This window comes from Anopheles gambiae, chromosome 2 (assembly GCF_943734735.2).
Source record: "Anopheles gambiae chromosome 2, idAnoGambNW_F1_1, whole genome shotgun sequence".
NCBI lineage: Eukaryota > Metazoa > Arthropoda > Insecta > Diptera > Culicidae > Anopheles > Anopheles gambiae.
The window spans coordinates 100,003,714-100,133,625 of record NC_064601.1 but is presented as its reverse complement, the minus strand read 5'-3'; the positions used below and the strand labels follow the sequence as shown (position 1 = coordinate 100,133,625).

At 43.3% G+C, this 129,912-nt stretch overlaps 1 protein-coding gene across 2 annotated transcripts; it reads left to right on the top strand.

Moving 5' to 3' along the window:
* Positions 1-54,089: 54,089 nt before the first annotated feature.
* On the top strand, positions 54,090-112,162 carry LOC5667351 (protein suppressor 2 of zeste). Of its 2 annotated transcripts, none has more exons than XM_061643102.1 (6): positions 54,090-54,375; positions 87,431-88,141; positions 101,050-101,146; positions 101,857-102,048; positions 102,156-102,399; positions 105,517-112,162. In XM_061643102.1, exons 2-6 carry the CDS (start codon positions 87,736-87,738, stop codon positions 109,144-109,146), a joined length of 4,569 nt encoding a protein of 1,522 aa, XP_061499086.1. In that variant the 5' UTR covers positions 54,090-54,375; positions 87,431-87,735; the 3' UTR covers positions 109,147-112,162. The 2 variants fall into 2 exon arrangements, with proteins under 2 accessions (XP_061499086.1, XP_061499087.1); XM_061643103.1 differs by lacking the exon at positions 54,090-54,375 and adding an exon at positions 85,290-86,254.
* The last annotated feature ends 17,750 nt before the right edge of the window (positions 112,163-129,912 follow it).

Here is a 129,912-nt window from a genome sequence, read left to right as displayed (position 1 = left end):
TATTTTGTAAGACAATTTATAGAAATTTTATAACAGCAACAATCATTCTCATTTTCCCCCTTTTATGTAATATGTTGTGTATGAATAAGAAAAACAACCACTTCTACTTAATTTAAGGAACAAAAATAAGAAATTAGAAACAAGCAGCTTCTTTCGCTCTTCCCTGTCCCACACCCTGCCCTAAAATCCACTCACCAACATTCACAGAACCACTCGCCACTCACTCAACCTTTCATCGGGCATTATTCCCCCTTCCTTCGTTCGCTGGCCTCTTTCCACAATGGCATTACCAAAAAAAAACCAACCCCTCGTCCAAGATCCAGCTGCTTATATCAAAATGTGCGTACAATTTAAGGTGAGTGCCGTGGTTGAGTGTCACTCAAACGGTGCGATGGTGAGTTCGGGCGCGCGCACGTCTCTGTGCGTGTGTTGGTGGACCCACATTTGGAAAGTAAATAAGCCGAGCAAGTGAGGGAAAGCAAGCAAGAGTAGAATTTAAACCAAAAAAAAAAAAGAAGCAGACACTTACACACCAATAAAATAGCGCTCCGCAAAACATATAACGTTTTTGGGACCGAAAGCGGGTACCACACACCGCCAAGACGGTTTTGGAAATGTAGCATCAGCAGGGAGAGGCAGGGCGCAAGTTTTAGCAACAAACAAAACACACAAAATACAGGGTTTACCTAGCCAATCGGGCGTCGTCAAAACGTTATCGGTCGCCGTAAATACTTTTTCGGGCGACGTAAACCCTCAATTGGGCACTGTCATTTCTATTCGGGCCTTGTGAAGTATGAATCGGGCAAAGTACAGAATGAATTGGGCCTACTTTATATTTTGTTGCTTTCTAGCTGTAAAACAATACTTTTTTGCTAGTAGTTGAACTGATATGTAAGAATATTCACTATTTATAAGTTTAATCACATAAAAAATTATTCAAATTCCTTTTTTAAAATTTTTAATTCAAACCCGTACAATGCAATTTGGTTTTATATATTTTTTAAAGTATAATATGTTTGGTGATTTAATTAGGTGAACATTTTAAAATAATATATAATAAGTTAAACAACATGCAAAATACTTATTTTTAAACAACTTGATGGATCAAACACTCCGAAGCTACCGATTTGACACCTTCAAGAGTAGGACGCTTTCATTCTGTACTATGCCCGTTTCATACTTCACAAGGCCCGAATAGAAATGACAGTGCCCAATTGAGGGTTTACGTCGCCCGAAAAAGTATTTACGGCGACCGATAACGCTTTGACGATGCCGGATTGGCTAGGTAAACCCTGTAAGATGAAGAGGAAGGTATTTACCATCTCGATTTGTCATTTTACGTTGAAGTTGCAGGAGCGCGGCGGCAACGTATTTACCGATGGGTGACCGATTTTCTTGTGTACTGCCGCCACTACACCATTACGTTGCCTTTCCTTCCTTTTTACCCTCGGATCGTTCAATTTCAGTCGTCAAAGTAAGGCTGATTTCTCGAGGGGTTCCAATACTAGGTGCTGCTTAGTCTGTCCTCCGCCCTACAACCATCACTCTCTTTCAGGCATCGTAGATATTCACAATTCCTCACCCTCATACACACACACACACACACACTCACACTGGCAGCCCTCCCTCTTCGCAGGCGTACAGTGCCGGATGTAAAAATTCTCTAGAACTGTCAAACGCAAAACGTGAACGAATGGAAATGGAAGGAAAAAACGCGTGGGCACACACACAGCCATAGAAAGGCTTTTATTGAGGTTTTGCCCTAAAGCTTAGGAAATAAATAAATAAAAAAACCTGCCCTAAAGCGCTCTGGGTTCAAATTGATCGAAACGTTAGGATTTGCTCTTTTAATTTAATTTATTTCATCGTTTTGCTGCTGCGTCTCTGCGCATCTCGCCCGTCGCAAAATGTGACGGAAAATACATTTAGCTTATAGATAAAATAAAACCAAAACATAAATAACGGCCCCCACAAGTGCAAAAAACCTCTCCCACCCGAGTGTGTGCGTGAACACCAGAAGACCTTCGTGCAAAAGGTGAAAGTCATTGGGGAGAAAAAAACCATCCCAAACTATCGCGCCAAACCACGCGCGCGAGAAAACACGCGCGTCGGCGGCCCGTTGCGCTTCGGTTGGAACGTAGCGCACACCCGGTGGCGTTCGCGCGCGGTTTCTCACCCGATGACATGCTTTATGGGGCTGGGAAGGCAGGCACTGCGCTGCCATGTCCTTCAACCGGTAGGATGTGTAGCCCCCCCCCCCCCCCCCCCCCCCCCGAAACAAAAGGGTCCCTTTCTACGTGCCGGAATCGAAAAACCGTTTGACACCACGTGCCCCCAGTTCCACCGGGGGCTGCGTCCTTTTTGGGTTTGGAGCTTGGCCCTGGCACAACTAAACGGTGCGGAAACATGTCTAAATCTATTCACGAGCCACACTGGGCCAAACATGCCCCGATGGCACCGAAAACCACAAATGTCCGCCCGAAAAGGGAGAGGGGGGGGAGGTTTTGTCGCCACCACACGAGCGCGCGCGCGACAACTAATGCCAGTCCGAGCGAAAAGGTTGAATAAAAGTCGCCCGTCTGCGAAGCGGTTTCGCGCGATGTGGGGAACGGGTCAAGGGGGTTGTCCCCCCAAAACAACAACAACAACAACAACAAGAGGGAGACGTGGGGACCTAAAAAAAAAGAAAACACCAAAAACATAGTACGCCCCCCCACCTCGCTCGTCTCCCAGACACACGCGCACACAGCCTCCTTTGATCGCAAAATGCATCTACGTCACAGTGCACGCGGAACATGGCACCACGATGGCAGGCAATTGTTTCGCTCCGGCCAAAACTGCACCGTCCGACCGGGGCACACACACACACACACACACACACCAATCACCGTCACAGGTGCAACCGTGGTCGACCGTTCGCGCGCATCGCGCTGGGATGGATCGATTGCCGGTGGCCAACCCGTACCCGGGGCTCACACTATTCATGATCCCTGGTTTTGGGGATGGGGGGCACCCGGGCTTAAAGGCTGGACCCCCCCTTTTGGGACGATTATTTTGGGGACGGACCGTGGAAAACCCGGAAGGTTCCTACTCGCTTGCCACGCAATTCCCACGTCCCACTGCACTGCACTTGCCGGGCTTTAGCTTTTGTGTCAATTTTGCGCCAACTGCACTGCAGGTGTTTAACAATGGCAATCCAAGCGTCACTGCCGCCGAATGCACCGGGCCAGACTTGAACCAAGCCAGAGAGAGTCCGTCCTGTGCGTCGTCATCGATGGCGCTCGATAAAGACCATCAAGCGTCTGCATTGCTCTGTGTGTGTGCTGTATGTCTGTCCATCGCAGCTATAGCCGCCGGCAACCGTCAATACGAGATCGGGAGCGATTGCATCAAAACTCAAACCCTTTCCCGGGTTTTGGTACCGACAGAGAGCTTCCGAGTTCCGAGTTGAAGTTGAGCTTCTTTTTTGATAAAGTGTGCCCTTGGCAGAGAGGCTCTAGCTAGGAAGGACGAGGTAGATACGCACGAGTACTAGCTGACAGTCGCCTTCCCAGGTCGCCTAAGAGCCGGGCACAAGCACCGGCAGAGGACACACACTCGCGCGCTATTATTTTGAAAGCAAATTGACTGAAGAGCTTATCGTGAGAGTGTGTGTCCGCGCGCGTTTTTGTGTCCGTGGACCGCGGTTTCGGTCGTCTCCCGGAAAACGGGTGTACCGACGATCCCAACACGACGAATTGCATCTGGTGGGGCGGGGGAGGGCAGTGCAGTGTGTTTTTTCGCTTCTTCGATCTCTTCGACCTTCTCGTCCAACAGTTTTCGGACGCTGAAGGCCAATTTTCGGTCGCACACCGGAAGCGCATCCGTGATGCTTGGGAAATGTTTGAAGCCCCCCCCCGCCACGGTTTAATGCAGCCCGGGTAAGTGACTTCATTATCGCATCGGTGATCCTGCCGGACTGATGATGATGATGGCTGACGTTGGTCCGCCGGTGGATCAATTATGAAAACGCATGCAACAAGGTGGTATGACATTTCTCGGTTTGCTTAACCGGAAAGCTGTGTGGCTGTGGGACGTGACACCGGGGAAAGCCCTCCGAGGGCTCATTTTTGGGCAGGGCGACGCATTTAAAGGCGTTTATTCTTTTAGTCAGTGACCGGTGCTGGAAATGGATGGTTGGGTTGAGCAAAAGGACAGTGGAGATAATGAGCTCAAGTGATGTTCATTAAAGCCATTGAGGAGTAGAGATTGAATGGTGGATTTAAATGTGGAAGCACTATCTCTCCTGATTCCACTCAGTTTTCCAATGGAATCAGGATGAACAAAAAGGTGTTTTATGATATCACTGTCATGATTTTTTTTTTTGTATTGTAAGATATGATAATATCGATGGATTTTGCAGGTTCTCTTCTAGCAAAACAGCGTTGTAGTTAGGTCTTCTAGATGATCTGTTTGTAGCTAATCTGGCAAGTCATGCATACCTCTAAAACAGAGGATTTCAACCGGGGGGGAATTTCCCTCATGAGAGGAATTTGAACTTTTTGTGGGGGAAATTTTTGATCAAATCTTCGTCTAATACCTTAGGTTATCACGTTCTCCTCATGCTCATGATCTTGTAAGTGAGGAATGAAATCCAACATGCGTGCTGCAAAAAGGTAGAAAACCACTGCTCTAAAATCATCCAAATAGTTAATTCGAGAAAAAAACCGGGTTTTACTACATCGCCAAGAACTAACTAATGGATCTCGGGCACACAACTGCAAGGTGCATATGGCTTGTTCCACTGGTGCTTTGTCTATTACAGGGGCCTCCAAACTTTTCAGCTCGCGGGCCGCATTGCTTCAAAAATAGCTATGTTAAGGGCCATTTGACACTACCTTTAACTGATGGGTAAACGTTTAAATCTCATTTTTATAACAAAATACTAACAATACTTGTACAGTTTCGTATTACGAAAGGTTGATTTTTGTCTAAGAAAAGTAAAAAATACAATTTTATTTGAAAAAGTCATAATCATTACGTATATTTATATTAACTCTGGCAAAGTCATCGTGGGCCGCATTATAAGCTCTTGAGGGCCGCATGCGGCCCGCGGGCCGTAGTTTGGAGACCCCTGGTCTATTACATGGGAGAGGGCAAAAGTGTCTTCATTTACAGCACTGTTAACCTGTTCATATCTAGTCCACCAACTATCATCACTCAATCGCTTTATCAGTAATGTTGCGTCCTTCTTCTTCTTCTTTTGGCTCAACAACCGATGTCGGTCAAGGCCTGCCTGTACCACTTGTGGGCTTGGCTTTCAGTGACTAATTGATTTCCCCCCATAGCAGGATAGTCAGTCCTACGTATTGCGACACGGTCCATTTGGGGATTGAACCCATGACGGACATGTTTTTAAGTCGTACGAGTTGACGACTGTACTACGAGACCGGCTCAAATGTTGCGTCCTATTCATTTCTACTTGAAGTAGTTGATAATTGACGTTAAACATTTATGGATCTTTTTGGTTTAGAACATGATTTAAAAAGATGTTTTTTTTCTGTTTTTTAGGTATTCATCATTCATTTCTTCCTCTAAATTGACTCGACATTTGAATTTTCTTCTCTTTTAAGAACTTTAATAGAGTTTTATTCAAACTTGGTTCGGCAAGTACACAAAAGACCCATTTCTGAATGCAACATTTCACTGCAACGGTCTTCCATAATGGACCTAACCTAATCTTTGAGTCTTCAGCAACAGTAATGAGTATTTTGAAATAACATTTTGTTGGGTAAATTTTATATTGGCTATCAGCTTTTTAACCACGTCATATGTGCTACCATTTCTAGGCTCTTTTTGAAAATTTTGTGGTATTTAATGATAGTCATTGGATTGTATGTCGTCCTAATAATATGCTCTCATATGCTTAAATCCTATATAAAATGAACCTTCAGAACCTGCAACACTAATAATTAGTATACTTTAGTATACTAGGGACGGATGGACAAACGACCTAGGTCAGTCTTTAGCAATTACTACCGAAGTTTAACAAATAACGATTTAAAGAAGTCATCTCATCTATTTGGCGTAACGTCCTACGCGGACATGCCGGCCTATACAGGCTTTTGAGACTTAATTCATTACCACACAGCCGGATAGTCAATCCTTGCTACGGTGAGACGGTCCATTCTAGGTTTGAACCCATGAAGGGCATGTTATTAAGTCGTACGAGTTGACAACTGTACCACGGGATCGCCCCAAGGAATTTTAAAATGAATAGGAATAGATTGGAGCATAGTTTTATAGAGTTTTTATCAATTCAGGAATATTTTAGCTGCATGGCAAAAACATAACAACAATTTGCGAGTGAATATTTGAGCAAATCATTCATGCTCTACTTATATCAAACCCATCATTGCTATCCACTACTGTATTGTAGAAACAATGTGTGCAATTTTGCTTACCATCACACTCATCTACCACCCTTCCAGCACCCAATCAACCGATTAGGCTGGAAGAAATGCGAACATTTCAAATTAAACATCCCACTGCGTGGCGAACGCACAACTTCCACCACGCAAAACGGGAACCACGCTTAACCAATTGCCCACACCCGAATCACTCGCAACATGTTTGCAATAGCAAGCACGCATTCTGCTTCCGTGGTCTAGATTCTCTGCGATATAATTTAATTTATTATGCTTCCAAATCTTCAACACGACTCACTTCCTCATACCACCAATAGAGCCACACAGCGGCGGGGATGAAAACTTTGCCCCCGACAGAATAGCTTTTTGTTCCCCGCTCGCTGAAGAGCTACCATTTCTTTTGCAAACTATTTCTATTTATAGTGCCGTGCGGTCGTCCCCCCAACCGGAGGTGGAAAGTTTTACCAAAACCCCGCTATGCGACTAATGAGATATGCCAACATTGCGCTGGAAGTCAGTGCAGTCGTCGTCGTCGTCGTCGGTGCATTTGCTTTGTCAGCCCCCTCCCCCCGTGTCAGCTGACACGTTCAATTAAAGTCGCCCCGGGAGAAAGACGTTTGACGGTGTGTGTGTATGTTGTGGCCCCAAGCCGGCCGGACGTTCATTAGTCAAAATGCTGGGCAAATTTTCGCACAACAAGGGTGGGCGGCCTTCCGGTTAGTGGAATTTATGCATACAATTTCCAAGATTTCCTCGTCTCTTAGTTTCGTTGCTTGTGTCCCGCTTTGCGCTTGATCGATGGACGATGGCACCGGTGGTTATGTATTTAGCGGGCGAGCGACAGCCACTGCTCACGTTAATTACGTACCTTTCCCCGACCTCGGAGTGGTACACATCCTTGGATGTGTTTGGAAGTTTATGTATATTCACGTTGGCGATGTATACTGTAATCAGCAGCATGCGCGTAAACCCCTCGTGGCAATTGAACGCAACGGAAGTAGCTGGACACAGCCCTTTGAAGATTGTGTTGTACACTTACACAGACCAACACACACACACACACACACACACACACGCTACTTGCTTAAAATGATTAGCTTCCGGTTAATGGTACATAATTCTACCGCCGAAAGCCACCACACTGAGGCCTAAGGTGGGGCGCGGCAGTACATTGTCAGCTTGTCAGATTTAACTGCTTTGCTAGAAATCAAACACTACACTGCACCTTGCTCATGTACCACCACCACCACTGGTTCCCGTTCCCTCCTTCCCTCCCTTACCCTCTGCTGCCTCTCTGCACTATCGGAATGGTTGGAATTTATAGTGGAGATCCTTAAATTCCCTCGAGTACTGGCCGATGCCGGTGGCTGAAGTGCACTGGGAGCGAGAGTGCAAAAGCCATCATATTTGCATACGCCACCGAGGTAATAGAATAGAAAAGCTGCCTTAAAACGCTCAAACTCCTTTCGTGTCTCCACAAAACTCCTGCACCAGCAGCAGCACACATTGTGTTTCCTGAACAAAACATTCGATGTAGTTCTTGGCAATTCCATTCCGCTTCCATTCTGCTTGCAAGAAGGCAAGGCAACAAACAGAGAAAGATTATTTGTGCGCTCTGTTGCTTCCAAACCTGCTGCTGCTGTTGCCGCCTTAAGGCTTAAGAAGGCAGATTACAGACGTATCCATTTCACGTTGCGAAAACGTCTTCATTGCATGGCAGCGTCTGGGCGATGTACTGTATTTCTTCACTTGTTTTAGAAAAGGGCGAGCAGGGGAGCGCGCCGGTTACGTCTTCTACCCCTTGCACAGAAGGTTCGCAGACAGAGACATGTCTTTGCAGGAACAAGACACTGGAAAGTGACTGGGATGGTAAGATGTCCTCACAAACTTCCCAGTCTCCAACACACACACACACACACAGAGACACGCAGGATGTGACCGGAAGAACGAAATGGGATGGGGAACTGCACGCTTCGATGCCTTTTCTTGGCGCAAACCTCGAACACAGGGCCTGGGAAACGTGTTACGTTCGTGTGTCGCTTTTGCACCTTCCTGTGTGCTGCAGCTTTCGTATTGTACGATGACGAATGCCCCCTTAGCTGCCCCTCTGCTCCGTTGCACCAAAACCTTAAGAGTTTGGTTGTTAAAGTATCGCCCATCGTGCATCATCATTAGTTTGCCTGGGTCCGGGGTTTTTCCGTTCTAATTTCATTGTTTAATTATTCTGTCTAGTTTAACCAGAGGCAGGTTCTAGGAGGCAGACGTGCTATTGCGCTTCGGCTGGCTGGGGCGCAGAAACAATGCAACGAATGGAATTTGCAAGTCGGATGCATCTTTGCTTCGGTGGATTAAGAACATTCAATTGTCGATTGCTTTCTTGATGCATACGGTAAGGTGCTTGGTTGGTTGGACGTGCTTTGGCAGAGCTCTCATCGTTTGGGAGGGGCTGTAATGATCTTGAAAGGTTAAGAATAAAGCCTTAACCACATGGTGGAAGGTTTTCTTGAGCGTGTAATCTATGTATATTCCTCTGTGTATTGCTGGACGAACCAGTTATTATGCATTGAAGGACGATATTGTTTATGTGGGTAAATATCATTCTGCATAGAATCACAAGGTGAGACTTCCCAAGATTGTTGAAAATGGAGAAGAGCTGTGAAAGTTACGAGTACTTTATAAACTGATGTTGCTTTGTTCTTTCAACAGGTATTTTTAGTAATTTTGAAACAATTTAGTTCTTTAGAAGAGAAATAGTGACATATAAATAAGCATTATTGTAAGTATCTTCGGCTTTAACGCTGTAGTTATTATGCGAAGCAATGAAGTAGCGGTTAACATAAAAGAAATGTATGAATAATTTCAATATTGGATCGATGCTACAGCTAATTTCCATGCAATTTCAACGATTTTTGTCCTTTAGCAACAGCTTATATCTGTACATCAATTTATTAATAAAGCTTGAAGGATTTATTTTGTTTTTGAAGACGTATTTTCCAAACTTTTGGAAATCTACGTCTCCATAATCTATGACACCATAATTATTAAGTTAATGAATGGTAGTAAAATATTACAATTAATATACTAAATTTCTAAACTAACCTCTTAGGACAATTTTCTACATGATAGTGGATTTATAATGCCATCTACTATAAAGCATAATATCATAAATGTGTAAATTGAAGACTAAATTTAACGGCAAACACAGCGGCAAAGGTAATTTCTGTTATTTATACTACTGTTGGTCCTTCGAACCGGATCTGCAATAATACTGCAATAATAATGAATTTTTGAACGTAAGGACGTATTAAATATTTGATACATACAATGAAACTCACAATAAAGAGCGTTGTTGCTCTATATTACCATTTAAATACACAAACGTTAGATTAAACGAACACAGTCACGACCACTACCCACACAAACTTACCCTTTACAACGTTACTCTCTACCGAGCAAGATTGAGCGAGCTGTTGAACGTTTCATCTCAGCCCCAGTTCATTGACGCCCGTTATTGTGTTTCACCGGCATCAATTATGAAAGGTGAGTTTAATATATAGCAAATAACCACATCCCATGCTGCCCGCTAGCTCATCCACCACCGGGTCCGGGTCAGCTTATCTTACCGGGTTCGCATACGCGACCAGTGCCCACCATCGACAAGTGCTTCAGTTCCTGCATCCCGCCCGTGCACGGGCGTTTGTCCACTACCTCGCCTGTTAGCAAATTCTCCATAAATCAACTAAGATATTAATTTTGCGCACACAGACTGACGACGTGATCCATCACGGGATGGGACAGAGACAGAGAGACCTTCGTCCATCCCGCAAAGGATGCTGCTGCCGCTGCTGGAGCGGGAAAGACGCCGAGCGCACTCACACAAAAGGCGCTTTGGTCGGAAAACGGAAAAGGTCTTTGACAGTCCAAGGACGGCGGCCAGAGGCCATGGGGGGGAAAGTTCCAATAAATAACGGAACGGAATAACGAGACCAACACCCGCAACTATACCCCCTGCTCCCCAAAATACCCCTGAGCAAGTGTTTGTGGTTGACCAAGGTTCTTGAAGAGTTGCTGCTCCGGGTTTTATGCTAAAACCCCCAATGTCTCGGTGTGTGTAATGGGCACGTGGAGAAAAACTTTCCCAACCTACCATCACACACACACACAAACACGCACACACTAGATGATGAGAGGCTGGACATGAACATTCGGTGCAAAACTTCATCATTTGTCTATAAATCATCCGCCTGCAGCCCTTTTCAGACCTGCTGCCGGATAAAAAGGTATGATGATGATCATCGTTCGCCGTCATAAGGAGAGCGTCATCGTTGGCCACCTGTCATACTGTTTCATTTTTTTTCCATTACTTTATGGAGAGCAGAAAACGGAGTAACCTTCTCCTCCTCCAACTACCCTTCCACAAGCAGCCAATGAAAGTTTTCCAATGATTTATGAGATATCGTCGTCACCTAGGGTGGAACGGGTGATAACTTAACGCTTTGAACGCTGGCGAAGGCGACAAGAACGTCTGGGCGTTTCTTTGGATGGCAGTCCAATCAGGGCCAGAAGTTGGCAGGGACCTTAACCCTCGGACTGGAAAGGATTAGCTCCCAAGAAGGGCAAAGAGGCAAGGATCATTTCTCAACAAGTTTCTCTTCGGTGTGCTCTAGCGTTTCACGAAAATCGACACCGTTGGGACGCGTTACGTAGCGCGTAGTTTTCATTCGCGTGGATGGATTCGCGGTTTTCGCACCATAAGGAGAGTAACTATATAACACTTTTGTATAGTGAAAATTAAATTCTACACACAAAGAAACCTTACTAAAATACACAACCATGGCTTAGTTCGCAGCCGCAACACCCTGAAGTCCGTGCACTAGTGTACTACAAACGACACAAAAGAAATTCTATTGGAGTGTTGAAGCGGGTGAAGTCCGGAAGCCCACTTAAGTGGTGTATTCTGTCACAAAGCATTGGAGGACAACGGTATGGTAAATGGGGTACACCCTTAAACAACCAAGTGTTGAAAGAATTTCCCCAAAGTGCGTCGTCGCTCGTAGTTGTTCTTGTTGTTGATGTTGAAACGAGCAACGAGCGGCACTTGCAGCGTCTTTAGAGCTTGCCGAACGATTACACTCCCACTCCCAGCCCAGACGACCAACGGCACGAGTTATGAGTTTTAATATGTTGCAAAAAGTTGGCACACTGGGTGGCCATTCTTCCAATTTTCTCATACATACGAGCATGTTCTACAGAGTTCTGATCTTAATTCTTAGCGTTTGCTGAAGAAAAGCTGGCAAAGAAAAGCCATCGCCAAGGCAATTCCCTGGCGTCAGCTGTCCTGCTTCCTGGCAAGAATCGCCCGATCCCGGTCGCTATCACATCCTCCACTATATACTCGTCTAGTGTCTCGTGTGTTTCGGTCTCGTGCGCTATGGCCACAGTTTCAGGCCACAAAAATGTGCTTTAATAAAATCATTCTCCCTGCGCTGGTACGGCGACATGAGTAGCAGATTTTAGGCGGTAGCCCCGTGATTCCCGGGGAAAACATTACCTTCCCTCCCTAGCAAATGGAGCAGGTGGAAGTGAAATTAACAGCAGGAACAAAAAAAAACGTACGAAAAACACTTTATGCATAACAGCGAAGCCAAACCGGATACATTAGATCCATAAAGCAAATGTTGGCAAATAATCCTCCGCTTCCCCGGGTGCTCTCTGGTGAGGTGAATAATTGAGCACTTCCGTAAGCCGTGCTGCCACCGTCACTGTTTGCTACTATTTCCCGCTTTATGCACGCTTTTCCCTTCGGTATCACATTGTGTGTTTTTATTTTATTTTTTTTATTTCACATTGCTCTCTCTCTATCTATCTTACTGTCTTGATAAGTTTTGTTTCACCTTCTCCTTGCAATTGCAATCAAATTTTATGAACTGCATTAGCTGGCTGTTGGATAGGTTGTATGAGGGGATGGATGTATCTACTGTTTTTTTTTTGCTGCTGCTACTCTCGCTGTTTTGCTGCGAGTGTGCTTCACTTACCATGTCCCCCCACCAGTCCACCGGCACAGGGATGGGAGCCATCGTTTGGCCAGGGTTTTCCTGGACAATTTATTATTGATGCGACAACCTTTCTCTACGCTTTCGGGTCCACTCCATCTCGCTCACCCGGATATCCCTGTACCGATGGTTTTGTGCGGTACCGGTAGCGCGAAGTGGTTGAAATTGGGATTTATTTGTATTTATTACTTTGGCTAACTGCTTTTGTCCGTTTCACTTAACGCCGGTGTTTGTTTGTTTGTTTGTTTGCTCCAGTCCAGGCGCTCTTGCTCGTGTCATTTGAGGCAATTCAAGGGAGAGCGTTATATTGTTAAGGATGATTTTAACACTTTATTATTATTGCAGCAATTTCGGGAACACATTGTGTTGGGATCTTCTTTTGTGCGTTTGTTTTTCTTTTATTGGTTTTGGGGGAAAAATTAATGAGTATGCAAAAGGACAAAAAGATGAACATACTGTTTTATGTTGTGTGTTTGTGGTTGGATTTTTTTATGAGAAAAAAAGTGTCAAAAGAGGCATGGGGTACTATGAACCTTTTATAATGCCATAATGACTTTAACGGACTGTGTGTACTTTAACGGGCACATCATTTGCGGGTATTGCAGTGTATTTTTTAAGATTAGTTTATTGTTAAATATTTAACAATAGACAACTTTTTGGTCGGTTTTAGATGTAGTTTTTTTACTTGTAAATTTGTTAATTGTAGTTGGCAGTCTCTAACAGCTTATTTTATTTTTTACTAAAGAATGCAAGAATAAATAGTTAACAAGTTTAGTGCAAGATCGAAGGACAACACATTTGTCTCTTTGTTTGACAAAGTATATAGTAAAACATATCAAAATGCCAAAAAGCATGTTGCCAAAAGTATGTATGTTGCCACTCCACATCAAAGAAATATCGAGATATATACAAAAAACCATGTATTGAGGTTCTAGGTAGCTAAATAAAGGAAAGTATGGATAATTATACTTCAAGGCCATTAGAAATTATGGACATAAGAGCCCACCAAAGGATGGTAAAGAAGATAAAGAGAATGAAGTAAAAGCAGAACCTACTTCAGGGAAGGTAAATGTAAAAAAATAACACTATATAGAAACAAAACATGTAGAAATATCTGTTACTTACATTTAAACTCAATCTTTAGATGAAACAATAACTTTGATAAAACTTAGCAATAGACTCAATCTTTGTAGTTTCTAAGTGATTGAACATGTTTCAATTTCTGTTTGATTCTCTTCGAGTCTATTGCTTAAAGAAGAAGTTGAGCTTATTTTGTTTGTCCTTACTATGATGGAATCACGGTTTCATGGTCTTGCTGCAAAATGAAAACGAACTAAAAGACAATATTGGAACTAATAAGTGTTTAAGCTGGTCACAAAGTGTTAAATGAATGCAATTTTGTCCATGGAGAGTACCATTCACACCAAAACAAAGTACATAACTTCTAAATGATTTGAACCAGCCTAAGTAAATATACGAAAAATGTAAGGTTATTTATTTGCCTATTGATTTACACTCCACTGCACGGTCAATTGCATGTTCTGCACTGTGCGCGTATTATTTTGACACAATATTGTACGCCTATAGCCGTCAAACCCATCGATGCACTTATTCCGCCTAACCACCACACACGCAGGGTGGAGGGAAATACATTCAACAAATAAACTACACGCTTTAGATGATTTATCGTACGGTAATGGCTATTGACAGGCAATGTTGCTATACTAACAGTACCCACCTGTACAATTGCCCGACAAAGCCGCCCCCTCCCCTAAACCCCGAGACAGCCTTCATCGACGCATTTTACGCTCCAATAAAGCATCCGTTTGGCTCTTGTTTTTTTTTTTGTATTTCACCTCCCAGGCTGAAGTCTGAGTTTGTGCTTTCGTCAGCAGTTCTCGCATTGTACGATTAAATATTCATCTTGTTGCCACGCGATAACGAAACGGCAGTGAGCATACAGCATGCAGGCGAAAATAGCAAAAAATATCCCCAAACACACTCACACGCAAAACAAACACACACACATATTCTGTGTGTCTGCACGCTAAACGAAGCATAAACTCCAACCAAACTCAAAATCAATAATGCAACATACACCACAAACAACCACAGGCAGCGACTTGGTTGGACCACGGGATACTGCTGGGAAGGGGCGTGGAAAACCGTGGGACATAGCGTGTGTGTGAGAGTCCCGCCATCCAGTGCATCTTCCCGTCAGGTCTGGTCTGGAGTTTCTTTACCTTATTGCACCCCTTTGTACAGTTGGTATGCGCAAAACTTTTCCCATTTTGCATGTCGCATAATTAGACAGCAAGACGAGTGCCACACGAGCGGCTGCAAATCTGGCAACAGCCATCAACCACCAAATAGACACGTCATAATTGTGCTCAAACAAAACTTTCTATCCCGGCTGGTGGCTGTTTTCGGGGTGGATTTCCATCCACACATACACACACACACGGTCACTAAAAGGGGTGGGGGGCTGATGTAAGGAGAGCAAAGCCACAATCAGCACAAGTAGGGAAAGGCCTCTCCTCCTCCATGACATGTGGAGTGGATGACGATGCAGCGTAAGGACAAAGTTGCAAATGCTTTAACCGGGTTGGGTGTTACGTTGCAAATATTGAAATGCCTGCAAAGTTTTTAATATATTCCCGGGGAGACACAACACGCCAGGGTGCTTCCGTCGTCGGCATGCCAATGTGTTTGTAAAAGTGTACAGTGCAGTGGGGCGAGCTTTCTCGAGCCGGAGTTGCATAGAGTAAGCTGCATGATTAAAGCTATCCGGGATCCGGGTTGCAATGTCTGAGGTTTTTGGGGTTTTGCATGATCACCGCAAGTTTGGGAGAGCGGAAGATGATTCGCGAACAAAAAATAACAATTTGCACATCAAATGTATGCCCGTACTCTTGTCTCGAAAGGGAAAATAAGACAAACACAGGCGCTCGTTGCAGGACATGTTTTTCTTAATGTGCTTTGACTTCCCATTGTTTGATGGTTAGTTGTTTTTGTGTGGTTGCTCTTACAACTTTAATTCTTCTTCTCCATTTGGTTTTAGGATGTTATTCACACTATTTATTTATGTTTTAGCAAATATTTCTTATACAGACAGAAAGTTAACATTTCTAAAGTATAATTTGATTATTCCTTACAAGTTTCAAAACTTCTGAATGTTAAATTTAAGAATTAGTTCAAAATTTATCATAATGAAACATATAATTTTAAGATATTATACCACTACAGGTTCTCGAAGGATCATATAAGGGAATAGATCAATCACATAGGAGATTTTTGCACATCGATGGTGGAATGTTGCAAGCATACAGTGTAAATTTGCAATCATCTAATGGACTGTTCCAACCGAATAGTGGAGTTAAATTTACACATGTTAAATCAGTAAAATTAACCAAAATGTTTTGGAACGTTTACAGCGGGACCCATAGTCTGATGACAGCTCCACAGTATGTTTGCAAAATTCACCAACGTGATCGAACTATTATCTTATATTATTCAAAACCCAGTGATATTAGGATTTTATTACGAATCAAGGAAATTGAAGATGATGAAACTACCCAATTAAACAAGATTAAAAAATATTAGCTACTAATATTTCATGCACAAAATGTACAACTAAGTAAGTGTGTTAGTAAATTTAAGTAATGTAAAACATAAAGAAGTGAGGCAACATATCAAGAACAACAGAATATCATAAATGATAAATGATAGAAGAATGAAGCATAATATGTGTAAAAACTAACATAACTCTAAAAAAATGAGTTTAATTATTATTTGTTTTGAACAATAATAAAAAATAATTTTCTTCATTTTTTCGAACATGTAATGCATGCAAAACTTAAAGCTTTGAATAAAACTAAAAAGAAAGCAACAATTTCTGTAACTTACTCTTATTAACAAAACGAGAGCATAATAAACAGAAAATAATAAAGATGGATTTCTTGAGATTGATTTTTGCCTTGACAACAATTAGCAACATTACTTATCGCAAGTATGAGAAGCAGGGTGATAGTATTCAATCCTAATAGAACGATTTCAGTTATTTATGACTACAATTTAGATCTTTTGGTTTAGAAAACTGAGTAACTACTAATGTTTTCTCGTTTTTCGGTTAGTTTTCAACGCATGATGCACCTGTACCTGTACAAAATGCCTCCAAAAAAGATAAATTCTGAGTAAACCATAACGGAAGCTTAACCTGATCCTTTTGTTTTGTTGTCGTCAGGAAATGTAAAACTGTGAACGCTTCAGCAAATTTTCAAATTTTCTTACCTACAAACAACAACACAGCAATTTCGTTTGCATTAGTCCCGAAGAAGTAAAAAAATCGCATCCAGAGTGTGTCTACAGTTCCTGGCACAGATGCGACTTTGTAGGACGCCATTTCCCGAGTACAGAAGAACCAAAAACAGGTTCTACCTTTACCTCGAGCTCTCCAGGTTGGTAAAGGTCGGTAAAGGAGATGGGTGGACAAACAATGCACCCTGTTACGGGAAAGAATACATCCCGCCACACAAAAAATGACAATTTTTTACATTTTTTAAACCAAAAACACAAAACTCCAGCAAAGCAGACGTAAAGCAAAAACTGAGTGAGTTTTGCGTACTCCAAAACTGCAATGTTCTTGCGCGAGCTTGAGAGTGAACAATTTTGCAGCAAGAAAGTTTCCAGGCCCCCCTTCCCTCCCTCATGGGTCTTTTTTGTTTGCTAGTTGAAGTCTTTCTTGCATTCATTTTAGGTTTTCCCGTACCCCGAAAACCTTCCACCATATGGCACCGGCGTGGTGACAAATCGCGAAAAGTGAGATAGAAACTACACCCACACTCGGGGAAAAAGGCACTCCGTCACCCAGACGCGCGTAGTGTGGTCGAAGAGTTTTCCGGTCACAAGGCACAAGATTTGCCGCGTTTTTCCTTGTTTTTTTATGTGTTGTTCTGTCACTCCATTTCCACTACCATTACGCGCCCGGAAACCTCGTTACCGGGTGCCATGTTTTCGCGTTTTTTGGAGGCTTCTGTATGTGTGTGTGTCTCGCGCCCTTTGGTGTTCGTTTTCCGGTCGCGAATGTGGCGGCGTGTGGCTTATGAATAATGAATTCATGATCACTCTCTCACTCTTTCTCTCTCCCTTCGCCCAGTGGACAGTGTAGTGGGCAGCGTTTGGGCGACACAAAAACGTTCCAGCCAGCGAAAAAACGCAACAAATCGGTACGATCGTGCTACGGTACGGAGCCAGCCGTTGCACCGGAGGCTTCTGACAGGTCGTGCGTTAATTTGAGTCATAACTATGTTTACATTGTATGCAGCAGGCGGCTGTGTATACGCAGCAGGCTGACACTATTGCATGTTTCGTTTCCACGCTGTTTTCCAGCTCAATGGAGGACGGCAAGGAGGACGGCAAATGAGAAACAAACAAACAAAAAGCAAAAATGCAATCAAAGCGAAACACCCTGAGCGGGTGTGGGGAGTGTGAGCTGTGAGTGAAGCCTCGATTCGAAGCATCTCAGAATGAAAATGGATTTATGGCGTACAAAAACGGGCAAAGGAAATTAAATGGAACTCACAGCCACGCACTCTGAACAAAAAAAAAAAAAAAAACCGGGCCGCATTCGGAACTGCTTGATGAGGGTTTTGGTAATTTTCCATTTCCAATTCACTCGTGAAGATAGGGAAGCGTTCTCACCACCGCTCACCACAAGCAAAGCCCCTGGTAAAGCCTGCCAGGATCCTCACAAATGCTGCACCCTTCAAAAGGCGAGTGTGCAAGAGGGAGAAACTATTGAGCAATCGTACATCGGAGTGAAAGAGCTGGAAAGGGAGTAAAACAAAACCTAAAAAGAGTTTTTTTTTATTCTGTTTTTGGATGGATTTATCTTAGCGTCGGTTTTGAGTTCTCTCTTCACTTTACCTTTCGTTCGGCTTGTCGTTTGTGGGCTCTGCTTTATGTGTGTGCCCTTGGCTTTAGGTGTGCCTATGTGTGCTTGTGCTTGCTTTTGCTCACACACACACACACACACACACACACACACACACACAAACTTCTTCACGATTCACGTGCGGCCGAGGCACACGGAGCACACAGCGACCCCGGAGGCGCCCAAGATACGGCGAGCGAGATAGGGAATTAATATTCCATAAACTAAATCTTCGTCCTTCGCTGGCGATTGTTAGTGGCCTGCACACACCGTGTCCCAAGCGACTAGAGACTATAGGGAGAGACAGAGAGAAAGAGAGCAAGAGAGAGTGAAAGAGAACGCGCGAAACAAGCTCGCCTGAGCCGCTGCCAGTACAGGGTGATGCAGCAAGAGACGGGCGAAATAAATTGCACATAAATAATTCATCAATTAAAACTTCTTTTCCCTGAAGGTCTTGTACCGTCGTGCTTCTCGCCATCTACATGAGTATCTTTTTACCACCCCCACTTCCCCCGCGAAGACGTTGTGGTATAGTTTTATAAGCAGGAAAGCAAGTTCAAACCAAACCACTGTCGTATAAAGTTTTGTGCATCAAGTATCGAGCAGCGGCAATTGGAAGCTGGTTGAAGAACTTGTTTATATTTTGCTGCATTTTTTTAACCATTTCGTTTCGTTACGGATAGTGCTATTTGATCATTGAAACGGTAAGTTTTCGGTGAGCAGCAATCAATCGGATGGGCAAACGGGCGTAAAATTTGTTGGGATGCGATTCTTTCCGTCATGGGATTCCAAAAGGGGTTTGAATTTTTCATGAAGATCTGCTACAAATTGTAGCGTCCATAACAAGATTATCATTAAAGAATAATTGTCTAGTGGGTTTTGCTGGTTTTATTACTTTTTAATGTATGCGGAATAGCTGTTGCCGAACTCCACAAGTTTCCATGAAAATTGCTTATACAGTCTGTACTCACTGTTTGAACTTCGATTGGCTGCCAATTATTGAAATTGCACTGTTTAGTTGGGACGTTTACCAATATCAAAAAACAGGATATTTTTTTCCTCATAGGCCTTGACACTCTACCGAACGTTCTCTCCAAACTACCGAACGCTCTCTAAACCGTTGTCGGTCAAGGCCTGCCTGTACCAACTAGTGGGCTTGGGTTTCAGTGTCTTATGGATTACCTGTAGCAGGATAGTCAATTCTACGTATGAGAGGGCCCGTTCCATTCGGGGCTTGAAGCCATGACGTACCACAAGGCCGGCTTAATATCAAACGTTCAACTATCGAAAAATACGTTAAACAACTTGTTTTAGTTTCGTCAAGATAATTTTCTTCAGTAAATTCCCCAACCTGATGATATAAACCGATTCCGATTTTGACAGCTGTCAAATTCAAAACAAATTAAACGATAATAGATCGATTTGAAACAATGATTTGTACATCTTCTTGGTAAAATGACTATTGTAATGACTTTGATAACCCTATTCTAAAGATAAATATGGTAAATTTTAAGTGCTGCAACCGTTACCGTAAAGAAAGCAAGCGTAAACTAATTGGATTTCCCACTTCATCCATCAAGCGGCTGTACCGAACCACCCTGTCAGGACGCACCACGGCCGCCACGGCCTGCTATTGCAACAAACAGGACGTCAATTTTCGGTTCCCCTTCTCATCTCATCCCAATTCGTCCTACATTCGAGCCCAGCGAACGAGTTTCCACACCCTGCCCTTCATTCCTTCCCTTCAGTCCCACCAAGCCAATGTGTAAACATCCCTTTGCAGCCATCCCCATCCCCTCACAACCCCAGGATACACCTATTTTACTTTGTAGCTCACCAGGCCCGCTCACGTCGATCTCACGTCGACTCGCTTCCCAATACAGTTGTGGATTTATGTTTTTACACTTCCGTTCCGTATCAGCAAGGGCAGCGATACACACAACGAGGACGCGAAGTTGGCCACTCGTTCTCTCGCAGCACACATACACATTCGAAGGCCCCGCGGCGTTTCAAAACTTTCCAGCTCACACTCACACACACACAGGCTACCCGAAATTCGTTCCAAGCTGCGTTGGTCCTCACCCTGAATTCCTTTTTTCCCTTATTTTTTGGGTTTCATACTACTGATTCGTTTGCTCCTGCTCTCGCCAATGGTTTCAAAGCAGCCCTTACCGAACAGGATGTTCATATGCCTTGTTCGCTTGCCCCTACACCGTGCCTGGGACGTGCGCCGTTGGCAAACCCCTGGGATGGGTAGTTTTTGTACTTTTTTGATCGTAATTATATTACATATTAAATGAAGGCACAACCCCCCCACGCGTGTGATGGTTGCGGTAAAATGTGCCTGCCGGTGTGCTGATTATACGTAGCGTGGTTGGGTGTGTGTGTCTGTATGTGTCTGTGCGCTTGTACATCCTGCGGCACGGAGGTCCTGATCTTGACAGCTGATAGTGAGTATATGCAAGGATGGTTGGTGTATGTGTGATGAACCAACACGGTAATGTGTAGGTGGAGCATAAATGGGAAGTGTTACCATCTCGGTGCCACTTGACAGCAAAAGAAACAGGGTGACAGGGGCACAACCAGAGTTTTTGGAGGTGAGGAAATTTTAATATATTTCAGAACATGCAAGGGAAGCAGCTGGAGAGAAGATCACCATGGAGCAGTGGTGGAGGAGGGGAGGATTGATAACAATTTGGTAGATTGAAAATTAGGCAGATTTTGTCGGTGTTTGGGAAGATACAGGGACGGAGGAAGCTCGGTGGCAGACAATTGCATTTTGATAAAGTTTACCACGCGCTTCTTACGTTCGCACTACGCCATGCCGGTGATGTAGTATAATGTGTGTACTGTGTGTGCGTGTGTGATAAACATACGAATTTAACGTCTCAAAGTTGGGCAGGAAAAGTAAGGCAAGAAACATCATCCACACACACGGTAAGAAAAACCTCATGAAGGAAGTGATTGCCGAACAATTTAATTTAGTTGCATTTGCATGCTTATGTACTTGGAAAGAAGGAGGGAATGAGGCTACGCTTTTCTGGGTAAATTGTGTTTTGATAATATCTTTGATAACAAATCCTCGGTGTTATTTCTATGCGAAAGATTTGGTAAACCATTTTAGAGGATACATTGGGGTTACTTCATTAGATTGTTATTTTACTGCCAAATTGTGGAGATAACAAATTATTTTTTATGAGACAGAAATGTCAGAGAAGACAATTTAATACAGTTAATTGATGGTGCCTTAGGCAACCAACTACGTAAAGTCAAAATAATTGGAAATAAATACAAATAGTTAGTTGCAGATATGAGAAGATGTGGCAAGATTGTACATCCGTTCATGATACGCGGATGGAAGGCAGTGGAAGGTGTGCGAAGAACGAGATTTATCGCGTTTTAGTTACACAGATGTTCTGTGTTTACCTCGATGTCGGATTACGAACATGCAGATAATCAAGACGATCGATCATTGCAAGCAGTTCCTCCAGACTGCTTAATTCAGTTCGTTTTGAGTCAAGATTGTTTAGCCTTTAAGATCGTTTAACTATAAGAGATAGATGAGAATTGTTGATTGCTATAAGCGGTTTGATACTGGGAGATTCAAGTCTGATACAAGCAGGAAGTAATCGTATTATGAAACGCATACAAGGTCTACTAAATTATTAAAGCAGTTCAGCACATCACTAAAGTGAAGAAGCACACTTCATTCAATCGCATTAGCAAAACTACCGCCAAAATGTGAGATTGAACATTATTCAAGCAAGTACGTTAGTAAGTTGCTGTGTTCTTTATAGTATTTCCGTCTCCTTAGTCTAATTGTTCCCAAATTCTGCACTTCTTAATCATCTATTTAGTTTCACCAGCCAAGGTTGCTGTTAAGTATAGATGTCAATGAGGAGTGAACATAGTTTCGTACCAATTAGAGCGTGAGACTTTCACCTATTGTAAATAAATTATGGATTTTAAAAATGAAAATATAACAACTATCTAACTATCAGATGAGTCCAAGACCTTTAGATCTTTTGATAGTCGGATTCACATTCTGCCGAAAACCTTGAAAAAGTTATATAATATTCATTTCTTTAAGAACTCATATAGGTGGGGAAGAACATGTTGCAGTTATCTTCTACTGAACTTTTGACAAGCCTACCAAACTAGTTTAAATTTTATGTGTGGAATAAATATGGATGTAAATACATTAGAGTCGTTCGATGCATTCTAGAGGTTTGTGTCAAGAATGTCTCCAGAATCTAAAAGCAGTATAGGGACATCGCTAAAACCTTTTGAGACATTTTTGCCTAATACGATTTTTAGATTTGACGATATCAAATTATAGGAAATTAAAGCGTTCTATCAGTTAATCGTTATACAATCGTTTTGCAACGTTTAGAATATTTATCCAACGTATTATTCCGACGGGAAATCTCCAAATTTGGACAGAAAAAAAACAAATTAATTATTGTCTGAAATTATCACCAGATTTGATAAAATTGGTTTCATTTTAGCTGCTTTAAGCAATTGATTGAATGAGCATTACATATTTTATGAACTTCCATCGTGATGAATATTTACCCATTTCATTCCGGTTGACACTAAAACACATCAAAGCTTTGTGCATCGTTAATTTTAAGTAACCTTGGTAACTTAAACACTACCGCATCAAAAACCCTTACATACACTCTCACACCCACAAGTTCATTAAAATTTATACACAACGTATCGATCGTTTCGCACAAAAGCATAAAGTGTCTAAGGCAAGATCGGTTCCGCTGCAATGGAGTTCAAGCTACAAGGCAACACCAGCTCAGTTCATAACTTAACCACAATTATCGGGTTTCCGTATGCTCCGTGGTTCTTACCATTACCCAGTTACCCTCCTTCTGGCTCCCTAGTGAAAAATAGCTCCCTGGTCGGCCACCTTCTGGCGTTACGCTAACTAAACTCGACCGCAACAATAGAGTGCTTTGCCTTAGCACGAGTGCGCGCACGTACCAGCAACCACCATCACCACCACCACGGCGAAGGCGGGACAGTTCCGGCGACTGACGACTTGATGGATGATAGTAATTTCGACAGGTTCACGATTTTACCTTTCCGAAACCGGTTGAACCACCGGTGCCCCGCAGTGCTGCTGGTGCATTAGTAATGAAGGCGTAAATATATATCGATTTCCGTCCACGCCACACGCAGCCGGGGACCAACCCCACCGAGCCGGCGCGGAGACGGATATCCTTATGTTAAGTAGCAGATGGTACTCTGCTTCTTACCGCAGCCACCTGTGTCGCACATAAAAGGTTCCCCTATACACATACACCGACACAGGGACACGGTTATATAGACTTGCAGGGTTTGGTCCGTACGGTCTCAATATTCCCATTTCGTCCACCAATAACTGCAAACCGGTGGTCCCGGTAGCGGCGGGCTTCCTGATTAAATTGAAGTATGCATTTATGAGCGAGAGATATTCGCACAATGTTGCCGCCCGGTCGATGATAAATGGCCGTATCTGTTTTGCATAATTATTAATCTGCAATGCATGCATTATTTTAATTGTCTCCCCCGTCTTCCCGTCCGTACTGCAAGAATTTAATGCGTCAAGAATATCACTCCCGGGACGGGAAGACGTCGTCCCGTCGGTCGATCGGTCGGTCGGTCGGTTGGTCGGTCGGTGGCCGTGGTCTTGAAGCTTCTGGCCTGTGATACTCCTGGGAGTTGATGCAGCCGGTCGCAAGGCAGATTAGCGGTGGTGCGTTTAGGCTGTTGCGTGGTTGTGTGCTGTGGAGTAAAGATTGACAAACGGGAGCTCTATTGATGCTGTTGAAGCCTGCGAGATGTTGGCTGGGTTAATGGGATTGTAACAAGCAATTAAATTCTCACTTAAGCAGCTTGAAGGAATTAAGTGCGGAACTGCAACTGTTGCCAAATAGATGTTGCTGGATGTAGAATGGCATCATTGTTGCTTCGTTTAAAGAATTAAGCACAGTTATTAAACACTTTTCTTATGTCAATAGAAACTATAAAATAAGACACAATAGTAATAAACAATCGTGTCGACTTCAGAAGTGACATAGAGTATGTAAGAGACGATCGATACAAGAAGCATCTGGAGGCAATTCTAATGATTCGACACTGACATCGTTCACTGTTTATGCTTAACTCATCATTTCGTTAGGTACCATATGGCGCTTATTGATTCCAATATGAACGCTGGAAGACATTGAATATGTAAGACCCTGAATATTCGGCATAAAACAACACATAAGCCCTACACATGAGAGAACTCTTACAAGAGTCAGAAACATGAACGAGGAAGTAAGCTATCGGTCATAAATAACCGAAACACGACTAATTTGACACGAAAACAAAGAACGCAGTAGGGAACGCTTGCATGACGGTTTGTGGGGCGATCCAAAGAAAGGAAAGAACATTTATCATTTATCAAGATCGTTCGGCACAGGGGGACTCTTTTAATAGGATGGCATCGAAATTGACAGAAATATCTTAATGTCCTCACTTAATGTCCTAAGCTAACCTCAGTTCCTAGGGGAAAGTGCTTCAACAATCAACAGTTACAAATCAACAAACAATGTGAGAACCGACCAAAAAGGATGGAGAGCATTAGTAGGCAATAGGTCTTCTTTTCTTGGGTAGCGAAGGATTTGCTGCAACGGAGCTTACAAGCTAGTGGCTTATCAACGGAAACAGATAAATGAAGGCGAATAAACGAGAATCTATTGTTGGGTTCTGATGACTTGAGTTGGAGGCTCGTAATGCCTTACAGTCAGTAGATATATACCTTCCAGAAGCGTTGAAGTATTGGTCTCCTGCTACCCATTTGAATCGAGTAGAGTTGGATCGACTTTTTCAGTTATATTGAAACTATATAGCGGATAATGTTTTACCTTTATCACGTCAGGCTCCATTGTAATAATTTATTTCAGAGTAAATCTTTCATAGTTTTCATAGTTATTTTTGGAGTTTACATGAGTTTTCCCCATATCCTACCATGGTCAGTCCTATCCTTGTATGATACTATCGGTGATCAACCAACTTTGTATATAAAGATCAAGAATCTATAACAATTTCGGTTGAGTTGCACTTAATAGAACGTTAATAGCACCACTTAATAGATGTTTGCAGGAACCATAAACTAAAGCTGTGAAAGAGAAGTGGATAAGAGAGTTTCATTCGCTTGCTAGTGATAAATGTGATTTCTTATGTGACGTTACGTCTAATTAATGCTTCCACTAATGCTTTAGATGAGACCTGAATCATCATCAAGGCAGTAAAGAGATTATTCTCTGATTAAACGCACTCATAGACATAAAATGCCAGTGGAATGTGGATTCAGAATCATATTTTGGCATATTTAAAATGAATTATTGCATCTTTGAATAATTCAAAACAAGTTGAAATTGGAATAGTTCAAACTAGTAAGCAGTCTTGAATTACGATAAGACATTATTAGAATAATCGAATAAACTTTCTCAATTTTAGTTGAGCTAGAAAATAGTATATCCTTAAATTGAAAACGATTTTTCCCAAAGCATTCAATCGACGCCCACAATTTGCTCGATTATTAATAACCTACACATCTTCCATTTATCTTTGCAAACTTCCGCAGCACAGCCTCCACATCGCCACACGAACCGTGACAGTACCGCTGGCAGAACAAATGAGCACAAATCAAGATAAATTAGGCGGCAGCTTATGATTATAAATACATCCTAAGCGCATCACATTTCGCAATAGATTGCGTCCATTTAGCAAAATGTGCCAAATGCTAGCGCTGGCGGAATTTCGCGTGTAGCGCGCACAGTAGCGTCGGTGATTTGCTCGCCCGAAAATCCCATCACCCAAATCGAGCGGAAACAAAGACCTTGCCCCCCCCCCCCCCCCCTGTCCCCACTGGGTGACGCTGGGATGTTTCGTTCACTAGTTTCGTTTTAATGAAGTTTTAAACGGACTCGGTGTGCGGTGCCCTGCACGAGGTACATTGGGGAGAAAAGGGAGACGACACACGAGAAGTGTAGGTGTGGCGTACAATTACCGCGTGCGCCCGGGTGCAAAAACGCGTTTAAGGAATCAGCTCAGACGATCCGTCCGTCCGTCAGTCCGTGCTACTGTGAGGGAATTGGAAATGGAAATGTTTCGCCCAAAAAGCGACGACGGTGTGCGTCAGTCGTGCGAGCAAATTTCTCATGTCGGCGTCCGTCCGTCCGTCGTTGTCATCAATGTCGTCGTTTGAGTGTCGTTTTTGCGATTCCCCAGGAGCGCCAAATGAAGGAGGAAGTAATGTTTCCGGTTGGTCGGATATCGCGATCCACTTGCGACGTGATTCGCAGTCGCAAGGATCTGCAGTGTGTGCAGCCAGGCAAGAAGGGCTTATCCAGTCGACCGGATCGGTGTTTCCAAAGTTGATTGGTATGTCTTACCGTACCGGCATATACCCGAGCTATCGGCTTCATTTCCATTCAATGCAATTGCACTGCTGCTGCTGAAGGACGGAACCGAGGCGCGCGCGCGCGAGCGCTCTCCGGCATCGAGTTGCAGACGGTGATTTGGCTTTATTTTTCAAAAGCAATCATGATGAGGGGAGAGCAAAGCAAGAGAAGGAGGGTAAAAGAAGGGTAAAGGCAGCTAAAACCGGTGCTTAAGAACGGCAAAGGAAGCGTAAGGGCCAATGATTGAGGGAAGAAAAAAGAGCGCACGAACGAGTTGCGTCAACGTTAAAACTCACCTCTTTCCCTTTGCGTTGAATGGTGAGTTTTGGGTGGATTGTGGTGAGTTTTTAGGAGCAGTGAGATGAACCTTTGAAGCAGAGATTTCAGGGCAAAGCAAAAAATAAAAAAAATAAAAAGAAACGAATGTCCACAGTGAGCAGCTCAAGCTCAGTGAGCTGGTAAGATGAGAAGAGGTTAAATTTTATTACAAACGTAGAAGCGTACCTAACCGCACCCTCGGCATGATAATTTATGCAAAAAGCACTAAAAAGAACCCACGGACAATCGGGCTGAAGCGATGTTAAAGCAAGCATTAAGTATGCGAGCAAGCGAAAGAAGCAGAAGATGGGCAGAGAGCAAACCGAACACAAATCCGCCTTTGGGGACCTTGAAGGTGGAATTGAAACCGCGGCGTTCGCTCCGACCCACCTGGGATCGTGAGTCTACGCGGGAGGTTGAGTTCGGTGCGCGAAGTATCGCGTCATATGAGACGTGTCATGTGTGTGTGGAGCCGGTTATTTTTTTCTTCTATCTTCTTCACTTCAATCCTCATCCCTTTGCGTACTTGAAATTGCGGGTAATTGCGAACGATGACGAATATTATTCGGCTTTGGCAAAGTTGGTACGTGTCGGTGCATGCACAACAAGCGCAACATACCGGCATACGCCCTGTCGTGTCGACTGGCGTGTTCTTGTTTGCAGGAAAATCGGGACTACCACAACCCGTGCCGTGGTCTGACCGAACGGAAGTTGTCCCCTAGAGTTCCCCCCTCGTGGGTGGAGTGGTTTTGGGAACGGATTTAGTATGCAGTATTATTGCATTAGTGAGATTTACATCGTGCCGGGCTTCCGGGCTTGCGCGGTTTTCGCCGGGAAACGGGAGGATACGTTACCGGAAGCGATTTTCGGAAGGATCACCACTGTGCAGCCACGCAAAACTGCTGCCAGTTGCGTTCCAGTTTATCTAGCTGCTTACCCTCCCCGCCGTACCCGTAAGTGCCGTTTGTCATTTGTGATTCGCAAAGTGGAACGGTTGGTGGATGGGTTTAGAACTTATTTCACTCTCTAAAGCCCCGTCGCCGGACGACGATGTGCCGGATGTATACGGACATACATACCGATCCGGGGGTGGGGAAAGGATGTGCACAAATCGCTCTGTCCGTCGTTGTACCAACCACATTGTAAATATTTATTCATCCCGCTCGCACCAGAAAAAGCACCCTGCACTGCAATGCAATGCTCAAGTTTGTTGCCCACACACATGCACACACCGGTGAAATTATGTGTGCATCGGAAGGAAATATCATTTCTCTCCCCGCGCGTATGATGTATGCGTGTGTGAGTGTGTGTGCGCCCGAGCATGTGTGTGTTTTACTGCCGGGGAGAGGGTCTCATATCCCGCATGAATTGCATAATAAAATGGAATAGAAATAAATATCCGCAGGGCAAAATGTGTGCGCGCTTTGTGACGTTGCCGGCAGACGGTGAGGAAGCAAACGAATGGCAAAAGGCTACGGAACGAACAAGCTAAAATTATTTCCATACCACCGCACACACACACACACATGCAACGGGTGAAAGGAAATGCATTTCAAACCAGGCTGTGCTGTGCCCTCGTGCCCGGTGACGACTACTGGGCGCTTTGAAATGTTTTGAACTGTGGCTCTAATTGGATGGTCTTCATGGTTTGCACGCGTGCAACTATTTTTGATGGCTCGCTTGCAACTGTCATTCGGGCACGTCGTTCGGGTTTTCGATTGGTGGTTTGATTTAAGGTGCTGAGGTAAAAGTTGTGCTTAAATTGTTGGGGCAGATCGTTGTTACATTGCTGGTGGAACGTGGAGCTATTTGTATGGACGGTTTCAGAAATGATAGTAACTAAGAAGACTGCATGGAACTACAAATTGGGAACTGACGAGAGTTTACAATACAGTTGACTTTAGTTGATTGTTTTATTGGGTTATTATAATGACATTCAGCATGACATTTGGGCCGGTCTCGTAGTACAGTCGTCAACTCGTACGACTTAACAACATGCCCGTCATGGGTTCAATCCCCAAATAGACCGCGCCGCCATACGTGGGACTAATGACTATCCTGCTATGGGGGGGAATCAATTATTCACTGAAAGCCAAGCCCACAAGTAGGTACAGGCAGGCCTTGACCGACATCGGTTGTTGAGCCAAAGAAGTAGAATAATGACATTGCCTTTAACATTTATCACTAAAATAATATTTCTGCTCACCGGATGCCCGGATGCTCGGAATAAGCCCGAGTGTGAAGTATTCTATAGGATTTATTAGTTTATATGATAGGATAGGATTTATTAGTATATAGTATTCTATAGGATATTTAGTAACAACACAAGTTGAAAGAAATAGTTTTGTTGAATTCGTTCATCAGAAATTTAAACATATTATTCATTTATTCATCAAAATATCGTAGGCAGTTTATATAAATTTCCCAACAATTTGGCCAACACCACCGAAGATTATAGCCATATAACATCACTATGGTCGTTCCAACCTTTGTATGTGTGAATTTGTAAAGCTAAGTCCAACAACAGCGACCAAGCCGCTTAAAATGGTACAAAAAACATACAAAGTTGTGCCCGAGACAACTGAGACAACATTGTAGAATACATAGAAGACAGAACAAATTATTTAAAGCACCAAACAACTCATTATAAGTAAATAGAAAGCTAAAAAAACTAACAATTAGTCAGTGGTATAAAACAAAAGAGAGAAGTACGAAAAACTCTATCACAAGAGGTATAAGACGGTACATGGAACCAACAAGAGCCTGCCTCAACATTAACCAAGAACGCAAGGAATTTGGCTATATGCATTATTTGAGTACTTATACCTACCAATTCCTATGGAACATTATTCGTTCTTCCTCTTGCTTATCCATACTACGATTTATTTACATGAAAAGGTAAAGTATCAAGGCTATCAATTAAACAACATTTCAATGCAAAAGGATAAAAACAAATGTATGAAGCTTTGACTGTACACTAGGAGATAGTTCTATTATTATAGAAAATGTCCAGATTTTGGAATTCAAAATAAAAGTTTAAAAGCAAAATTTGGATTTAAGTAGCAGTGTTGGTCCTCTTAGATTACAACTGTGTCCATTCGTCAATGTATTTGAGTGTTTAGTGAATGTTTTACATTGAACTTTCAATCGAAATTTTGCAATCGTATTTTAAAAAAATTAAATTACTGTGTCACACTAAAACCACTTTCAGAACTTAAGCTAGAATAAAATGTTACCCTCCCTTAAAAGTATTCATTCCGTCAGCAACAGTTAAACAAAACTTACTTCCACCTTCAAAACTTACGAATGCCACAGAATTGCCCTATCGAACCTGGTATTGAACAATCCCTGCTAGAAGTTCTCCCTTTCTACAGCACACTAATTATCGTATCATTATCAAGCGGCAATTAAAGCCCCAGCAATCGGTAATTAATGCTATACATATCCCCACTTGTGTACGAAGCGATCCACCTTAAGGATTTCAGGCCCCTGCGGGGCCACAGTTTCACCTTGCCTTTCGATTTCCTTCCGCACTGGCGCACTCTTCTTACATATCGTAATCGAACAAGCGACATCGTTGTGCTGTGTTATCGTCGTGTTACAGCAGCAGCAGCAGCAAGCGAGCAGGAATGCAATCTTTTAAAAGACTGACAAGGGGAAAGAGAGAGAGTGTGTGTCTGTCCGGGATAAAGTTTAACATAAAGTTGTAGTCTACTCCCCAGTAATAAGAAAGGGAAGTATAAAAATCACACAAAAAAGTACAGACCAGGAAAAAAAAGGAGCGAATTCAAGCACGCCTCTGCAATTTAAATGCAAGCGTGTGCAACGAAGGCAAAAGGCACGGCTACGAAAAAAAAGATACGGTTCTTTGAACAGGGTTTAGGGTTTCGGTACGGTACGGCTCAGTTGCGGCCTCAGAGGTTTGGCAGAGCTGGTGGAGACGTTGGAGACACACACAGAGAAGAGAAAGAAAAAAGCTAAGTACATCAGCAAATGATACGAAAAACGAGCACGACACAGCAAGACAAAACAATACACACTGCTTCATACCCTTTTCGAGCCCGGGAGACTCGATTTCGCCCGACTTTGCAGCTCTTTTTAAGCGATTGTTAAGCGGTGAGGTTGAGGGGAGGTGGTTCGGTGTATCTCTTCAGCGTCCTCACTCTGTTTGCTTCGCGTGTTTCGCTTCAATGGGCCTCGGCTTTGCCACGTGGAGGAAGACAATTTCGAACAGTCTATAGCAGTGCAAAAAAGGTAAGAAAAGCAAAAAAAAACGTACCGAGCAAAAGATAACCAAAAACAAAACAACGGAAAAGAGCAACGAAAAAAGAAGAAGAAGAAAAAACAAACAAAACAGAAAAGCAGTAAAACGATTGTAACAAACAGAAACGACCTCTCAAGATAACATACGAAGGGAAAAGAGCAGAGAAACAACAAAAACATTGACAACAAACTGAGAAAGAGGTGAATAAATGAAAGAGCACAGAAAGAGAGAAAGAGAGTGCAAAAAAAACTGATACAAACACACGACACAAATAAAAAGGGCCAACCGTTGAACCGTTACGCGTCTGCAAAACCGTGCCAGGCAGAATGGGTGAAATGTGCGATTAACATTTCACATTATATTCAAATGGGAACACACGTACGTAATTACTCTTTTCAGTTATTATCGGGCCAGGCGGTGGAAATCTCATCCCAAACAGCTCAAACCGTGCGTGGTAAGGTGAGCTGCTTCTGCTGAAAATGATGATGATGATGATGAGGAGCGTAGTTTGAGGAAAGCTTGGAATGGCTTTCTTCGCCGGCCGAGGCGAACTTCTCTCGGGGAGATGCAAAGCGGGCCCTTACAAGGCTTCCTCCCCAAGCAGGGGTTGCTTTGCTGGTTGAATTTTGCATTCGTTGCCACGTTCGATGCACCCCGGTCACGTTCGTCATTGTCGCGGATAGTGAAACCAACAGGCACATGCCCCACGCGTTGGTGCAGTTTTCAAATTTTGCGCATCGGAAGGTAAATGAGTTGAAAGGGGGACAGTTTTTGACACCTCGCTTGGTATGTGTGGATGGAAAATTGACACTATTGCGGGGTGGGTTTTTTTTTTGGCAATGTAGAGAAACGTGACGCTGTCGTTTATGTTAATGAGCATGTGGTGAGCGAATGAATATGACGCTCCAAACGGGGCGATGTAAAACGATTTAAAAACGATGCTTTGGAATGCGGTTTTGTAGTGTTTTTTTTGGAAGCGATAAGTGTTTCCGTTGGTTTGAAGGTTGTTGTGATATTGAGTGTAGCAGTAACGCCTTAATAGATCGCTTACCATTTAAGGTGTGACTTGTTCTACAGATGTTTGCCTTTGGATATTTCTAGTAAATGTTTGTCGAATAATTAATGAAGTGCAAGGGTAACTCAATTTATTCGTTGCCAATGAGCTATACTTGCTATAAATAGATCCAAAAAGCATGCAAGGACATTTTTGAAATTGTAAGTGTTAGAAGAAATATATTCCTTGAAGAAGTCATTAATCGCGCAATGAAGAGACGGTATAGTAACAATTCCTAAGTAAAATTAAGCTTTTTTCTAATTTGTATAAAGCTATTCCTACTCAATACACAAGCTGACAAAGCTAAATGTAGTATTTTTTAGGCAGATTTAACAAAAACTTGGAGCTCATTTACTGAGGAGAGTTTTCCCTAAATTTTCTTCATTTAACCTATTGTTTGCCTCAGGATCTAGATACCAGTTTGTAACCAGTAAAAATTTGTAGCTTACCGCAATGTTTCTTCCACCCATTACCACATTTCACATCATTAATCACTCGCTGACGCCTCCCTCACACTTTGTCGTACTTGTTTTATTTTTCCACCTCCGCAACAGTATTCTAGGCCAACAGAACAGAATGTTTTGAATAACAGATTTTCATAAATAAATGCCTTCCATGTTAATCACGCTAATGAATGACGCTAATGAATGCAAATGACCGTATTTTTCTTGACATTTAGATTACAGAGAATAGGGTAATGGTATCTACTGCTATGGGTAAATACTGCTGGGCATGGTTATTTTGTTAAGAAAAATTGCTTGGATTCATCGTATAGACTTTATTTTTGCAATTAAGCAGTAGATCCTATAAAGAAACATACAAAAAAAAACTAAAGAAAGACATAACGTGTGAAGGTAGTGTTGAGAACCTTGTGTTTATTTTTCTATTTTGGCTGAATATTTTGAAGGAATATTGTCTAAATGTGTTCAAAAAGCATTAAAAGGGCAAATTAAAGATTTGAAGAAGTAAATTCTCATTTCCACTAGCTATTTCTTCTTTGCTGGATGATTGAATATTAATTAAAAGTATCCAATGGCCGTTGAATGGGTGAACTTCTCTCGTCTACTTGCACTCGGTAAAGGTAGAAAGCTAATGCAACGAACGGAACATGAAATTAGAACGATAATTCCCAACAGCAGCAGCATTCAAACACTTAATTCAACCGGCCAAACACTCTCCACTCCGCTTTGGTGTAGCACAATACTCGTGGGGAATGACCCAAATCGAGCATTGATCGGGGTCCGCATGGGTTGGGTGGTTGAAATGCTCAGGAACCGTTCACCACACGATACCCACTCGTAAAGCCAAACGAAAAATGTATCGATTTCACGGGCTGGAAAGGACATTGTGCTGTGGTCGGTTGCCACGGACATGGACAGCGTTCAATGGGCAATAGATTAATCCCCTTTTGTCAGGGCAGTAGTGCACTTAACCTACACGCTACACTTATGACAGCGACTGTACCAGGAAAAAGTGTCATAAAATTGACGAGAAATTAGATTAAATATTAGTTCAAAAGTTTTGATTCTATTTTTATACAACAAAAAATTGGTTCAGTTTCCGCTCTGAACATAGAAATCGATTCCAATGTTACGACATTTCCAACCCACTCAACCGAAACTTTACGCCATAAAAGGATCATTTCCGCTCTACAACAACCGGGTACGAAAGGGTTCAACTTCACGCTCGCCCTCGAAAACAAGCGCCTCGTTTATGTGCATTATGTAAAACAACACGTCGTCGGGAACGCGCAAAAAGGGTGGCAAAATTTAATCAAAAGTCAAATCGATCTCATAAACTTTTGGCCGCACTTCTCGCACTTCTCGCCAACTATAAATCTCGCTTTTCCTCTCGCCAGGCAAACCAATTGGCAAACCGCCGGGTTTTTGCCCGACGCTACCGTTTCGACACTTTCAATAAAGTTTCGGCGCGTTTCGGTACCGATGGCGCCGATTTAATTGAATAAATTGACAGATCTACGATCTGCGAAGAGAATCATCGTGTGTGTGTGTGTGTTTGGGAGAGAGACACTTGGCCACACGCAAACTACGGTCCAGTGTGCTGCCGTACCCGCGTCCAGGAGTCACATTTTACAGCGAATCGATTTCCGAAACTCATCCCAATGCCGTAGGGTGAGTGAGTAAAACTTGCAACACACTTGAACCATCGTCACAGCATCCCAAACTGTTGAAATCGAGCATCAAAGTGTTGGAGAAACCGTGGGCAGGGGAACCTTAAACCTTGTAGCGATGTTCTAATTTGCTACGTTTTAGTCTGGGGCTCGCAAACGGAAACGGACAAACATGAAGTACATGACACATGTCCCTGTCGCTGTGCAGTCGTGGAAAACTTTCCCGCTGGGATGCTTCACACGGCAAGATGGCATTAATGAGATTAAGTTTTCCCCGCAGTTGTCGGACTTCAACGAGGACTTTCTGTTTTACTTTTGGCTTACGCAAAGAGGGGACGTTTGTGGGGGAGGCCCTCCAAAAGAGAGCTTTTAGGCATCGATTTTTTGGAAGGGAAATTCCCAGGCGCTAAGTAAAATCGGGGTAAATTATTTCATCAACCAGGAGTGGCAAAACGGAGAGCCGTTTGGTTGGAATGGAACACTGTGTCCTGGGGTAAAACTTTTCCCACTTTGCCGATCACTTCACCGACGACACCGTCGACTGTTTGTGAGTGGTTGGAATTTTCTCATTAATTTTCCACGGCCAAGATGTTAGCGCAGCGTAATGCGTTGGCTGAATTCACGAGTGACGCTCATGATAGAATTGATGGCGTTGGGCGGGATGGGACGATTTATTCCAACAAAACACTCCACTGCGCAGTGAATCGCGGCAAACGAGCTGGTGGCTGGTTTTGGGCTGGATTGCGTCCCTAACGCGTCCCTTTTACCATTCATCGAGCAGCACACAGAAAGCAGCGAACCGAACTACCAGCAACGCAGCAATGGCATGAAATATCTTCAACATTTCATTCTAATTAATACTAATGCTAGTTGATGACTGGAACCTCCCGCCTATTTCTCCCCACGTTCAGGCTCTCTCTCTCTCTCTCTCTCTGAGCTCGTTCCAACCGAACAAACTTTTCGACGCTGTTGTCCGAGGGGTGAACGATGGAACGCTTCTACCGCGGTTGGGAGGGTTGGCCTTCGGAAAAGATATCTCAAGAATGATCGATTTAACGCTATGCCGAGCACATCGACACACACACACAGAGTTACAGTGATGTTTCTATTTTATCATCGGAATGGTTTGTCGTTTGGTAAGTTTGGAGTTAGGTCGGCTGCAATCGTTTTTATCGTGTTTCAATTTGGCTGGTATTTCGATTGGCAGATTGGAGCGTGTCACGAGCACAACTACAATGCGTCCGAGGTAATTAATGATATCAGGCCAGATTCACGGAGTTGATGTTTCAAACGAATGAACGTAGATTTCCATTCTAATGTTCGAACAATGTCAGCTCAACATTAGTGGCTTTGGTTGTTAAAGGAGAGGGTTTAAGTCATTTGTTTTTGAGGTTTGGTTTGAAGCGGACACACCGATAGCTTACAGTTTCAGTTAATTTATGCAGCAATTTGGTAAATTATGAGACTTATAGCACTGCTGATGGTTATTCCATAGCATCTGTTACTATTTGTGTTCATAATCTTACTGAATTTGAGTTTCCGCTGACTTTAATTCCAACTGCAACAAGCTATAAAATTGACATAGCGCTAGTCATGTCTACCGATTTTAGTCTTTAACTCTCGCCAATTCCTGCGCGTGAAGCTTGAGTTTGATTGATGGATCGATCAATCAAGCAAGTCATACTGAGTCATAGAAGCCTGTAACAACTTTGACTTGTTCAATGTTTAGTATGATGTTTAAGTATGGTTAGTTCATTCACAAAGGAATGCTTTAGAATTTTACATCTTTTCTCTGGTGGTGCTATGGAAATTTTGTGTTAAGAAAGTATTTTTAACATATTTAGAATAGCAAACTTAACGTTAATTAAAGCCGAAACCGTATTGTTAAAATAACTTAAGTTGCTCATGAAACCTGCGGGTTGAGTATCTGTAGAATCGAAATGTGTTACCCAAAATCTGATATTAAAATTCAGTTTATAGCTGTACTAAGCAGATACTTCCTAAACTCCAGTTTGATAAATGACTCGTAATTCAACCGAAAATGCATCAAAGTACAGAGGGGAAAGTAAAACGGCTACACGACAAAACTTGTCTTCAACTGTAGCCAAGCGGCAGAGGCCCGACCCCCCCGACAAGAAGCGCAAAACTTCCTAATAACATCGCTTACGCATTATGTCTTTCCGATGAGTTTGATAGATTCGGCTCCATTCCCTACCCAGCAAAGTTCGTCCGACTAATAGCAAGCGAATCTGTCTAATGCTTCTTCACCCGCGCCCCTAGGTACGTGCACCTTGTTTTGGGGGGGAGACGAATCTTCTTTCGCGCTCCATGAAGTTTGATGATATCGCAACGCTGTTTCGCACGCTGAGAGGACGACAGCGATACTGATTTACATTCGTATCGGAAAACAGTTTGTGCGACTAATTAGCACCATTTTGGCGTTTTGTGAACACGTTCCGTTTGTGCTGTTTCTTCTGCCACCGTTTTGGGGTAAAAGGGAAGGGAAAATGCTATCGAAAGGGGATCTTTTTGGAGGATAATGGGCATTAGAACTTCAGTTGTTTGATGTTAACGGCCAAAGAAAAAGGGAATCAATCTATGCTGTCAAGCTTTTGAACGTAGAATATAGTTTTAATGGGATTCAATTTATTTATTTTGTTGAAGGTAATGTTGGAGACGAAAAACACAGTTCTATTATTCTATGTTGTCAACACATATTCGATCGCTTTGGCAATATATCTGCACTGTTTGACTTTTTTATTGATTTTTGTTGTCTTTAGTTTTTGCTCATTATTGTCATTTATTGTATTCTTTTGTTGTCGTTTGTTGTATTCTATTGTTGTATTTTATTGTTATAATTTGTTGCTGTTTTGTTGTTTTGTTATTAGTTTTTTATTGTCCATGTCACTCAATCAACATCATCAGTTTTTTTTATTTTTACTACACCATAAATTATTCTTTAATTTTTAACAACCATCTTTCATTATATTACAAATCTCAATTTAAAACTAATTTCTAAAATTTTCTTTGTAATTTAAAAGAGCTCCAATTGAAATTAGAAAAAAAAAATGTTGCTCTTAAACCTAAGATGTTCTAATCAGCAATGCAAACAACCCAATCGCTGTCACATCGCAAGCCACACTTTGTAGATAAATAGACACCCACCGTCACCCCCGGTTGACGTTCTTGCTCGTCCTCTTCTGCCATCCCATCCCATCACTTCCCATAAGCTCAATTGCCCTCTGCCACTTGTTGCAAATGGATCGTTAATGCGGGGATCAATAGTAGCGTCTATTGATGGTGGCAGAGCGTTGATGATGACGACGATGACAACGACGCTCTACGACCGACCCGCTGGTGCTGCTGCTGCTGCTGCTCGTGCAAGTGTCCATCAAATCGGCGAGCTGCATCGTGATGCTAATGGACAGCAACTTAGCACTTACCAACTCGGGTAGTTGGTCCCTCTTCCCTGGGTCGCCCATTCTTCGCGCGTTTGACCCCGGCAGGCAGGAGAAAGACAGATTTTCCACCTCATTGACGATCGCAAAGCAGGAAGTGGAGAAGAAAGATTTGTTTGTGAGATGCGACACCACCGGTCGCCGAGTGAGCCGAGGGAGCCGTGTTGAAGCAGTGTTGACCTTGTGTTTGAGCGGTGTACAATCAGCACGACCAAGAGCAGAGGAACGAGGGTCGGAGTATGGACTCGTTTCTGCATAAGAATGGACCCTTTAATGCATCGACCGTGATCAAAGGGGTAGCAGGAAAAGACGTAAACTGCGTGCCGTAACTAATGCTTCACTTATGTTACATTTATGCTCACGCTTTTGGCTTTCCCCTCCCAAGGGGCAATGTCTTAATGGTTCTTTACATTGCAAACGATTGCTTGCTTTCACCGTACATGGTCGGGTTAGAAATGAAGGTACGAGGTTCTAGCAAAAACCACCACCTACTCTCTCGGGGTAATTCACCTTCCGGGGCGCTCATAAAAGGATCCTCATCTTCACTTAATTTTCTGCTAGGGAAAGGCGAAAGGGCAAAAACGGAGTATAAATAAGTCCTCCATAAATATGTTATAATCACCCCCTGGTGTTAGTAAGCATTTTGGGGAGATCTGAGTTTTTTCCTGCTCCTATCTGGCAGCTTCGTCTTCAACGTTACGCTTTTTCGTATCGCCCTTCAAAAATATGCTGCTTCCGGTGTGCGCTTGTTAGGTGTGTTGGTTTATCTTTTAATTTTATTTTCTACCACACGATAGAGGTTTCTCATTTTTTCGATGGCACTGAATCACGACCGTTGAAATGAGATTGTCTATTGTGGAAATGCGAGCGGGACATAAAAAAAGAAACTAAAACACACCCGGTGGCAAAAGTCATTCATTTAGTATTTCGTCGTCGAAGTCATTATCGCGATGATCAGATAATTTGTCTCTTATCCTTCGTACCTTCCTTCCACCTCATTCATCTATTCGTGCGCTCCGATTTGGGCCAACCGAATGAACTCCCGGACCGGCGTGGGGAGATGGCGTGACTTAGCCCTCGTGGGCGAACGTGTAAATAAGACTGCCTGATTTGGAGAAAGCATAGGAGAGGAAATGAGAGAAAAAATCAATAGTATAGCAGCAGCAGCGGCAGCAATAGCAACAACAACTTCTCCTTATTGCCGCCGGCAAAAGAACGATGGTGAAGATGTAAGGGTGGAAAATGGCAAGAGGGATGAAGAGGCGTTTTGATTACAGAGAAAACAAGTACGAATAACCGAGTTCGAACTGACGCAGCGCGTTAGGCTTGGTTGCTGGGTGGATGGAAAAGTGATGGGAATGGGAAAGTTTGTTTCTAAAAAAATGTTCAACGAGCAACTCAAGCATTAATACTACATATAAGAAGAAGAAAAAGAAGAGGAAAAAAAGGAAACATAAGGAGGAGGGGAAGACAAGGAAAAAGAAGAAAAAGAAACGGAAGAAGAAGAAGAAAAGAAAAAATAAGACCTAGAAGAAGGAGATGACCTAAAGAAGAAGACGAAGTAGAAGAACAAGAAGAACAAGAAGAACAAGAAGAACAAGAAGAACAAGAAGAACAAGAAGAACAAGAAGAACAAGAAGAACAAGAAGAACAAGAAGAACAAGAAGAACAAGAAGAACAAGAAGAACAAGAAGAACAAGAAGAACAAGAAGAACAAGAAGAACAAGAAGAACAAGAAGAACAAGAAGAACAAGAAGAACAAGAAGAAGAAGAAGAATAACAAGAATAACAAGAAGAACAAGAAGAGCAAGAAGAAGAAGAAGAAGAAGAAGGAGAAGAAGAAGAAGAAGAAGAAGAAGAAGAAGAAGAAAGGGAAGATCAATAAGAAGAAAACGAAAAGGATTAAGAATAAGGAAGTGAGGAAGAAGAAAGTGAAGAAGAAGAAGAAGAATAACAAGAATATCAAGAAGAACAAGAAGAGCAAGAAGAAGAAGAAAAAGAAGAAGAAGAAGAAGAAGAAGAAGAAGAAAGGGAAGATCAATAAGAAGAAAACGAAAAGGATTAAGAATAAGGAAGTGAAGAAGAAGAAAGCGAAGAAGAAGAATAAGATAAAAAAATAGAGGAAAAAGACTGATACAGGGTTTCGAATCATATAAGGGAATAGTTCAATCACTTAGGGGAATGTTGCAAATCGGTAGGGGAATATTGCATGCAAGCTGTGGATGTTTGCAATCACTTAGGGGAGTTTTGCAATCGATTAGGGGAATGTTGCAAGCGTACTGGGGAGCTGTCATCAGACGGTGGGTGCCGGTGTAAAAAGCTTCGAATTGATACCGATGATGTTTTTTTAAAAACATCGTTTGGAGTTGTTTTCGTGTGGGAGTCTGCTGTACACATGATAAACTAAAGAAATCCTGCTGCGGAGCCATAATTAAACATGATAAGTTAGTTAGATTTACGAAAATATTTTAAGGTATTTACAGCGGCACCCACAGTCTGATGACAGCTCCACAGTACGCTTGCAACATTCCCCTAATCGATTGCAAAACTCCCCTAAGTGATTGCAAACATCCACAGCTTGCTTGCAACATTCCCCTACCGATTTGCAACATTCCCCGAAGAGGTTGAACTATTCCCTTATATGATTCGAAACCCTGTAAGTTCTGCAAGCGTCCATGAACTTATTCAATGTTTATGGACTCATTCTAACGGTTGATGATTATGATTATCTTATACCAAATTATTATGATGAGATTCGATTAAATTATACTTACTTATAGAAGATTAAGAACAATAATAGTTAAAAATTGATACCCTTGGTTATAATATTACTCAATTTCTGTTTTTTTAATTTAATTTTACCGATTGTTCGCATCAAATTTAATTGTTTTTTATATATTTCTATGAAATGAGGTGGTACAAACACCTCATTGTATTTGCATTATAAAACAATATTTTTCTTCCCGAAACTGCTCAATCAATCGCATGCTGATGATAAATAAACAACACGAGTTGCATGCTGGCGCTGCGTCCACCGTTATGACGTTACTTTGGCTGCCGTTACTGGCGTTTCTTTCCCTTTCCTCCCCCAGCACTGGCAGTGTGGTTGAGTAACATTCGAGCCAAACTGAAAGATGAAACCGATGGAACGCACCAGTTCCCTTTCGACGACGACGACTGAATGACTGTGCTAGCGATACGGAGATGCAGAGCGACTGGGTGACGCGAGAAGAAAAATCAACACCGCCAAGTACTAAGGGCTAAGAGTTAGTTTTGGTGCGGTGGGGATTATGGAAAGATGTGGAAAGGAAAGCAAAAAGTGTTGAAAATCGTAGCCACTCGGTCGGCTGAGCGATTACTTTCGAATTAGGCAAACGGCAAGAAGCCAACCCCCACCACCCTCCCGTAAGGGCAGCAAACAAGACCGGGCAGCATTTCGAACATTGTGTATTTACACTTCCAAGGAAGCAAGATGAGAAAACAATAATAAACGAAAGTCGGTACACGGCTGTGTCGTATGATGGAAAGCGGCCACGCATTGTGTTCACACTAGAACCTTCGTCGGCCGCCCCACCAAACACCAACACCCAAATTTCACAGGCCGTAAGCGGTTGGTCACAAGAATAGTAAAAGCGGTCGTAACAAATGGGAATAAAGAATGCTGGGCGGGAGGCGGCACTTTACCTTCCGATACAACCACCGTACGACCGGCATTAAAACACATTTTTATGAATCCGTTTTCAACCACCAGCACCGACACGGTACCGATCGAAACCTCCGATTCTCCGACCACCTTGGCTTGGCAGGGCAGTTAAGTCGCTGCTGTGTGCTCAATGTGTGGCCAAACCCTCATGACGCCCACCCAGCCGAATAATGCGGTTGAGTTTATAGATTTATTACCGTCGCTGATGATGAAGATGGGCTGGCTGGTGGGCTGTTGCATTATTGCGCTTAATTCGGAACGAACGTGCCTGGCCGAGAGCCGGTTGTAGAAGGTCAAAGAAAGAAAATAATTGCCGTTTGTGGTGAATTGCTTTCAAGAGCAGAAGCCGAATAAGCAGAAAATATGTCATATTAAGAGTGAGACATTTTCAGCGCTATTGTTACATATGCTTATATTATTTTTATTCGTTTTATTTAGTTTCTTAAAATTTGTTTCATCATAATATTCAGTATTTTTTCAGTTTCTAGAGCAATTTTCAACAACAAAAATTTAAATTAAACAATACAGTGTATTGCTGCTTTGCTTGATTTGTAGATATGTTATTGATTTTTGTCTATTTAAAGTCTTGATAAGTCAGTTTCTTTAATTTTAATTATAATTTATGGTTTCATATTAAATGCTAATAATTTTTATATTATTTATAATACTTTAAGCTTTTATTACATTCTTTCATAATTGTGTTAATTTTTTTACCATTTTAAGAAGTAAAATATGGCTTTTACACACTTTCAAAACATTTTTTCTTTTGTTTGTAAGGGATAACATTTTGCGTTCTATCTTTAATTTTTGTGTCTTTTTGTACGTATTTTTATATTTCCACTCTTTTTCGCAAATTTGCACAACCTGCAACATACTGTTTTATCACGAAAAACATCAATCATTCGTTTTAATATTAGGCGATTTTCTATTTTTTCTTTCTCTCACCATTCTTCCAAATGGTTACAACTTCATAAAAACGGAAAAAAGTCTTCCTGCTCAATATGGTACACCTGCTACCATTGCTAGCCGTGGCAATGTCTTGTGTGACACTAGCAGCAACAGCAGCAGCAAGAAATCAAACGAAACCAGCATAAATGTATGTACATTTCTCACCAGTCATTCGATGTCGTCGATTTTGGCCGCTTTTTTTGTGCGCACCACCCGACGGCGATGGTGTCGGTTTCGTACGGAGCTCACTATGCTCTAGCAAGTGCAACATTGGCAAGGAAAACACTAAACAGGAACTAAGAGAGAGAGAAAAAAGCGACAAAACCTCAAACAGCATGGCTTCAGTTGACTGGCCCGTCGCATATGGTTTTTATGGAGCTTTTCCCCTGAGCGACGGATAATAAACTGCACCGAGAGGGCAATCCGTACAGCCAGCATCGGGGCCGACACTCAGGGCGAGACGTGTGAAGCTTGATTGAACCAACCGTATTGGCATTGGAAGAAAAAACCTATTTCGTCTGGGACGACAAATTTCGGACGACGAGCCGGGAAGTTGTGAGTTTTGCGATTGCTGTGTCATGATTTATAATGTCCGCCCTTTCTTTGTGGCCCGCGTCCCAAACACCATCAATTGCGATTGGATTATCTGTATTTAAGGATGGAACAAAATGACGCACCCACAGCATCAAAGTGTGGATGGTGGTGGATGGTACTGGTGGTTATGGTGGATTTATACAACACAACACTGTATCTTGTCGCGTGTGTCTTCCCGTACACATCGGCTCAGTGCTCAATCACTTTCATCACGAAGTGGATAAGTTTTTTTGGTGTTGACGTTACACAATGGGCAAAGACTTATCGCGAGTATTGAGAGTTTCTTGTGGATTACGGCATTTTGGAAGGTGTTTGTAGTTGACACAGTATCTAAAGCCTCTCTGTAATGGGATGTTCGAATGAAAAGAACTGTGATGTGTTAATGAAGGAGAAGAAAGAATAAGGAATCAGTGAATCGGGAGCTGAATACTGCACTACTGAAATTGTACAATTAATTAAAATATTGAAATATTTGCTTTATTGATAATTACGTTTTGCTACCCATTTCAAAGATTTCTATTCTTTTTCATTTGATTGGCTGTCATGCTTGTAATTATACTAAATTTGTATTGATCCTATCCTTTGTATACATATCCTATAACACGCAGTCTTCTTAATTAAGTTGAAATACAAAGTTTGTAGATCGATTGAAACAGACAGTGCAATGGGTAGATGTTGGGAGTGCGAACGAAAAGTAGAAGGAATTTGATTGATGATTGATTGATTATCAACCCAATGAAGAGAACAAATCAGTGTTCAATTGACCTTTGGGTTGAGAATTGAGACCTAACAGAGAGAACCTAGAGGCAGTAGAGGAGTCATAGTATCTAGAAGCGACCGTAACATTTGACAGCATAGTCTACGAGTCAATCCGTATACAAATTCTATCTGCTTTATGTTGAGATTTTGAAGACTTCAGGACCACACGCCTCGTGAGACATATCAAACATTGATGTGCCCGTTGGTCTTCAATGACCATGGTTTGGACGTCAGGTGCGATTGTGGGTCATCTTTCCACACAAGACTAAGTCTCTTCACATCAATAGTTCAGACAAAATGTATCATAGAAGAGAAAGATGACCCACGAGCTTTTTGAGCTATACGACGGACGAGACTAGTAAAACATCTATGGTGACATTATGAAGTCATTATGAAGCAAAATCTCTCTTACAGCAGGTGAGAAGCGAAAATGGCTCCGACACACGCACAACAATGAGATGGAGAAATTTCGGTCAAAAATCTGGATCAGACAATGATTAGGATCTAGTATCAAAAGTAATTGTTTAGCTAAGGACAAATAAATGAATACAGAGCAATTAACTTCCTTCAGATGATAACTCAGGTACAGTAGTAGAACAATCTTTTTTGTGACATTTAAAGTAAATGATGTCTGCCTACGCAGATCATACTTACTTACAAATATTACTCATCCTTGCATAAAACTATTGGTAAGCTCTTGCATATAAACATCTGTGTTAACTGTAAATTTTTAGTTTTATACATCACTCAAACTAAATAAGTAGTTCTGTTTATGTTCCTTCGAGAAGAAGTTTGCATGCTGATGGTGACTAATACGAATACCAAAACTGATCATTATTCAAACATGAACCAAGTAAAATGTGAACCACCTTTTAGAGCTGGTAGGGAATTTAATGAAAATTGATTGATGTTCTGGAGTAAAGCACAATTCTTTAATATTTCCTTAGTTATACATCCTAATTATGTCGTTCTTCTACTTCTATTTATCGTAACGACTTCCACGGTCAAGTCCGCCTGTACAAGCTTTTGAGGCTTTTGAAATACCACGCAGTCTGATAGTCAGTCAATTTTCTACGGGAGTCAGTCTATATGAGACTTGAACCCATAACGGGCATATTGTTAAGATTTGCGAGTTGACGACTGTACCACGGGTCCGTCTCATATAATCAGATGATGCATAATGAATCAACAATTTCAGCATAACTTGTTTTAAAGCATAAACCTATATAAAATACTAATCTAAACCCTTAAACCTTTTAAGTGTACTGTTGCAATAAAAAACAAAAACGAAATCACATCATTTATTTCCAACTTCAGAATGTTTGTCGAATGTTTAAACATTAAACTACAAATCATTGCCTCGTTTATATGCTCTAATCCTGCCTTTATGCCTTTTTCCCAATCACACAATCCTTAAAGTATCACCAACAATACAATCGCTTTGCACATTGCTCGTTTGCATTTCCAGCGGTACGCACAAGCCCCCCTATCCACGTCCAATCATCCCCTCTTCCATTCCACCCGTCACCGGAGGGATTTTAAAATGTTTACTCAGTCCTTTCACCGGACCATCATCCACTAGGCAAATAAGAAAAATCGATCCTCCAATTGCGATTGCGTCCTTTGTCGATTTGCCCTCGCGCTCGCATGCTCCACCGATGATAGTAAATGTCCATCCCGGGAGCAGGCTTCCCTGCTCAAGCATTCTGGGCACGTTTTGTTTTGTTTATGCGAAACATAAAATGCTCATTCGACGATGCTGCCTGCTACCGCTGCAGCGAAAGCCGAGCCGTTCGAAAAGTGGTCTCCGATGTGTACCTCCGGTCATGGAAGCACTGCTCTGCTTTAATGGTGCGCGCCACTCGTAAGAAAATGCTAGGTAGGAGACGACAAAGCACAGACACCCCACAGACGTCGACGTAAGGACAATGGAGCGGAACACGGTGGCCGTTTCGGTTGTTTTGTCAATCTTCTCGCTAAGGTTGCCGGGCGGATCGTGCCCGTGGATCTTGGGTTTGATTCTTTCCCTCTCCGAGCCACCTCTCAACCACCAGAGCATCGGTAAGCATCAATCTCACCTCCGGACCGGTATCGGACAAAAGGAACGGATCAGCCTGGCCTGACGGTACCTGAGCTTAGCAGAAATCTCTCATCAAACACGTCCACACTATCGATCGTGCCGGGCCCCAGTTAGGTTTTGGTCGTTAACCTTCGTTTAGCTTCTGTGCCAACCAAAGTCAAGCGTGTCACGTTGTTAAAACAGAATCGTGGCAGGAGCGTGGCTATAGCGAGAGGGCATGAATATTTTGCCGATGCAATTACTAGTTTAACCCCCTTCCTCGATATTGGCTTGGAGCGAACACGAGGAAGGCATCGGCGAGATTGCAGTTTACGAGTGTTTTGTAGCGTGAGATAAGATAACTTTCAATTACCCATTGAAACGGATGTCCATCGATGGACTGGCGAAACACTGTGTGTCACTACAGTTTTGCATCGGAATTATGCAAAAGTGCTTCAAGTTTATGATTCATTTAAGAGGTTTTTATTGTTTTGGAATAAATAGCACAAGCACAATCGATCAACAACGGCAAGCAAAAGTGAAACAATTAACCTTTCACCTCCTGAACCTGATGGACTGCCAGCCCAGTCGGCCTTCAAATTAAAATGTAATGTTTACACCATGAAATGAATGCCTCACGCCACGGGGTAAGCACTTGGCACGATGTAATGTATTGACGATTGGTCGTAAAATGACGACTGCGGGACGATTGTATTGATTTCAAAAGGACGGACAAAACAACCTTACTTGCTTAATTGCTTGGACATTTGCGGATGACGCAGCCCTGCCGTTCCCTGAACTGATGTGTCATAAAAGTTTGAGTCACATTATCTGCGTGTTCCTCTTTGTTTTGTGCTTGTGAGAAGATTCCTATCGTAGATGTCATACATTTTTTATGGATTTTTTTGTTGTTGCAGTTTGTTCTATTTCGGTCGGAAGTATTACTGCCTTGAAATAGTATAATAGAAACAAGTGCGTTTGTTAATTTTAATGGCTCACTATTGAGCATATGCTACTTTTTGATAGGAAATTCAATACGTTGTGTCTGGTTTGAAGTAATATTTAGCGATTTTTGTTCAGCAAAGCTATGGTCAACGATCAATAACAACTCTCAACAGGCTAAAATCTCACCTAAAATATGACATATTTGGAATAACTCTCGGGAGTTCAACCATAAAACCAAACTCAATCTTTGTAATTGTGCACGTGGCACCAATAATTCCATTTTCAGCCTACCAAATCAGACTACTATGGGCATTTCCATCCTAAAACACAAATTGTAAGACTCATTATAGTATTAGTATGTTTGTATTGTATTGTTTGTATTGTTTATTGTATTAAGTGATTGGCCAAACAAGCGGCCTTATCACTGAATTAAAACTAAAACTTAAATAACTAACGCAGTGTACAATGACAAAACGGATCAACAAAATCTAGTAGGTAGGTGCCAGTCAAATGAAATGTAACGCTGATTGATGTTCATGCTGTTATTTTCTAAAAAGTTAATGTAGAGTTCATGATCAAAATTGATTACAAAAGACATTAGATGATATTAATTTTGAGCATTGTTTCAGCTCCAACCTAAAATTATATCCAAATGACGATCACTTAATCATTCGCACTTTCCTCTAAACTCATCTCTAGTATCTGATTTTGTATAGAAAAGACCTAGCTAAAATAGTGATCGGTAGTTTATACTGAGGTTCTAAAATTAAACACAATTCACAATAATCAAACCAAGACCTACGAGAGAATCTCTATTAAATTTGACCCCAACACCTTACGGCAGGCATATAAAACACTTCACAAGTCAAAAGCAACCGATCAGGCGTTGTTCATGCAAGCAAAAAAAAGGGCCAACCTCTCATATATGATCGTTTAAAACATCGATACTTTCACATCGCTTCGACGCTACGCTATTAGTCACAGTTTGCAGCGCAACGAATGTGTGCGATTTCGTACGCTAATGGGTATTTTTACCACCATCGTAATGATGGGACCGTCCAGCCAGTGCCAAATCGGAGGGTAAATTGCATCAACAATTGCATTTGCATACACCGTAACTAATTCGGCGTTCAGTGTCGGTTTCTTTCGTTGGCAGTTCAAGGCGAAACTTATTGCCGCTTGTAACGATCGCTGACGGGATTGTGAGTGGAGTCAGTGTACGAATGTTTGAATGTTAAGAAGTTACGGTTGTTTCAATATAGTACAAGGTACAAGTCCTTTCGTTTAAAAGATTATCGATGTTTACTGTTAAATTGAAATTACAAAAAAAAACTGCAGTAAATTTTGATATCTCTTTTAGTTCAATGTACCAACACGTTGCGGGCATAATCTGATTCCAAGATTTCAAACCATCCCGTCGCCAAACGCTCTCAAAGTAGGCCGTGGATCTCGATTTCTAACCCTGTGGTTGCGCTGCCCGAGCTACGCGACGCCAAACCCCCACGCAAGCAAGCAAGCGTGGTGTATTGCGGTGTAGTAAAGCCCGCTCGACGCGTAATTGCAGCTCTGTCCAAGTAGAAGGGCCGGACAAAGAAATTCCCTCCTCAACCGAACAAAGAAATTCCCTTCGGTTCGGGCGACGGCAGAGCTGGAAGAAGAAGAAAAAACAAACTCCCGTTTGGTAAGAATTGCCACGACAGCACAAATCCCCGCTTGCGCGGACCAAGCAGCCGAACGAGGGTAACTAAGCAGCATTGCGCCTGGGGTGTGTGTGTATGTGCGCGTGTATGTGTATTGGTTGCAACGCAACAACCCCCTTTAGCGCAATTTCTACCCTATAAATACCTTACGCGAGCGAAAAAAAAACCCCTCTCGTTGCTAGCAGCGTTGTTCGGAAACAATACGCACAGAAGCTTTTGGACGCAGAAATCGTTTCGGTGGAGGTTTTCTTTTTTCGGCGAACAGTCCGTTCCATCTGCGGTGTAAGGCATTGTGTGTAACGCGCATTGGAAAGACGACGTCATTTTCAATTTATTTGTGATCGACCGGCCGTACCCCGGGCTTGACGAGGGACTGGATCAAACTGTCAGTGTAAGGTTGCTTTCACTTAAGCCTAGGAAAGGGAATAGACGATGGGTCCACGATGGGGTGAAAGTCAATCAATGAGCAGATTTTCGAGAAGAGTTGCTGTGGAGAAGCCCAACGAGACAGTTTGGACGTTGAGCAAATGATTGGTTGAGCGGGGGGAATCAAGATGCATCTTTGGGGATTTGAGGAGTTGGGGAGTTGTTTTCTTTAAATTGAATGGGAATTGATTTTATGCTTTATGGGTTTATTGTGTTTCTAACCAGATGGTAGAGATTTGTAGGGTTGAAATGTAACATGAGGATGGTCAAAAAATTAACCTCCCAAATAGGGACACTTTTCCAATAACATTTACAGACATTAGGGTTCCTGGACTTAGTATTGAGATACAAAACATTGAAGAATTCAGCATGCTCCTTTATGTCGTAGTTTCCATTTCATTTAGCGTAGCAGCGCGTAAATGGCAAAACTTTCCAGTTAGTAGAGCATAAGAAACAACTCCCAGATTTTACGATAAAGAAAAACACATGATGTACCACAATTCTTAATTACTTTCAACTCATCCATCGATCGATATTCGCTCCAAATTCAAACCCATTATCAATGCCACCAATCTCAATGGCACCATTTAAGATAATAACGCTTCTTTTTTACTCTCCTACCAACTGCAGAACTTAAAATGCACAGACACGAGCTGCACAGACAGAAAAGAGCTCTATTCACCTTTTTTTTTTGAATTCCAGAGGTCTTCTCCCTTTTGTCTTTCACATCTCAATCGACGATGAATCAGTCGCTTAGAAACGTCTGCGTCTCTGTGTATGCTTGAAGTGTGATATACGGCTTGGCGTGGAAAAGATAAGCCCCATCCGAACGGAGCTTAAGTGCCTCTGCCATAGCTGCTGCTGCTACTGCTGCGGGATGTGTCATTAATTTCCGCTCCGCTTCATCGGCTCGGAACACCGACTCGGTGCTCTGTGCGGTCCTGTGCGTGTGGGTGCGAGAACTGTCTGCACCCACGCAACGCCGATCGAATCACCCGACGCTTCATCCGTGCGGCACTACTATCTTTCCGCGTGATTGCGTATCGTGTGCACAATGGTACGCTTTGTTCCGGCACGTTTTACGAAGGCTAGAAGAAATTATCTAATTGAAGCCTTGCTCGGGAGTTTTTGCTTTCGCACGAGACGAGAGATCGTTTATCATGGGACTGCGAAAGACGTTGCAGTGAAAAGATTGATGAATGGATTCACAGTTCGAGAAAGAACAGTTCAATCAGTTTTGCTGGAAAATAAGTCAGATTGTGTTGTGCCAATGTGGTCAATGTGGTTTAGTAATTAAGAATGTACTCTAGTACAAGTCTCTCTTTTCACTGTTTAAGCGTTAAAAATTCTCTCACTTTACACTTTAATTTAATTATCTTCAACTCATATGGAACCGTCTTCATCTTTCCATCGTTAACGATTACGGCCTTATAATTTCTTTCGCCAAGTGCTCGAAAAAGTTCCCCAAGCACCAAAAATGTGCGAAATTTTGCTCATTTGCAATTACTAATTACCAACCCCAGTGCATGTTCTCCCCACCCAGTCACCCTGATTTATATGGCCATGGGCACATAAACTGGTTAAGTTTATTCCACTTCCGCCCAAATGCAATAACGCAGTAGGGGAAGGTAATGGGTGGCGGAGGTGGAACATTTAATTTTGCTCAAGACACACATCAGCACAACGCACAAAGGTCGTCCCCTTTAGCGCGTGGCCTCCCATTAGCGCCCTGTGCTGTGTTTTCATGACGCCACCGTCACCGACTGCGCACATGTGCGACGCGCCACTTCTCGCCATTCTGCTGTGAAAACAAAGGAAAAAGTCATCATCTTGGACGCGTCTTGGGAAAGGGTTGTTTTTATTACTACTATCATCATTTGTCCTGCGGCTTTCGGCTCGTGCACAGCCGGCAAGCGCGCTCCCGCGTGAGTGAGTGCGTGTGGAATTTCTTTTCTTTTAATATACCTCGGCGTGTAAGAATGGGGAGTCAGTGTACATTCTGGGAAAGATACGTAATTACGCGAGATGTTTTGTGTCGATGTTTATCGTTAATATAAATGGGAATAAAGTGCAGACGAATATCTACCGTGTAGTAACATCACAATACTGTGCATGAAACAAGTAATCATAACAGTCTCTCTGCTTCATAAGTTAGTTTTATATACTTTTCAGACTGCAGTAAACTCTTGGACTAATATTTCGTCCTTCTTTCCATGTTCGGTGAGGGTCATGTAGTTTCTGGGTCGATCTTAGGCCTGCTGATACTATATGCTAGCTTAGTAGACTTATTTATAGCACGTCTTGATGTACATAGAACGATGTCGATGGCCTTGTAGATACAAACCCATTATAGGGAGGCATGAGGAGTTTATTACAGTGTTTAGGTAAGTAAACGTATGAATTCATATCGTCAGTATTTTTGGTAGGAAATTTTGTCAACTGAAATATTCTAAAGCTCAACCCAATAAAGTATAGAATTAAAAAGTTTTAAAATTCTACTCTTCTTGATAAATGATTAATGCGCGGTGACCAATCAAGGCATTGAACATAGGGTTGCTGTCGAACAAGTTTACAAGACATGATAGATAATCTGTTCAATTGAAAATGATTGATTGGTACGAAAAGTCATGATCAAAAAAATGAAAATTTCATAATTACCTTTTTTTCTACACCACATTTGATGACACTTTGGCGGCTATACGGCCAGGGCCTATAGCTGATAAAAGTTGATCGTTTAGCTAGTTATAGGTTCTCTTACGGCCTTTATAGCTCGAATTGTCATCTTGGTCCATCTTGGTCACCAGCACAGTTTCTTAAATATAAATTGTACGGTTTTCCCTCAATGAAGAGTTTACGCTATGGGGAGTCTCAAGTAGCGACAAGTAGGAAGAACCTCGATTATTAGGAAGACGGAAAGAAAATCTGTGAGTCTATCAGATTTACTGAGCTTTTGCTGAACTTTGAGACCTTCAGAAAACATCTCCACAAAATATTTGGGCTCCAGAGTCCTATCAGTTTTAGGACATCTTCAATCGATTCTTGTCTGTCTCTGCCATATGTGATAGTAGAGCTGTTATAATATAACGTATATAACATTTCTTTACAAACAAAACTTCTTATCCAACAGCATCAGTCTGTTCTCATAAATAGATGATGAACGGCTCAGATACATCCTCACGGTTGCTTCTGATGCATGGCGTGGACATCGAAACGATGAGTCTTCTTCTTTAGTTTCTCCGCCAAGACCTTCACATCGTCCAACAAAGACAAAGGAGACGTTCAACAAAGACGTCTAAAGAAGGAGAGTCATCCATGAAAAGCTATGGCCTTTTTATAGAAGTGGAAGAATGGTATAAATGGTAGATTGGTTGCATCCGGCGAACAAGGAACGTCTCGTCGAGGTCAGGAAGAAGTTGAATGTTTTAACACGTTTTAAAACGTTCTCTTACACTGTTGCTTGATCGTGCTTGTGCTATGTATAGGAAATACATTTATTACATTATCCAGTTTGGTATGTAGCCACCTGAATTGATCCAATTATCAATTCTTAGACAAACGATCAGCGTTAAAGTATTTATATCCTGCGTATTCCGAAGATATAAGGCTTTCATTGTTCTTTATAAAGGTACACTTTAATTGTAATAGTCAAACTCTGAAAGCTCATGAGATAATTTAGCAATAATATACCAAAAACTTACAGTACAATTAAGTTACAAAAGCAATGCTCTAGATTTGAATTAAAACCAGCTTATAATTTCTATCTAAATTTCTCTTTTACGTCAATCATTAGCTCCATGCTGTGCTCTCTCGACATTTGCTTTGCCCAAAATTCTGCCCCTACATAAACCAAACGCCCTAATCCACCCAATCATCTCGCTCAAATTAACCATTAATCATTCTCCCCCGGACCGAGAAAAAACGGCGCACGGTTCCTGCACCAACCTGAATGCGCTTCGAGACCCGAAGACCAACTGACGCTTGCCTAGCTCGTGAAAAACCTTTCGCTCTCGCAGTGCGCGTTCGCGTTGGTCGGGCGAAAAACAGTTCGCATTTTCCCGATTAAAATTTCCACGAACGGCCAAGCTCGGCCATTTTCGCACACCGCCTTCGTCTTCCGAAAATGAACGGAAAACGGTCGCGTTCGATGACTTCCATCGTTCGGCCAACGGTCGGGAAAGCCCGCTCGGGGAAAATCGTTCGCCCGAACCCACGGTTGAATTCGCCCCCGGGTCGGAAGTGGAAAATTTACACCAACCCCAAGCCGGGCGAAAACACGAAAATTCTGGGCGAAAGGGCTTCAGCGAAAAGGGCATTCGTTTTACAAACCGCCCTTTACCAGTCTCTCTCTCTCTCTCTCTCTCGCTTGTTCACTCACGCTCAATGCTAGACCTGCGAGAGCGAAAAAGGGAAAGGCGAAAAAAAGGCGCACCCTTCGAAAACTCCGTGCGCCCCCGGGAGAGAGAGAGAGGGTGAATTCGGGCGAACAAAATGGATTTTCACCACCCAATCGACACCCTTTCTGGTGTGCCGTCTCGCTCTGAGCCACCACCACTCGCTCAACGGAGGGCGCGCTCTCGAGCGCTGCTGTACGCTCTCTCACGCGCGCGAGGGCTCTCACGTAAAAAAGAGGGCGGGTACGTGCGTACCACAACTACGCGGAGACGATGATGATGATGCGTTTCTTCTCTTTTTTTGTTGGGTTTGCTCTCGCACACGTTACGTCCGGGGGTGAGCGTAACCAATGCGAAGGGTTGTTGCTGATGATGATCATCAGCACGATGACGATGATGGTGATGGTGGTGATGATGATGCTGATAACCGAATCCGAAGAGCCGAGCGCTCCAACAGGCCAGAACACACCGGCCGAAGGCAGCTCCCCCTTTCACAGCACACAGTCGAGTACGGCGTGTCTGTTGGGGTGGATGTAGTAGACACAATATTTGTTTCCCGTGTGGCGGTGTCAACGCTCTACTAGATTTCACTGACGAAACTTCGTGGTTGGTGGAGCGAAGAGATTCGCGCTCTCGCGGCAGCTTTTGCGCTGCGTGGTTCTGTTCTTTTTTTATTGCGTATCGCGTAGTGCGTATTTGCGTCGTACGATCGTGCGTAAAGTTACGTAACTGTTTGTGGTGTTGTTGTTTTTTTTTTCACGTTTGTGGCAGCATCTTTAGGACAAGGTAAGCTAGAGTAAGAGCAGAAACTTACGCTTAGAAAGTTAGCGACATGTTAGCGTATAAGGAAATTCAATGACAACAAGAAACAACTTTCACAGCATGCTGCAGTGGCATTTTCACTACCACGCGTAACTTTTCGAGATCAATCTCACCACCAGCTCACACCTTCACCACCACCCCAAAACCCACCACACCAACATCAGACCTAGGGAGCGGGATGCGGAGGGATGTGGCAGAGGCCGCACTCACACTCTCTCTCTCGTCCGCTTCGCTTTTTTGGGGCGTTCGAACGCAGGGTGAGTTTCGTGAATTTTTCTCTACATTCACGCTTCACTCTCGCGCTCCCCATTGCACCCGCTCTTCCACCCACCCCCCTCTTCCACACACAATCATCGGTCGGTGTTCGGGTTCGGTGTTCGGGCGCTTCGGTATTGGCCTCGGGTTTGTTGCTGATGCTTCAAACCCTCCCACCCGCCCCCGCTTTGGGGTGGTTGGGGGGTTGCAATCCAAGGGTGTTGCTTTCGTAACGCACGATTCCAAACGCTGGTGGCGGTGGTCGTTGGGGATGGCCGTTGGGGGGTGGCGAAGGGTGTACACGTTCGCCTAGAAAACGACGACGACGACGACGACGATGATGATGATGATGATGATAGAGCGCGGTTGTTGTCTACGGTACGGTAAAATGCGCGTGCCTACGTGCCTTTCCCCCCCAGTGGAACATTCGCTTTGGTTCGGTTTGGCTGTTGCTGCTGCCACGTCGATGCTTCGATGCTTTTCAGCACACAACTTGATGACATCGATTTTTATTTGCATGTTTTTACTGGGCTGAGTACCTTACAAAGCAATTGTGTTGAAAAGGAAAGACTCACAATGCCACATCTACTTTTTAAACAGTCAAAATTAGCAATTTTCAGTGGATGTTGGCTTTACCACATTCACCCAAACGTTCGCTCACGGTCAGTATTTGCGGTCCCCTTTTGGACAATTTTTTACACTCTTTCTTCTTCTTTTTTGTTTACTTCTCTACCACAAGTCTACACTCAATTTCCTCATCATGAAATGTATTTCACACTCATTACACATTACCGTACTATATTATTATCATTCTACTCATTTGCGAAGTCCGACGATCACTTTGCGCCCACGACCGAGACCCTTCCCGGGTGCTGAAAGCTGTTTGTTTTTTTTGCAGACGCTCCAAAACGCGTACGTCACCCGCAAGCGGGTGTCGTTTCTTTGGAGCTTCCACCCCTCGTCGGTTGTGGTGTTTTGGTTTTGCTTGTCTGCTTTTGTGATTTTGACTTTTTTGGGCGAACGGCCGACGAGGCAGAAGGCACGCGTTCCGTGGTATCACTTGGCGTTGCGTGACTTGATTTTATGATGGCCATTCATTGCGGCTCATTCCGCGTGCGTGAGGATCGGCATGTGCTGCAAAACATTTAAATATGCCTACAGCACCATGAGCTGTCAAAGGGAGGTTTTGAAAGGGGTTTTCAGCGGTTCCATCAACATCACTGGACGAGAAAGGAGGGGGGGGGAGGTTACAGATTGTCATTTATCTTCTTTTTTCTATAAGTCGGCTGGAGCGGCTCACTTATGGCGTGTCATTAGTGATGACAAATACCGCATACCGCAAACCACACTGCGAGCGTTCTTTCCAGAGCACAAAACTTGATAATACAATCGTAAAGTACGATTTTACTACCCAATGCGCTCATAAAACTGTTGCGCTCTGCTCGGCATTGGCGATCACCTAACGAATTGATCCGCTGGAAAGGTCATCGCGGGTTCGCGCTCAATGCTGAAGACTGTACGCGATTGCAATTGTCGAATGAGCCAAAGAAACGATGAATGATTCAAGAGCGCTTCTGAAGAAATATTATCAAGCAAAGTAATGAATTTGCCAGCTTGCTAGCGATAGCGCGTTAATTGCTTCTTAATGAGCAGCAGCAGCAGCAGTAGCAGCAGCAGACTCATCAAACGGTGCCGGTAGACATCTTGGTTTCTTCGGTCGAATGGGAAACGGGAAACCGATAAGGTACGCTGACACAGCATGAGTTGATAAAACTCTCCGAAACCCTCGGGCCAGACAATCTAATCAGCACGTGCGCTTGCCAGTGAACCAGCGAGCAGCTACAATGTAAGCCATTTGCCATGTCTCTTTATGGGTAATGTTGTGCAATTTTGGTAATGTTGCTACTTATGCTTAGTATTGTTGTAGTACTGCTTGTCTAGCAGAGATATACTATATATAAAATACTTTTCAGTAGGCAAGTACCTAATGTTGTTGGCATGTAGTATTGTATTCTTCAGCATCGAACTTCTTATATTCTTCTTCTTCTTCTTCTTCTTCTTCTTCTTCTTCTTCTTCTTCTTCTTCTTCTTCTTCTTCTTCTTCTTCTTCTTCTTCTTCTTTTTCTTTTTCTTCTTCTTCTTCTATTTCTTCTTCTTCCTTTTCTTCTTTTTTCTTTTTCTTCTTCCTTTTTTTCCTTTTCTTCTTTTTCTTATTGTTATTCTTCTTAATTTTCTTCTTCTTCTACTACTACTACTCCTACTGCTGCTACTACTACTACAACCACCATTACTACTACTACTGCCATTATTACCACTACTACTACTAATACTGCTACTAACATTACTACTACTGTGACAACCAATACTATCAAAACTACTACTACAAAGACAACTGATACTACTACTACTGCTGCTGTTCCACTTTAAAATTTTCAAGTTTAAATTTTTTAGGGAAATAGCTACGGATCTAACCATGGGGGATGGCCTCATAGACGGCAAGTGTAACATGAAAGTTGCCAACATAAAGTATGTTATGTGCCTCATTCGCCATCTCGGTTGCGTTGGGGTTGTTAGGTATTATGACCACTGCGGCCTTTTTCAATGGATTCCCGTGGTCTGTAGGTCTACGTAGTGTTTAGGTGACCATAGCTTTTTTTCCTTGAAGTCTAACATATTCACAGATTTGCTACTAAAGAGGCTATAAATTCTAATTTATAAACATGTTTCATCATTAGTCGATCACAGCCTTTGAAAGGATTGTGAAACGTTAACGCAAAATTTATCTTATGATGACAGCCATGTTGTAAAATTGGTCAGCTTGACGACTGCACAATCATATTTGCGTAATGCTTGTCCAATGCGTATATGCTCTACCAAATCTAATAAACAAAACCATCAATCAATAATTTAATTATTTATTTATTTATATATACTAAAACTAACCTTACCTTTTACCAATTGAACTGTCTACACGTTGTCAAGAGAGGGTCGTTGTATAAGGCTAAAGTTCCTCTATACTCATTTTGCAAAAATGTACGTTGTCTATGAGTTCTGGCTAGCGCGTAAATGGGGATATATTTTACCAGCTCAGCCGCGTCAATCCCATGTTTCAACAGCTTGGCTACAAACAAACTTTGTGCAACTTTTCGGCATAATAGGTTCATTATGTTTACAACAAGAGCATTTTTATCTCTCTCGTATCACAAGAGTATCTGTTTGAAAATCAAGTCACGATTTTATATGTTAAGCTAGGAAAGAATAACAATAATATCACGTCACATACAGGACATATGATAATATAACTTTAAGAGTTCCTGTCAAAATAGCCATTTTTTTTTCAACCTAACAACCTCCGTTATCATTGGTTAGTTATCATTGTATGCACGTCTTGTTTGATTAGTTTATAGAAGTCTATCGGCCGTATCGGGGTGGTCGTTCGTCGAAGAACGTTCGTCGCTCATGAGTGGACAGGGTTGTACCACTAGATTGGGTAGAACAAAACCTAGACGGTTTTCTAATTTTTGATCATAGAGGGTTATGAAATGAGTGAAAATGAGCGTCGCGGCGAACGTTCCCGGGAACGAACGACCACCCCGATACGGCTGTATAGGTTCTTAAAGTACTAGCACGTACGATGAATCCAGTCAAGCTTCAAATTAATGCTATATCTTCCTTTTTAAACATCATTACATTGTTACGATGCCAAACAGCTCCCAAAATTCGAGAGTCATTTTACAGCTGCAAATGCTCCATCTTTCGTACACACCTCGTTGCCAAAAACGCAAAACGCAAAGCCACCATTATCTATTTAATGCGTTATTTCATTCAAACACCAGCAACGGATCTCTAAGAAAAAATGTGCCAATTCACACATCCCCACACATGGCAGCATGACTCTCCCCTCACATGACAATCAAAATCACAGCATTAAAAAGGAAACATTCCTTAACGCAGGAGGGTAGCAACAAAAAATCCCATATGGATGCTTCATATGGATGAAGCAAAAAGCCAAATTTCCCAGCCTTTGTTCTGGAGTTTTGGAACTTTTCAATCTATTTTCTCCGTAAATCCGCTCCCTTTTGCTCGTGTATGCCTTCAGCCAAGACAAGATGATGTGGAGAAAAACCGACAAGATTTTATTGCTTTTTCCCATTCCTTCGTGAAATTAAACCACAGCCGTAGAATGGTGGAAAATAGGGAGAGAGCGTGCGTGGATAAAAATTATGAAAATGCTTCAAAACATAAAACTTATAGGAAAGGTGCAAGATAACGCAGCAGCACAGCAAAAATGCGCAAAATATTTTACGCTTCTGGGCTGTGGGGAATATTAAGTTTTATTCTTCACTTTATAGCGTGAATGAATTTTTCACTTCTCTATACTGTGGTGTTTCTGCTTTGTTTCCCACCACTCATCTTATATTAAAATGTGTTTTTCATTATTGCACTTAGCACGAGCACTCCACGGTACATTCTTTATGCGCAAAATGCTCTTACACATGGTTTGTTTAAGAAGTTTCTTTTCCTTCTGTTTTAGAAGAGGGGTTTTCGGGGCGTAATATTGAACGAATGAATTCCACAATGTACACAAAAAAACCGTGCAATGAATTAAAGAAGACAGTTGCTTGGTACCCCAACATTTCTAACGCGAACAGATCGTCCCAGTCGTGTCGGATTACTCATTCCCACCACAAACCACCAAACCGAGCTGACAGTTCACACGAATCCAAACGAAACGCGACGAAAAAGGTAACGGATTCAAGAAGGTTTGGGATGAAACTTGGGTTTTTCTTGGGTAAGAAGTGGGGACAATCGGTGGGAAAAAATGCTGAGATTGGGTAAATCACGCTGGCTCCCGATAGGACTTGACACCCGCCGAAGGATTGACGATGCTACAGGGGGAAAGAGAATATTGACACTTGTGTGTCTGTATGTTTGTGTTTGCTTCTCTCCCTGGCATTGTATGTGTGTGCGTACGTTGAAAACACGCAATCACTTCTTCAGCCGCCCGATACCGAGGGGGTGTTGATTGACACGGAAAAGCGTCTCCAGCAAAGGAGCGTTGTCGGATGGAAAAGTCAAGTACTCGCACCAAGGGTGTTCCCGGAGACACGGAAGTACTCGAGAGTCACGCAACACAGCCGAAAAAGGAAGAAAAACACACGACACGCCAAGCAAACAAAACGGTAGAGCCCTGGTACTAACATATGTTGCTGTTGCTGTTGCTGCCGCAGGCTTTCTTCTGTGCCTGTGGCAATGATTTTCAACCAACGAAACAGACAAATTGATATAGAAGCAGGTGATGGTGATGGTGGTGCCAAACCCTTGCTTTTTGGTCGTGCAAAATCCAGTGCCATGCAGCAGGCTTTTTTTTTTTTTTTTTTTTAGATCACGGACAGGTTTTATTGTTCATATTGATTTACACATTATATCCCCTGTCCTCGCCCACTCCCTTCCCTCTTGCCCCGCGAGGGGTCTATGAGGGAGGGCTTTTACTGCTCCTCGGAGCCTCTCTTTCCCGTGCGCCAGGCACCTAACACATGTTTATTTCCCCCCTTCTTTCCCTTTCATATTCGTTTTGTCCTCCCTGCCGCTCAGGGTGCGGAGATCGCCCTTTTGACCATACTTTGGTCCTCCCAAGATCCTCCACAGATCACCAACATCATCTAGCGTGATGCCACGTCTGCCTCAGTCGCTGCAGTCTCTTCTGCACCGTTCATGCCTTGTCGAGACGCCTCGACCGATGTTCCATCGTCCTGCGAGATAACTCCACCGACACTGTGGCCGGATATTCGCCGACGCTCTTCAACTACCAGTAGCTGCCTGCGATAGCGCTCCCCAAGAGATCGGACTTCTGCCCGCCTCCCTACCGCTCTGGGTGGAGGTGATGGTGTTGGGTGGCGTCTACCCCGTTGCTCTTCGCTGGTGTTCCTCGCACTGTACAACGAGGTGCGGACATTCTCTTGATTATGTTGATTATCGGCCTCACGTGGGGCGCCTTGTTCGGCCAGCTCTCGCCGGGTTTCGTCCCAATCCTGCTGTAGCGCTGATGTTATCCGCTTGGTGGCCTCACATACATTACTCCAGTTCTCTGGGCTCTGGAGCATGTGTTCAAGCAGCGTTTCCGGGACGACTCCGTGCAGCAGCTCTGTTCGGGTCGAGTCGAATCGCGGACACTCGAACATAGCATGTTCTGCGCTCTCCGCAACGCCGGGGCATCGCGTACAGTCCGGGGACGACGTGAGCTGCATACCGCACAGGTGCTCCCGGAAAAAACCGTGGCCGGAAAGTACCTGGGATAGGTGGAACGTGACGTCTCCGTGTTTCCGTGACTGCCAGGATCTCACGTCCGGAATTACGCGGTGTGCCCACCTGACGTATCTGCTGGCTCTTCCGTTGGCGGCGTCTGCGTCCCACGTTGCTTGCCACTCTTCCATGGACCGCTGGCGCTCCTCCCTCCGTATTGCACAGTTTAAACCTGTTCCACGGCGACTGTGCACTCGGGTGTCCTCTTTGATTGCCAGGCAGATCGGCAAGAGTCCCGCAAGCAACACTGCAGTCTCGTAACGAACCGTTCGGAACGTTCTGGCCACGCCAATTGCCGACTTACGTTGCACCCGACGAAGTAATCTGCAACACTCTTGATTGCCAATCGCTTCGTGCCATACAGGTGCTGCGTAGCGCATGGTCGAGTCGGCCACATTTGCCAGCAAGCGAGACTTCGAGGTCCTTGGCCCATGGAGGTTTGGCATGAGTCGATTGACGGCGTGCACAATCCGCGTGGCCTTCAGAGTTATCTCCTTAACGTGGGGTACCCATGATAGGTGGTCATGTACACGTACCCCCAAATACTTTATGGAGCGCGAGAACGGCACTTTCACTCCGCCGACAGTGATAAAAACTTCCTCTGGAGGCTGCTTGAGGCTAGAGATCACCGTCATCTCCGTCTTAGAATGAGCCAGTTCCAAGCGGTGCTCGAGAAGCCACTGTTCCACTGCTGCCACTGCTTCCTCCGCTGCTGCTGCTGTTGTTGTCGGAGTTGTGCCTGGGACTAATAGCACCAGGTCATCAGCATAGCCAATGATCTCTGCCCCCGGCGGCAGCCCAACTCCGAAAACCCCGTCATACATCATATTCCACAGTGTAGGGCCCAGTATGGACCCCTGTGGAACTCCTGCGCTGATGTGGCGTTCGACAGGGCCTTCGCTAGTATCAAACAGCAGCTTGCGTCCTTCAAAGTAGGCTCCTATGATCTTCATCAGGTATGACGGGACATTCTTACTTTGCAGCGCGTCGGCGATTGCTTGCCAGTTGGCAGTGTTGAATGCATTGCGGATGTCCAGTGCCACCACCATCAGGCAGCGTTTATCGCGGGTGTTCGTGCGGCGGAACAACCTGGCCGCTGTGCCCGCGTCAACAACACGCTGGATCGCGCTGATGGTAGAACGTCCTCGGCGGAATCCATACTGGGCATCAGACAGCTGCGGTGAGTCTTGTTGCTCGATGTGACGATTCAGGCGATTGAGAATGAGCCGCTCCAGTACCTTTCCAAGTGCGTCAAGCATGCACAGCGGTCGATACGAGCTGCTCTCTCCTGGGGGTTTGCCAGGCTTCGGGAGTAGTACCAGTCGCTGTCTTTTCCACTGCGGCGGGAAGGTGCCGCGAGAGAGACAGTCCTGGTACAGGCGACAAAACTCCTGCGTGTATTCCTCTATCGCCACTTTCACCGCAGCGTTCGGAATCCCGTCCAAACCTGGGGCCTTCCTCGTTACCATCCCGGCAGCAATAGATAGTAGTTCTTGCGGTTCTACTCTGCTGTCTGATGGGACGGTCGTTGGAGCATCTGAAGAGACAGGCCATGATACGGGTGGGTGCGTGGGGAACAGGTCAGAGACAATCCTCTCCAGTTCGGCGCGATCCGTTTCAGGCGGCCCAGGGCTACCCCGCAGTCGGGACATCACCACCCTATAACCGGTTCCGTAATCGTTGGTCTCGGCAATGTCTATCAGCTCTTGGAACTGTTGGCGCTTGCTGGTACGGATGGCCTTCTCGAGCAGACTTTTCGCTGTACGGTGAGCTGCTGCCGCCATGCTCCTCTCCTCCAAATCGTGAGACAGTTGTACTCTCTCTCGCGCGGCAAGGCAATCATCACGTAGGCGCTTGATCTCTGGGGTCCACCAATACATGTCGTGATGTGGGCTCTTGTGCAGCCCAGAGATCCGTTGCATAGTTTCACTGCAGGCGTCGACAAGTGCCTCGATCATGCCAATATGGCTCACCGCTCTCTCCTGGAAGTTGTTGGCGCGTAGTGCTACTCGAAATGACTGTCGGTTGAATTGGGTCGTTTTCCATCGCCTACTATCGCAACGGTCATGCTGTCGGCCTGCTGGATTCTGGCGTGTCGACCTTTGTGGTCGGTGCGACAGGTGCTGTTGCGCCCCGGCCGGGTTCTCATCTGGTTTTTTGACCTCGAACGCTATTAATTCATGATCCGACCTCGAGAAGGGGATCACTGACCAGGTGTCGGGGCGAACAATCTCCCGACTCGAAAACGATACATCAATGACACTACTAGCCGCGAAACCTCGTCCGATGAAGGTTGGTTTGCGACCTCGATTGAGGATCGAGAGTCCCAGTGTTTCCACAGTTTGCAGTAGCTCGATCCCACGCTGCCCGTTTCTCCCGCTGCCCCACTCTTCGTGCCAGGCATTGAAGTCCCCCGCAACTACGACGCGGGAATGAGACGCGGCTTCCAACTCAATGGCCCCCAATAGTCGCTCAAACTCATGTGCTGATAGGCTTGGAGGGGCGTATACACTCATGAATGTGATACCGGCTACCTGAGCAGCGACTAGTCCGCGTAGCTCGCTGCCCCACACTCGCTGTATAGGGTACGAGCCGGTGGCTACTACCGCTACTTTCTTGGATACATCATACGCCCATCTCCCGTTGTTCTCAGGCGGCCTGTGCATATCAGACAGAAGCAATATGTCAGCACGGTGCTCTCGCGCTGCTTGTAGTGCTAAGGCCTGGCCCTCGCGACAGTGGTCTACGTTGAGTTGCAGAATTTTTAGTGCAGGCATCGCGCTGCAGGACGAGCACAAGAGATATGGCCAATGCGGTGGGGACCGTTGCACGCAGCACACTTGATCTCGGAAGTGCAGCTTTTGGCATAGTGACCATCTGCGCCGCACCGAATACACGCCTGTTGGCGATCCACGGGAGATTGACAATCGCGCGCCAGATGGCCTCTTTCCAGACAGCGGTAGCATCGCTGTCGATCTACCGAGACGGGCATGGCTTCCTTTATACTGCTGATGCAACCGCACAGTCTCAACTTTCGTCCGGCAAGCTGCTTGGCTGCTTTGGTCGGCAAACGAACTCTTGCCCGCTTCGTTCCATCAAAGAGTTGCCACATGCTTATAGCTGTCACGCCAGCGTTAACTTGCAGCTCTTCATTGAGAGCTGCTTTTAATTCCTCCTCCTCGGCAAGTGGGTCAATGTGGGTAACCAGTAGTTCCGTCATCTCCGTTACGACACGAGCAACTCCAGACCCTCCGATTATTTCCTGCACTTCCTGTAGCACTAGAGTGGAGTCTGCCGACCGGCTGACCTCTATACGAAGGAGGGCCGCTCGCGTGCGCTTACCCATCCCAATATGTTCTTCGAGATTCTTGTGTGCTGGGTCATCTCGCACTGTGTCGCGTACCTTGCGGTACACACTATCCCATGTAAGGCCCTCCTGGGGAACAACTTCTATGAGGTCTGCCTTTGGCCGACGTATCTTCCGCTGCTGTTGCTGTTGCTGCTGCTGTTCTTGCTGCTGTTGCTGCTGCTGTTGCTGCTGCTGTTGCTGCTGCTGAAGCGATCTCTGCTGCTGCTCACGTTGCTGACTAGAGGACTTGCCGCTGTTTATCCCGCGGGGCTTGCGGCGCACTACCTCAACAAACGAGCTGTGGTCAATGTCTTCCTCTGGTTGAGCCTGCACCTCTACGTTCCGCAATGAGACGGCTGACGTCGATGGCCCTGGTTGCTGGGGAGGCTGATGTTGCTGCTGCCTTTTCATCTGGTTCTTCTGTTGCAGGTCTCTCAACTGTGCCGATATTGCGATTAATGTAGTGCGAGTCTCCTGCTGTTCCACCCGCAGCTTCTCATTGTCGGCTTTTGCGGCCTCTTCCCTGCGACGCGCTTCTTCCTCTCTACGCTGCGCATCTTCTCGCTGCTCGCGGAGCTTCTCCTCCATGAGCCATCTCAATTGAGTTAGCTGTTCCTGAAGAGACTCATTTTTCTTCCTGGTCTCTTCCAGATTCTGCCGCAGTATCAACACCTCGGGTGATGAAGGGAGGTTGGTTCCCGTGGCACTCTTTTTTTGTTTTAATTCCAACGAACTGGACAGCCGGTGAGCCGGTAAACCCCCGGAGCGGAGTGCCGACGGCATTATTCTTACCCTTCCAGCTTTGTTTTGGGTTTTTTCTTTTTTTTCTCAAGTACTATCCGTGTTTGCCTCACCGAGATCGAGGAAGGTCTTTACCGCCCCTGTTAAGACCGTGTTTAGGCACACCGAGTAAAGGGGATTATGAGGGGGGGGGGGGGGGGGTGTGATGGGGGATAGTGGGAGTATTTTTGGTGAACGTGCCAATTTTCCTCATCCACCAGATTTAACTTCTAGCCCGTGATACGAGGAACGTATTGAGATGATTCTCCGATCTTACACCACCAACGGCCAATTCAAATTTTCTGCTTGGGAATTGTTGATGATTGGTGATTGGGCTGTCGCCGTCCTGAACTGTCACCGGCTTGAGACCGCCCCAGCCGGGGTCGCCGGCGCCGAATCCGTACGATGCTATTCTCTTGCACTTCTCTATACCTAGCTGGCAATCTCCACTTCACGGGCAAGCGCCCTAGGCTTACTAAGCACGTTCCGCACTATTCCGCACAACTTATTGACGCTTTCACACGATTTTCCGCTATTATATAGGAGCTCGTATTTTGACGTTCGTCCTTGTAAACAACTCCTGACAGTGACCATGCAGCAGGCTGCGTGTTGCCCTTTGCAGGATGAGTTTTTTCCTTCGTTCTTGCGTTCGGTAACGGTTGTCAGCCGCATTTGGTGCGTATGTGACTTGTGCGACTTCCTGGGCATATGTGTGTACACACGCACATGATAAGGCGTTTAACACTCCCTGGGAAGAACAATTGTATATTAAAAAAATATGAGAGCAATACCATCCTAAATCAGCAGATGCCGACGTAACTGTCTTACCATTAACCCCTTTATTCGAGTATGTTTTGAACATAAATTTTGGAGGACATACGAAAGATTAAACTGTTTAGTTTAATATAGATCAAAATGAAAGCATATTTTGATTAAATAAAAACAATTTTTCTATAGCTTTGCACGTTTAACTTCAGTTCTTATTAGATCAACCATTGCTTGCAGGTTCAAGTCGACTTTCAGGATCAATTGAAGCTGAATTCCCGAACAACTTTGAAATAAGTAAGTTAAGGATATCCTTCATTTTTAATTACGTTGGTGTATAAAAAATTCTTTTTTCGAAGAAATTAATTATAAATATTGTTGAAAAACAAAATTTCAAAAATGGGTTCAATTTTTAAGTCTCTACAGCTGATCAAAACACCTCAATTAAATTCTTTGGGATGATAAATTACATTGATAGCTGTTGTACATTCTTTACGCACGTAAAGCAAACATTTTCAATAAAATTCCTATCCCAAAATAATGCTCCCTGCGGCAAAGCCTCACTCTCGCGCAAACCCACCCCCTTTCCCTACTGGTCGGTTCTTTTTTTAATTTGTAGAAATTAAGATGGATCACATAAATACCGCACCGACAGGGGTTTGGAGGAACGACAGCGTTACGGTTATCGCTGTTGTTCAAACGATATTGTCCACAGACACGGCTACAGACTACAGCCATTCTTGGCAGAGTAAATGAGTCCATCGGAGCCGGGAAAAAGCAGGCAGTTAAATGGCACGTGCGAGCAATTGCTGAAGGATGGAAGAAGTTGAATAAAACGGTAAGCAAAAGGCCGACGCCGTAATGATCCACGTGGCGCTTATTGACATTGTGCGTCGTCGCCCTTGCTGGTACCGTAGAGCGTCCTCGCCTGGCACTGAGTACTACCGGTTAATGAGTTAGTTTCACGATTGGCTCGTAATTTATTGAGCCCGCTGTATCGATCGAGGAGCAACGGTTGATGGTATTGGTAGGATGGAACAGGTTTCCCGGGGGTCTTATGCCGGGAGTTCCTTAATTGAGTGACAGATGAAGCATGGGTAAAACAAGATGTTATTCACAGTATCGACATAAAACAACTATCATACATGTTTGTTAAAATCAAAGGATAAAGTATTTTTAAATAAGCTTACACTGTACGTCACGCTCAACCCTAAATTTTGTATTTCATTTGCTAACGAATGTAACACACGGAACACATCATATCACCATTCCGAAGGGGACACCATACATATTGATAATTCCTCCAGGGAAAACTGTTCACAACTCTTCACATAAAACGACGATCCGGTTGGGTTTTCTAACCCTCCCTGCACCGTGTCTTTTCACCGTACCTCCAAAACGACGTCATGAAAAGTCCCCCACAACTCTTTGAACCACTCAAGAGCCACCCAAGAGCCTTTCGACGACTTCCCGTTCCGCTGTGGCACAGAGTGTGGAACATGTTTATGTCGTTGGGCAGGTATTGGAAAAAACAACCCAAAACAGGGTAGAAATCAGTAGAAATTGTCCCAAAAATCGAACCGAACCTTTCGACAATAACCAAAAAAAAAGGACATTTTTATCGAGCGATGAGTCGCTACTCGTCCTTCAGGGAGGCATATTTTCCCCCCGAAGCGAACAGAAAAGCGCGCGAATAGAATACTAGGGTAGTATTAGTAGGCCTTGGGAAATGTGAGAAACGACATTCAAAAGGCGGGAGAGAGCGAGAGAGGCCCTATGACAGAGAAACCAAGGATATGAGAGTGAGCTTTGATGGAAAGATGTTCTCCACGCTTTTCCACAGCCTACATCCCTGCCTCCCTAAGCGAGCCCACAAGTTTTGAAGTGGAAATTTGCTTGGGGATTTCTCAAGAGGCTTTCAACGAAGGACTTCCCCATCCCCAGCGAGGCTTCCGGCCGAGGTTGGCTGGGTATGAGTGGGTATTTTATTCCCTCTGCACCCGCTTCTAGCTGCAATGCTTGCGTGTGGAAAATGCTCTCTTTCCCTGTTTAATGCCTCGACTCTTTGAGAATGGGGGGAATTTCCTGGTACGTTTTTTTCTTTTGCTATCTCTCTCGTCGTATCACTTCCGTCGTAGGCTTGTGGGGCTGTGTACGTGGGCTGTGAGAATTGTTTGAATAATACAGTACACGCTCCAATTGATGCCACATTCATTTTGCGTGAATATTTTATTTACCAAGAAAAGGATTCACATTTGAAATGGAAGGAAAATAGATAACTTATTTGTTAAAGAATTCCTGAATCAATGTATCTTTTTGGAAGACTTTTACTTAATAATATTGCAGAATTGCATTTAACATTTTCCTTAATTAACATCCCTATCTGAATTTTATTTTTAGTTTCCAATATCTCACCTTGCACAAAATACCATAATTATTCCTTAAATTCTATTAAAACGGCTTAATAAACATGAGCCCTTCACTGTACCACCATGCTACAGTACCACCACCGTCCTTGGCCTCTCCGGAATAAAACAGGCACTTGTTTGTCTTTTTACACCAGCGTGTACGAAAACTACCGGCTCGCGTCGTCCTTACGGCAAATCCCCCTTTTTCTGTTTTTCAACTGATGTTCTTATTTGTACACACTCACACACACACAAGCACACAAATACATAGGGCCCAAAACCCACGCCACGGTAGGCCGCAAACCCACTCGAGGCCAATTGTCCTTCGGGTTGGCTGGCAGTGAGGAGGAAAAACAGAGACAAATAGTTCCCGCTTTTCCATTTCATTCGAAACATCCCAAGGACAACGAGCGCCGGGTTTCGTTTCGGGCACGGTGGAAAATCGGTACGGCAAGGTTCGTGAAGCAGCCCGAGCGGAGGCGCTCGTTGTGACTGAACTCATTTTATGCCCCGAAGCGGATCGGATTGAAATTTTAATAAAATTTATGATGATGACACGGCTCCGCTCCTTCCGGCCTTTGCCGTTGTTTGCCTTTTACAGATACACACACAAACACACAGGCACGTACAAAGTGCCCGTGTTGATTGTCCTCACCAACGGTTGGTTCCGGTTCGGTTTCTCTGCCCACCATTCTCCCACCAGAGGACATCACGCGACCGGGAATGAAGAGGTCCGGTTTTATAACAACCTCCCACCTCCTGCTGCTGGTGTTGGGATTTCCTTTTCATGCCCCAAAGGCAGATTAAAACGGGATGCTCAAACAGAGTTGTGTGTGTGCGCGTGTGTTTGTAGGGTTACAGGGAAAAGGGACTACAATCATTATTATTATTACAAGCGAGTTGAAAACTCACGCTGGAGCGCGCACTAAATCATGTCGAATGTGCAAAAAGCGCTCCCGTTTGCGATAAGCGTGATAATTATCACTTTCTCACTCATTCCTCCCCGCCTGTGTCTCTTGCAGAGGATGGAGCGCAGTTTTTGGGACGGAAAAACAATTTAACACAACAACCAAACCATATGAGATGAGGCCATATTTCGGTTGTCCCGCAGGTTTAATGTGTACTAAGTGCACCGATGCACAGCTTCTCGCCGATGGTTCGAGGTTAATTAATTACCATTACACCTGACGACCTTTTTAAATGGACGGAAAAAGGAGAGAGCTGTATCTATTTTGGCTGCATCATCACCCCCACTATCCACCCAGTGACACTAATGAATGTCCCCAATAGTGCTCAGGCACTTTTGTTCCAACGTTTTCCAGTTTTTGTGCTGGTTTTTCTGCACAGTGCTCTTTGGGTGCATGCGTGCGTGCGTGGTTGGTTGGTGTCTGCTTTATTGTATCTGAACATGAATAATGTATTTCCATTTTCGCACTTGACACTAACTTGTTGATGACGGTTTTGGGATGCGGTGGTTCTAATGGAGCGAGGTAGAGGATGGATGGTCTGTCCATAATCTCCTGTGGACACTCTTGTGTTGGGTCAAATCTAAATATTTACCTGTTTGAGGGAGTTTCTGGATGTGGGGGAAAAAGGCAGCTTTTGGGGGGTTTTCGCAGGAGAGAGCTTACCGAACGTGAGCGTGATGAAGTGTAGTAATGATGCATAATTAACCAGTGTATGATTATGATTTATTGGTCAGTGTCAAGTGATGATTTGTGTCACCCAAGGGAGGAGCGTACAGCGTACTACTGTTGTTGTGGTAAGCATTTATTTGTAAAGGTAATGGGACGGTGTGGTTGGATTGAGTTGGGTTCATTAGTAATCCGCTCGTTACTGCTAACAATGTCAATAGGTTATTTTAGTTTCATTTGTGGTATTTCACATTACTACCAAAACAGGATCAAAATAATCCTAGTTGGTGGTTGAAATAAGGATAATGAATAGACTAATTATCAAAAATGCAAAATATAGAAGTATTATTACTTTATTGAATATATTTATAGAAAGTATATGTCCAATAAAAACTCAATGAGGCTTAGGGTATTTTGAACAATGTCTTTCTTTACAGAATGAAGGAGTGATACCTCTCCATCAGCAGTATAGAAACTTTTCCACTATATTGTTGTAGCCATTTTCTCTCGAGAAAAGGGGAGCTTTTTACACCAATCAATTATATATTAAAGTATGCGGATTAACAGTTCGCCTAACCTGAGATCAAATCTTACGATGAGCTATGAAATAGGTGCTATCCTCATAAGCTTTTGTGCACAAACCAGCTTTCTCGTACAATGTTTAAAACTGGAAGGACTCATACAGTATGTTTCAACTCAGTGTCTGGCGTATAACTAACGTGTACACTCGAAGGCTCTTACAACACCAAAACGGTTTCACTGCCTAATCAAGTTGTACATCGTTCATCATTCTGGAAAATTAATAATTTTCTCCGCAATTAACCCATTCAAGTATTATTAAATCTTTATGGTTGAAAAAAAAACATTCAAAACATTACAGGGATTTCTTTTATTATGAAAAACAACCGTATTATAGATAGGCAGGTTGAATTTGGATCGCTTCAGTGGACTGGAATACGATGCAACACACAGACACGCTTTAGTCATTGAGTTTATTTTAAATACATCTATAAAAAAGAGGAAAATCTGGGGAATCCCTATCCTTAAGTAACAAGGCAGGTATAGCTAACTGTCGTCCCGTGAGGGTTCTGTATGAAGCTATGCGAGGCTATGAGCTATGATTACTCCATCCCATATTCGAAATGGAACACTTTAAACAATGATTTAGCCAAACCCGCAAGTGGGTATAGGCAGGCCTTGACCGACATCGGTTGTTGAGCCAAAGAAGAAGAAGAATGATATTGAACTTAGATATTGCAGCCCACGAAAGGCTGTTAACAAGTGGACCATCGAATTTATGACATAAAAGCTCTAAAGTTCTATAAAGTGGTTATTTTTCCTGTCCTTTAAACACACACTTTAATCGCACACTTCTTATGTATTAATCTTACGAGGCATATGTGTTGAGAATATCTTACTCGTTAACTGCCATTTATTCATCATCTTCCTTTTTGTCTTCTTTTTATGTTTGTCTACACCCGGCCTAAACTTTTAAGTACCAAAGACCGAACAAGCCTACCTTTACTACAATGTGTCAATGTGGATGAAAAACAAACAGTTCTCGTTAAATATCCATATCTATCTGGCTATCTGTTAGACGTCTGAGACTCCCCAACTACCAAAGTTGGCAATCTTATGCATCCAGTTCTTCCATATCCCATATCCCGCACTCTTTAAATGTCTGTTTTTGTGACCAATTGTGCTATAACAAATTACTGCATTTTTACTTTTTTCACCTCAGTTCAGCATCAGATCCAGTTTAGTGTTGATTATAATTTTAAACCTTGTTATGCATTTGCTAGCATAGGATGCTACAACTCCAGGTGCATTTTGATATTACACAAAATTACTTTAGACTCTTTAGACTTGAGACTGGATGTAAACAGCCTGCACAGACTACGACTAAAGATATTAAATATTGATTTCATTATTTCAACTTAGCAAGAAACACGCACTATAAACTCTATAACTATAAATCAACTTAGAAGCAATTGATTGTTTTATTAAGTTTGCCCTTAACTTTTTTACTACTCCCTTCGTTCGAATATTCATTTACCGTTTCACACCTCGTAATCCCCGGCTCAACCACTCTTCCTCTCATCATTAGTACCACTTCATTTGCACTGCCCGAATGCCACAAGTGTGAAGGCATGATTCCAGCGGACTTAAAGTTTATTTAAGTGTCCAGTAATTTTACACTCCATTAAAAATCAAACGCCCCATGGTGGAGTGCTGAAAGTCCAACAGACCAAGTAGTTAGGCGCTCCCTGTTAACTGTGCCTGAGAACCTCCGCGCAAACCATGTCCTTTCCGTCCATTACCAACCTGTTGATGAATATTAATTTCCGTGGCATAACTTCCTACCCACCAAACCCGCCTCGGCTTCACTGGTACGGCTGAACTTTACTTCGGGTTGCTCCCCAGGATAGGATCCTCAGGATCCCTACACTGCTCGGTACGGTAGGATTTCTGTACAAAAAAGGGGGACACCAGACAGATGGAATGGGACAATTGTCACAAAATGGGCCCGTTGTACAGAGAGAGGAAGGGGAGGGTGAAAAAATGCCATCCAGAAGGTAGAGAGCGAACAAAATAATTCTATTACCTCACGGCAGTCGCTTTACCGCTGTTACACCTTGTGTCGTGCCGCGACATAACTCACCGCCCGTGATTGCTCCATCGGGAGTCTCCGGTGCCGGAGTGAATTCCATTCGAAGGGCCACATTTTTCTGTCCTCGTCTCGTACTCAACGCTTTGTGAGCTTTTGCTGTCGGCAGGATGTGAATCTTCCCGCCAGAAAAAAAAAATATGAACAGCGATAAGCGAAATAAAGAGCGAATGGTACAAGATAGGACGCGAAATAGCTTTTAAGGACCATTTCTCGTCGGATGCCAGCGACCGGCGATTCGTTTTGGTCTGTTTTTCCTGTGCCGCATTTCAGCTTACCCGTTTGCCGGAGTGCGCCCGACAGGTGAACATAAATCAGAGCATGAATATTAATTGAGTTTAAAATTAGTTCCAGCTCGCCGTGGCCAGGACTCACCGGATAGTGCTCATTCATTTTTGCACTATTTCCGGGTGCATTTTTCTTGTTCGCACTTGCTGTTTTCCCAACAGCCACCCAGGGGAAGACACCCATCGGTAAGGAGTACAAACGTACACAAAGCGGAAGGTGGGCTAAAGTTTTCGACAAAATTAGCGGATGCATTTCTGGGCAAAAAGTTTTCACAACCAACAAATTTCCGGTGAAGTCATTTGGAGTGAGGTGGAAATTACCAGCCCCGGTTCAGTGCCATTCTAAGAGCAACATGCTTCTTACCAGCCGAGATGATTTATTCCATTCGATTACAAGATGGAATCTTTTTGTGGCTTTTCAACTTTTGCTCACCTTGAGCGGGCAATCCAGAGATGGTGAGGTACCTATTTCTGATTGCAAATTCACTTCGGTTGTATGTTGACAATCATGCTGCTTTCTTCTCTATAACCTTCAGTAGATCGGGAAATTCAATTCCAACTGTGGTGAGATCAGAGGATAGGTAATTGGTTTTCGAGAGTAGCCAATGGAAATGGTTGATAATTATGTAGATTGTAGCAAATTAGGCTGGTTTTCAGGTGACATGGTAACTTTCACCACAATGCGGTTGAAACTGAATGTGACAATTCGGTTAGAGGTGAAGGTGACTTGGGATGCATGATTGGGGTAAACGACAGTGGTTTTTAAAAGATTTCTTTATCCACATCCTGCGAAAAATTCAACTACTTCTCGCTGTTGTTCTGGAAACGGTGCCATGCTTCATGGAATTAAGAAGCACGTTTAAAAATGTAAGACCATTCTTTAACATATATGTTCTTACTTTGGCTCTTGCTCTACTAGCAATGGGCTGCGTCTATGACTCAATACCTAGTCTATGCTCTATTAATTATTTGATAGATTAATATCGATAGAAGATAGATTTAATCAAATCTTCTTACCTCAAAACTTGTATCTTGAATGCCATGTATCTTGAATAACAATTTATAATGCACATTAAACATTGAAATGTTTGCGTCGCAACGATATAAGATCATCTTCTTTCTTGTTTATTGCTTAAATTCAACGGTCTGTATTAAACCGTCTGTATAATATGAAGAAATACAACTATTACAACTTGAATATCTTTCAATCCAAAGGCTCTATCAATTATTAGTCTTGCAGTACAGTGCAGATTAACTATACAACCACTAAAGCAAATCATTAGTAATGCTCAAAATTCGTTTGCTTTGAGCCGTTCAAACTGTGTCCTTTAATTGGCGTAAAAGACCAAGGTGGCCATCTTGGCTATGTTCTAACACATGATATCTATACTTATAAGTACAACGCAAATGGATAGTTTATAACGGATAGCATTTAAAGCGGATGTTCTGATTGAGAATTGACTCCGCATGGCATTGTAGGAGCCGGCGCGTCTCTTTAATGGACTACCATTTTACAACCGATTCACAATACTGATAAGAGTAGTTCAGTGTAGCCTTGTGATCTGACCCGTCTTTAGGACAACTTCTTCTGCATGACATAACAACCTAACGCGAATATTCAGGCCTATACAGACTTTCGAGACTTATTCAGTACCACTAAAGCGGATAGACAGTCCTTGCTACGTGAGGAGGCTCCATTCTAAACATGCATCAATGACGGGCATGTTGTTAAGAATTGACGACAGTGCCACGGGAAGGCCCGTTATTAGGGCCAACTTAAATGAGCTCTTAAAAGAATTTGTAACGTTATTTTAAAAACAAAATACAAAGCAAAACTATTCTTTGCTTCGGTTAACAATTCTTTGATAATTTTAATGCAAGTATAAGTTAAAGAAATCAATGATTAAACTGAGCAATATCCAACAACAAATACATTTGGCACAAATCTCAACCCAAACTTAATAATAATTGTAAAAAAAGAACATCACAAGAAATGCGTTTAATAGTAGAACGAGCTTTAACGTATATTACACAACTTTAAATCTCATTGCGATCTCCCCTTTCACCATTGTTGCCTCAAACTACACATGTTACTTGACACCAATGTTCACACACCTTCCCCATAACGCAGTAAACGTTACTTCCCGGTATTGCACCTTCAATCCTTCCCAGCTTTAAAAAAGGGCAACACTAATGAGCGGCGCCATGTAGTCCATCATCCCGCTACAAACAGCACATCATTATGCACCCTTTGGCAAAAGCCCGTAATAACAGTGCAACTACACCTTTCTGCTGACAACAAAACTCCCACCGGGTCACTTTACCCCGGTAGCGGTAGCGCGGGAGAACCATACAAGCCTAACGCATCGCATTCACGGTCAACTAGTTTCGCATTTCGCGCACGAGGATTGTTCCTTACTGAACAGGCTGAAACGTTTTTTTTTTTTTAATGATGTTGGGACGAGTTTTCCCTGTCTGCCGTCAAACTGTTCGTTCATTAAAATAGTCTACAAGTGGGGACACACCGCTACTTGGACGATTGCTAGGATGTTCCACACAGCTCCAAATCCAAACGGAGGCTGACGGTGAGATGCGAGTATGATTTATTCCCTCCTCCCGGGCCCACTGGCGACAGCGGCAGGGGGTATCGTTGATGGGTCCAGCGGTCCGGCAGTCCATTTATCAGTGGCCTAGCCAGACTGCTCCAGCCTCTGGGGAACGGCATCGACGAAACGGCGTGAGATAACAAGCAACTGGCAGAAAAAGGAATACGCCTCGATTTGGATTCCGGTGTCCGGTTTTGCCTTGTACGGGTTACGGGGCTGGTGCGGGATGCCTCCCGGTGCTGGAGCAACTGAGCAGACAACCCGGAGTCGAGTTGCGAACATCACCGATGTTCGATGGTATGGAAAATATGAATCGCTTACATGAAGCTTCTGAGAATGCAAAAGCATTGAAATAAATAATATTATTTGCATAAAATCGTCTTTAAGAATCTCGCTCTCTCTCTCTCGACGGCGCAAAGGTTAACCGCCTTGCCGTGTTGAATCGTGCAGTAAACGTGCTCAAATCGCAAGGAAACCTTCAAACAGCAAAGTCACACATACAAAGCCACACACATACGCTCGAGATAATTCCAGCTCGTCTAGCCCGGAGAAGGAGCCTGGGTGGTGTTGGAAGAGTTCCTATGAGACTTGTTTCAATTCAATTACCTTGCGCCAAAGCTCTCTCCCTCTTCCCGTTTCCACGAGTACACGTTCGTCCTTTGGCTTTTGTTTTGCCGAGCACTGGCACGTTGCACACACAATTTAACCTAGCCCCATGCTAGACGCTCTTTACCACGCGAACGAGCTGGGAATGAACAGAAAAAAGCAAGGGCTTAAAAGGGCATAATAAAAAAAGGGAGCGCAAAAGCATCGCCGAACAAGAAAAAGCATCGAACAGCGTACACGAAGACTTTTAAAATGAGGCTTATCGTGGGTTTAGCATCAATTCTGCAAAGGCACTGTGCAAAAGGTACTTCATCTGTGTGGATCACTGGGGGTATGGGAAACGGAACCGGGTGGGACAGGCTTGGAAATCAATGCCTTCATACCCAGGGGTGGTTCACTGTTCTTCACTCTACACACCGCGCAGATTGCTCCTCGTGGTAGTGTGACGTGATGATCCCTATCAAAAAGTGATCGCACTCCGTTCTGAAATTGAAGTTATACACTGGTTGCTAATGAAACTGTCTTATATCGGTACAAACGAGTCACATTTTTTGCTTCATTTCCTGGAACGGGTTGCGATGAAATTGCAAACGTTTAAGGGCACAATGCACTGGAATAAGGTGCTTGAAATGGGATTCATGGATTAGCATAAAAGCACAAACCCGCCCATTAGTGATTATTCCTTATGCGTTGCGTAGACCGAGAATTATTCAAATTACGCGTCTTAGCTGTCCCATTCCCTGGGCTGTTGTAGGGTGATTGTTTATGCTTAACGCAGCTTAAATTTGTTTATTCGATTTGAAATACTGCGTCTTGTTTGTAGGGTAAAATGTAGATTTTGTTTCTTAAATCAATTGCATCTAATTATAGATCCATAAACAAACTACTTGGAAACGCTCAGTTTGCGCACTTTATCTGCCACTGTCACGTCCACTACTGTAGCCACAACTAAAAACCCACCCGTTCGTGCTAGAGCTGAACCTAGTTCGCTTCGGCACGACCACTTTCCATCGCTTACTCCGCACCGTTCTTATCGTGTATCGGGGAGACGGAAAAGATAAGACAGACACAGGACACAACAATCTCCAGCATAACTAGCGACGTTTCCACCCGCTCGTTGCGACCCGATCTCGGTGTGATGATGGCTGGACAAGATGCTGTGCCTGTACGACCGAGAACGGTATCCAGCTTCTTCATCGCCTTCACGCCTTTGCGTTCACCCCATCCCGGGTGTGTTTCGGACAGAGAGAGAGCGGACAGTACTGCTACAAAATCTTATCGGACGAGCTCGGTCACCACCACCAACCCGGACAGCGACGGCCTTCCGGCACAAGTGGTCATAAACTATGAGCCCCGCTGGACCGGTGCACACCACAAGCTGATACGTAACATACACACATTCACACTCACACATGACTTCCGATACAAGCGATACGATAGCGTCGTCTCGCGTGCTTCCCACACAAACTGTCTGGCAGCATACACACGGCTGGAAACTTGATCTTGTGCTGTCATGTGCGAATGCAATCTTTGCCGAGTTTTGCCAGTTAACTCTGCCCGGGATGCATTGGCCAGTGCATTGGTTAGGGAACAACGATTCGCTCGAGCATGCAGCTGCAACCAGCACGGAGGTAAAACTTACCTTTCGCCACGATGGTGTGCTGGTAAATTTGATTAAATTTCCAAAACTAACGTGCCCCCGAGATCGCAGTACATGATGGTGATGGCGTTTGGGTTCACAAAATGAAGCGTTATCTAGTGGTTCGGAGCTCTATCTTGGCTGTACCTGTGTGGTTTCGGATCGGCAAAGTAAAAGGACTTCGCAAAGAGTGAGAAATAGAGGAAAGTGGGGTTTCTGATGATTCGAGACAATAATTTAGTAAATACGATTTTACCTTTTATAGCAAAACTCATTTTGGGGACAGTAAAAATAGAAACGTGTTGATGGTTAAAATCTGAAAAGGTTTAAAGTGGATGCTTTCAAGAAACTTATGGCATTGATTGAATTAGCTGAGATAGTGACATTAGACACTAAATGGTCATTTGATATAGGTATTCTACATTCAAAGAAACACCTAACGTTTTAGCTAGCGCTATGGAAATATTCATTAAACTTCAATGAAAATTATCGGAATAATGTATTTAATTGTTTATATAGTTTACTTTTTAATTTTGCATTGGATTCGTAAATCAATTCTGCTGACAGAGCTTTTGTCACAGCAGACCTGTAGGTATCAAAAATTTAGGTTTGAAATGAAAATAACACCGTAAATTACAGCTACTTTTTCTGTGTAGATACTTGGACTGCGATACTTGAACAGCAGCAATTGGAATGGTTTTATATAAAACGGCATTTGGGCAATACGATATAAAGCCCACACGATTTGCAGAATAAAATGAATATACATTTATAACCCGTCAACGCTATTTTAACATTTTTTAAAGACAGAAATAACGCATGATAATTGGCATCACATGTTGGCCACTGTTAATACTTTTTCACTTTTTTAGTCTACATATTTTTCTGCAAAACTTTTACCGTTTCACATACACACTATTAACACTTTGAAATGCTATCGAATACCGAATTTCGGCGAAACATCAACATTCTGGTTGCTAAACAATCGTTTTTTTATGCCGAAATGAAATTGGAAACTCATGATTTTACACAATTTTCCATCACTAGTTTGGCGATTGTCGGCAAATGCATAAAATTTATTGAGATAAAAAAACACGCTGTAATGAGTTCGATTTTGAATACAACGCAAAAGCCAAGTAGTTACGGCGGTTGACAGACCTCATGAATCATTTTAAAGTAAGCCCGTCATAAGTTGGTCATTTTTAGACAAATTTTAGCTATCTGCATCTATTTGGTGGTATTAACTGATACTTGCAAGTAAATTAGAATGAAAAATAAATTGAGATGAAAACTGACCCATCGTTTAAAAGGCTTTCATCCAAAACATATTTTGTGCTTTATAAATTTGGTATGGAGAAACCATTATGAACTCTTTAGAAATCTGATCAACCTTAAAATTTGCCTTCTGTCCTAGAAAAGGTAAGCACATTTATTACAATGTTTAAAACAATATCTGTCAGCTTCAGATGTAATAACAATTCTTCTTATGAACAGCTGAACATCGTTATTCGATGATCATTTTTATCTGTGAACTCAAACTAGCATTATCATCATTTCATAACTTCACTACGAAAATTTTGAATTTTATTTTGAAACTATTAAAACGTTAGACTATATTCCATAGGAATTAACACGTAGCCAAAGCGTCTTAGTTGTTCCGTAAACTATTTATTATGGACCTCAAAATGACTTCAACACAACAAAAATGTACTATATCTGCTAATACTTATTGCAAATTTTAAATAAAAGTAACCAACAGTAGAACCTGTTGAAGGTCTTGTCATTGAAGAAATTAGATGCAGAACTGCATGCTATTAAAGACGAGACAACTTAGCTCAACAAATGCTGTAAACAATCAAATAAATCAATTCAGACTGAAATCCTCATAAAAATGGCAAAATAATAGTCCCACCACAAACGTAACATTTGAAACACATTCTAATCGTCTACCAGTCAATCATTACCATCTGAAATGCAACAGTTATTGATTTTGACATTCTTCTTCCTCTACTGTTGTTATGTTTTAGGCACAACTCTTCTTGCAATCAATTCCATATCTTGAGTTGTTTATTGACTCGCAATAAAATCAATTTCCTCGTCAAACTTTCACACATATTCATCGCCAAATTTTGTCACAACTACCAAACACGGTCCAGGTCGGGGCAGCCGTGCATGATAAGCGGTGCAACCTTCTCGTGCACTGGTCCCATAAATTAACGCTCTGTCAAATGCAATCCATGCCAGCAACTATAAATCTCGTTGGCTCTCCCCTTCCCCTAACCAGCAGTCCCGTGGCAGTCCAGTTCAGCGCTCCAGCCTTGAACCTGTGCCCCCGGGGGCATACACACAACGAAACGAACGGCGACATGCAAACGGGTGTGGAAAATTCCACCACTTCCTCAAGTACGAAAAAGAAATGAAATGCAATGCAGCCGGGGACGAGTTTTTCGGTCCCCGAGAGAAGTTAAATCAATAAGCGTCGTCGAGCAGCAGCAGCAGCAGCAGCAGCAGCAGCGACACCGGAATTGTTCTTATCTGCAACAGCATTGCATTCTACCGCGCCACTTGCCCCGTGTGACTGTATGTGTGCCTCATGTTTCGGATGAATACCTTGGAACAACAAATTGCAATTGAACGTACTGGGAGCGGGAAGGCCATTGAAGGAAAAAAAGTGGAAGGAAAACAACCTCCCGAACAGAAGCACATAGTCGTCACACAATGCCCCGGCATGCATATCACCCGTGCAGTGGCAGAGTGCAATTGCACACACACTCAAACACTCGCGCAGGGTCGTAGGGACGGGTGTGAGCATGGTGTGCGCGGGTGCATCGAGCTCGGTGTCGGTGTTATTTGAGCAGTTGTGTTCGTTGCCAAGCGGCCTGTCACCTTGCCACTTGCCTTCGGTACTACGCCTAACTAACCGACACGGCGGCCGGCTAGGCGGAATGACCGCGTGTGTGAGGGACGGGTGCGTGCATTCGAAAATGCATCACTGTGCGCAGGCGGAAGCGTCTGGGCGGTTAGTTGAATTGGTTCTTTGTTGTTCACGCGGACGCTGAATCACCCGCTGGCGACGGCTTTTTGTGCGGCCGATAAGTCACGACGACGCTCACGAAGATGCAATTGTGGCTGAGATGCTAGTGCCTGTGGTGCTGTGGTGTGGTGCTGCATCGGATGCAAATGATGTGACGATGTCCTCAACGTCACACATAGCACACGCACACAAAGGGTAAGTTTTGTGTGCTTGTCCCATCGTTTGAAGTGCCGTTTTGGGCAATGAAACGCAACGGGCTTCAAGTGTGATGCATTTTAATTTAGTAGCTTTGCGGTATTGTGCACTGTTTGTGTGTCATTGTAGCGATGTCAGAACAAATACAATTGCTTATATTGAAAGAGAAGCGTTCTAAAAATAATATAGAGAGCAGTCTTTGTACTCTATTCTATTTTCAAAACATTTAATCAACGTTATTTTGAATCAAAGTATTAAAAATCTACGTAATTGACGAATCATGATATCACATCGGGGTTAAAAATAATGTTGACATTATTGGAGTTGGAACTACAAGAAGTGCATCTAAAGAGAAATGTACAGTTAATAATAATACAGTTAATGGAGTAGCTTGGGCAGTGAGTTTAACCCGTGCTATATGAACTGACATATGCCACAGTTCAAATCACTCCCTGAAAACATAACCATCCTACATGTCTTTAGATGCGTTTAAAGCCCAACGATGCAATGTTTTTATAAACATAAATAAACAACCACAATTCATAATCTGTTTCGCAATGAATTTGGCCCCCTCGTAGGTAATTAAGACTTACTGGAGTACTGGTGTAAAAAAAGGAATCAAATGATGATTTTAGTTAGAGCAGCAAACTACCACCTGAGGCATTTTGAAACGTGGAGCTTAACCAATTCTTAACTCAATGTTCCATAAAAGCATGGCTCAATGTCCACACAATGGTGTGAACGTTAACGAGTAGATGCCTTGAGCGGCCATACGAATGTGAACCAGGAAGAAGGATAATTCTGTAAGTCTTAATTGGTGAAAGACTGTGCTAAAAAGGCACGGCTGGTAAACAGGGCTTAATACGAGGTGGATTTGTCTGTTAGAGATAGATGTACAAGGTAGAGACTTGTTGTTTGTATAGTTTAGAGAGGTTTTGACCATTGTTAAAGACTTCTCAGATTTTAGGTATTCAATATTGAGAGGCTATATTTCATATTCCAGCATTTCTCGTGAATATTTCCTTTCGTAGGCCTGGCAAAATGGATTCTGAATTGAAATGGAATAAAACTTACGCCATTTTACGTGATTATGAATCAAATATGGGTAGTAATACAAAGAAGAAAAAAATACCAAAAAAAACATTAATTTCACATTTCCGTTTCCGTTTGGTGGGCGTTTTAATGGCACGCGATATCATCAGATGTTCCGTCGGATTGGTATTTACGTCTTGGAGCATTAGTTTAGCATATGTTTTTCAGTGTCAGTAGATGATATACCTTATACATATTGAAATAGGTTACAGATCCTCTTAGAGATTCTAAATCGTTTTGTACTAACAAGCCCTAATAGTCAGTCGAATTGCCTAACCGGGATGCGAGTTGAATCACACTTGGCTTTGATGATCTAATTGGAACGTTACTTTAAACTTTTTCACCTTTAGACTCATACAAACTAGATGTTGATAGTATACAAAACTACAAGAAACACTTGATGAAGTAACTAGCCATAACATCTTCTTCGAAAGAAGACATTGCACCCAATGCCATGCCCTATTACTTATTTTTAGCAATAATTGTTAGATTTAGAAAAACAAACTGTAACTGTAACGGCATATTACTACAATTGATAATACAGACTTTTTTTAGTTGTGAAATTGCAAACGTACGTTACATGCGTTGTAACGAATAATGCAACAGTACTACGGTGAATGTATCGTATCAGACGAAAGGTATCAAATCAAGCTTGTTTCCATTTTGTGTCAAGCAAGGTTCAAGTAAGCGCTCAGCTTTAAAGTTACCAACAAATTTTACATCATTTCTATCAAAAACATTGCAAAATATTATTTGCTAAAAGAAATACCATGCCATCTGGCAATTGCAGAAGTTAATGTGTTCATGCAGTTAATAACGTCCCATCACGAACTTGGATCGATCTTTGTGCAAACTGCATATATAAGGCTGTTTATGCAAATTGCTAGGCGAAGTGTGTAAACATGGCCAAGTTGTTTAGTCCTGTTAGACCTGCTAAACGGCTTGTGCAAATGACATGTGCCATTAAACGCTTCTTAGAGTTTTAGAAGAGGGGTTTGAAAACCTTAAAACCAATAGGTTGAAGCATCCGACTGCACGACGAAGAAGTACGTTGTTATCATCATACACGATGTAGTTAGAAAAGATGGCCTTTGTTAGGTCTCAAATACACGTAAAATGTTTCCGCAGCCGCGCATATGCGTATAACAAACCAGTCATAGAAATGAAATGTCATTCGAACGCGCTACCACGGAAACGCAGAAATGCTCCTGGTGGGTACCTCTGCGAAACTTTTAAACGCGCTTCTTGTATTTGAGGTCTTATATATATTATGAGTTTAGGTTAGCTTGCGTCTGAGCAAAAAATCAAACTCCTTCATATCAGCCACAACTGGCTAAGGCACTGTGCAGTATACGTCGCTGAGCACTTCTCAAACAATTATGCCACCGAAACGGATTCGTCACTGAAAAATGGAGTTCAACGAAGGTCGGAGGAATATGCCAAATACTGACATTTTTAATAAGTTTCGGAAAAGCTGGCAACCTTCCGCCTAACAGCTTCATTTGATGTTGCTAACCGATGTTCAAAACATCTTCTTCTTCTTCTATTTGGCGTAACGTCCTACGTGGACATGGCGGCCTATACAGGCTTTCTAGACTTTATTCATTACCACGTAGCCGGATAGTCAATCCTTGCTACGGAGGGACCGCCCATTCTGGGCTTGAACCCATGACGGGCATGTTATTTAGTCGTTCGAGATGACGACTGTTCCACGGGACCGCCCTCATGTTCGGAATGTTCAAAACATGTTTGAAGTATTTTATAATAATTCGAATAATTTTGTAACGTCGCTTTTCGAAAGGTTTACGCTAAGCATATAAATCAAATCAAATCGGCTAAAAATGTGATTCGTTAGGATTAAGGCTTCATTGCGCAAGTTAAAGATAGCACTACTCTCGAATACTGGATAGGACGGTCACAGCAAACAGCACGGTTTGTGAGGACATTTCTTTATTTATAAATATTTTTATTCATATTTCCAATAATCCATTCTACTGCAGACCTGTTAATCAAACTCCTCTGGTGATGTTCTACTCCTAATTACGTTCAGTGCATTCTCGCACACCGCATAGCAATTGCCGCAACTCCTCATCAACGTTCGCCGTCATCCTTCTCGTTTTGCCATTTTTCTTTTGCTGTCGGCCTCAAGCTTTCCTTCCTGTTTTTGTGTGTTTGCTGCACGCTCAATAAAAATGGCGTCGTCCCGATCCCCGCAAGGGTTTGTTGAAGCTTCCAGGGCAGCGAACTTACCCTCTTGTTCGAATTTCGAGCTCGAAACAGCCCAGAACAAAGCAGAACCCGAGAGACGTCTAAAGCAGAAGCTGAACAGCACCACCGTCCAAATGAAAGGCCGCACAAAGGGAATGGTAGCAAGGGGTTTCCGGTTTACGGGTTCCCCGAAAAAAAAAACCAAAAACCAGGAGGGTGAATATTCAATCGATCTTGCTTGATAGCAGGTTTCTTCCAGCAAGACTGCGAAAAAAGGCCGTCCGTTTTGCGTTACGGACGCAATTCGGACGCAATCTTGTGACGCGTTCGTGTACGGCTGCGTGTATGCGTGTGACGGTGCGTGCCGCAGCAGAGGGCACACAAATTGCACGCGTGTGTCTCACAACTACAGACGAGCATGGAATCCTGGCATGGAAGTTTCATGGTTTTGTGTGTTTTTCGATGAAATTTGGGTAATGTTGGAGTGATTTTTCGAAGGGAAACATATTTCGTGTGACGTTTCAAAGGAGTTTTTCACTGTAATTATGATTTTCAAAGACGCATTTTCCAACAAAGCGCAATTTTTATTCAACATACGTAGCAAACCGTAACCCATCGCAGCATATTTAGTGAAAATTTTCACGAATTTTCCAATCATCAAGCACGAAGCTACTCGAACTCCGCTCGGCACCGTCATCATCTCGAAGCGCTTCGTGTTTATCGATTTTCCCATCCCCGTGTGTGGAAAACCGAACCCTCCCGTAGAGATCATCGTGCATCTCGCTCGTGCACAAGCGAAACCGCAAGCTTTGTGCCTTTCAGTTTTCCTTTTTTTGATGAAAATTCACTTCCCTCTTCCCACCCGAGCAGCTCTAACAGCATTACGCGTTCCACCATTTATGCCTTTCCTGGCAGCAGCAGCAGGCAGACAACCAGAAGTGTGACTCTTCCACCCTGTCTTCTCCTTTCCCTCTTCAAGCGCAAAAGGGAATCGTGCTGGATTGGATTGATTTTTTTTCTCGCTTGCTGCCCCGTGTGTGCCTCGGTGTGTGCCTACGTTTCGAGCCGCTTGGCTGCCCTGCTTGCCTGGCGTTTTGGAGTGGTGCGTCGGCGCACTGGCCGCCTCGGACCCGCAGAGACGCGTTCTTCGATGGTGCGCTTCGGGGCGCCCAGCATTATCACGTGTTCGGGACCGTGGTTCGTGGCGCTGGTTCGGCTTCGGCCATCATCATCATCATCATCGTCATCATCGCCATCGGCATCTCCGACCGTCAGCAGCGCCATCGCGCACCTTTTGGGAGGCTAGTGCGTTCGGGTCGCGGCATTCGCGCGTCAGTCTCGTGCCGACGGCGAAGAAGCGCGAAGGTCTCTCTGTGTGTCTCTGCGGCATTGCACAAGGGCGTGCGCTCGGTACGCCATCTGTCTGTTAGCAAGGGAAGCGCGTTTAGTAAGCAGCAGCAGCAGCAGCAGGGTCACAGTGAAGTGGTGTAGAAGTGGTGCGTCACGTGCAGAAGAGCGAGCAGTGTGTGTGTTTGTTGGTGTGGAGAGTTTCTCGTTTCTCGCTCTCTCTCTCTCTCCCTCTATCGCTCGTACTTTAGGGGTTGGAATATCGCGCCCTGTGGTGGAATTTGTATGTGCGGTGGTGGTGCTCTCACCGTTCTCTCTCTGTCTCTCGCGCGCGTGCTGTGCGCCTTCTTTGACGTGCGCTGCTACTCCACAGTATAAGTGTGTGCGTTATTTTAGGGGTTGTTGGAAAATCTAGCAAAACGGGAAGAGATTGTGTGGCCGCCGTATTCAAGCGCACGCGTGCACATGTGTGTGCGAGAGCGCGCGCGATTCGATTCCCTGCCTCGGTGTGAGTGAAGAGCTGTGTGTGTGAGTGACGGGGGTAGAAAATTAAAGAGAAAAAATAATCCAATTCAGCCTCGCGTTTGTGAGTGCGAACGGGCAGGCGAGTGATTCCGTTCTCTTTCATCCCTTTTGGCGCTTTTCGGGCGACGTGTTGTGTTGTGTGGTAAGTAGCAAAACCTCCCTTTCACCCTCCCTTTTCCCTTCTTCTCCCCTGATGGAGCATAATCCTGTATCGCAATGCAGGGGCACCAGAGTATATGTTGTAAGCATCGGGTGTACTATGCTCAGCATGATCTCGGTACACCGTGTGTTGACGTTGGTTGTTAATTCTACCCCTGCATGGTAGTATTGGTGCCGGCGTTACTTTATACGTTACGGCTCCAATGTTTTCGAGTTCACGGTGGCCCACCCACCGCTCCAATTGGGAGGCTGGCTCCAACGCGGTACTTTCTCGTGGTTTGCCCTTTTTTATGCCTTCCGCCAACAACTTCTCTTTAATCACATGTTATCCCCGCCGTAGGAAGAATGAAGGGTAGAAAAGAAAGAAAAACAAATCATCCCACCTAATGATTGGAAGTCCACAATTATGACAGTAGAGGACACTAGAGGAACATGATAACAACACCAAAAAAACAAAACAAAAATGCGAACACTCTCAGTGCCCAAAAACAACAAAACACAACCGCTCGCGAGAGAGAGTGCAAGATCGAGCGAGCAAACACAAATAGAGCGCGAGAGAGCCTCGGCACACAACTTTCTCTTTGCATAACTTTCTGCTGGCTTGTGTTGTTGCTGATGTTGTTGTTGTTGTTGTTGTTGTTGTTTTCATCAACACGCTCGATGCCCTCCCTATTGCTCTTGCGTGAGCGGGCCCGTGTTTTCTGAAACTGAAACGTGTTTTCTATCGTTTCTATTGCTGTTCTTCTTGATGTTTATGTTTGTGTTATGGTTTTGTATCGTTTCCTATTGCTAATTTTGCTTTTTGTTTTGTTGTTGGAGCTCATAGGTTGTGTTTGTTTGTTTCGTTATTCACTTTTCTATTCTTACTTATTGTTCATTTCATAGAATTGTATTCTTTTCACATTTCACATTTTCTATTACATGTTTCATTTGTTTACTTCATCATACTAAAATGTTTTAATGTGTTATCACAAACTTTCATTTGTAACTTCTAGTTTATATTATAGTATATTTGTCTTTTTATTTCGTTTTTTAATGTTAGAATCATGTTTTAATCACATTATAATCTTTACTTTTTATCTTATTCAAAATTATTCAACAATTACATGTCTAAGCCAATAATTCATCATCATCATCTATTTTCCTTCTCTTTTTCCAGATTTCCAACGTTCCCTACCGTACGCTCCCGGTAGAAGGCTTAATACTTCAATTATGTACATCAAAATGTGCCCATAAACTACGGTAAACCTCTCGGTTGCGCATATATTAGCTCCCATATGTGTGTGTGTGTGCCTCTGTGTGGTTGTCTGTGAAGTGCAATTTCAGCCGCGCCGAATACACCCCAAGGAATAAATAGGGATTACACACAGAAAGGCAAAAAGGATTACCCAAACCAGAAACCCTCACCCCTCTGGTACGGGGGTTTGTTTTTTTTTTTTGTTTTCCAACCCTACCACGCCTGGAATGACAAGTGCCGCCGCAATGATAAGCAGTGGTGGTGCCAGCGGTGGTGGTGGTGGCATCAGTACCGGTGGCGTTGTTGAGGGTGGCACCACAATCCGACCAAACCTTACGAAGCATTCCCGTACGTCGGGCCTCGTGCCGGCGGACAGTATCGGTCGGAGCAGCACACGATCACCCCCGTCGTCGTCGTCGTCGTCATCCTTCTCGTCGGCGGGCGGCTCGTCCACCTCGCCCGCCCTCCCGATGGCCGGCATGATGATGCACGAGCCGGAACGCATCCGGATGCGCGGCCAGGCCGCGGGCAGCCAGCGGCGGCGCGTCAAGGACTTCAACGACAGCATAACTTGCACCCTCTGCAATGGCTACCTGGTCGAGGCCACCAGCGTCAACGACTGTCTGCATGCATGTGAGTATTCCTAGGGGGAGGGGGTCAACCGAGGGGTATGCTGTGTTGTATGCTGCTGCTCAGCGAAATTCTTGAACGAGAGGGGAAAACTCTCATTGCCGTTGAGAAATGTTTAAAATTTAATTAAGAATTTGCTCGTCTTGTTTGCTCGAATCCTTTGTTTCTGCCTGGTGTATGATAATTTTTGAACTATTTTTCGGCACTTCAAACATCTGTTAGAATGTACAATACCGTCGTTTTAGATAGTAGTTATGTAGCTCTTTTTTGAATTATTTATACGAATTATACTATCACACTTAAAATCTCTTCACTGCGCATGCTCTGTGTTTTAGGCTTGATGATGATACATTATGCTACCGTTCCCAAGGGGGAAATGTTTCACAACGATTTGCATCCTCTATGTTAAACAGTTGATTCGTTCGGGCATGACAAAGAAGCGTTTTATGACGAGGTTTAGGGGGGATAGCATAGAATAATAGCCCAATATGTATACATATCCTCCAACCAGTATGTGAAAATAGATAGATATCCTTATCTCCATTACCTTTCCTTTCAAATTCCACCTCAAACTCAATCTAACTGTTCACTTTATCTAAATGAGCTTGTGCTCAATGTAGTCTCCGTATAACTTAACTTACTTGCATTTAAGTTGATGTGACATAGTTTATCATAAACAATATGTGATAAACTTCCCAACTTGAATCAACAAACCTTCGATCCTCACTCACTTTCCCATGCCATGTTGTTTTCAGCAATTTGCAAAACACTTTTCCCACACTTTTCTGAACTTCATTCATTCTGATTGCGTTTTGCGGTCGTGGATCATCGTTTGGCCCCATAAATGTGTTGTGATTCCGGAGCGGAGGTTGCTATCATACCAAGCAGCGGAAAGGTAGCGGTACGATGCTGTTGTACACGAATGACCACTTTTATGATTTTGCATAACCGGAAAACCCACCATAAAGGTATCGATTGCTGCCGAATAGTTCCCTCTCTCTCTTGCTCGCGTGAGCATAATCCTTGCCCGTTCGGTTGGACCCACAGTTTGATGCACAGTCAATAACTGAATAATTGATAGAGACGAACTCAAACACGAAAACCAATTCATTCCTCGGCACAATCAAACACACTCATACGCAGTCAAACGCTCCAGCCGAACGAACAGTTCCGGGAGTTCGTTGACACGCCCGGCAATCGTGGTTAAAGTGTTCAAGCGGGTTTGTGTACGTTAAAATGCCCAACCACTGGAAGCGGCGCCATTTGAACGAGGGCACTTCTTTAGTGAAACAGTGCTCAATACACTTACTTCACAAGCAAATTCCAGCCATTCGGCCCATACATTGAAGCTAATTGATTGGTAACTTAGAGCGAGAGAGCAACCAGTTTTATGATGCATAAAGTAGTTATGTGTTTCCCCTTCGATGGACCTTGTTTTGCTATTGCTCCTTATATTCCCTTTTACAGACTCAAAACTGTTGACATAAAGTCTACAACATAAAACCATGCTGCACCATGTGCTGCACAAATAAATTGATGCGTGCCGGGACGCGCAAGAGCGCAACACTAAGCATTTCCCGCACGCACGCTTTTTGTCGCGCAAAACCACGTGCGACGCGTTAGTTCTTCCCGGCATTACCGGAAACTGGGGATAGTTATTGAATGAATGAATAGCGATTAAACTGGCTACAGTAGCTCGTTGAATAATGAAACGTTCTGTGCATTGATGCTACTATTGTTTTGCGGCAGGTTTTGTCTAGAACTTTAAAACAGAACCAAATCCACGTTCCCCACTTGCAATAACAGTCTAAAAATAATCCTTCCCATGTAGATTCCACTTCGGATTCCTCCTCTCTATTTGTACTTCTCCTCAGTATCAGTGTGATGATCCTTCTGACGGTGCATCCCCCAACCGGGTGGCACTAAAAATGGGCGATTGCGCACCCGGTGATGGGTGATAAATCATAATGGGAGTGTAAAACAAATAACAACCCGAGTTCGTTTGCTCGTGGTTCTGTCGTTCCTGTGCCATTCTTTTGCAGCTGTCATTTGTCCACACTTCAAGCTGCGGTTGCTTGCGGGATGTTTGTGTCTCCCGGGCGTTGAAGAGAAATTTTCTTCGATTATGCAAAGTTTGAAGAACTTACAGTGGTTTTATATGTTTTTAGTTCTTTAAAATCTCTAGAACTTTTCTATTTCAGAAGTTGTGTGATAAAAAAGAAATAATATCTCCAACAAAAACATCCCCCAATACCTCACATACAACCATATCTCGCCCTGTAATGGTGCTAGTCACTTTTATGACACCTCCTCGCACGAAGATCCTTTGATTTATGCTCCAGAAAGCATCTCCGGCAAAAAAACGGGGCAATAAATTAATATCGATGCTTTCGAAACCGTATTTAGCTCCCATTCCGACGCGTCTCGTGCCGTGTCTGTGCTGTGCATACGATTTTGAAGTAGAGCTGATGCTTGTTTTTCATTCCCATTCTTGGTTTCTTTTTTGGAAGGAGCACTGAAGGAGGGATCGAATCCACCGTAAATGGTGACCAATGGTTTGATTTTTACGAGCATATCATCACTGGCCCGGGTAGCCGGTTTTTGTTTAAGGAAAGTTTTAGTACAACTTCGAAGCAAGAGCTTAAAGTTATAAAGTCGTAAAAATCAAACCGACCGGTCAACGCGGACGTTCGTCTGACGGATGGCATGTTAAAAGTTTGCGCTGGAAGTTGTCAGTCAAGCCACTTGCCATTGTTTTTGCTACTTAAATCTTTTATGTGGGGTCACGCAGGAGTTGGGAGTAGAATTAAAAGAATTTATTATTCTTGCGTGGATTTGTCACACCGATGACTAGAGATCAATGATTAGGGCAAAAGTTTTAAAAGATAAATTAGATAAAGGATGCATTCAGCTATACCGCAAATCAGAAATGATGTCATAGTGGAGGGCGTCAAATCCAGTTCGAGCAATGAAATAACATGCTCAGCAGAGCGTAATCCAATGTGTGTGTGTGGTTGCAAATGTTGAGTCAACAAACCATAAAACATTGAAATTGAATTTTCTCCACCCACACACACACACCAAGCGGAAGCAAGTCAAAGGAAGGTGTGAACTGTCCACACAGTATGGCTCAAACGACGCCGTCGATAAACCCTCGGCGCTGTGTGTCGTAATTCCGGTTCGCTCGTAATCGTTTCCGTGCGAAGGATAAAAAGCAAAGAACGATAAAAAAACAGCCCAACAAGGACTGGACAAGGAAAGATGATCCCCGGACAGCCGGGTGGACACTCGGACACACGGGTGCAAATCGAATCGGATCGAATTGCACACTGATTTTCGATTTCTAAGCATTTATCTTATTTAACGATTCACATGTTACCGACTCTGTGTCTGTATTTTATTCATTCCGAGACAGAGAGAGATATGGATTTGGCAGCAGCCTGTCCTAGCAGCTAAATCCAGCAAGACATTGCGAGAAGCAACGAGGGGACACAAAACTAAAAGTAAAACCCCTGAGCATTCCCTCGAGGCAAATTCAGAGGCTTCAGAGAGGCCCGGACATGAAACACCGCTGGCCGTCCGCACTTTGGGCAATCATATATCTTTAATAGATTTGATCTAATAAAGTACGGAGCGCTAGGAAACTGCCCGAAGAAACACGGGGGAAACAGGGAAGCGCAAAACACCCAAACCCTACCGTGGTGCGGCCGACGATAAGGGTCACCACGTGGTAAATCTCGGTGTTTACGACCGAGGCACGCGAACGGGAAGCGTTCGTACGAGGCCAGGGGAAAAATTTGCACTCACTGAAAACGTTTGGCGTGGTTCCCCTTGGAAGGAAGAATTTTTCTTTTTTTGGCTGCTGTGAGGAAAAAGGCACGCCACGTTGCGCAAACTCTTGCAGCAATAGAAGAAACGAGAGGCACGTTATCCTGTTTGAGGCGCTACGGCGTGCCTTGCGTGCTGATCCCTTGCGCGGCTGCTACTTCGTTTCGTCGGGGATTTTGGGCCGAAGACGGAGCACGGCGTCGGGTCGAGCAATATTTCAAGCGCAATAAGAGGCCACCTTTCAGCGGTAAGGCTTTTGCTGCCGCCTTACTACACAGCTGGGCAGCTGAAGCCGGTGTGGTTTCGCCGAATATCCGAAGGCATCTCTTACCTCCCTGGCTTACCTTCCCTTACAACCCCTTGGTGGCCCCTTGGTTTGGGATTGTTTGATTGAGATTTTGACACCCGGGCACACATCGGAGATGTCACCTGCGATAGGCGAGGGGAAGCTGGGAAGGCACGCACGCGAGGTACGGCTTTATTGGCGTTTGGGTTTTTGAGCGCAAAGGCGACGCTGGCGTACGCAATAGGGAGCACCAATAGGGCAGAGAATGGGATCAAAACAACAAAGAGAAGGAAAATCCTCATCTGCAAACGAGATGCGTTGTTTGTGTGCCATTTGTTCGAAGATAAATTGCCACCGGGTAGTGGAATCTTAGGGCTCTTTTTTTCTGGAACACGAAACACTTTTAGGTGTGTCTTATACAACGGGGTTTGCTTACTTCAACAAATTTTGTAGAGTTTTTGGAATCTTTTTAAAAAAAAAAGACAACAATTACTCACCTCTATTTGCACAAGCTATCAGCAGGAGCAGCCTCCAGTTTCAGGGTGTGTCGAATCAACTTCCCCCGAAACTGCTGCCCAGAACGCGAACTGCCGAGTAACATTCTAATAATTTGTTCAAACAAAATCCTACAACACGCGGTCACGAACATCGCAAGGCCCTTTGCCTCTTCGCCTCTTTCTCCCCTGTGTGTGTGTGTGTGTTTTGCCTTCCCAACCTTCTCACGGCCTGGGTACTGCTGAGTCTGGGGGACGGAAATTAGAATAATAGAATAATGGAAGCTTTCCGAAAAACCTGCGTCGTGCTCAAGAAATCACTCAACCGGTTGTCAGCGTTACGCCACGGTGACTCGACGTGAGGAGATGTGCATGTGTGTGTTTGTGTGGCAATGATGAACACGTAGTACACCCGGTTAGACGCGGTCTTAGCACGAACCAACTCGCGGACACATTGGCTTTAGGGCGTAGGGAGATTTCTTTCCGGGAGCGACAGGAAGCAACGCTAAGGAACATCGTTGTAGGGTATTGTTATTGAAAGCGGAAGAACACAAACTTTAAAGCCATCGGTGCGATATGCTGGGTTCTTGAAGTATTGAAAGGCGTTTGCATGAATGTGTTTGTGACTTCAAGATAGTTGAAAGGTTGAAGATGAGAATAGAATAAGGTCTGCGATGTTATAATTCAAGTTTTCTTTAACAAGTAGATAGTCTTTCTTCTTTTCTACTAGGTAAGATCACTTTGAGACACTTTGTAAATTTCACATCAAGTTATAATTCAATATCTTTCCTCAACTTTTCTCCATATAATCATAAGAGGATTAATACGACCACCAAAAGATCAAAACATATAAACTTGGATTAGAAGATAGGAAAAGAAACACTCAATCTAAACAAACCCCTAAACAGAAGAAGCAAGCAGAAAAAACAACACATGAAAGAACACCGGTACCCAAAAAGGTACCGAAAACACGATAAACATGTATGGTAACAATAGGAGCGATAAAGGAAAAGCCCGCACGCCCGGCAACGTGAAAACAAAACCGAAACAACCGATGAAGGAAAAAAACACAGACAAGATAGAACCAACACTTCCAAAACCCAAACAAGAACACACAAATCGTTCCGTTTTCCGCTGTGTTTGAAAATTATTGCTCCTCCAGTCATAAAGTAGCTTGGAGGAATAAATAGAAAACTACAACACACAGGAACAGTTGCTAATGGAACAGAGCAGGAGAGAGAAATCGATGGACCGGAAGTAAGAAGGAGACGGGGAATATTGTGTGCTCTAGCTAGCGGGTGGACGTTGTGAAGGGATCCTTTTTTTTTGGCCAGCTCTATTTCGGTTCCTATTTCGGGGCTGGCACCTGTCCTCCCGTGCCGGCGTGGCGTACAGCGGCGAACTATAGGGCGTCTAATACAGGGCCTGGCGCTAGAAGGCAGCGCAGCCGTTCGCAGGGGTGAATATAAATGAGGAAGTGGAAAATAATATGAACGACCCCGAGGGGTTGGCGGTGCTGTTCCGCTGTTCCATTCCCTGCTCTGTCACTTGATATCGTTCTCGTTGGTTCGTTCGTTCGTTCGGTCGGCACAGTGCATGCTCGATTTCGCTCACCTTTTTGCACCGCATCTCGGTTGCTGTCTGCGGCCTCGTTTTCGTCTATTGTTTTTTGCGACACGCTGTGATAACTTCTAACACTAAAGGTTGCCTCAATGGCTGTTCTTCTGTTCTCACCGTGCAGCAAGAATAAGATGTATGTAGGAGAAGGTAAAAAAGTAGTCACCAAAATACGCTATTTTTCACGTTTCTACTTCATCATTTTGTTGCTTTGTTGCTCATCATGATCAGAGTTCCTATTTCTTTACAAACTCGCCATGAAACTGTGTGTGTTGTTTTTACTCTACTGGCACTTTGTTTCGTTCTTAATGCCTCTTTTAGATCACTTTGTGCAACTCTCCCTTGCGAGCCGTACGCGATTCGCTTTAGGCCGTTAGATGTTGTTGCTCTGAATTTTCCTTCTGCGTCCACTTGTCGTCGTTGTCGGACTTTTCTTTGCGGAAATTGCTTTACCGAGCTAGATAGAGAAAAAAAGAACAGAAAGCGCCGTTAGCCGCTAGTCGCATGCTTCTAATGTTTCTGTGTGTGTGTGTGTGTGTACGTGCGTTTTTCCTTCTTACCACTTCCGCACCGTACACCGTTTCCCACAACGGCACAGCGACAGTTCCTGTCTCGCTTGTTTTGTTTTCCCATTTTTCCCCCCTGGATGTTCAACTTTTTGAAAGAGAGAGAGACTATAGAGCGTTTTGCTTCTTTTATGCTTCTTAATGTTTTGTTTTTCCGCCCGAGAACTGCTCAAAAGAAGCTGCTTGGTACTCGAAGCATGGCCGGCTGTGCCTTTAGGCTCCATTCACCGAGCGCATAAACACTAAGGCATTAGGCAAAATGAGGTTTAGAGCTTCCGTAAATGATGGCTTTAAATCGGTACTCTGGCCATGTCGCCATTCTTTCATAGGCTTTGTGGTGGTCCTAATTTGAGACCTCTTATATGACATTAAATAAACCATCTTATCGCCATTTCAAGCTGTACTGCATCCGAAAGCACTCGCAAAGTGCATTCACGCAGTTACGATTGTGGTCACCAATTACTGTGCCTTATCAGTTTAATTTTGAGTTTGGAAGCTGCCCTGCTGAGCAATGCTTGCCCTATCTTATCTGCCCGTCACTCTGGTATGCAAATCGGAAATCTAATCTAATCATCTCTCATCACTCCGATTCGAACCGGCACACACACAAACACATCACAACCCGTGGCTTCGTGACTGATCATTATGTCCGAAGTTATTATTATTGTTATGACCAAGCCGAACGGTTGACCGCGGACAAGCCGTTCGAGCTTGATTTCCTGTCGAACCGCGGCCTATACCGCTGCCCAAAGACACACACACACATTCACCGACACACACGCACACACACACGCGTATTGGCGCACAAAGAGCACCATCTCAGCGTGACAGTAAAATCTTTCCCATGGGCGGTACAAATTTATTTATTAAGTTAATCCTAAATTAATGCTCTCACAGTTTTCGGGCTCTCCAAGGTCTTAGGTCCCTTTGGTGGGTGCCGGGGGGGTCCGGAGAAGGCACCGGGACATGTCGAAGCGATCGACAGTACGGGTGTGTGTGGCACTGACTGCTGTGGAATGGGAAATGGCACGGGAAATCAGTTTTTTGGTGACCATCACCCCAATAAGCCCCACGGGCAGGAGCATAAATAAATATACCGATTACTGACTGGCCTTCGGCCAAGGGTGGTGAGGAAGGGAAACGTGAAACGTTTTTGGGCTTGAAAGGAGCTTTTGGTTGGCGTGTGTGTTTCTTTTTACGTATCCGCGGGCATTGAAAAGAACTTCAAGTTTCATCAATTTTTCGTTCTTTTTTATAGTTTTTTAATGTCTTTTTATTCGTTTTATGGAATTGCTGTGTCTTTTTCGATTCCTACTTGATATTTATAATTAAAAAAACCTTTTTATTTGATTTCCGTTAAGCTTCACTTAAAAGAATACCTCTTGAAATAGTTATATCATCTTCCGCATTACTTCATTCGTAAGTTTTTTTACGTATGTTTTATGTCTTTTCTACCAGTTTTTGTTTGTTTTGCTACTTTATTTTAAAAGTGGTGTTTTTTTCTTCATTTACAAATTATCTTTCAACTTTCTTATCCTTTTATATTGATATTTGGTGTACACTACAATACTAATTACTTACTTCCAACATCAAGCACATGTACATCCTCCAATCTCCCATCACACGTGTTGATTTGCTCGTGTTGCTGTTTGTTCATGCAATGTGTTTTCATATTTTTGTCCCCCTACCCTTAGTTACCCTACCCCTAGTTCTGTATTTTCTTCTTCCTTTTTCTGCCTCCTTCCATATGCCACCCAATATTATTCTCATGTTCTTCTCCTCTTCCGTGTTTTTACCCAAAACATCTTTCCAACTTGCTGAAACCGGGTGTCTCCGCCTTGCACAATCCCCTCATTTTCAAGACTTTTATTGGTCCGAGCCTGGCCGATTAATTAATGAGCGGTCGGGCCGAACCTCGTTGCCCCATGGAAGGGGCCGTCCCCTTTCCAAACCCCAGCCCAGGGGGAAGCATTAAGTTACGAAACCGAACGAGAACGAGCGGCCCCAAAAAAGCCGAAAAATCGAACGCGGGACCGAGAGCGGACAGAAAACAAAAATACAGAAGCACACCCCGGGTGGATCGATGTTTGGCACTGTGTTTGGTGCTGCCTGCTGTCTAATTTAAACAAATTTATGGATGGATTCACTCTGCTCAAATCGCGCTTCACCTTCACCTCGCGCTTCGCATTTGCCGCAAAGAGTGTAAGCGCGATGGAGCGCGGTGGTTCGTTCGATTGCATTTTTGTTGGAACAATTTCCGATATCGCCGACGACGCCGTGTCCGTGGATAAGCAGCTATTTGTTTCGATTACCGTGTTTGCGCGGGGGAAGGGTTGAATTAAACCAATGGAACAAAAAAAGGTAGTAAGTACCACCGTATGCATGAAATGGTTTTTGCCTCTTTTTTCTCAACTCTTTTCTCGTTCTCGCTGTCCGCGCCACGGCGTGGAATGTACGTTTCACTTGTTTACGTTAGGCGTTTCTTGTGCGGTGTGAAGTGGTTCGCTCTACATGATAAACGAAACTTTAGATGAGGTTGATGAAGCAGCAACGGCAACACCTTATGATGCAGTGAGGATTGTGTAAACAGATAATTTAATCATCTTTCAAATCCCATGACTCATCACGGATCCATTTTCGAGCCCCGAGTTATAACGCCGTCGATCGTTTCGGGTTTTGGCTGGGAGGCGTGAGAAATATAATTTGGTAGAATGCTAATGAAAATGGATTATACAGAGCAAAAGGGTTTTTTTGGTCTTTTTGTGCCGTTCCTTATAACCCCCTACAGGTGCCAAATTGAAAGGTTGAAACAGATGAGATGATTTATTGTTCTAATTAATTAGCTTAGGCTTGCTGAAAATTGATTCTTTTCTGCTGCTTTTAAGCTTTGATTTTATGCAACAAAATTAATTAAAATATTTGTAAAAAAATGAACAACTTTTGGTAGCTTTTCCTCATGCTAGTTCCAGATTTTTCCAATTTTAATCCAATGCTTATTCATTGCCTACAAATTGCGCTACGCGTACGTACGTAAATGTGTGCCATGTGGCGGAAAAGCTCCCTTGGTTCTCCCGCATTTCCGCCACGCACTGATGTGGCCACCGTTCTATGATGCGCCGGCGTGAACCACCATACCCACCATAATGGGACAATTATTTTGTCATTTCGTACGTAAAGCCGTCCCGCGTGCAGGAGGCACAGGCAGTGCAGGAGGAGAGGAGAAAGCCATTGTACTACTACTACTCAACGGACGGATTTGGCACGGTTTTGCCTAGCCCTAGTTCTGCTTGGATGCGTTTAAGCCCGGTCCCGGTGGCGTGGCTGGCAGCTTGTGTGAGCTTGCACGTTTTCTGTGGCGCTCTTTTGCCCGTTTCGAAATTTAATGCCATTGCAGTGTATAATTTAATGGCTAAATAGGCACAAAAATTGTACATGTTTTGCTAAAAGCTAAGTTTTAATTCTTGTGTGAGAACCACTTCTCGACTGATATTTCATAACCTTAAATTGGAAAAACAAATCTTAAACTTCATTCTGATACTTTATTACCGCATTTCGACTCAACACACTCGTACAGAAGTTTTTTTTGGCAGAAATGTATACCAAAACTTGCTCCGTTTTCCCGTACCCAACGTGGGCCCCTTTTGTTAATCTTCACTTCACTCTGATTCCGGGCTTCCGGTTCCGTTCTTTTGCGCCCAAAAAACCGAAACACCGATAAAGTTCTGTACCAGACTCTGGGCACTGTTTTGGACAGCTTTTGCTCTCCCTCTCCCTCTCTCTCTCTCTCTCTCTCTCTCTCTCTCTCTCTCTCTCTCTCTCTCTCTCTCTCTCTCTCTCTCTCTCTCTCTCGATGCTCGGTGAAAACTCGAGATGTGGCAAAAAAAGGTTTTTCACCGTTCTCCGTTTCCCTCTGGTAGTTGGAAAGAAACAAAATCAGACGTTGAATAATGGCTGGCAAAGGGGTTGGTTTTTTGTGTGTGCCGGTATACAGCGTACAAGCAGTGAAAAGCGCTTTTGTATGAAAACTTTGAACTTTGGAGGTAGTCATGCCGGTGTGCTTACCGGTGTGACCCCGGGAAAATCCTTCTGGCCCGAGACGCTCCGTTCTGTGGACGGGCCTTTTGCTGTTCACTTGAGATCAAAGTAGAAGCGGAAGTGAAAATGTACGAGCACCGGTCAAGGGGTTGTGATAGCCGGGGTTCCGGAGCTAAGAACTAAATCATCAGTAGCTTCTGGTTTGAGGAATATACAAACACAATTTATTATATTTAATATTCAATGATTTGTTTGAGATTTTGCATAAATAATTCAAAGATTTATGTTTTGCAATATATGATTCTGTTTTATCAACATAAGTTTCAACGAATCTATAACTTTAAAGATAAAAATACAACAGAAATCAAAGCAATGTTTAGTTGTTAGAAATAAGGAATAAAAACGAAAAGTCACATCAGCAGATTGGATATAAATAAATTAAATATACCAAAACTACAAATCATCACACAACACACAAGTTATTACCCCATTTCCGGCAAAGACAATAAACAAAAAAAGAAACACTTGCTAGCTATCAAAGCAAGAAGGAAGTACATAAATCCCTCATCCTAAAGCGACAAGAACAAAAGAAGAGTCAATTAAAACACATCAGCCCCAAAGCAACAACAACAACAGCAACCAAAAAAGCACTCCCACTCAGCGAGCACGACAGCGAGTATAAAGTAAACAGAGGAACTACAGAAACCCTCCACCGCGCGGCAACCCATCTAATAGGTAGCAGATTAAAGCCAACAGCGCTGTGCGGTGGTGTGATTATTATCACACCTTCCCAGTTGATCGTTTTTGACAGCCACAACACTCTTAGTGGCAACACACTCTGGTGTTGTGATGCTGCGGACAGTGGTAGTATTAGTAGTAGTGGTGGTAGTAGCAGTGGGACAAATAATGCTGGTCGGATTTAGATTTGTTCAGGTTTGGTATCACAACGGGGCGACAAAAGCGTAACAGCGAACAGCTTCGATGTGACGTGTGACGCGGGCAAGGTGGTTGTTTGTCAAACGCGCCTCCCCGTCGACCAAGATACGGATGGATTTCGGGTGGTGGTGGTCGCGTTGGTGCCCATTATTGAGCTGCGTTCGCCGCTGTCACAACACAGGAGAACTTGTCCGCCTGGATGATAGGACGGAGCGTGAGAGATTCAGCTGAGAAAGGTGGTGAAAAAAAGAAGCAAAACCCGCACAGAAACGATGATTGACTGTCACACTTGTTTCTGTTCTGTTCGGTTTATGTTCAGTGCGGTAGACTTACGCGATCGAAGATGTTGTTCCCTGTTAGATGTTGGATGACGCCGCTGACGTGATAAATACTGAATGAACCGATTGTGATGACGGTTGTATTTTTTTCCCATATAGGGGTTGGGGCTCTCTCTTTCAATGAACGATTTACTGTCACACTGTCACGATCGAGTTGGATCTTGATCGTTGCGGATCGGCGTTTAAATCTATTACTCAGCTCTAATTGATTACAGCTTAATTTCAGCTTGCTATACGACTAATATAACAGTAAATATTTTCTACGAATGTTGAATTTGTCTAGCCTTCACTCTGTTTACACTCTGCATGCTGACACAGTTCGGGCACGAGATAGCTCATTGCAACCCTGAAACACATGACGCATATGTTTTTGCACAAAATGTGTTTGTTTGCATCGGTTGTGACATTTGAGTAAACAAACCAATAAAATGTGTCCCCGCAGGCTAGAATGATTCAAGACCGGTTGAGTACTGGGAAGAAGATCACAGCCACATGCAGTGCAATAAATGCCTTAAATAATAAAATGACTATAAAATAGGTGCGAACACAACTGTTTTTGCACACCGCAAGCCACTTTTACAACTACATCATGCATGTCACATATTATTCCTTGATTTTATCTCACCTTTAAAGCATGTCGTTCGGGAAGCAAACTAATCAAACAGAAGTAACAGCAGCAACAGCAGCAGTAATAGCACCAGCCGGACGATCATTCGCCCTTCGGCACCATTTCGCACAAAACAATGCCTACTTAAACCTTACATTTTTCCTTCATACGCTTTTACGCCCTTGTCTTGTCTTGTCGTTGCAGTTTGCCGATCGTGCATCGTGAAATACCTCGATTGCAACAAGTACTGTCCCCGGTGCAAATCGTACAACAGCAAACCGATTACGGTCGCTAATTTAAGGTAATTATGGGTGACGGGGGCTAACCGGGGGTCTTAAGTATGCTCTTTTTTTTAATCCGTCTCGTTCTTTATCTGGTGGGTTTGCCCTTTCGATAGCACGGTCTCTCACGGTCAGGGAGAGCGACGAGCGTGGGTAGAATTGAGTTGTTTTTATACTTACATTGGATAATCTAAATGTTTTATAATAATGTTCAAAATATAATTATAATATAATATTCTAATGATATTCCCTTCAACTCATAAAATCAACTGGCAAACACTTTTCTCTAAAATTTTAAGTAAAAAAAGCTATCAACGCTCATTCCCTACTTTGCCAACAATTTTGTCTTCTCTATCCACTACTCACACGGCAAACTTTTCGTCTGGCTGGAAAACCTTTTTTTGTGTGCAACGAATTGTACCTCTAGCCGTCGGGTGGCCCTTGCGCAGTCGCCATCGCACTCGCACATCATGGGGGCGTTATTGGGTGGAGTACTGTCTCGCCCGCCGTACCAGGGCCATGCTCACGCGAGAGAACATACTTTTCCCCTGTTGGAGTATGCTCGAGGAATGTTGCACACCGACACGAACGGATTTATTTTGCCATTTTTCATTTCTAAACGATTTTTAATGCATACTTTTCGACCAAAACAAAAAAACACACCGGGAAAATGTTCACTATAATGACAGCTTTCCATCCCTTTCTCGTCCCGTCCATTCCCCACAAACAGGCCGGATCGAACATTAAGGGCGCTAGTGTACAAGCTGGTGCCGGGGCTGCACAAGTCCGAAAACCAAAGAATCGTCCAGTTCTATGCATCGATTTCGAGCAACATCGTCTCGTCGGCGGACGATCCGGCCGGGCAGGGCACGTTCCAGCTGCTCGACGATCAAAACTTCTTCTCACCCGACGAACCAATCAGGTGGGTTGTGCTGCTGTGTTGGAAAATTCCAGCGCTGTTTTTTTTCATTCCCATGATCGATTTTTTAAACACACACTTCTCTCTCTCTCTATCGTTTTGCCTAACAGTCTGTCGCTGGAGTACCACTACGATACGCTGGCGGAGCACAACGCGTCCAGTGCACAGCTGCCGATTACCTATCTGCAGTGCCCGGCGGCCGTCACCGTGCACCATCTGTACAAATTCATCCTCACGAAGAACGGGCTGCAGGTCGGCTCGGACAACGTGCGAGTGGAGATTATCTACGAGGAGGAGATACTGCCGCACGACTTTACGCTGATGGATGTGGCGTACTGTTTCGACTACAAGCGGGTAAGTGATCGATTGGAATGTTGTTCCTTATTGCAGTGTTTGTATTATGTGTTTCCCGAAACGGCTTCATTTTCTCGTGCGACTCCATTGGTAGATAGTGTACAAAAAGAGAACAAATTTCACACACTGAGTGATGTTCTGGTGATGGTCGGGAAGCAATTCGTAAGATGTTTGTTTTGGAAAACGGTAATAGAGTTCCATCTGAGAGAACAGACGGTTACAGAGGAAGTTCATCACGAGTTCCCGATAATCAGTGCCAACGACTTCCATGTAGCTCTGTCTAAAATTCCCCAATGCGTGTGTAGATTAAGGGGAAGAAGAGATCAGAATAGCTAAAATGCCACACAGAAAAGGACTCAATTTCTTGATGCATATTATACACCAGTTTGCATTAAGAAGTAACGAATATTCAATGCATTTTAACACATCTGCATCTTTCGCCACGCTTCCAATATGAGAGCTATTTGCCTACAATATGGCTCAATAACACCCCAAGTTGAAGTGACTTGGTGGTCTATTGGATAGCAGCGCTGGCATGTACACGACGAGTCGTGGATTCTCAAGGTTCGATTCTCAACCAGACCATCTCTACTATACGTAGCCAAGGTGTTATTACTTTCAATTGCTTGGTATAAATAGGTGTAGTTACATAATGCTAAATAAAAGGGATTGAAACTTGGCTAATCCCCTGAAGTCCAGAAGGACAAGAATAAAATGGCCATTCAATCCAACCGCTCTATTTCGTTGGAAATATTCGTTTGAAAGGATAAATAAGAGCAATGCTAGAAGAACTATAAAGCTCTTCTTTCTTACAAGCGATGGGGAAGACGAAGTCTTATGAAGGTTTTCTTCACGTTAAAGGTATCTTCCTCAAATCATCGGAGAAACTTTTTTCCAATTCTTGATTATGTTCGTAGAAGTCCTGCAGAAACCAGGCACAAACCCCTTTTTTGATATAATTTTCCAGATAACACAGATTTAGAGCCAGCACATTGAACATTTCTCAAAGGCTTCAGGATACAAACTCCAAGACTTTTTTCATGCTTTAATTGCTACAAGAAATACCTTGCAAGCATTGCCATGCCACAAAAACCAAGGTCCGAACGTACGAACAGTGCAAAGGTCCCTGTCCCTTCAATCATCCGCCCCATCAGCCCCCATCACTGAACGGGCCGTGAAATTATACCGAGCGTCGAAAAAGCATCGTCCGCACCGTGGCGTGGCAAACCGAAAGCAAATAAATGCAATTTGGCTCCCGCTCGCTCGCTCACGAATGGTAGTACGCGGCTCATTTCGCTCTGCTGCGATAAGAGCGTAGGGCAAAAGGGCGACCGTTTCCATGTCTCTGTGTGAATTTACCTTCGTTTTGCAGTGTGTGCCGGTGTATTTCTACCGACACTGTCGCTCTTTCTGTTCGCACTGACGCTCTCGGGCGGATGATAAAGACAGAGCAGCAGCAGCAGCAGCAAGCAAAAAACCGACGACGACAGTCCAAGCGAAAAACCCTCGCAAGCCCCTGGAGGGATTTGGCGGCTGAAGGACTTCAAGTGGCGAATCAACAACGTGCGCTCGGGTGCGTTGATAGGCGCGCGCAAAAAAAAAGAGCTGTGGAAGCAGGGAAGGGCAAGAGACAGAAGCGACCAAATTTCGACCGGCTTGATGCGAAATCGAATCGAGCAGTACAGTGCGCTACGGATTGTGGATGACACTCGCGTGATTTATGGTTTGAGAATTGGAATGTGCTGCTAAAAGTGAACAGTTCTATCAATAATTATCATTTTTTAGCTTATCAGATAATAAAACAGATCTTCTTTGCACTTTAAAAATGCTCTTTTCTCCACATCAAGCCCGTTGTTTTAACTCTAACCTGATGTAGCACACAATTCGCACCGCACTGTACCTCGAGACAGACCATCTCCCGACATCTTCTGGTCGGTAAGTGCGTAAGTGCAAGTGCGAAAACCAAAGGGGGCCGATGAAATGAATGAATGAGTTCCCTCACTCCTCCACCCCAAACAAGCCCGAAACAGCAACAGCAGCAGCAGCAGCCTCAGCAGCCGTGGAAAGCGCGCGAAACGAAAATAATTAATAGTAATTATGCTGAGCGATTGTGCCCCGCGATAGCGCAGCGCCCTGGTTCGAGATTTTCCTTCTGACCTTATGTCCGTGTGCTTCTTCTGCCTCTTCTGCCCTTCCTTTGGGTACAAACTGGGACTGACTTAGGGCGTCGAAGCCACTTGAAGCTGCTGCTGCTGCCTCGCGTAGTTGATAATCATAACGACTGGCGATGATGAGGATCATCAAGATGATGATGATGATGAAGGTTTTTGTGTGTGTGTGTGTGTGTGTGTGTGTTGGAGCACCAACGATGGTGGGATGGGAGTAAATGTACTTTTAAACACAGCAGCTTTCGGTACCCGGTTACCGGGAAGCGATGTGTTTTACCGGAATCGTTCCTGGCAGAGTGAGCTGTTACATCCTTCCCATGCTTTGCCATTGCTTCCACCAAATACTTACACCGGTTGGCCTTTTTACACCGTGCACAAGGACATCAAGATTGAGTTTGTGGTCGCTTGGTACGGGGGAAGGATTATCAGCTACTTTATTGTCGTTTGTCGCAGGGGTGGATTGAAATGTCAACCAGCTTGAAGGTGTGAATTGCTGGAAAGGTGAAGATGGTTGCTTGATTTCCGATACCGAGGAGTCATGCTGAAGACGAACATTTATCTCAAAACCATTAAAAAATGTCCAATGTACTGTTGTTCAACAAATGCATCCTTAATAGGACAATCAACTGGACAGTGACTCACAAAACATTGCCATAAATTCCCTTGTAAATGTGTCCACAGGACCGGATATTGCTTTTTAATTATGTTGTACATTTCATTTCATCCCTCGTAAACGTCTCCATCACGGAAGCATGAAAACAACGCAAAACACATGTGAAAACAGCTACCAAACATGCGCAAAACGGTTACAAACAGTTTGGAGAATTTATTTTTACCCCTTGGTCGACAGTTTGGCGTCACAATAGCTTTTCTCCCTGTAGCTCACTAACCATGCCGTTTTTTTACCTTTCTCTCCCTCTCTCTCTCTCTATCTTTTATGGGTCCACAGATAGCACCGATGCGGTTTTTCTATCGCATTCTCATACACCCGACCGCAAAGTTGGCACCGACCGCGAGCGCATACCACCATCGCGTCGAGGGACAGGACAAAAATAGCACCAACAGCCGTACCGGTGGTAGCCCCAGCGTACCCGGCCACCCTGACAAGAGTTCCACAGGCAGCGGCAGCAGCACCAGCAGTAGCAGCACTGCCGCTTCCTCCGCCACGCCGGTAAAAACCAACCCATCAGCCAGCAGCGACGGTCAGCTACGGCCAAACAGTAGCAGCAGCAGCAGCAGCGCGATCAAAACGAAAGAGCAGCCGGCTGGTCGCGCCCCGCGGGAAGCGACCGCTAATAATAGTGCCACAGCGAAGGCCGCCGTTAACGGCCATCATCATCGTACCAAATCGTCAACGACGGCGAGCGATGCGAATCGTACCGGTGGCAGTAGCAACGGCACCAAACCCTCCTCTCCGGGCAGCCAGGCAGCCGCGAGCGGTTTGAAGATGGTGCTGATACCTAAGGCCAAACTCGAGCCAACCGCTGGACCGGCGGAGACGAAGCGCAGCCCACCGCCACTGAAGGCAATACAACAGTCTGGACCGGCGGTAAACGGTGCCACTTCGAAGCCACCATCAAAAGAAGGAGTCTCGGCCAATGGCAAAGAGAAGACGAGTTCCGAGGCGGAAAAATCGCCCACCGGCTCCAACTCAGCCCTGAAGTGCTACGTGAACCTGAAAACGCAAACCATCGTTGGTCCGGGATCATCTGCCGAAGGTACTGAAGTGGGCCAAACCACGAAATCTAATGCTCCAGCTGAGATCCCCCGGCTAAAGATTGACCTAAAAGCGAAGTTGAGCATTCCACGGGAAAAGACCCCAGGTTTGAGTCCACCGAGCAGCAGCAGCTCGTCGGCCGCCACCTCACCCTCATCCGCCACCAGCTCCGCCGGCAAAAGCCCCGTCTGGCCGATGGGAAAGGAAGAGTACGCGAAAACGATCGGACTAAAGCCGGTGTATGCCGGTAGCGTGCAGGAAGTGGCGCACGAGTCGTCCCCACGCGATGACAGCTCGCACTCGCACCGGAAGCGCAAGAAGGGCAAACACTCCAAGGAGGCGGGCAGCAGTGGCAAGCGTCGCAAGCTGCACGCAGAAATCTCCTCCCAGCACGACGCCAGCCTGAAGATGAAGGTGAAGCTGACGGAGAAACCGCCCAAGCACGAGCGGCTCAAGTCTTCGGGCAATGAGGAGGACGCGTCACCGCAGCCCAAGTCACCGCCCGCGACCGTGCCGGAGCCGGTTCCGAGTCCACCCAAGCCGGCGAAGGTGATTGACATCACAAAGGACGACGATGAGGTAAAGTTTGTGAAGGAGCAGAAGGTGGCAGTGGAGCAGAAGGTTGCAGTGGAGCAGAAGAGTGCTCCCAAGAGTCCGACGGTGAACGTTCCTCCTGTTGTGGGCGCATCCGCGCCATCGAACGCCGCCAAGGATAAGCTGAACGAGATGCGCAACGTGCGCCACAAACCGATGGTGTGCATCCCGAACCTGGACCGTAGCCTTTCGGCCGATCTGCCAAGTGTCGGGTCCACGATGAGCTCGCTGCTGGAGAGTGTTGGGGCGAAGGTGCCCACCATGAAGCCAGCTCCAGCCCTCATTCCAACCTCAACCGCGTCCTCGCAAGGAGTTGCGGGCAAGTCGCAACCTCGCACACCGATGCTGTCCCGCCCAATGCCATCCTGTCCACCGTTGGCCTACCCGCTGGTGAGCTCCCCGGTTACATCCTCTACTACGGGATCAATCCGTACGATGGCAGCAGCTGGAGTGCCTGCGCCACCACCAACACCAACCGCAATTAAGCGTTCCATCAGTACCGACAGCAATGGGACATCAGCAAAGATCCCACGCCTTGAGCAACCTTCCCTGATGGCTCCGGTGACCCTGGTTCCAGCGAAACATTCCGCCCCAATTCAGGCCCCAATGTTTAACTTCGCTAAAGGAGCGAACCGTGCCAAAGCGGCCCAGCAAGCGGCCGGTCTTGCACCTTCAACCCAACACACCGGATCCGACCACATCCCGTACCGCTCCCAAATCAGTGCGTCCTACACGAAGGAGATCCCGTCGACAAAGAAACCCATCCCGAACCTACTCCTTCCACCAGCAACGGTTAGTGTTACGAAGATGTCAGACATTGTGTCCTCTTCGAGCTCGACATCCTCTCCCGCCCACGATGGTGGCCGTCCCGCCGTTGAAATTCTTCGCATTCCACCGAATGCACCGGTCGCCGATAAGCCATCGCTGGCTCCGTTCGTAACGCCCAAAACGAGCAACAAAACGACGCGACCTCCACCAGCCACCATTCCACTGATAAAGATCAAGAAGCCGGCGGGAACTAACGAGCAATCTACGGGAGGTAACTTCAGCCCACCCGGCATGACACCACTCACACCACCGGGAATGCGCCCGAAGCCCCCAGTGAGGACGTCTTCCGAAGGATCACTGTCAGCACCGGGCAGCAACATTCTCGATCTGTCCGGTGGCGCTGCGGCATCTTCCGGTCGACGACTCTCCGACGACGTGATCATTCTCGATCACAGTCCAGTGAAGGGTTCGCGCATGGTTGACCTGAACAGGGGTAAACCGTCGCCCAGTGTTAACTACTCCACACCTGTGAAACGTCTCCCCGAGATGATTAGCTTCCCATCGTCCACGAGTGCCCCCTCAACGATGCTGTCCCAGACTCTGCCGGGTGTGCAGAAGACGCTCGCCCCACTACCGAAGCTTACCGAGATCAATCGCCATCGTAGCTTAACGGTACGGCAACCGAACGCCTCCATACGCAGCATTCCCAATCCATCGGCGCTAGCGTTCCGCGGTACGCAGGCCGGCACGACCACCAGCGTATCAAGCTCTACCCACACTTCCTCCTCCAACTCTTCTTCATCTTCTGCTTCGCGGCCGCTAATGTCGGGATTTGTCGCTCCCGGTGGGCAACAAGTCAACCGTACGAACGGTACCGCCAACAACAACAACACCGCGACATCGATGACATCTTCATCGACAACTGTCAAAAGCAACACGTCGCTTAGCAACGGATCACAGGCGGCAAGAGCGTTGATGGGCATCGGTTCCAGCAATTCCACGCACGCCAAGACCACCAGCAGTAATGGAAACGGCGAGCCTCCGAAACCGTCACCAATCAATGGATCGTCAACTACCAGCAACAACAACAACAACAACAACAAGGTGGCCAACGCGAACACAGGGCTTACCGCGAAGAAGACGATCGAAAAGGTAGCGGCCGTACTGAAGGCGGCTGCTGCTGTAACCGTCGACACACCGGCACCCAGCACCAGCCCGAAGGATGACGGCCGAAGCAAATCGCCAAGAAAGGAAGACTTCAGCGCCGCATCGTCCAGTGTGGCCTCAGCATCGACGGCGACTACCACCACCACCGCTGTCGATTCGCTGTCAATGGCAGGGGCGGTAGCGGCTGTAAGTCGTGTCAGTAACAAAACAGCCCACGCCGATAGTATCGTCACGAGTGGCACCGTCACCGCGCCGTCGTCCATTGCAAGCGTGACTGGGGCGTCGGGTGGCAGCTCCAGGAACAGCCCCGCCAGCATAGTGAACGTGGGATAAGAAGGTGCGTAATGAGATGTAGAAAAAGGCGCGATATTGGTGAGTGAGTAGAAGCGGGGATTTGGTTTAGTTTTTGGGGTCAGATTTTCCTGAAGTGAGTGCAGATGTCTTAGGATCAGAGTTCAATGAGTTCTTGCTTGAAGGACATTAAATTAATAGTAATGTTCGTCACATTCTACAATATCTTAAAGCCATACAGCCATATACTTTTTAGAACCCTTTCTCTTACCATTATAATAGCCAGCAGTAACTAGATTGTCTTACGTACAGTACCCATCATGTCACAATTTGCTTAATACCTATACACTTAAAGTTTACAACTTTCTTTTACACGTCGCTCGTAGAGCATTAGTGTCCAGTATAGCCTATAAATTTGTGTAGCGAAGTAGAATACAATACTTATTTCACAAACGTGTATGCCACAGAAGGGAGTCCTCCTTTTGGGAGAGCTCCATATAACACCTCCATTATCCCCAAGCGACACTGTGCGAATAGCATCAGTGGCGCATTTTACTACAAACACTAAGAGAAGGATCACTTGCTCAACCAACAACAACAAAAACAAGTAGAGCAGGGAAATTCATTTAAAAGTGATACCAACGGTACCGTACTGTACGGTGGTGTAGCATAAATTGTTGCCAAAGTGAAACCTCCGATAGAACAAAGGAACAACGGCAAACAATGTGTGGAGCGGGTCTGCTAACAACAAGAGCAGCTATCGGAATAGGAGGGAAAATCGTGCTCGCAGAAACGGGAGTAGGTGTTTAATTTGCACCCCCCCACCAAGAGTCGGGTTCGGGTGCAAAGAAGACGATGCTGGCTCTGCCTGCCTTGCATACGTGTAAATATACAACAGCGAAGCGAACGCAGGGAAGCATAATAAACAAACCGCTCCGAGACGCAGCTTAAGGGCGTGTGCATCGTAAAACGAGAGGCCGCGAGAGTGTTTGTGTGTGTGTGCTGCAGCACTACTGGTACTGTTGCAATTTATGTTTATCTCGCGTTTGTCTACCTTTTATTTTGGAGCAATTTGTGTCCCAAGATGTAGAGAAAGTACCCCCATGAAAGGTACATACAATTTTACTGTGAATATTTAATCTACATATTAAGTGATTGATTCATTTATTTGTTTTTGTTTTAATGGAAAGTTTTTAAAACTAACCGTTTGGAGGGAAAACAAACAGTACACATTCTGGTAGAATTAATTACAGACGCTTATGGAAAAAAGAGCAAAAGAAAAGAGATGAGATAAAATGAAACAGATTAAATGCAAATAGAATAGAGTGAGAGAGAGAGGCAAAAAAATAGCGGAATATCTGATTAATGTACGAACAACAACAAAACAACTGAAAAGAAAAACAGATAGAGACAGCATAGAGGCAAAGCAAAAAAAAAGCAAATGATATTCAGTGAGAGAAAAGAAAGAAAAGAAACATTAACAACGGCCAACTCGATGGGGAAACACATCATCAGACACTCTAGTTTGATGAACGTTCAAGCCTCCGTTCGGCGACGGCGCGACGCCACGCTGCCGAGTACAGTGCCAAAGATGCGGCCTCCGTGGCGTGGCGTATTTGCGCACGCAGGGGGGGGGGGGGGGTGGGGGAAACGCGGGCAAAGATAGATTGATAATTGAAGCAAATGGAAAAATTATTAACCCTTCTCCTTCTCCCCCACTTTCGCCTCGGACTGGCTTGATGCCGCTCGGTTTTCACTTATCCCCGAGCAAGCACCCAGCATCATCATCATCCTGGTGATTGGTGATATCGAGCCTGGGTGAAAGGGTGGCTAACCATGAAGGAAGAAGAATTTCATTTATTGTAAATGCATTCTTCAACCTTAACGAACCTGCATAGCTGGCAGTGCTGGGTTCGAATCGGGTCACACGAAACGAGGGAAAACGTAACCATTGCGAGTCATGTGTGTCTGAGGAAGAAAATCACTTCTTCAAAGCGAGTGACTTCCTTTCTTCATTTGATTATCGGGAGGGCTACACAGGGGTCCCGTTTTGTGCTGGTGGGCTTAATAAAACCATACTTGTAAATTGGGTGGTAGTATAGGGGAACACTGGAGGTGATGTTCAGTGTTGGTGCAACATTTAGTGTAGATTTCTTTGTAAAATGTTATTATTTGTCGAAAAATACGTTTCATTGGTTTAAATAATATGATTGTTTAATTTATTCTGCACTACATCATAAATCCGGGTAAAAGGGAACTCTTAACGGAACAATTCGTTGTGTTTAAGTTGTTTTTAAGTTGTCTTCCTATTGACCGTAATGAGTTAGTTTATGTTTTGCTTTCAAAGTTATACAAATGTAACAATTTCATATAAGTTATTAAATTTCTTATCCATTCAACACACTGCAATATTAGTCAAAACAAAATGGAGGCTAGTGTGCTTGTATTTTAGTGCAATAATATGAATTGAAAACATAAGCTAGGAGGCGATACAGAGCAGGCGAGCAACTATGATAACACAGATATTATGATATTCACTCAGGGTAGGTAGAAACCGTCGGTGGCGACCACCGCCAACCACTATGATGTAGTTGAATGTGAAGCTAAGTAGATGAATAGCAGCAACAGGCTAAAAGAATGGATGATATTCTAGAGAAAAAATCGAGGAAAAAAGGGAGAAGTTTGATGTGTAAATTTGTGAAGCAAAAAGGACAGTGAAGCAGCAAAGGAACGGTCCTTGAATGAAAGGCGTAAGAATGGTAGCAGCAGCAGAATTACCATTATCATATAGCAATGTAGCAAACAGTGTATATGTGTGTGTTTATATGCGTGTATATGTGTGCAAAACAAATAGTCACAGAACACAGGCACCCCATAGTTAAGGCACCAAGGCACCAACGAATAAACCCTGGTGGTGCCGTGTAGTGTGAAATGTAATCTGACCACTAGCACACCTAGAGACATGGCGCACCTGTACTCACCAAACGTACCAATGTACTGGCGTATGTATGAATAATAAACATCAAAAGGAAGATACGATAATCAATATTTAAACGTACATACAGTGTGGGTAGTGGTTTTATTGGTGGACAGGCGCGGGAGCTGCCGTATGAATGAGAATATCACAATTCTGGACTCACTGTAGGGGTGGATGGATGTGCTGCATGTCGTGGATTTTTCCGAACAGAGCTGAAACTGGTAGGTAATGCACATGACGTTGACGAGACGGGACCGCAACTTTATAGACTGTGCCCATCATCAAATGGTGAATGATAGAATCCTCCCCTAGGGGGTGCGACTGGCAATGGGCAAACCGTACAATGTTTTGTCCTTTTTGTGGTGTTTTGAAAGAAAATGTGGCATGGAATTGGTTTGTTATTTTATGCAGGGAATGGCCTAGGCATAAAACTCTTTGGAAAGGTAAGTAGAGTGTACTCTATATTAATAATGATTTGAGGTATTTTCCTCTTTTCAGTTACGTGTAACTGAACATAGACCGTTAACCATTTGGACCAATGTGTAGCGAGGTTTTGTGTATAAGTTCAGTATAAATAATGCAAATTTCTTACTATATTCCAAGCTCCAGAATAACTGTTAAAAAAAGTATTATAACAGTTATCTTTGAATGGAAAAATTTGTGTAAGTATTGGAATAAGTAAATCAGTTACTAGTCACTATGAATAGTTAATAGTTAATAATTAAACATTCAATAGAAATAGATCATATACAAATAAAATTATGATTGATCTTTTTAATCTTATCTTTTTTACTGATTCAATGTTTTTGAAGACCTAAAAGCGATAAACAATTTTGCTTCAATTTATCACCATACTTATCACTGTTAAATTAAAGAGTATGCAAAAGTTTAGATGTTTCCTAAGATGTTTTCCGGACAAATATATGGTCTAAAAGTTAAAATACAACGCTTACCCTAACTTGAAGGGTCCAACGGATGCATTAGTAAGCCTGTCTATTCAGCTTGTTTGGCTTAATGTTTGATATTTCTACTATATACTATGATTGTTGTATGATTTATAGTCATGAACTCCAAGATATAGCAAACAATATATCTCAGGCCGGTATGGCAGCCGGTTTACCAGCCGGTATTGTAGTACAGACGTCAACTCGTACGACTTAACAACATACCCGTCATGGGTTTAAGCCCCAAATAGACCGTGCCGCCATACGTAAGACTTATCCTATCCTGCTATGGAAGGTAATCCAAAAGTCACTGAAAGCCTACCCCACAAATGGTACAAGCAGGCCTTGACCGACAACGGTTGTTATTTGAGTGTTAAGTTATGATATTGCTCGTACTTATTACAGTAAGGACGTGAAGCAAAACCTTCTAGTCCAACTAAATCACAAGTCCAACAGTTTTTCCAACATATTCTACTTTTATTTAAAACTCATGAGTTACAGTCAATATTGGAGATCACTAAAAACTAAGATCATTTATGAAACTTGAAGGTACAAACAATAACAAAGATTCACAATAAACAGGATAAAGTATGTAAACAACAATGAGAGACGTCAAAAACAAAGGTCCTGCGACAGAAAAGGTCAAAATAATATCGAAATCGTTAGTGTTTGCATTTCGGTCATTTTCATTCGCATTGGAACAATTAATACAATGTTAACGAGATGACCAGATCTGCTAGCTTACTCCCAGTAATCGTTGTCAGCCACACTTATTGCGGCTTTGATCCGATTAGATTCATTCACCTCTTAAAATATTCTAAATTTTGTTACAATCGTCTCGGAAACGTATTACCTTCATATCTCATTAATGGTCTAGTCTAGTACTGATTAAATGTAACATTCGACAACGTCTATATTATAGCTATATAGCTGAGTGTTTAGAAGGGTTGTTTTGCCTAATCGAATGATACGGAGAATCAATCATAGAAGGAAATCTATTTTAAATATTACAAAATTCAAATTTCATAGCAATGAAACGAATGTAATTGGTAGGATATATATGTCCGTTCACTTAATTCAAACGAAAATCCTTTCTAAAATACATATCGTACATATTTATTACAAAATACTTTAGCTCGAAAATATATTCAAAAAGATATTACGAAAGGTGTTCTCGGATATACTTTTCGCTATGACCCATTTGTATGCCCCCGACTTTAGAAGCAAATGATACAGATTTTGACTCTACACAAATACATTCATACTATAATGTTATATATCGTGCAATCAACGTTTTTAGCAGGTAGATTCAACTGTTTGACTGGTATGATAGGTTAGATTCGATAGGTTAAAACTGTAATAATTAAAACAAAAATTGTAAAAATCCCATAAATTAAAAGCATCGCAATCCTGTTCTCAAACAATCCGGTTGGCATGTTTATATAAAACAAGCAGATACGTTGAGTATGAAAATCTTCCATTATCGGCAATCCTTCGTCAATTGGCACCACAATTTTGCGGTATTTGATATGATGGTGATATTATTTATATGATGGTGATGTGATAAATTTGATAACTGGTGTCCCAAGGGCACAGTATAACGTTGTAGCCATGTACTTAATATATCTTAACAGAGCACACAGTTAGAAATAAATCTTTGAAGTATCCCAAATCATTCTGCTACCTCTCTATCTCTGTAACAACTACTGTTTCACCAACAAATTCTAATCACTGTGTAAAGAGCAAACGGATTATTACGATTATTATATCATTAAATTGTAATTGTTACAACCGTCCTCATCAAAGTCGTACAATTCTTGTCTTGACGCTGTACAATTCCCTTTTTATGGAATACGCGAACACTGCTCATGCCGCCACCACAAAGGAAAGGCACGAACTAGCCAAGCAATCATCGGACGCCACAAGTGCGCCATTTTCCATTCACATCGCCTTTCCACGAAACGTAAAGGGGGTCCTCCAGCAAAACAGCTCCCCCTCCTCCTGCTAGGTGCCCTTCTTTCCTACACGTTCTTTCATTCTCTTTCCCTTTCTCTTTCTCTCTTCTTGTGTCTTTTCCTTCTTTTTTTTGCTTACCTTTTCCCCATACATGCATGCGGTATAATAATAGCGAACATGAACATGCACCTCATTATTTTGGTATGCACACAAGTGGGACGCGTTAGGCGTCCAGCCCGTCGTAAATGCATCGCCGTCGCCGGTGCGCCGCGCGTTTACCACCTTTGTGGCCAGCCTACGAGTTTGCGCTGGCGGTGCCGCCGTTTTTATCGCGCAAGGCTGATAATTACTTCGTGACTACTCGTCATGCGGAAAAACGATTACTTTTCGATCGGATGTTTCGCCTTTGCCGAGCGACCGACCGGGGGAGGGCAGCACGGGCAGCCCGATAGATGTGTGGATGGATGAATTTTACTTTAAATGAAACACAAAGCTCATTGCTCAACGGGAGGTGTATGCGGTACATACACGTGTGGTAAAATAAATCATAGATCGCGATGGCTGCGGGAGAGGTGAAAAACAACGCGGAAAATCATGCACTAGACGATCGACGCTTCGTTTAATTTCATGGTTCATTAGCACTCGTTAAGCATAGTTTCCGTGGTGGTATGCTGCTTTTGGCTAAGGTGGTGTAATTTGATTTACCGCTTTTCCGCTTTCTGAACCATAATTTGCTGTAATGAATAAATCACACCCCGTACATCTCGTCCCTGGCCCGAGCTTCATTAGGTTTTATTTGAGAGCATTCTACGCTTTTTTGTTTCTTACCGTGAGGTTGCTTTTACTTTACATCATATACTTTAACATTTATTGCATCCGTCAACCTCCTGAGTTTGAATCATATATGATTCGGAATAAACCAAAATATTTTAAAACAAATTATAATACCTATTAGCTATGGAATATTTAGATGATCGTGTTGTAGAATTAAAATGCGTAATATTTTTTGAATAATTTACTCATGTTATGGATCATCGTCATGCATTCCAAATTCTTATTCATTTCCTGATTTGTAATCATACAACAATAACAAATAGCTAAATCCATTACTAACTCATTGGTCAGTTTTAGCTGTTGTAGAAACTAATCTGACAACCACCTGCCCAGTGTATCTACTGTATATAAGTAATATTTTAGTTTGTAATTATGATTATAAATAGCCTATTTTCTCTTTATTAATCGTTTCTTTTTAAAGTCCAATAACAATACTATCCACATTTCCTCATACAAAAGCTTTTGTTATTTAATGCAGTAGTCCAATGATGTTCTTTATAAGAAGATTAGATGTCAATGAGACTGCGACTAGCGGTCTTAATTGAGTTTTAGGACTTCATTTATTTCTTTCTTAATCGATCAATTGCTCTACTCATTAGGACGATTAGGTTATGTTATTGTTATATTATTGTAGGTATTTCCTTTGCATTAGTGATACGAATCATTCAATTCTTTAGAATCGAATATAGCATTCAATTGCTCATGATATCTGCATGTACTGTGTCATTTATAACCTTTGAACCCTCACAGAAATATTTAAAATTTGCGATTTTCGCTAAAAATTGTAGTGTAAAACTCATTTAAGATTCTCAAATAATTGTACCAGATTGAAATATTGCTTTCTTCCACATAAAAGTTTTTAAAAACCCTTTGCGTCTCACCACGTCTTACCAGCTTAACATACCAATAAAGCAAAACGGACTAAAAGCACATTATCAATCGTTTGCTTTTTATGTTAAATAAAAATGACAATTTTTTTGATACTGAATGATAAGTCATTTCTTCTGAATGATTAAAATAAATAATCAAGGCACTTTATGGTTCTTTAAACTAACAATGTGTACAAGAAATTGTTGGAGCCAAGGCTCGGGTCTATGAAAATGTTGCGGGAACGTTTGTTGCCAAATCGTATGGACGAACTGTCAAACTCATGTTCCGGGAACATTTTTGTTGCAAGTGAAACAAATCGATTTGTTTCATGCTTATATGTTGCAGGAACATTTTCGGACTTGTTTGCTCACCAATCCAGATAAAAAATAATTCATTTTTCAATAATTTCCTAACTTAATTTTTAAATGTTTTTGTGAGCAAATTTGTGCACAGTTTTTGAAATAAATAGGAAAATCCAAAAATGCTGCCATTGAACAAATGCTGCCGCAACATGTTCATAAACCCAGGCCTAAAAGAATCGAATTGAATAGCTCAATACAAGTCAGATTAATGTAGGAAACTTTGCTACAATTCTGGACAAAATTTTTATGATTAATAGACAAAAAACATGTTTTTAATTGGCATATTTCAAGCTGATACACTTGTGTAATTAAAATTATTTAACACCAAAGGAATTGACTAAATAACTTTATGATAGACGTCAGACGTTTCGGTGATTTCAAAGAGTTCAATAAAATGATTAGCTCTGGTGATTAGCATAACCATCAAGCCTTTTCTTCAGCGGATTGAATATGTATTGTTGTTATTTACAAGCTTCTAACCGGCTTCACCAGATGAAGCCACCCAATTCATTGGACCCTTCTCGTTTCATGCCAGACGGATCACATTCAAACATATTGTTTTAATCTCTCCAGTCTCCTCGTAGCAAGTAATAGTCAACGTATCTGGCCAACCTTCATCAAACAGTTAAGATCTTCGATCGTAGAAAGTCATTACAACACGCCCAATGCGTTTGCATCCTCCGCTCTAATGATTCTGAATCTAGAATCCTTTCCACTTTCTTTGCATTCTTGTCGGTTTGAAGCATTTTGAAAGTATACGCAGGCCATTGTTGGAGGTCGTTGTATGTACCAACTCCCTGGCAAATGAAAAAATCAGTTACTGATAACAGTTACTGATGTGTTCTTTAGAAACACATATGCTTTAAAGCCTAAAGATACATACCATGCTACACAGCTTGTTAGACGTTCTTACGGCTCTAGAATTCATGTAATAGCCCATTTTTTATGTCAAAAACAAAAAATAAATTAATACAATAACATTAAAGAAGCGAGAACTCCTACAACTTCATACCTCTGGAAGAACATTTCAGATAGCTAATAAATTTGACATTAAAAAACACTAAAAGCCTCTCACCAGCTCACAGCCTCTTGAGCGAATGGTGGTCACCTAAAATCCTTCCACGGTTTACGACCCAATCCCCCTGTCCATTGTAGTCCGCGCAGGATTATATGCCGCGCTTGAATTATGATGTTCCTCTGGATGAATATTAAACCCGAGCTCATCATAAACTCCATACCAGGCACAGACCAAACCGCCAAACGAAACACAAACGAAAAGCGCGGTTCACAAAACCGATCGAAAAGATCAAAGCAGCATCGATCCCTCCGCATGTGCGCGCGTTCCGTTGTGGCGGGTTGTCGTGCGTTTTTGATTGATTTATGCCGCTCGGCTTCTTGCTCTGGGCAGCAGCAGCAGCAGCAGGGCGACGCAGGGAAAGCCGAAATGCGCCGCGTTACGATGGAGATGGCTTGCGTCAAATCGCGCGCGGCCAGCTTGCGAGCAAACGAGCGCCCGAGCGAGAAAGTATGACATAAAGGAGTGGAGAGAGAGAGTGAGGAGAGAGACAAAATAAACGAAAAAACAAACCCCAACGACGGCCTCAGCCCGAAATTGCGTGACCAATGGCTATAAAATGCATGAGAAACCGTGGGGCACGACGCTGCGCTGCGGTGGCCCACGACACGTCCGTCGGCAATCGAGAAATGTCGAAAGTCTTCATAATAGGTGGACACAATCACGGAGAGTGGAAAGAAAGAGGATGAGGATGAATGGGAAGGAAAACGGGGGGTTGCTAGTCAAAAACCGCGGGAAGATTTGATAACGCGCGTTGATCAGTGTAGTTGTGCAATGGAGCAGTATGAAGCGAACAGTGTGGCGTAATTATTTAAATTAAATTTTGTATTCAAGTTTATACAGCTTTGCCTAGTGATTGATACGTCATAAAACGTTCAAAACTTAAATATTCCTGAGCTTAAATAATTCACTATTTTATTTTGAATCGATGCAGCCGTTTGAGCTGGGCACTAACACCATCAAACCTTTGTCCGGTGGTGACCATAAGTTCGTCCATCACTGTTCAACCGCTAGTGTACGGGTGGTGTAGCGTAGCGGATAGAAGCGCGATAAAGCAATGCTTGCGCATCCACGTCAGAAGGGCTAGGGCGAGAGTGAGACGATACCATCCACAGCACACCGCACAGGAAGCTAAGCCAGCTAAAACAAACAACAAGCAGGGTGGCAATGCTCTCTCTCTCTCTCTCTCTAGAGAAAAACACCGAAACACCCAACAGTCAACGAAGCAAACGAACGTTTCGTAACGAGCACTACCGCGGTGCCCTTACCGCCGTTTGGACACTCCGAGCCTACTACTACGCGGCTGCAGTTTCGGGTTTTGGTGTGTACGTGCGATGGGTGTGTGTGTGCTACTACCAAATCGTCAATCATCCATTTACTACAAACGTACCCTCCACCTGGCCCGTTTTGTACCGAAAGCGCGTACACAGTGCTGTACAAGAAAAAGCGTCTAGTATTGTTGTTAACATTAATATTTTTTAATTTTAATTCTACTTCAATTATTTGCATTTTTACGCCTCCTAAACGAGCATCCCGTACCAAGTGCTTGGTGCCAATTCTCTACCCAACGCATTATTTGCGTTAAGTTATTATTCCTTTAGCGCGCATAACCTCGCATCGGGACGCCTGTGTGACGACTCATTTGCATATAGCCGCAAACACTCAAACTCTATCGCTCAAGTGTCTCTATCGCATCGCAATATAGAGGTGGTGTCGGCCTAGCTGTGGGTGAGAGAACAAAAAAAACAGCGCGCGCACTCGAGAGAAGATAAGTAAATAACAAACAAAACGCAACGCATAAACACAACAACACAGCAAGAACCGCCACGCCAAATAGACACCACACGCATGAGGTGTTTGTGCAACTATCCGCCCCGGGCACGTCCAGGCAGGCTATCGCGACTATGGTAACCGTTTGGAAGGTGCAAAATGGTGCAAAATTATTACCAACAGCCGTAGCAAAAATAAACAGCTCCGGTTGTGCAAAGGTTCAACAGTGACTAATAATGAATGTGTAATTATTGGATATATAAATTAATTTGTTGCAATTGTATCGTTCTTATTGGAGAGGCTGAAGATTTAAACATACCATTAAGAACATAAAAAACGATAGCGCCAAGTAGAACATAAAAACTGTTTAAAAATTGAATTGTATTATGACCATATTATAAATAAAAATAAATATTATATGACAAAAATGATTGAAAATGACAACGGGAGGAATTGTAACATAAATATTGATTTTTGAAAACTGTTTCTTTTTTATCATTTTTACAGTAGTTGTCTCTTGAATTCCAACAAATGTATTCTTTTTCCCTTGAATTGTTTCATTTCACTCTTTATTTCTTCATTCATCACCCGTCTCATTAAAAACCGCGATTGTGGCAAATTGTAGGCGCTTTAAATCCAAATGCTTTAAATCAAAAGCCCCGGCCCATCGCACTGGAACTGAATAACAAATGATAAGCAGCGGTGATCAAACAATTCTTCAAACAACAACGGGCCAGAAAACAAAGCCACGCTGGCCGCAAACAAACACTCGCGCCCCCTTATCAATGCGACGCGGATTTGCGCTTGCTTTGCGGCAAGAAACATCAACTGGACACCGAAAAAGAACAACAACAAAGTGTTCACTTACTGGCGGGTTGCAATTCGAGCCTGCTGCACCGCATGCATGTACACCTCGGAGACTCGGTGTGTGCTTGTCTACAAGGCCGGTAGGTTGTGTTGTAAGTCGTAAAGGCTACCTTTTAAACCGATTTAAGCCGCTGATCCAGCAATCGAGAGCCCCACACGACGAGAGCATGATCCCCTCCCCGGCCCGTGCGGTATCAAGTATCCTCCCTTGCAGTGTTTCCTCCAACCCCTGCTGTCACCCCTCGCCAACCATTCTTTTAAATGTCGAGTGACAACACGAACTCCCCCCGAAGCCGAAACGAGACCGCAAATTCGTACGGTAAGGTTTTATTTTCCACGAGCAAACGCGCGCACTCGCGAGACCTTTGCCTTCCTTTTCCCAGCGGCCCTCACCTGCACCCGCCAACGCGCAAGCACCTTTGCTAATGAATATTTAATACGACAATTGTGTCGCGTTACAAAATCGTACGCAAGCTGTCGTACCCGCGGTTATGATGGACCCGGGTCCGAAAGGTTCTCCAACACCTTTGCGTATCTTTTTTTTTCTCTCCCCCCGGTTGCGCGCCAAACACGCAAACACTATTGGTGCGCATACGCGTACGGTGCGGCGGAACAACAAATGCCCGGTACGATAAGCGAGGCGAATACTGCGAAGAAATGCGATGAAAACATTACGCTGCGGGAAGAGACGAATTAAAAGTACAAGAAAACGACCAGGACTCCCTTCCTTCCGCCTCTCCACTAGTACACAAACAGACAGACCGAAATGCGACATCTGCTTGGGGGAGTATCGTTCCCCCCCCCCCCCGCCCCCTCTTTGCACAGGTATGTGTGGGGTTGCCTTCTCTGCACAACAGGGGTTGCCTTTTTGCGTGCGCGCTTCCGAATTCCCATTGTGTTGTGCGTATGTATGCCTGTTTGTGCTTCTTTTTTCTTCCTTCACGCGAGAGGTTACATTTTTGCAACGAGGGGTTTCTGCGAAGACACCACCGGCCCCCTTGTTTGCAATGGACATCTGGCGTTGTTGGCACGAGACACACTAGGTGTGTGTGTGTGTCTGCGGAGAAAGGTCCATTTTGAAACGAAGAAAGACGAGTAGCTTCATTAACTTTTAGGGAGTTCGTTGCTGCGCCATCTTCATTTGGGGTTGAAATTAGTGGAATGTGTGTACTTTTAAAAGTACGTGTTTTGCGCAGTTAAGGAGTAGGTAAATTGCATTCCTTTTAGATTTAACTACTGTCATTGGCCTAGGTCTTGGGAGTCCCATTTCTTTGGGAGGATGGAAGACGCCGCTAACAATCTTGGTGTAACCGTCTAAGTGGTAAAGGATTCTGAAAACTGTTTAGTACTACACAGTCGGATAAGTGGTCCTCGCTTTAGGAAGAAGGATTTAATTGTAATTCGATTCTATGTGGCTTTTTTACAGCCAACGCAGCAATCAATAAGAAAAACAGGCGCTACAGCGAACTCTTTTTTACTTAACCTTTGACTCTAGTTGGGACAATCACTCTTATATACGACTTCGAACAGATGGTAATTAATCTATACTCGGAGGTATTTATTACTTTTTATTACTCCAAATTACTTTTCCGTCTAATCAGCCAGAAGACGTTTGGATTTAGCACGTGGGTCAAACGTCTAACGGTTGACAGCGCGTGATAGGAGCAATGAACGGCGAAGACAGAAAATACGATGGCGAGCACTGACTTGTAAAACGTACCGTTTGCCGAAAATAAAACCAACACCTTTTTTACTATTTTATCTAAACAATTACTTTGAACAAACGTTGGGAATTTTAGATGACATTCAGTGTCGGATTAGCATGGATGGAGACTCTAAGTGGTCACACAAATTTTCTGGCCTTTATCTGCAGTATTGAGCGATAAGATGTATTAGGAGTTCTAAACCAGAGAATTACCAGATTGAGATGCAAATTTGTTTTTGAGCAGGGGATGGTATAGTTTAACCGGGGCCCCACGCGGCCCCTTAGTTTGCGTAGTGCTTAATTCGCCTCTGCATATGTATCAATTGTTCTGTTCTAACAATATGTGAAAGAACCGCATGAGTGAGTTCATTCATATCACCACAAATCGATGCATTTAATCTACTTTGTTAATCTTTCAAAATCAAATCTGTATTAAAATACCCTATTAGATAAAGCTTCTTAAAAAAGGTTCATTTAACCTGATGTCACCAGTATACGTTGCTCTAGAAATGCTAAACAACCTACATTGTCAATTCTTTTTCAAAAAATGTATCTACTATCAATTGCGATGATAACGAATGTAAAGTATTCAGTGTAACGATTAACCCGGACAGACTTTAGACAGACTTGCTATAAGCTTGAGTTGAGGACAGTCCGGATGAGATTTGAACCCCGTATTGCGTCTACACAGCAAATTTTCTCATCCTGCTTCAGTAAAGTTTTTTACTGAAACGTTTCAGTAATAGAAAATTTTACTGATTTTCAGCATGAATGTCATGTTTTTACTGACTTTCAGCAAAATAATTTACTGAATTCGTTTCAGTAATATGCATTTTACTGAAAATCAGTAAAATAAATGTCAAATAAGTCGTTTCACTGGATATTAGTAAAACAAATTACTGAAAATGCAGCAATTCATTCTGTCAAATCGACCTGTCAGTCAGAACATCAAAACAAAACAATGCGGTTCCCACTTGCTCGTGATGTGCAAAAAGTTGATTTTGTAGGCGCTTACAGGCACCCTGGTGAAATTTCAGGTGATATTTCGGCTTACGGGATTAATTTAAAACAATTGGCAGCCGTGTTGGTGTGTAAAATGTTTGCTACAATCCACTGTGCTTGCTGAAATTGCGTGGTGTCTGTGAGCGCTTACTGAACCATCTACACTTGCGGCGGCAAAATACAGTATAAAAACTGTATAAAACAACACAAAACATGTATGAATATGAACTGAGGGACTGGCAATATCTGCGCATCAATAAAAACTCAATTTAAAATAAATATTTCGTCATTTTTTAATCGCTACCAACTACTGAAAAATCAGTAATATGAGAATGGCTTTACTGGGATTTCAGTAAACGAGCTGTCATTTTGGTGAGCACCGGACATTACTGAATGATTCAGTAAACATTCTTTTTACTGAAAGGATTACTGAAACTTCAGTTAAAAAAAAATCAGTAAAATTTTACTGAAGCTCAGTAAAAAAAGTTTTCTGTGTACCATTACAGTTTAAAATCAGCTGAAAATAATCGACAACTCTTAGTCAAAGATAGTTTGACTTGGTCTTTTTCGAAAATATAATTTTGCTTTAAATTGCCAATCAACCTGCTTGGTGCTACCAACGAAAGCATGCTAATAACCCAAGCTACGTAAGTCAACCGGTGCTTTCGCGAGGGATGGATAAAAGAAACATGCAAATATATTCTTCAGATCCTTGACTGCGCCTTTTGAAAAACTTATCCGATATCCTTTTTTCCCTTTCAAAATACTCTTTTCTTCAAGTTGGCCCAAAACTTCTCGGTCAGATCATAGAGTATATTGCTTTGGCAATCCTTGCCATTCAACGAGAAGTACGTCTCATCATCACCATGTCCCATCTGGCTTTGAAAATCTCTTTGTACAGAATATTTGGCCGTTTTTTCTGGAGTTTTGCTTAGTTCTTTGAAATCCCATTACTTTGTACACTTCCAAATGTAGATATCTATTCTGCCCCTTCACTTCCTGACGGTTTGGCCAGTCACATCATCCTTCTAACTTAATACACAAAAATCAGTTTCCACATTTCTTTCTTCTTCCGGACATCCGGTTGACTCTATTAACTCCAGATGATCCAGAAAGTAAAAATAAACTTTAAATCAAAGATGCTTCTATTAACTATAAGTTCTCTTTGTTGATAGCTTCCATAAACAAACTGACGGAACTGTCAAAAGATCACAATTCATAGGCAATCAGCGCATATTGATTACTGATTGATGGGCCGACCGTTGCAGGGTAAACTAGACACGGAAAATGTTATGCTGCTGTTGTATAAGCAAAAAACACGATAAGATTTGGATGATAAGTTTAATGAAAGATTAAGGCTAATATCATACGAAAGATGGGACCTTTTACACTGGACGAGCTCATGCGTTTGATGAAAATTATTCAAATGCAAACTTATCAATGAATTTCGGACAATTATTGTACGTATGAACTACGTAAATGTGAACAGGGCATAAACTTGGTCGATTGTAAATTCAAAACAACAGTTAAATATCTAAAAAATGTATCTTTTAATTGTTTTTGATGTCAAAAATGCTGTCAAATCATTGGTGAAACTTTGTAATACATGTTTATATTCTTTCTTGACAATTATTTCCGCAAGTTGACTACTCTTCATTTTTTGAACAAAGTCCTCTATCAAGTTCGTCTAATGCAAAAGAGATCCTAGAAGAACTTAGCACCAAATATTACAGGAAGAATTAAAAAAGTGTTTGTAGAGTTCATCGTAAATGTAATGATTAACATCTACGTGAATAATTTCGAATGTTCTTGTGATTAAGAGAATGTCTTTTGACCGCTTTCAAATCAATAGCCAGAAGAAATAACTGAAAAGTATTAAGAAAATAGTATAAAAGAAACCTTGAAATAGAGTTATAATCTTTGAAAAGTCAATAAAAGTCTTTAATGAACATTAACTTTTTCAAAACAATACAAACTAAAACCAAGGAAAACGGAATTGATGGTTATAGACTGTCAAATTTAACAAATGGTTCACTTCTAATATTAACTATAGAAGTAAAAGTTTGGCAAATATTGATCGTCTCCTGCAAAAAAAAAGTTCCTGATACGATGATGATGAGGCTATGATGACACTTTTCGTGTAAAATAACCTTATCTATTGCTCAGCACGCAGTAGGCGGTTTTTTCCAAATGAAACATAGTTTGAATGGTAAAATCTACGACTGTAATACGAGTGCTTCAAAACCCAAGGCAATCGTACCTTTTAAGTAAGTCATCAAATTTATGAAATTCCATGGGAGACAGTACAACGAACACTGGCAAGGCAAAATGGTTGTTTTTTCATATACTTTCAAGTGTTCTTACAAATACTTTACTGAATTAAAACGACATCAAATTGTTTCGGATAAAATGTCAGTTGATGTTGTCAGTTTTCAGGACGTTTCAATATTAGTATTCCGCTGTGCTGCAGCTGTGAATTTGTAGTTTGTAGTTATTTGGCAAAAACAGTAAACTATACATTAAACCTAATTAATTCTACTCTTATTGCAACATTAATTTATCTTGAAAGCTGTACACAAGAAACCAACAACATAACGCTTTAACCATCACCATCACCATGTACCCTCACACATTAGCACTGCGCGCCCAAATTCTACGAAACAAACAAGCACTCAAATGCACTCCCGCGGTAATGGCATCATGGCAAACTGCTGTATCGTCGTGCATGTTTAGCGTTTTAGCATAATTAACAACTACACGACCGACAGGGACAGAAATGATAAATTTCCCCCTCGCCCGTAAACTCCCTGCCACGACCGCGCAACGTTCGCTTATGCGTGCCCCTCATTATCGTTCCTCCTCCCCTCCGAAGCGGACGGTCGGGACCGGGCTCTAATTGCAGTAATCAGCCGGTAGTTAATGTTGCGCAAAAAGAAAAGACCTTAGCGTAGCTCATCCATGTCTGTGGCGCGCGCTGTATCAAACTGTGAGACACGGTGGATGTGGCTGCATTTATCGCTGTTCCGATCTGCATTCTGCACTTTTGGTCGTATGGTGGGGATTTGCCGCTGTTCGATTGTGAGGCTGTCTATTGATGGTATTTGCTGTTCATTAGGTAGAAACTGCAGATAAGAACTGATGCGTGGTAACATACTTTCAGTCCCATACCATACAAGGTTTGATGGTATGTCTACGCTTTGTTCATCATTTGATAATCAATATTAAGCAATTACAAACAATTAATGTGATTTTTGTGTCAAGTTTTTTAAATATATGAACTCACATTTTGACAACTATTCCAATCATTTCATTACTTCAATACTTCATCTATCTTTTTCCCTGACTTGACCAATCGATAATAGACCTGGATACGTCATAGTTACTTCAATTTACTGATTTTTAGTATTTGCTTGTATTGCTTTATTATAAACCCTATCCTGTCCTATCTGTTCCATTTTTCTGTTGTCTAAGAAAGCTTCCCTAACTATATTGAACGCTTTATCACAAATGATTTTGTTTCTCCAAATATAAGTTATATCTTCATTCAACAAAACCGCTACTTTCAGCTTCGAATTCAACACTCCAATTTCGTCTTCCAACTGGCGGTTACGAAATCCGTCCGTTTCCACAGGTCGTCGAACGAGTCAATCGCATATGCGCAAGTGCGATCACGTTGGGCAACCAATTAGCGATGAGTGACGAAGGCAACGTTTGCAGCTCCCCCACCGTACGACCCCACCGTGCGTGCGTTGACTTGACTACAACATCAGACACCTCCCCCCCTCTCGACCCCCTTGCCCCATAGCTCTTGGTTTGGCAAACATTTCGCAAAGCACCGTGAAACTGCCACCCTCCAGAGAGACGACCGTTCGGTTTTGATGGGGTGGTTTTGCTTTGGTCTAGCTCGAACTCTCGCCCCAAGACCTTCGGCGATTTGCACTGATTTGTAGTGAGTATTTATAGCCCGGACACGGTATGGTTTGGCAATCGTGTGCAGGTTTTGTGACTGCGTTGGGAGTGTGTCGAGATGCCGAGTGAAATGCTCCGTTTGCCAAATCGTGTCGCATAATCTGTTTGGCGTGAGTTGGACTTGGGTCGACTTTCTTGCTTTCGTTCGCTGTACGCAGCAAACGTTGGTGCACTAAACGTTGGGTAATGGTAGTATATAACGGACTAAGTTTACCTGTTACGTTGATAGTACAAACGTTGACTATATCGTTTTAAGAAAAGCACATTGAAACCATCCAATACAAAGCTATAACAGAGTTAGGAAGCTGAAACATGGACTCAGGAACATAGAATTACCATTAAATAACAATAAATATAGTACAAGGAATACTAGCTTCAATTTCAGCAATCGCAGCAGTATCAACCAATTCTTCAATCCTCATTTACTTCAACACACACACTATTATGTGTGTAGAAATATTTTGACATCGTCGCTAGTTAATTTATAATTTCCAGAACCAAAAGAATTAAGCCAACGAGCGCCAGCAAACGTGTCCAAACGTCTATCCTCCATCCAATCAAATCACGGGTGATACGTGTTATTCGAGTATGACAAATTCATCTTTTATTACATTCTTTCGTCTGAATAAAGACAAATGATAAAGGGATCATTTCATAAAACTGTCTACTGTCTTCAGATCTAGGTGGAGAATTGAGAGCAAATGTTCATAGATAAAGTAGCTACATTTTGGCCTGGGAAGTTTGAGCAATCAGTCAATTAGTGTAAAAGAATTTGGACAAAATGAGACTTAAATAAACCTGAATCCTTATCAGTCGTAGTTAATTGTGCCTGTGTAATCAGATAATCAACCAAAGAAGTGATTTTTGTCAATATATGACGTCTTGCTTTACCTCGACAAAGAGAAATGAAAGGCTACTACTACCAATTGACCGCATTCATTGCGTAGTAATAACTGTTTCCTCATTTAAATGACCGAAACTGGGTCGCAATAGGCCAACTAACCACCAAGTATCATATACTACGCCTCATAGAACGTTTATTTTAACAACAGCTGAAGGAAAAATGCATTATACCTTCATAAAAATAGCATGAGAATAAGTATAATTTCCATAAATGTTCTAGTTTTGTATTTATTGCATCGATCGTTATCGCTGCAAAAAATAGTTCTAAATGCAACCATCCATGGCAACTGTACAGCTTGTAGGCCGCATTAATTATTGCAATAGCTGCCCGACATTCAATGTCATACCGTGTTATTCCCAGGCTGCTACTGTGTACCTTGTAGTGTATTGCGAAAACGACTTATGAATGGAGTGTTAGAAAGGAAATGGCTTTCCATGCCGCACCTTACAGTTCATAAGCTGCATAATGTATCTATAATTTACGATCGGAATGTTATAAATAGTTTATGCAGCTTGTAGCTGTAGCTGTAAGCTGTGGCAAATTATTGATGCTGGTATTATTTTCCGGAGCGAAAAAGGTGTTACAAACATCTAACCGCTTATAGGAGCAGTTTAGACAGGGAGCATTCAGTATACTTCAGTTGAATGGAAATAAGTCAATGTTCAATGTCAATGTCAATTGAGGTAATGGAAAAATAAGTCAATGTTCTTATTAAATAATGTTCCAAGTGAATGTAGTCTCCTAAGTACTTGAGATAGTGGCTCAGTGGTTTATTTGATAGATACGTCGTCTTCTACAAGACAGCACAGGATGGATTCGTCTCCGAATCATTTTGCCATAACACGGATTTGTAAAACATGGATTGTAACTAGATTCTTTTACATCTCAGATTAATGTAAGCAGTGTGAGTCGCTATGTCTAAAAGGAAAAAGTCCCTTAAGTTACTATTAAATTAGGCTCATCTTTCATTGATAGCAATTAAAATAAAAGCAACATGATAACCAAAGAATCTTAGTTTATTGACTGTAAGTAATTGCTACGGTCAGTTGAATAATCGCGACTAAGACTTCATAATCTGACTAATTATTGATTTTGTATTACCAAATAGAAGCATTCAACCAGCCATAATAAATTATCCAGCCATAATCTTTAATAAATGTTAAACAAGTTTTAAAAGAACTGTGGTTGGGAATCAAACAGATACTTCAATACATCTTTGAAATGAAAAAGAATTAAGCACAAAATACACAACGTTTAGTGGATAACTATACTGAAACTATCTTCAAATGGAATGAAAATAAAATAGAAATATTTAATAACCTTCACAAACTTTGTTGTATACGTTTAAAGCATATTAAACGTTGAATGATACAATTAAACTAGTGCAGGGAGAAACAATTGAGACAACTTAAATGAATGTACAATGATGATGCATTTATATTAAATTATTCAACGTTCAAATGGTGTTCAAAGTCCCAGCATTACTTACATTTCATAGATGACTTTATTGGTGTATGATAAAGGACAGATACTAAACAAAATGTAATACATATTCTGAATAATGCAAGGAAGA

What these genes read in the sequence shown, in the direction of transcription:
- LOC5667351 (XM_061643102.1), top strand. Translation starts at nt 87,736, where the DNA reads ATGACAAGTGCCGCCGCAATGATAAGCAGTGGTGGTGCCAGCGGTGGT. An exon ending in CAACGACTGTCTGCATGCAT is followed by an intron (nt 88,142 to 101,049) that starts GTGAGTATTCCT and finishes TTGTCGTTGCAG; the next exon opens with TTTGCCGATCGTGCATCGTG. An exon ending in TCACCCGACGAACCAATCAG is followed by an intron (nt 102,049 to 102,155) that starts GTGGGTTGTGCT and finishes TTTGCCTAACAG; the next exon opens with TCTGTCGCTGGAGTACCACT.